This window comes from Salvelinus fontinalis, chromosome 19 (genome assembly GCF_029448725.1).
Source record: "Salvelinus fontinalis isolate EN_2023a chromosome 19, ASM2944872v1, whole genome shotgun sequence".
Classification (NCBI taxonomy): Eukaryota; Metazoa; Chordata; class Actinopteri; order Salmoniformes; family Salmonidae; genus Salvelinus; species Salvelinus fontinalis.
The window spans coordinates 17,125,377-17,269,555 of NC_074683.1; the positions used below are offsets into that span (position 1 = coordinate 17,125,377).

The following is a 144,179-nucleotide window of genomic DNA, read 5'->3' on the forward strand; positions in this document are numbered from 1 at the left end:
ACGGGACAGGATATAGGGCTCTCTTTCTGCCTTTTTGTCGGAGGCTCGCCTAGGAAAACATTTTAGTGTGGAAATGAAAGACGCAAGGCATGAATTCCAATAGCTGTGGAGCCACCTGTGGTCACATGTAGTTCATCTTTTTCACCTTTATTTATTCACTATATTTCACAAGTCATGTTAGGGTCTGTTTTGTTCACGCTTTCTGACTAGCACACCAACATGCCATTTTCCCCAAAAAACGTTCTGTTTATTTAAACAGAACAGGCCTATCGATGTATGCACCAAATTGACTATGTAGGCCTCTGTACTAACTGTGATGTATACCAAAGTGAGAGCTGTAAAGAAACAATTGTTTTGTATGTTATATTTGTATATATAAGATGTTTTATTACATTGAGAATCTTACAGTGGGTCGGCAGTGATATAAATGTAATCCTTCTGTCCTAAGTATAACAATCAACAATCAGAGTTTGAGGGTATTAAAAATAGGAACATTCATTTTAGCCAATAAATGATGTGAAGACATAGGCAGCTGTTGCATTTGGATGTTGCATTTTATGCAAATTCTACAATTATATTATTAAATAGGCTATGTGTCAGTACAAGGTATGGTTGGGAAATTATGATGTGATTTATTTGTATTTTTGCGCTCCGTCACCTAAAAAAATAGCACTGCACCAGTGGCCCTGACACTTTTTTTTGCACAAAAAAAAAATCGGACTGATCTAAATTGCTAGTTGGGTCATGGGTTCGGGTGGCTCTCCGATGAGTTGGGTCTGAATGGGAACTGAATCGGATTGATATAAAAGGATGTCAAAAGAAAGTGCTCGGGAACAAAAAACATTCGCCTAGTTGGAGACAGACTTAAGTGTGGGCCAGCAGGCGTCCAGCAAGGTGAGGCTTGACACCTGATTTCAACGCACCAGTAAACGTCACAGTATCCCCCCCCTCACTCCAAGATAAACACAGGTTACCAGTGCCCTCAATCTGCTACTTAAGACCCTATAGCTGCCTGCCTTTGCCGTCTGTCTCCTCACCTGTTCCTATCCCTCTCCCTTAGATTTTGTGTTGTTTCTATCTTATTGAAAACGCCCTCCATATTTATCAGTGGTGGTCTGGTCTGGTGGTTTGGACCTGGCCCTGCCACTCCAGTCAAAGGGACACATGGCCTACTGTTAGGCCGCCACGCCTAATTGCCGTGGGGTTACCCGACAAGGGTGAGCAGGGGTGGTTGAAAGGGGCCACTTAGTTCAGTAGATTACCTTTTGCGGTACTGTAATTACCTGCTTCTTAGGGGGCAGTTTGTGTGGTCACCTGTCGGAGGCCGGAACCAGAGCCAGAATGCACCGTTTCACTGCATCTCCTCCTCCTATTGGACCCACCTGCGTCATTTTTGTAAAGCCACCCGTGTCAGACGGACCACCCCAAGCCTCCTTTCCCCCTCTCCCCTCCCCTTCCCTCCTCCTTCTCCTAATTGTTCCTCTTCTCCCCCATTACCTTCCTCTTAATGACTTTCAACTTTGTCTGCCTTTCCTCCCGTGAACCGCAGGTCATCCTCCCCATTAATTGTGGTTTGTCCGGTGATTAGGGGCAATGAGGGAAAGTGGCGGAGTTTGCACCTTGTTTGGCGGGGACGTGTGAGAGAAGAGACACTGGACTGTTTACGCAGCAGAAGTAGTGGGCCAGAAAAGAAAAGTCCCTGTCATTGTTACTGCTTGACCACTTGACCCCTGCTATCTAAAATGAATTGTACAGTGTTTGCGTAGCAGTAGAGTTGGACATAAGTGAAGTAACATATGTCAGTCCCTCTCATTGTTAACCCTTGACCTCTGCTCTCTAAAATGAATGACATATTTCGAAACTATGTCCAGGGTTTACATAGCAGTGGTAGGAAGCCTAAGGCAGGGATTCATTTCAGGGTGCTTTAGAGCGCTGCACACTGGACTATGGGCAAGGCGTCTTTTGAAGGAATTTTCCTCGACGTTTGATAAGATCGCATTCATGTTAAATGCAACGGATGACAGCTCACTCATAAATTACTTTTAAAAGTCAAGTGCAGCCTGCCTTGCAATGAATCCCAGGCCTAAGTACTGGTGTCTGTAAGCTGTTTTGTGTCCATGACATTGTTATTACCCCTTGACCTTTGATCTCTACTCTTTAAAATGAATTACATATTTCAGTTTTAGACTATTTCCAATGAATGTAAGACTGGGAGATTTGGCATTACCTTTGACCTATTTAAACATGTTGGCTGGAGTTTTAGTATTATCTATTGCCAGGGAAGGAGAGATGTGAGACACACTTGTATCCTACATGTACCCAGGAGAATGCTAACAATTCATACATCCATAAAGACACACGCACATCAACCTCATTGTTTATTTCTAGTCTGTAAAGCGAAGCAAAGCAGTGCCCCCAGACTGAGGTAAAAGGTAAGGCGCAACCGCTCCCTTGCACCCTAATTGTACAGGCGCCAGTGTGGACAATGAAGGTGGGGGGAAGGAGAGAGGGGGGGGGGTGGCAAGGCAGCTTTCCATTATGAGATAGTGTGTATTACAGTAATCTAGTAGGCCTCCCGCGCTATGTGACGCCGTGTGCCAGTCTCCCGGGTGGGCAATCTTCGAGACAGTGGGGAGGCGTCGGCTTATATCTGGGCACATTTGGCATGGCCTAGATGGCTGTTACAGGAACTAGGAAGTGGAACAGAAGTCATAAAATACATTTTGAGATTTTTGTAGGGAAACTTTTTGTAAACGGTAAAGGCGGTGTGAGGTGGAGGTGTCAGGTGGAATTGCAGTGGGGTTGAGGGGGTTGTGACGAATTTTAAAAACTGGTTGGTTGGTTACCACCTAGCTCTAATCTCCTGGTGAAGCGTGGAGTGATTATATACACGTGCCTGTGAGGATGGAAGTTTATGTATTTATATAATATTGTGGTCGTGTTTAACGTATTACCATAATTCAAATTCAGTCTTTGGAGGACATCTGACCAGAGCTTCAATTCAATTTCACTTTTTTGTCCCCGAAGGGCAATTTGTTGCAATCCATTACACACATCAAAAGTCCATAACCCTATGATTCAGTTAAAAAGAAACAAACTATACATGACGTAGCATGAAATCATATTTAGAATGTGAAGTACTTTCGGACTTGTCAAGCCTTGATCCACTCTTTTTAGAATTGGTCACTGTGGAAACATCAGCTGGAAGGGCAGTCTGTACTCTGACACCCATCATACTTCTCAGTGTGTCTCCCCCCTCCCTCTCTCTCTCTCTCCCACGCCATCCAGCCAACCCCTCCTCCCTCTCTTCTCCTGTCCTCTCTTCTCCTACCCCATCTCCCCTTTGTCTTCATCCCTTTTTCATTCTAATGAGAGTTGTGTGATCATATTTCACTGACCCGATAGATGCCAAGGATGAGAGGACAAGAGGGAGAGTCTTCACCCTTCACCCCCCCCCCCCCCGAGTCCTGCTAAGAAGTCCCTCTCATCTGGCCTTTTGTTTGTGTCCTGACATGTCTACCTCAGCACAGCTTGGTCACCAAATACCCGCCACCCAAACACCAGAACCAGCATTACGCCACACCAAGGCCCACAGATCAACTGCTAAACCTGGGGGAGGAGGGTGGCGGGGCTGGACAGGGTCGGGGTTGGGAAGGAGGGAGGTCTTAGACACCGTGGTTGCGTCCCAAACGGCCATGGTTAAAAGTAGTGCATTATACAGGGCATAGGGTGACATTTGGGATGCAGCCAGTGTTTACTGGGTCTCTGACTCCTGTCATGGATGACTCTGGGGACAAGGGCCTAAAGCCGACGGACTGTCTGCTCAGTCTTAAAGACCACTTGTTGGACTCCTGCTGATCCTCTAGGGGATCTGGAGCTGGCCTCTAGGCTCTGGAACCAGGCTCAAAGTTCTGGAAGCCAGTCAAAGTTCCGTCAGTGAGCTTAGCGCACTATGACGCTGGCAACAGACTGGCACTATGTTGGCACTAGGCTGGCACCAGGGCAGGGTTCTCTGCTGGCAGAGAAAGAAAAGGTTGGCGTCCCACAGGACATGTGTGTGATGCCTGTTGATGTGTCTACAGGCGTATTGGCGCAGGGCTGGAACAGTGCTGTGTGTGGGGGCCCAAGATTATACACACATGCAAGTGCACACACACAGGGGCACGCAAGCACACACACACACACACACACACACACTAATGGACATACACACAAGCACATAGACACACACACAAGCACAGAGACACACACACAAGCATATAGACACACACACACACACAACACACACACACACACACACACACACACACACAAGCACATACACACACACTAATGGACACATACACAAGCACATAGACACACACACACTAATGGACATACACACACAAGCACATAGACACACACACACACACACACACACACACACACACACACACACACACACACACGCAAGCACATAGACACATACACACACACACACTAATGGACACTTACACAAGCACATAGACACACACACACACTAATGGACATACAAACACAAGCACATAGACACACACACACTAATAGACACACACACATACACAAGCACATAAACACACACACATACACACTAATGGACACACACACACAAGCACATCGACACACACATACACAAGCACATAGACACACACACACACAGACACACTAATGGACACACACACACAAGCACATAGACACAAACACACACACACACACACACACACTAATGGATACACACACACAAGCACATAGACACACACACAAGCACATAGACACGCACACACACACACACACACACAAACACACACACACACACACTAATGGACACACACAAGCACATAGACACACACACACACAAGCACATAGATGCACACACACAAGCACATAGACACACATACACACTAATGGACACACACACACAAGTACATAGGCACACACACACACACAAGCACATAGACACACACATACACACAAATGGACACACACACACACACACAAGCACATAGACACACACATACACACTAATGGACATACACACACGAGCACATAGACACACACACACACACACACACACACACACACACACACACACACTAATGACACACACACACAAGCACATAGACACACACACACACTAATGGACATACAAACACAAGCACATAGACACACACACACAAGCACATAGACACACACACATACACACTAATGGACACACACACACTAATGGACACACACAGACAAGCACATAGACACACACATACACACTAATGGACATACACACACGAGCACATAGACACACACACACACACACACACACACACTAATGACACACACACACAAGCACATAGACACACACACACACACTAAAGGACATACAAACACAAGCACATAGACACACACACACAAGCACATAGACACACACACATACACACTAATGGACACACACACTAATGGACACACACACACAAGCACATATACACACACACACACACACTAATGGACACACACAAGCACATAGACACACACACACACACACAAGCACATAGATGCACACACACACAGGCACATAGACACACACATACACACTAATGGACACACACACACACACACACACTAATGGACACACACACAAGCACATAGACACACACACATACACAAGCACATAGACACACACACACACACACACTAATGGACATACACACAAGCACATAGACACACACATACACACTAATGGACACATACACAAGCACATAGACACACACACACACACTAATGGACATACACACACAAGCACGTAGACACACACACATACACAAGCACATAGACACACACACTAATGGACATACACACATGCACATAGACACACACACACACACACACACTAATGGACATGCACACAAGCACATAGACACACACATATACACAAGCACATAGACAGACACACACAGACACACTAATGGACATACACACAAGCACATAGACACACACATACACACTAATGGACACACACACAAGCACATAGACACACACACACACACTAATGGACATACACACACGCTGGCATAAACAGAAAAATGTCTTTCTCGTTAAGTCTTTTCTGGGAAGAAACTGCCCTTCTACCTATCAACTGAAACTCACTGGAATGCTGTCGGAATCAGTTATGCAATAGTTTATGTCGGTAGAAAAGCAGTTCGAGCATTGGGCCATTAACCAAAAGGTCGCTAGTTTGAATCCCTGAGCCGACAAGTTTAAAAATATGTCAATGTGCCCTTGAGCAAAGCACATCACCCTAATTGCTCCTGGGATGTTGTTGATAATGGTTTCCCCTGGCCGTGACCCCACCCTCGGAGGGTGTCCCAGGGGGAGTTGGGATATGCACATTTCCAGTTCACATGTACATGTGTTTACGACACACTTGTACATAATATGGCAAATATAATAACTACCAATTTGTTGTATTATTATTGAATTAATTGAGTCTAAATACAACATCTGGAGTGAATCTAAAGATGAGAAGATGATTGCAGATGATTTAGAGAATTATTATTATTATTTATTTATTAACGATTATTTAACAGAGTTGAGTTGGCAGCTTCATTAAATAGTACCAGTCTCAACGTCAACAGTGAAGAGGCGACTCCAGGATGCTGGCCTTCTAGGCAGAGTTACAAAGAAAAAGCCATATCACAGACTGGCCAATAAAAATAAAAGATTAAGATGGGCAAAAGAACACAGACACTGGACAGAGGAACTCGGCCTAGAAGGCCAGAATCCCGGAGTCGCCTCTTCGCTGTTGACGTTGAGACGGGTACTATTTAATGAAGCTGCCAGTTGAGGACTTTTTAGGCGTCTGTTCCTCAAACTAGACACTCTAATGTACTTGTCCTCTTGCTCAGTTGTGCACCGGGGTCTCCCACTCCTCTTTCTATTCTGGTTAGAGACAGTTTGCTCTGTTCTGTGAAGGTAGTAGTATACAGTGTTGTACCAGATCTTCAGTTTCTTGGCAATTTCTCGCATGGAATAGCCTTCATTTCTCAGAACAAGAATAGACTGACGCGTTTCAGAAGAAAGGTCTTTGTTTCTGGCCATTTTGAGCCTGTAACACAAATGCTGATGCTCCAGATACTCAACTAGTCTAAAGAAGGCCAGTTGTATTGCTTCTTTAAACAGTACAACAGTTTTCAGCTGGGCTAACGTAATTACAAAAGAGTTTTCTAATGATCAATTAGCCTTTTAAAATGATAAACTTGGATTAGCTAACACAACGTGCCATTGGAACACAGGAGTGAAGGTTGCTGATAATGGGCCTCTGTAGATATTCCATAAAGAATCATCCGTTTCCAGCTACAATAGTCATTTACAACATTAACAATGTCTACACTGTATTTCTGATCAATTTGATGTTATTTTAATGGACAAAAAATTTGCTTTTCTTAAAGACATTGTAACGATATTCGTCTTATGTTGAAGAGTAGTCATCGGACCAAGGCGTTGCTTGGTAATTGTTCATGTTATTTTTATTAGAAAGAAACACTAAACAAAATAACAAAGAGAGTGAAACGAAAACGAAACTGTCCTGTAAGGTACAGCAACACAAAACAGAAAACAACTACCCACAAAACCAACATGGAAAATGGCAACCTAAATAGGCTCCCCAATCAAAGACAACGAGAAACAGCTGTCTCTGATTGGGAACCAATTCAGGCCACCACAAACCTACAATCCCCTAGACCATTCAAAATCCCGATAGATAAACAAAAACCCTAGACAAGAAAAACAAGACAATACAAAAACTAAACAAACCACCCTTGTCACACCCTGACCTAACCAAAAAAATAAAGAAAACAAATTTAACTAAATTCAGGGCGTGACAGACATGGACATTTCTCATTTTTCCCAAACTTTTGAATGGTAGTGTATGTCAAGGTCAAACATAACATGGTTCATCATGGTAATGTATTTAAGTCTAAAAAGTTTCAAGTTGATAGGCCATTGTGGAGTGGATTTACAAATGATTTAAATGGACAAATGAAATCAGATTTCTTCGATTTTCTCAAAAACTCAGCCATCTCTTAACCAATATCTTAACTCAGTTTGGCAAAAGCTATGATTTGGACTTATAGTACATTTGAAGAAGTTGTGAAAGCTTTTCCAAAATGTCCAAGACGAAAGAAATCCCGACCTTATGGGTCATTAAGGCAAATTTGTTTTAGCATAGTGTGGAAGTTCTCTGTAAAGTGACTTTTAATGTCACTACCCTGTGTGTGTGTGTGTGTGTGTGTGTGTGTGTGTGTGTGTGTGTGTGTGTGTGTGTGTGTGTGTGTGTGTGTGTGCGTGCGTGCGTGCATACGTGCAAACAATCCCCCTCTGGAAGTGTGTGAGGGTGACGTTATCACGAGAGATGGGTGCTTAAAAGTGTCACTGTTGAAAACGACATGGGGTAAGTTTAACAAGGGCTAGGTTACTGGGCTCTCCATCTTGTATTGTCAATAGGTAATAGTTGAGTGAAAAGCACATGACCCCATTGCAGCTGCGTGTTATAAGGGTTCTGCTACGTCACACTGCTCTCCATGGGGTACAGTCACCCCTTCAAACGTACTTCACAGGGACCACAGCGCAACTGCAGGTCCGGTCAACAGACACCACTGTTACATCACACTGCTTGCTCAGCGAGTACCACTTCCCCCCGCTCACACCCGGGTTCGAACCCAGGACTATTGAGTTACACGTGACCACCTTCCCAAAGGGTCTTACCAGTAGCCGGGCACTTAACAATTTGGCAGCGCAGGTGGCGCCACTTCGGGCTGAGGAGTACGTTTCACGCATCCCCATGTGCGACACTTGCCTATGCCTACCCCTCTGTGCACCTTCCCTGAATACACCCGCCGTTCCACAAATATTCACCTTTTCAAACACACACACACACACACAGAATCAGTGCAACCCTGAAGAGCGGATGACAGGGCAGCAGGGCAGACCAGACGACTGTGGTTCCTTCCATTTGTGTGCACGTGTGTGAATTGGTGCACGTGTATGTGTGCTCGCATACATGTGTGTGTGTGTGTGTGTGTGTGTGTGTGTGTGTGTGTGTGTGTGTGTGTGTGTGTGTGTGTGTGTGTGTGTGTGTGTGTGTGTGTGTGTGTGTGTGTGTGTGTGTGTGTGTGTGTGTGTGTGTGTGTATGGGTGATTCGACAGAAGTCCTGTAAATTACTGTCCCACCCCTAAAAAACGATTTAATTAATATGGTTAATTAATCCTCCAAATTTAGGACATTGACATCATGATATGCTCTGATTCAATCTAAGGCAAGATCAAACATCTTTTTTTAAGGAATACAGTGCAAAGTCATTGTTTTTACACCTATTTCTTTTGAGTGGGGGCTGTCCACACCCTGACTCCTAAACTTGATGTTTGAAAATAAAGCAGTTAAGGATTTTGTGACACTATTATTCCAATAGAACATCTTGTTCTATTATTACGTTGAATGATCTAATTATTAAATGTACATTTTTTTGAAAACATCGCTCTGAAAAGTGACTTTTGATGTCACGGCCGAAACACACACTTTAAAAGACTGTAGAAGGAATGTGCCTTAATGAGTCACAACCCAACAAATGTCAGCAGGTAATGGGATTGCAATCTCTCTCCACTATGGCCACATGGTGTGTAGTCTGTCTGCAAATATTTTTCTGCAAAAATGAGTGCGCAAGTTGTTCAATCTTAATGTATTTGTAAGAAGTGTCACTACCGAACATCGAATACATCAAGAAATATGTCAAGGTTCTGTGACTGAAATATATGGTTGCTGGGTTGTACATCTGTGCAATGAAGGATGGACAGCCATATGTTATCTATGGGGATTCATTCAAATCCTAAATAAGTCAAAAGTGTCCAAACAGATACGGTTACAAATAATGCAATTGACACCATAGAGATATATAGAGGTCTCATCTTTGTGTCTGTGCCATTATGGAGTCTGAGACTGCGCCCTTGAGGCCGCCCATGCGATCTCCAATCGAATGTCGCGTGCGCCATACTCTACCAACTGTGCTACAGAGGAAGAGGTGTAGAACATTGAAGTGCATAGCCAGTAGCGGGGATCCAACCCTCCAAAAGTTCAAACATTGTCATCTATTTGGCCAAAACACAGATGTCTATAATGTGCTATACTGTACTCTACTGTACTCTACTGTAATGTATTGTACCCTACTCTACTGTCCTCTACTGTACTGTGCTCTACTGTACTGGACAGGGCTGATGTAGAACACAGAGATGATCCAAATAAAAGTACAAAATATTACATTATTCAAATGAGAATATAACTTTTTATGCTACTTTAGGCAAATATAGATACTTAATACACACACACAGCACAGCATCCCCATACACACAGCACCCCTACCAACACACACAGCACCCCCGCACCATCACTCACACACCACACCACACATCGTCTAACACAGACACACACACACAGCCTAACACAGACACACACTTCTCAAGTCTGAACTGTAATACAGAAGGCTACTGGTCTAACAACGTAGCTCACTTCTAAGGTGGGGCATCTCAGTGCAAGAGGCTTCACTGCAGCACCTGGTTCAAATCCAGGCTGCATCACATCTGGCCATGATTGTGAGTCCCATAGTGGCCCAGTATTGTCCGGGTTTGGCTGGGGTAGGCCGTCATTGTAAATAAGAATGTGTTCTTAACTTGCCTAGTAAAATTATTAAGGTAATCCTACACCTGGGTAGTATTATTTTTGGTGTTGATTAGTTACTGCTGATGGGAGGATAAACTGACAGAGTGAGCTGCCTGCTAGTCAGCTGCACAGAAAGATAGATGGGACACATTTTAAGTTCACTGGTGTTTAGCTATGTTTTTATAGATTTTAGGGCTGTAGCCACTGAATTCTGGTAGAATAAAACCATCATCCACAAAATGTGCCGTTGGCACAATATAGCCAATGATGCGCAGCACTGCCTCCTGCCGGGTCGTAACCTCAGCGAGCGGGGTCAGGCACTCCCACATAGCTCTCCTCATGGAAATGGGGTTTGTGAAATGTGAATTTTGACCAATCCCTGACGAACCACACATCAAAACGTAGCTATTAAGCTTTACTTTGTAACCTGCTATGTTTTTCTTTTGTGTCTCTGAAAACATCTGAATGACAGAAGTGATAGAACAACTTTTACCTCACAGTGCTGGTACGTTCCTGACCTTATTTTCCTTTGTTTAGCTTTGTTTAGTTGGTCAGGACGTGAGCTGGGTGGGCAGTCTATGTTATTTGTTTCTATGTTTAGGTTCATTGTTATTTAGCCTTATATGGTTCTCAATCAGGGGCAGGTGTTTGACGTTTCCTCTGATTGAGAACCATATTAAGGTAGGCTGTTCACACCGTTTGTTTTGTAGGTGATTGTCTTCCGTGTCAGTTTATGTACCACACGGGACTGTTTCGTTTGTCTAGTCTGTTCCTGTTCGTGCGTTCTTCATGTTCTGTAAGTTCTCATGTTCAGGTCGGTCTACGTCGTTTATTGTTTTGTAATTTCTCAAGTGTGCTTTGTGTTCGTCTTGTTTAAATAAATTCATCATGTATTCCACACAAGATGCGTTTTGGTCCGATCCATGCTCCTCCTCAGACGAGGAGGAGAACAACCGTTACAAGTGCATTCGGAAAGTATTCAGAACCCTTGACTTTTACCCCCCAAAAATTACATTATAGCCTTATTGAAAAATGTATTAAATAAAACAATTTCCTCATCAATCTACACACAATACCACATAATAAAGAAGCAAAAACAGGTTTTTAGAAATGCTTCCAAATGTAAAAAAATAATAATAATTAAATACCTTATTTACATAAGTATTCAGACCATTTGCTATGAGACAAAAAAATGGAGCTCAGGTGCATCCTGCTTCCATTGATCATCCTTGAGATGTTTCTACAACTTGATTGGAGTCCCACTGTGATAAATGCAAATGATTGGACATGATTTGGAAAGGCACGCACTTGTCTATATAAGGTCCGACAGTTGACAGTGCATGTCAGAGCAAAAACCAAGCCATGAGGTCTAAGGAATTGTCCATAGAGCTCCAAGACAGTATTATGACAAGGTACAAATCTGGGGAAGGGTACCAACATGTTTCTGCAGTATTGAAGGTCCCTAAGAACACAGTGGCCTCCATCATTCTTAAATGAAAGAAGTTTGGAACCACCAAGACTCTTTGGCCACCCAGTTAAACTGAGCAATCGGGGGAGAAGGGCCTTGGTCAGGGAGGTGAGCTCCAGAATTTCTCTGTGGAGATGGGAGAACCTTCCAGAAGGATAACCATCTCTGCAGCACTCAGGCCTGTATGGTACAATGGCCAGACAGAAACCACTCCTCAGTAAAAGGCACGTGACATCCCACTTGGAGTTTGCCAAAAGGCACCCAAGGATTCTCTAAGACCATGAGAAACAAGATTCTCTTGTCTGATGAAACCAAGATTGAACTTATTGACCTGAATGCCAAGGGTCACATCTGGAGGAAACCTGGCACCATCCCTACGGCGAAGCATGGTGGTGGCAGCATCATGCTGTGGGGATGTTTTTTAGGGACCGTGAGACTAGTCAGGATCGAGAAAAAGATGATCGGAACAAAAAACAGAGAGATCCTTGATGAAAACCTGCTCCAGAAGACGTAGGACCTCAGACTGGGGCAAAGGTTCACCTTCCAACAGGACAACGACCCTAAGCACAAAGCCAAGACAACGCTGGAATGGTTTCGGGACAAGTCTCTGAATGTCCTTGAGTGGCCCAGCCAGAGTCCAGACTTGAAACCGATCGAACATCTCTGGAGAGACCTGAAAATAGCTGTGCAGCGACGCTCCCCATCCAACCTGAGAGAGCTTGAGGGTCTGCAGAAAAGAATGGGAGAAACTCTCCAAATACAGATGTGCCAAGCTTTTAGCATCATACCCAAGGCTGTAATCACTTCCAAAGGTGCTTCAACAAAGTTAGGGGTCTGAACACGTATGTAAATGTAATATGTCATTGTTAGTTTTTTTTGTCATTATGGAGCATTGTGTGTGGATTGATGAGGGAAAACAACTATTTTATCCATTTTAGAATAAGGCTGTAGTGTAACAAAATGTGGAAAAAACCAAGGGGTCTGAATACTTTCCGAATGCACTATATCTCAGTCAAAACGTCAGATGACTGTGAAACACCTTTAGGACTTTCCCATACTTCTTGGCACACCGATTTCGGTGGTTTCACAAAAAAGGCTGTCCCACAAATTTGAATGTTCTTAGCACGGCACTTGCTTTACAATTGGGCTCAATTCTTGTTAATATCATAATGTACAGTATCGGCATTTTTAGACATGGGTAACAACTGCCACATTAATGTTTTCAAATGATTTATTATGTATTCTGACGTCCACATTATCGACATTTAGCGTAAACAAATTATGATTACTGCGTAGAGTTGGAGAATTCTCGCATAGCATCCATTGTTTGTCGAGTCACCTAACACCCTAATTCAGGTAAATATTTCAAATATGCAATACAAACAAAGTTTGTGAGTATATGCACTTTTTTTTCAACACCCAATTTACACCTCTTCTGAAGAACAACTCATATACGCGCATGTGTGTGTGTGTGTGTGTGTGTGTGTGTGTGTGTGTGTGTGTGTGTGTGTGTGTGTGTGTGTGTGTGTGTGTGTGTGTGTGTGTGTGTGTGTGTGTGTGTGTGCATCCACGTCATCAGCCCACACCCTCAGGAGGCCTCGCTGCCTCCTAGCTGAAGTTGCAAGACTTGGTCTTCCTAGCATCAATCTGCTAACAATCCTTAGCATTTGCTAATTCCCTTCTCCAAAAATTAGTGACCAACTCAGGACCTCGCCAACAAACTCTGCAAGCCACAGTACAAGCTTTGCACAGAGGGACGAAACTAGGATTGTAATATGGTGGCTTTCGACCACACCAAAACCTTTTTATTTCACTCTGCTCCTTTAGTCTGAAGCAACACCAGTCAACAAGACATGGTGGATGATTCCTCAATTTTAAAGGCATTTCTGCGGAAGTCAGAGCCCAACAATGCCTTAAATGATTACCAGACTCTGCCCAGGTCCTTAAGGCCCGCTAATAGCTGGCAGAAAGCAGTCTTGGAGCCACCATGAAATATGTGCAGTGAGCATAACCACTGGCATAACAGCTCCAGCCCTTCCTCAGACCAGTGGGCTCTTGCAGGCACTCGGTGGGCCACATGCATGGGATAGATGACAGGCTGAGGCACTTGTCTCTTCTGGTTGGGTGGCAGGGAAGGGTTGGGCCAATGGGGCTATGATAGTGGATCATGTGCAAGCTAAGGAAGGAACAAAAGAGTGTGTTGTTTGTTTGCCTCCTTCTGATTGAGACCAGGCAACAGTGGTAGAGTGATTCGGCTCCTGTGGATTGGGAAGAGAGAGCAGGAGAGCGAGAGAGCGAGAGAGAACGAGCACAATAATGAGAGGAGGGGATAGCATCATCTCTAATTAAAACCAGTGGATGAGTGTCCTCTGGTCTGTGTTGTGAACTCCCAACCAGGGGCCCCCTGAGAATCCACGAGACAGCCAACAGTCCCATTAACATCAACAGCTCTGCAGCTGAGAGCAATTGGAGGGGAACAAAAATAAATGAGAAAGACTCCACTAGGAAGTTCCCACCAACTGCGCAAAAGACAGAGAACGAATGAAAGGAGAGAGAGAGATGGAGGGAGAAGAGCTTTGGATGAAGTGAAAGGATGGAGGAACACTGAAGAAATACCACACCATATCTCTGTTGCTTGCAGTTATGTCAAATGTCTCAAATTTGTTTGGAGGTTTCATTGCATTCACAAAGGAGAGGGTTACCGTAATCTTCACAATTACTTATATAACAAGGATTTTGATGAAACATTTAGAATGTATAAAATAAAAATTATTTCTGTCATGAAATATATAAGCACTATTTCGCCAGCCAATCTTCTCTAAAAGTATTTCATTTCGTCTCTAAATGCTTAAAGGTGAGTATAGAACATGCAGTATCCTTTACTGTAAGTGATGTTAAATATATGAAGTGAGTCACCCAGAGCACCAGAGCTGTACTATTGAACCCTACGAGCTCTCAGTGCTCTGCTGTCTCAGTGAACCAAGCCTCTTGACCGGAGAGCCTGGAGACCACAGTATCAGATGGTTACACAAACACACGCGCATAAACGACCAGTTCTCAGAACGTTAGCATTTCACATTTTTCAAAAACCTACATGAATGTGTCTATTTTTGTCTTATAACCTAGCCTCTCTGATAATCGCCTTGGAATTCATGAATTCTGACAAGGCGAATCTACATGAAAAAACCACAGCGTGTCAGTAAGTGTTATGTTACACGTACGGTCTTGAGTCTTTCTGACTTTCCCATTCACACAGAGGTACTCTTGTGCCGGTAAGGTCTGTAAATGGCCGGGTCTGTTCCGACCGCGATCTAACTAACATAGAGGAGGGCATTGAGGCGTACCATCATACATTCAAAGGTCTGTTTGTGTGCATGGCACCTGCCTGTCCTTTCATTCAAATCACATTTTATTAGTCACATGTGCCGAATACAACAGGTGTAGACTTTACTGGGGGTTGGGGTGGGTGTGGGGGGGTTCTACTAAGCTACATACGGAGTTAATTTAAGATGATCATACCAAGGATCGTTTAGCTATTTGATTTTTAGGACCCCTTAAGGTATCAATGAAAAATATCAACAAATGATTTGATTAAACATTGAATTTAGCCTTACTGCTATTACTAGCACATAGAAACACATTCAATAACAGCTTCTTACATGGATAAACAGATAGTAAAAAAAAAAACAATAATCAAAAATAAGTTTGTTCTGAAGTGTCTGTCATATCTCTGACAGATATAATAAAGATCAGGAAACCCTGTATTTTAGGCACTAAAGTATGTCAATATATATTTCCACTACATTTTTAAACTGGTATCCGACTACCTTCAGACTAGTCTTGTGAGTCTTGCGGGCGTCTTAGAGCAAAGTGAGAGACTCCTTTCCGTAGAGGGGTCATATTAATGTGTAGCCCCAACCGTTCAGACAGAAGTTGGCAGATCGTCTGTGCCAACTTCAGACGACTCCGATGACGCTTGTGGGGGTCTTAGAGCAGAACGGATGACACCATCGTGTTCACAAGAGTCTCATCTTTACATAGAGGGTGCAAAGAAACAGATATCTCTAGCTTTAACTGACTGATTTTGATGGGAATCTTTGTATTACGCTAATTAGATTTTCACGGGGGCGCGTCCTGTACATCAACTCTAGGGATTAAAAACTAACAAAAATTTGGAAAATATACAAATGGAAATAGTAACACAATAAAATAACAATAACGAGACTATAGACAAGGAGTACCGGTACTGAGTCAATGTGCAGGGGTACAAGGCAGTTGAGAGAATTGAGGTAATACGTACATGTAGGTAGGGGTAAAAGTGACTGGGCAATCAGGATAGGTAAATAACAAAGTAGCAGCAGTGTATGTGGAGAGTGTGTCTATGTGTGAGTGAGAGTGTGGCGTCAATATGCATGTGTGTGTTTTGTGTGTGTGAGTGTGTCTGTGTGTGTGTGTTGGAGTGTCAGTGTGGTATGTGTGAGTGTGGGGAGAGTACCCTTGGAAAAAGGTGTCTGGGCTACTCTTAGAATAAAAAGTGCTATCTAGACCCTAAAAGAGTATTTCAGCTGTCCTCATAGGATAATCCTTTGAAGAACCCTTTTTGGTTCCAGGTAGAACTATTTTGGTTCCAAGTAGAACCCTTTTGGTTCCATGTAGAACCCTTTCCACAGAGGGCTCTATGTGGAACTGTCACGATCGTTTGTAGAAACAGACCAAGGCGCAGCGAATGTTGAGTTCCACATCATTTATTAATAGTGAAACTTAATAAAAACAATAAACAATAAACGAACAACGACCCCGTGACTACAGAGGTGCTACATACACTTACTCAAAATACAAAATGCAATATCTCACCAAAACCAGGTGGTAACAAACACTACGTAAATATGATCCCCAATTAGAGACAACGATTACCAGCTGCCCCTAATTGGGAATCATACAAATCACCAACATAGAAACATGTAAACTAGAACACCCACATAGAAATAAAAAACTAGACTAACCCCCCAGTCACGCCCTGACCTACTCCACCATAGAAAATAAGGACTCTCCATGGTCAGGACGTGACAGGAACCCAAAAGGGTTCTACCTGGAACCAAAAAGGGTTGTACCTTGAACCAAATAGTGTTTTCCTATGGGGACAGCCGAAGTACCCTTTTGAAACTCTTTTTTCTAAAAGTGTAGACATATTTCTGCACTGGGTATTTTCTAAGGTCTCGAGAAATCAACCAAAAACAATCAACTGGAAAGATAAAGGAAGTTCCTAGAAAGACAATTGGATTGATTTATTAAAACCAAACCAATTGCTACAGAAAACCCCAAATATGGATTTTTAATCAGCTCTTTTGTATACGTGCTAATCAAAGTAAATGACAGAGTCAATTAGTCAGACATAGGGGCTAGTCTAAATTAAGAGATTCAAGGGCTGACATGATCCTCTTCTTCGAACATGATCCTCTTCCGATCCTGAATCGCTGTTCAACAAAGATCTCAGACAAATCCAATGGGAAGTGTAACACAGCCAAAACCAGGCATTCATCCCCCTATGCTTTCATTATTTTACTGCTTTTGTACTCTGTCCATGTAAAACAAGGTATCAAGTACACACACACACACATACACAAACACACACACATCAATTTTCATCCCCCCACACTTCACTGCCCAAGTGTCTTTCTCTGAAAAAAATAAAAAAATATCTAATTTCTTTACAGTGGCACCATAGTGATCAGTAGGCACGGTGCTCGTGGGCATTTAGAGCAGCTCTTTTCAAAGCGGTGCCATCTCCATATGGTGGACAGGATAATCCTTTATCCTCCATCTTCAGCTCTCGCTCCTTCTCTCGCTCGCCCCGGGCTACCTTTGTAGCTCTGCATCAGTTAGCACAGTGATTAATACAACAAACCTGCAGTTTAGAAGTAATGGTACACAATTAACATCTCCACCATAAAGGGGTATGCTTAACGCCCGCACCACTGCTCCCCTCTGCCTGGAATGGGAAATACGTGTTTGTTCCCCGATTCATGTTCTGTGCGAAGTGGCTAGGGCCGTGCTTTGTGTTGCGATGCCATCGTGGTGTTAATCTTACTATAGCGAGCTGCAAATGAAGCTCTGTCACACACAACACACACACACAATTAGCGAGAATATGCTTTAACACACAAAGACACAGAAATACACACACGCACGTATACACACATTCTCAGACACACACTCAAATACAGATATACGCACACACACACACACACACACACGCACGCACACACACACACACACACGCACACACACACACACACACACACACACACACACACACACACACACACACACACACACACACACACACACACACACACACACACACACACACACACACACACACACAATATCTTGTTCTTTTGCCATTTAGCATTATGCCACAATGTAAACGCCAACACAGCCATTTCAACACGAACCTAACGTAGCAGGAGTAAAATAAACGCCTGAATGTAGATCCCTTACGTACTGGTCTTGACGAGAAAGAAAAAAAACTGCCGGGGGAGGTTCTCTTCTGCACTGTTCAACCAATCCAGTAAATGTGGAGGAGGTAAGATGGCGTGTTGCCTTGTTAACACCCAAAAGCGGAAGTCGGGTCACAGGCCGATCCAGTTGCTGGGCACTCGGCAGAGGCTACTTCAACACCGACATGGAGAACCAAACACTGATCGATCGCATAATATCGATATCTTATTTCTCTTTTCTATTTCACCCTCCTCCTGCTCTTCTCCATACTGCTCCCCCTTTTCCTCGTCCTTTTCCTGTCTAATGATGAGCATATTGAAAACAGGACAGTATGCATTGGTAAATAGAGCTGTATTTACAGTATGCTGTCATGCGCTCTGGCGGAGAGAGAGGGGGGGAGCGAAAGGTGGGAGGGTGGAGGAGGCGGTGAAAGGGAGTGGTCCTTGGAGTGCTTGGGGAGGAGCTGATTTGTTGCGATTGACAGGTACCTTGAGACTGCCCTGATGGAGTTGTTAAAGCCTGTATGCTAACAGCCTGTGTGACTGACTGCAGATATACTCTGCACCACTGTTCTGCACAGACACTCAAACACACGCACGTGGCACACCCCCTGTATTTGGTGGCACACAAACACTCAAAGAATTTTATTTGAATTGACTAGACTGAGAGGAGAATGTATTGTCTTCCTCGATTTGTTTTGACCAAATAAAAATATGGTATTACATACTCTCCTATGGGATTTGTTTCACGTAATTAGTATATACAATAGCCCTTTCGCCTTCAAAACTCAGAGCTTTGTAGTTAGGAATTCTTTACAGAGTTAGTCCGGGCCTCTGGCAGTCTCTATGGGGGTGCCACAGGGTTCAATTCTTGGGCCGACTCTCTTCTCTGTATACATCAATGATGTCGCTCTTGCTGCTGGTGAGTCTCTGATCCACCTCTACGCAGATGACACCATTCTGTATACTTCTGGCCCTTCTTTGGACACTGTGTTAACAACCCTCCAGACGAGCTTCAATGCCATACAACTCTCCTTCCGTGGCCTCCAACTGCTCTTAAATACAAGTAAAACTAAATGCATGCTCTTTAACTGATCGCTGCCTGCACCTGCCCGCCCGTCCAGCATCACTACTCTGGACGGTTCTGACTTAGAATATGTGGACTACAAATACCTAGGTGTCTGGTTATACTGTAAACTCTCCTTCCAGACTCACATCAAACATCTCCAATCCAAAGATAAATCTAGAATTGGCTTCCTATTTCGCAACAAAGCATCCTTCACTCATGCTGCCAAACATACCCTCGTAAAACTGACCATCCTACCGATCCTCGTCTTCGGCGATGTCATTTACAAAATAGCCTCCAATACCCTACTCAATAAATTGGATGCAGTCTATCACAGTGCCATCCGTTTTGTCACCAAAGCCCCATATACTACCCACCACTGCGACCTGTACGCTCTCGTTGGCTGGCCCTCGCTTCATACTCGTCGCCAAACCCACTGGCTCCAGGTCATCTACAAGACCCTGCTAGGTAAAGTCCCCCCTTATCTCAGCTAGCTGTCAACAATAGCAGCACCCACCTGTAGCACGCGGTCCAGCAGGTATATCTCTCTGGTCACCCCCAAAGCCAATTCTTCCTTTGGCCGCCTCTCCTTCCAGTTCTCTGCTGCCAATGACTGGAATGAACTACAAAAATCTCTGAAACTGGAAACACTTATCTCCCTCACTAGCTTTAAACACCAGCTGTCAGAGCAGCTCACAGATTACTGCACCTGTACATAGCCCATCTATAATTTAGCCCAAACAACTACCTCTTCCCCTACTGTATTTATTTATTTATTTTGCTCCTTTGCACCCCATTATTTCTATTTCTACTTTGCACATTCTTCCACTGCAAATCTACCATTGCAGTGTTTTACTTGCTATATTGTATTTACCTCGCCACCATGGCCTTTTTTTTGCCTTTACCTCCCTTATCTCACCTCATTTGCTCACATTGTATATAGACTTATTTTTCTACTGTGTTATTGACTGTATGTTTGTTTTACTCCATGCGTAACTCTGTGTTGTTGTATGTGTCGAACTGCTTTGCTTTATCTTGGCCAGGTCGCAATTGTAAATGAGAACGTGTTCTCAACTTACCTACCTGGTTAAATAAAGGTGAAAAATAAAATAGTGTTGAAATAGTGTTGGAATTTGAATGCAGTTGGATTTCTGGGAACTCTGTGAGGAAATGTTACCCTCTCTCACATAAATTGTTGTTAGAACAAAGTGTGCACGTTTACAGGGATGATAGTGTTACAACATAATTAATTATTGCAAAACATTGCTCCATGGAACTATGGTATCAAGTGTTAGTGATTCTTCTAACTGTACAGATTTGATGTAAGGAATACTCAGTTGACACAGATCTTCTGCGATCACATCTTCTGCGATCTGTATTCACATTATGTTCAAGAATATTTCACACTTACAGTACGTTTGTGCTTTTCTGTACTCGTCCTCCATGGGAATCACTACGCTCTATTAACTGAGCCATACAGCACATGCCTGCCCACCTGACAAACAGACCAAATCTCATACATTTTTGGGGGCTTTATATAAATACATGGTATTGTTCTTTTGGATATTTGCACTGTTATTGTGACACATCCTCTGATAACAATTTAAATCATTATATATAGATCTATAAACGTGTTTGACCAAAAATAGGAGTAGCATAATCATCATGTAATTATTACTCTCCTTATTTTCATAAGAAATGTGTGCATATGTAACCCATATCACTGAGCTCCTACCAGCTTTGCTTCCTACACTATCCCCATACTGCGCTCGAACCAGTGGTCCTCTGATCGCAAACATGTGTGGCATATCATACACCACAGTTAGGGAACAATGGGAAGTCATTCTCCTTTGAAAGTTGATAAACTTGTTCACTAGCTTTTGAGAAAATGGCATTTTAGTGTTTCGGAGAGAGAGCTCTTCTTTGTCTACACCCATTCAGCATCGTTCACACCCTCTTAAGATTTAGCCCCACCCATCTCGATGTGCTCTCGGAGCGTTCAGAGCGCACACTTGACTCTTTGGCCAATGATTTGGTTACCTCTGGATAACATGAAAACAGCCTATCTAGCTCTGCTGGCAACAATTTCATTATGCTTTTTTTTGCCAAAGTTTACTGACACCGGCCATATTCTACGGGTGTTGTACACTTTAGCTTAAGACATGTAGCTAGCTACCTGGGTAAACAATGAACCTAGCTAGGTAAACAATGTGTAAGATCACACACGTCATGCAACGTTAGCTAAGGAGCCAGCCAGCTAACGCTAGTTAAACAACAATGAACATCGTGCCAAACCATGTCGTTACTACCCTGGATGAATCTGCTGGGAGCTAACCAACCAGGTTCAATGTTAGCAAGCTAACATTAGGTTCTAACTAGCAAAGCAAACTGGGATACAAATAATAATGTCATACACGTAACATTAGCTAGGGAGCCAGTCAGCTAACGTTAGCTAGCTAACAGTACACTTTAGCTTGAAATGAAACCATTTTCTGTCAAAATTAGAAAGATGTAATATTTGAAAATGTAGCTAGTGTCATGACGTGGCCCTCTTTGGGTACAGCGAGCACCATCCCCCTCTCTCTCTAACCACCTCGCTCTATTCCCCCTACACCCAGGCTCTATTAGGCAGGTCATAAATTCCTAGAGTTCTCTCCTCATGGCCAGAGTAGAGAGGGAGTGAGGTTCACAGGAGAACAAAGGAATCCAGCTATAACCGGTCCATTTCGTTTAATGTTTGTGAAATCCATGAATGACAATACAGCCACATTACCATAACTCTGTTTATACAAGAGTCTCAGTTGTGAGGCTTGCATCTAATTGTTGTATAAAATGAATGAGTAAAGATGAAACTATTTGTGAAATGATGTAATGTGATTTTAAACTGTTTAATGAAGGAAACTCCAATTCCCTGCCCCATTAGCACAGACATTGATCTGGTGTCATGGGACAACCCCTTTCTACTTTTACGAATAAAACCCCCGCCCTAAAGAATTCCCTTCAGACCAGCTTACCTCGATTACCACGAGAGGGCTAAGGTTTGAGTAGATTGCTGAATCTTTTAAACATACCATGTGGTTAAACTCTGAGACTATCAATCCGACAGAATAAGAGCAAATCTTTGATACTAATTACTAGTCTGCAGCTAGGAATTCTATACCATTGAATGTGAAGGCCGACAACTGCCGAACATCTATTCTATAACAACATTGCTGAATGTTACTCTGAGCTATTCATTCTAACCATGGAAGAGAGAGAGAGAGGGCGGACAAACTCTCCAACAGAAAGACGGACGATCCCAACAGAGATTACGATGACACACTGAGCGTAAATATATATATTGATTGCAATTATTCCCGAATGAGTGAGCGTTCATGTGCAAAGGATTAGCATTTCAATGAATATGATTATCAAGTGTGTAGTGATTAATTTGCCTAATTCCCACCTTTCTCAGTCTACACCCACTTCCCTTTTGTCCACCAAGCCGTAACACCGTTTTAGCCCACTAGGGCACATCCCCTATCATTTCCTTATAACCATATCTACTTTGTTTATTTGTATGTGCATTTCTGTGATTTTTTAGTTAGTTAATAAATAAATGATTGAGACTATTGATGTATGGAGGATTCATAGTGAAGACTGGGTTCGTGCAGATAACCAACAATTTACGATGTTTAGAATGAGACTAACGTGAGGTAAAGAATAATTCATAAATTAGAAGACTAATTGATCAGATATTAAAATATCTGAAAGTTATATTAGGAAAATTATAACTTTGTAATCTGGATATTTTCCTTGGTGCCCCGACTTCCTAGTTAATTACATTTACCTTAACCTGTTGGGGATGGGGGCGCTGTTTAGACTATTTATGCTAATGTGGCTAATTTTTTAAACGGCTTCCCACAAAATCCTTGATCGTACAATATGCATATTATTATTATTATTGGATAGAAAACAGTCTATAGTTTCTATAGGAGTTGAAATTTTGTCTCTAAGTGGAACAGAGCCCATTCTACAGCAATTTCCCTGACATGGAGTCAGATTTGAGAAACGTTGGCCACTTTTCTGAAGTCATTTAAACGGGCACTGTCGTTGCTATGACTATACGGACACTTCTTACGTCTTCCCCTGGATGCCTTTACGTGATGACGATTCCAACGGGCTCGATTGCTCGTTCACAGGCCCTACAAATGAAAAAAACCTTTAGCTAGCAAGTCTTTTCTTGCTGCGTAACGCGCGTGGAAGACACCGACCCTCTCCTGTTCCAAGCATTAGTTTAGCCTGTTATATTTCTCCGGTCATCTTTTCACTCGTTATAGGAGTTACAAACATCACAAAGTAGTTAATTTAAAGCGTTTTATAGCAATTTATATCCGTTTAGTGCGATTTTGGGACATTTATTTTTGCAACGATGTGAAAAGTTGGGAACGCTTTTCAGTTCATCCCGAACGTAGTTGACATTTCCACATGGCAAGAGGACAGCTTTCCACCAAAAGACGATTTCTCCCAAGAAAGGATCCTTTGCCCAAGATACTGATGGAAGAACAGCTCAAGGTAGGACATTTTTATTATGATAAATCGTGTTTCTGTCGAAACATTTTAGTGGCTTAGGACGCCATGTTTTTTGACGTAGCTTCGCTTGGCGCAAACTGTATTGAAAAGTAAGGATAAATTAAAAAATGTAATAACGCAATTGTATTAAGAATTAAATTGTCTATCAATCCCTGTCCACCCTATATTTTTTAGTCACGTTTATGAGTATTTATGTATAAGAGTAGATCACTGTCTAAGTGGCGCAAGGACGTTTTCTTTACCAGCTTGTCTACATTTCACATTGTCTAACCATGATTTTGGTGGCTAAATATAAACATTTTCGATCAAACTGTATATGCATGTTGTAATGTGATGTTACAGGAGTGTCATCGGAAGAATTCTGAGAAGGTTAGTGAAAAAATTAATATCTTTTGGCGATGTTGACTTTTATCGCTCACTTTGGCTAGAATCAATGCTGGGCTGCTAATTGCTATGTGCTAAGCTAATATAACGATTTATTGTGTTTTCGCTGTAAGACACTTAGAAAATCTGAAATATTGTCTGTATTCACAGGATCTGTGTCTTTCGATTCGTGTATGCTGTGTATTTTTACGAAATGTTTGATGATTAGTAGTTAGGTAAACACGTTGCTCATTGTAATTATTCTAGTCCATTTGTGATGGTGGGTGCAATTGTAAACTATGCCATATACCTGAAATATGCACTTTTTTCTAACAAAACCTATCCCATACCATAAATATGTTATCAGACTGTCATCTAATGAGTTTTTTTGTTGGTTAGGGGCTATAAATATCTTAGTTTAGCCGAATTGGTGATGGCTACTGGTGTTGGTGGACAAATAAAAGATGGTGGATTATGCTAATGTGTTTTTAGGTAATAGATGTACATCTTTACATATTGTGTCTTCCCTGTAAAACATTTTAAAAATCGGAAATGTTGACTGGATTCATAAGATCTGTGTCTTTCATTAGCTGTATTGGACTTTAATGTGTGAAAGTTAAATATTTTAAAAAAATATTTTTTTTGAATTTCGCGGCACTGGTTTTTCAGTGGGGGGGGGGGGGGGTGTGCCGCTAGCGCCACGCTGATCCTAGACAGGTTAATAGTTAATCACGTAATAATAATTACAGAGAATTAATTTGATAACCTAACAGTCTTCAGTTTAATGATGGCAAAGACACAGCACTAGCTAGACTATCCTACCTGTATACATCATCATGCATGATGGACGTGTCTCCCTGTCAGGAATGTCATACCACGGTTGCCCTTAGTTTGAAGATGTAATCCGGAGACAGGTGTTTTCTCCATGCCTTTAGTTATCATACTTTAATTTCACGTTCATGTTGTATGTTGTAGCTGGGTCCCTTGGGATTGAAAACAGAGGAAGATCTTCAAAAGCAAGTGATTTATATAATCGCTATTTGTGATTATACACTGCTCAAAAAAATAAAGGGAACACTTAACCTGTTATATTGTGTTTTCGCTGTAAAACACTTGATAAATCAGAAATATTGTCTGGAAACACAAGATGCCTGTCTTTCAATTGCTGTACACTATGTATTTTTCTGAAATGTTTTATGATGAGTAATTAGGTATTTGACGTTGGTGTCTGTAATTATTCTGTCTGCTTTCGGTGCAACTTCTGATTGTAGCTGCAATGTAAACTATGATTTATACCTGACATATGCACATTTTTCGAACAAAACATAGATTTGTTGAATAACATGTTATAAGACTGTCATCTGATGAAGTTGTTTCTTGGTTAGTTTGGTTGGTTCTTGGTTAGTTAGATTGGCTTTGTGCATGCTACCTGTGCTGTGAAAAATATCTATCCTCTTTTGTATTTGGTGGTGAGCTAACATAAATATACGTGGTGTTTTCGCTGTAAAACATTTTAAAAATCGGACATGTTGGCTGGATTCACAAAATGTGTACCTTTCACATGCTGTATTGGACTTGTTAATGTGTGAAAGTTAAATATTTAAAAAATATATATTTTGAATTTCGCGCCCTCCACTTGAGCTGGCTGTTGTCGTAAGTGTACCGACGTCGGGCTGCAGCCATAAGAAGTTAATGCACCGCTAGATTTTAAAAATTAACGTTACTACAACATACAGCGTGCGTTAAAGCAAGGCCGCACCGAAATTAATGGCGGAATAGTATTTTTACATTTTCCAACAGAACAACGAATTAACATCATAAATACTTCTTACTTTTTGATGAGCTCCCATCAGAATCTTGGGCAAGTTGTCCTTTGTCCAGAGGAATCGTTGCTCGGTTGTAGATTGTCGCCTTCAACTTTGGAATTAGCAGTAAACATTAGCCATGTGGCAAAGACGTGTCCAACTGACTATAACGCAGCACTAAGAAATATCCGAAAATCGCAATATACTGATATAAACTGATATAACTCGGTTTAAAATAACAACATTATGATGTCTTTAACCTGTTGGGGATGGGGGCGCTGTTTAGACTACTTATGCTAATTTGGCTAATTTTTTAAACGGCTTCCCACAAAATCCTTGATCGTACAATATGCATATTATTATTATTATTGGATAGAAAACAGTCTATAGTTTCTATAGGAGTTGAAATTTTGTCTCTAAGTGGAACAGAGCCCATTCTACAGCAATTTCCCTGACATGGAGTCAGATTTGAGAAATGTTGGCCACTGTTCTGAAGTCATTTAAAAGGGCACTGTCGTTGCTATGACTATACGGACACTTCTTACGTCTTCCCCTGGATGCCTTTACGTGATGACGATTCCAACGGGGTCGATTGCGCGTTCACAGGCCCTACAAATGAAAAAACCCTGAAGCTAGTCATTCTTTGGGAGCTGCGTCATGAGCCAAGAAGACACCGGCGCGCACCTGTTCCAAGCGTTAGTTTAGCCTGTTATATTTCTCCGGTCATCTTTTCACTCGTTATAGGAGTTAAAAACATCATAAGGTAGTTAATTTAAAGCGTTTTATAGCAATTTATATCCGTTTAGTGCGATTTTGGGACATTTATTTTTGCAACGATGTGAAAAGTTGGGCACGCTTTTCAGTTCATCCCGAACGCAGTTGACATTTCCACATGGCAAGAGGACAGCTTTCCACCAAAAGACGATTTCTCCCAAGAAAGGATCCTTTGCCCAAGATACTGATGGAAGAACAGCTCAAGGTAGGACATTTTTATTATGATAAATCGTGTTTCTGTCGAAACATTTTAGTGGCTTAGGACGCCATGTTTTTTGACGTAGCTTCGCTTGGCGCAAACTGTATTGAAAAGTAAGGATAAATTAAAAAATGTAATAACGCAATTGTATTAAGAATTAAATTGTCTATCAATCCCTGTCCACCCTGTATTTTTTAGTCACGTTTATGAGTATTTATGTATAAGAGTAGATCACTGTCTAAGTGGCGCAAGGACTTTTTCTGACCAACTGAGCTACATTTCACATTGTCTAACCATGATTTTGGTGGCTAAATATAAACATTTTCGATCAAACTGTATATGCATGTTGTAATGTGATGTTACAGGAGTGTCATCGGAAGAATTCTGAGAAGGTTAGTGAAAAAATTAATATCTTTTGGCGATGTTGACTTTTATCGCTCACTTTGGCTAGAATCAATGCTGGGCTGCTAATTGCTATGTGCTAAGCTAATATAACGATTTAATGTGTTTTCGCTGTAAGACACTTAGAAAATCTGAAATATTGTCTGTATTCACAGGATCTGTGTCTTTCGATTCGTGTATGCTGTGTATTTTTACGAAATGTTTGATGATTAGTAGTTAGGTAAACACGTTGCTCATTGTAATTATTCTAGTCCATTTGTGATGGTGGGTGCAATTGTAAACTATGCCATCTACCTGAAATATGCACTTTTTTCTAACAAAACCTATCCCATACCATAAATATGTTATCAGACTGTCATCTAATGAGTTTTTTTGTTGGTTAGGGGCTATAAATATCTTAGTTTAGCCGAATTGGTGATGGCTACTGGTGTTGGTGGACAAATAAAAGATGGTGGATTATGCTAATGTGTTTTTAGGTAATAGATGTACATCTTTACATATTGTGTCTTCCCTGTAAAACATTTTAAAAATCGGAAATGTTGACTGGATTCACAAGATCTGTGTCTTTCATTAGCTGTATTGGACTTTAATGTGTGAAAGTTAAATATTTTAAAAAAATATTTTTTTTGAATTTCGCGGCACTGGTTTTTCAGTGGGGGGGGGGGGGGGGGGGGGGGGGGTGCCGCTAGCGCCACGCTGATCCTAGACAGGTTAACACCTATATAGAATAAAAACAGAGCCGGGTATATCTAAGGGCTATAACGGGAGCTTTCTAGAACGACATCCTGAGGTCCTTTTTGCGTCATGGCGAAGAGAAGAAAGAGAGAACCCCACGTTGCCAGCCCATTTATAAGCCCTCAGATCTGCCTAGCAACTCCATTTGAATTCTCACTATTCGCTGACATCCAGGGGAAGGCGTATGCAGTGCATCTCAACCAATAGAAGACAGGCAAATTAATAAACTGACCTCAGAACAACCTGCAGATTTCAGCATTCTCACATCCTTATAGGAAAATTGCTCCAACTCGAGTTCTATTTTACTCACAGATATAATTCAAACGGTTTTAGAAACTAGAGAGTGTTTTCCAATAGTAATAATAATATGCATATTGTACGAGCAAGAATTGAGTACGAGGCAGTTTAATTTGGGAACGAAATTATTACAAAGTGCAAACAGCACCCCCTATTGAGAAAAGGTTTTAACAAGATGTTTATCTTTCATTTGCTGTATTGGACTTGTTAACCTGTCTAGGATCAGCGTGGCGCTAGCGGCACACCCCCCCCCCCCCCCCCCACTGAAAAACCAGTGCCGCGAAATTCAAAAAAAATATTTTTTTAAAATATTTAACTTTCACACATTAAAGTCCAATACAGCTAATGAAAGACACAGATCTTGTGAATCCAGTCAACTTGTCCGATTTTTAAAATGTTTTACAGGGAAGACACAATATGTAAAGATGTACATCTATTACCTAAAAACACATTAGCATAATCCACCATCTTTTATTTGTCCACCAACACCAGTAGCCATCACCAATTCGACTAAACTAAGATATTTATAGCCCCTAACCAACAAAAAAACTCATCAGATGACGGTCTGATAACATATTTATGGTATGGGATAGGTTTTGTTAGAAAAAAGTGCATATTTCAGGTAGATGGCATTGGTTACAATTGCACCCACCGTCACAAATGGAATAGAAAAACTACTTAGAGCAACGTGTTTACCTACTTACTAATCATCAAACATTTCGTAAAAATACACAGCATACACGAATCGAAAGACACAGATCCTGTGAATACAGACAATATTTCAGATTTTCTAAGTGTCTTACAGCGAAAACACAATAAATCGTTATATTAGCTTAGCACATAGCAATTAGCAGCCCAGCATTGATTCTAGCCAAAGTGAGCGATAAAAGTCAACATCGCCAAAAGATATTAATTTTTTCACTAACCTTCTCAGAATTCTTCCGATGACACTCCTGTAACATCACATTACAACATGCATATACAGTTTGATCGAAAATGTTTATATTTAGCCACCAAAATCATGGTTAGACAATGTGAAATGTAGACAAGCTGGTAAAGAAAAAGTCCTTGCGCCACTTAGACAGTGATCTACTCTTATACATAAATACTCATAAACGTGACTAAAAAATATAGGGTGGACAGGGATTGATAGACAATTTAATTCTTAATACAATTGCGTTATTACATTTTTTAATTTATCCTTACTTTTCAATACAGTTTGCGCCAAGCGAAGCTACGTCAAAAAACATGGCGTCCTAAGCCACTAAAATGTTTCGACAGAAACACGATTTATCATAATAAAACTGTCCTACCTTGAGCTGTTCTTCCATCAGTATCTTGGGCAAAGGATCCTTTCTTGGGAGGAATCGTCTTTTGGTGGAAAGCTGTCCTCTTGCCATGTGAAAATGCCAACTGCGTTCGGGATGAACTGAAAGCGTGCCCACCTATTCACAGCGTTAAAGAAATAAATGTCCCAAAATCGCACTAAACGGATATAAATTGCTATAAAACGCTTTAAATTAACTACCTTATGATGTTTTTAACTCCTATAACGAGTGAAAAGATGACCGGAGAAATATAACAGGCTAAACTAATGCTTGGAACAGGAGAGGGTCGGTGTCCTCCACGCGCGTTACGCAGCAAGAAAAGACTTGCTAGCTACAGGGTTTTTTGATTTATAGGGCCTGTGAACGCGCAATCGACCCCATTGGAATCGTCATCACGTAAAGGCATCCAGGGGAAGACGTAAGAAGTGTCCGTACAGTCATAGCACTATCAGTGCCGTTTTAACTGACTTCAGAACAGTGGCCAACATTTCTGAAATCTGAATCCATGTCAGGGAAATTGCTGTAGAATGGGCTCTGTTCCACTTAGAGACAAAATTTCAACTCCTATAGAAACTATAGACTGTTTTCTATCCAATAATAATAATAATATGCATATTGTACGATCAAGGATTTGTGGGAAGCCGTTTCAAAAATTAGCCAAATTAGCATAAATAGTCTAAACAGCGCCCCCATCCCCTTATTGTGTGAAAGTTACATATTTCCAAAAAATATTTTTGAATTTCGCCTTTTCAGCAGAATGTTGTCGGTGTTCCGCTAGCGGAACCTCTGCCCCAGAAAGGTGTAAAATTTCATTTTTATTGGCCAGTCTGAGATATGTTTTTTCTTTGCAACTCTGCCTAGAAGGCCAGCATCGTGGAGTCGCCTCTTCACTGTTGACGTTGAGACTGGTGTTTTTGTACTCCTCAATCTACACACAATAATGACAAAGCAAAAACAGGTTTTTAGATTTCTCTTTTGAAATATGCTTAAAAAACTGATATACCTTATATGAATAACTATTCAGACCCTTTGCTATGAGACTCGAAATTGAGCTCAGGTGCATCCTGTTTTGATAATCCTTGAGATGTTTCTACAACTTGATTAGAGTCCACCTGTGGTAAATTCTAATTATTTGACATGATTTGGAAAGGCACACACCTGTCCTTTAAGGTCCCACAGTTGACAGTACATGCCAGAGGAAAAACCAAGCCATGAGGTCAAAGGAAATGTTCATAGAGCTCCAAGTCAGGATTTTTATTTCATTAAACTGATTGATGATTCAGCTCAAAGGTCCCAAATTCAATTCCTGGATGGCCGGTGTGTATGCATGTTTTTGTTCCAGCCCAACACTAACTCAACCAGTAACACACACAGATCACAGCCCGATGATGACCATCTTCTCCTTGCCTTGTGAGTCTTTTGGTGACTGTAAAGGCAAATCCTGGACTTAAAGGAAGACGTTTGGAACCACCAAGACTCTCCATAGAGCTGGGAGCCCAGCCAAACTGAATAATCGGGGGAGGGAGGTGACCAAAAACCCGATGGGTACTCTGACAGAGCTCCAGAGTTCCTCTGTGGAGATGGGAGAACCTTCCAGATGGACAACCATCTCTGCAGCACTCCACCAATCAGGCTTTTAAGGTAGAGTGGCCAGATGGAAGCCATTCCTCAGTAAAAGGTACATGACAGCCTGCTTGGAGTTTGCCAATCGGCACCTAAAGGACTCAGACTATGATAAAACAAGATTCTCTAGTCTGATGAAACCAAGATTGAACTCTTTGGCCTGAATGCCAAGCATCACGTCTGGAGGAAACCTGGCACCATTCCAACGGTGAGACATGATGATGGCACATCATGCTGTGGGGATGTCTTTCAGTGGCAAGAACTGGTAGACTAGTCAGTATCGACAGAAAGGTGTAGAGAGACATCCTTGATGAAAACCTTCTCTAGAGAGCTCAGGACCTCAGACTGGAGCGAAGATTCACCTTCCAATAGGACAACAACCCTAAGAACACAGCCAAGACAACGCAGGAGTGGCTTCTGAACAAGTATTTGAACGTCCTTGAGTGGCCCAGCCAGAGCCCAGACTTGAACCCGATCCAACATCTCTGGAGAGACATGAAAATAGCTGTGGAGCGACGCTCCCCATCCAATTTGACTGAGCTTGATAGGATCTGCAGAGAAGAACTGGAGAAACTCCCCAAAGACAGTTGTGCCAAGCTTGTAGCGTCATACCTAAGAAGACTATGCTGTAATCGCTGCCAAAGGTGCATCAACAAAGTACTGAGTAAAGGGTCTGAATAGTTATGTAAATGTAATATAATTTTACTGTTGTAATAATGTAATAATGTAATAATAAAAAATGTTATAATTTTTTACTGTTACATTTGCTTTGTCATTAGGTGGTGGTGTGTATAGATTGATAAGGGGAAAAAAACAATTTAACCTGTTAAAGCTGGGGGCGCTGTTGTCACTATTTATGGTAATCGTGTAATTTTTGAAACGGCTTCCTACAAAATTCTTGATCGTACAATATGCATATTACTATTATTATTGGATAGAAAACAGTCTATAGTTTCTATAGGAGTGGAAATTTTGTCTCTAAGTGGAACAGAACCCATTCTACAGCAATTTCCCTGACATGGAGTCAGATTTCAGAAATTTTGGCCACTGTTCTGGAGTCAGTTTTAAGGCCAATGTTATTCCTATGAGTATACGGACACTGCTTACGTCTTCCCCTGGATGCCTTTACGTGATGACGATTTGAATGGGGTCGATTGCGCAATCACAGGCACTATAAATTAAAAAACCCTGTAGCTAGGAACTCTTTCCCAGCTGCGTCATGCGCGTGGAGGACATTGACCTGCACTTGTTCCAAGCATTAGTTTAGGGAGTAATCTTTCTCAGGTCATGTTTCTACTCGTTATAGGAGTTAAAAACATCATAAGGTAGTTAATTTAAAGCGTTTTATAGCAATTTATATCCGTTTAGTGCGATTTTGGGACATTTACTTCTGAGACGCTGTGAATCTCTGGGCACGCTTCCAGTTCATCCCGAACGCAGTTGGCATTTCCACATGGCAAGAGGACAGTTTTCCACCAAAAGACGATTAGACCCAAGAAAGGATCCTTTGCCCAAGATACTGATGGAAGAACAGCTCAAAGTAGGACATTTTTATTATGATAAATCGTGTTTCTGTCGAAAAATGTTAGTGGCTTAGGACGCCATCTTGTTTGACGTAGCTTCGCTTGGCGCAAACTGTATTGAAAAGTAAGGATAATTAAAAAAATGTAATTCCGCGATTGTATTAAGAATTAAATTGTCTATCAATCGCTGTCCACCCTGTATTTTTTAGTCACGTTTATGAGTATTTATGTATACGAGTAGATCACTGTCTAATATGGCGCACGGACATTTTCTCACCAGCTGGGCTACATTTCCCATTGTCTAACCATGATTTTGGTGGCTAAATATGCACATTTTCGAACAAACTGTATATGTATGTTGTAATGTGATGTTACAGGGGTGTCATCTGAAGAATTCTGAGAAGGTTAGTGAAAAAAATAATATATTTTGGCGATGTTTACGTTATCGCTCTCTTTGGCTAGAATCAATGCTGGGGTAATGTTTGCACATGTGCTATGCTAATATAACGATTTATTGTGTTTTCGCTGTAAGACACTTAGAAAATCTGAAATATTGTCTGTATTCACAGGATCTGTGTCTTTCGATTAGTGTATGCTGTGTATTTTTACGAAATGTTTGATGATTAGTAGTTAGGTAAACACGTTGCTCATTGTAATTATTCTAGTCAATTTGTGACGGTGGGTGCAATTGTAAACTATGCCATCTACCTGAAATATGCACATTTTTCTAACAAAACCTATCCCATACCATAAATATGTTATCAGACTGTCATCTGATGAGTTTTTTTCTTGGTTAGGGGCTATAAATATCTTAGTTTAGCCGAATTGGTGATAGCTACTGGTGTTGGTGGACAAATAAAAGATGGTGGATTATGCGAATGTGTTTTTAGGTAATAGATTTACATCTTTACATATTGTGTCTTCCCTGTAAAACATTTTAAAAATCGGACATGTTGGCTGGATTCACAAGATCTGTGTCTTTCATTAGCTGTATTGGACTTTAATGTGTGAAAGTTAAATATTTAAAAAAAATATTTTTTTTTAATTTCGCGGCTCTGCCTTTTCAGTGGGGGTGGGGGGGGTGTGCCGCTAGCGGCACCCTAGTCCTAGACAGGTTAATCAATTTTAGAATGAGGCTGTAATGTAACAAAATGTGGAAAACGTTAAGGGGTCTGAATACTTTCCGAAAGCACTGTACTTCCATTTATTTTTTAAACTTGTACCAAGCTACCTTCAGACGAGTCTTGTGAGGCTTGTGGGGGTTCTAGAACAAAACACATGTTCGTGAGAGTCTCACCTTTCCATAGAATGGTCGGTATTTTGTTGCCCAAACCGTTTGGATGCTGCAGACGTTTTCGTGAGTAGACAGATTTTCGGGATGTGTCATGTTCTGACAAACTCTGCTGTAGTTCAGCCACCTTCCACCGCAGACGCGGAAGGCCGCCATTGTAACGGCTGTTGTCGGTGGAAGAAGGTGAGGACCAAGGTGCAGCGAGGTAAGCGTCCATAACTTTTATTTTAAAACATAAACTGAACACTATGAAATACAAAACAGTAAATGTGAACATGAACATGAACGAAAACGAAACAGTACCGTGTGGCAACAAACACTCACACGGAAACAAACACCCACGAAACACAGGTGGAAAAAGGATACCTAAATATGGTTCTCAATAAGGGACAACAATAAACAGCTGCCTCTGATTGAGAACCATATCAGGCCAAACACAGAAATAGAAAATCATAGAAACACAAACATAGACTGCCCACCCCAACTCATGCCCTGACAATACGAAATAAAGACAAAACAACGGAAATAAAGGTCAGAACGTACAAGCCATTGGTGAATTTGGTGGATTTAGACACAGCCCATACAAAAATAACTGATATTTCTATCCTAAACAGATGGATATTCATAGGGATTTTTTTTATTATGCTAATTATATTTCTATGGGATCCCGGATTTCAACTCTAGGGGTTGGGGATTCTATTGGGGGGATATAAGTAGCACACATGAGGAAATGTTTGTCAGTTGAGATCATGTCCTTATTTATTTCTTGCCAGAAGTAAAATGCTCGTGTTTTGACTAATTTAATAGAGTGGGTTGGTTAGGTCTGCTCTTTACCAAATTAGCATATCCTTTGAGTCTCTTCGCTGTTTCACACCTGGTAGTTTGGTGGCTGGGACTACCAGCTCTCTGTAACCTGAAGGGCAACCAGTAGGTCTGTCTTCTCTATACCATGTTTCTTGAAGGATAACAATGTATGTATTTCTAATTTCTTTGATGAAGTCTGGGTTACTGCTCTTTAGGCCAAAGGCAGATGACCTCAGACCAGTATTTTCCAGGATGAGTCTTTCTCTCTCTGTCTCGCTCTCTCTCGTCCTCCCTCTCCTCCCACTATCTCTCTCTCTCTCTTTCTATCTCTATCCCCATCCCTCTCTCCAAAAATGAGAGCCTCTTCCTCAACAGGAAAAGGCACAAAAAAAACATGGAGGATACCAAGGATTCCTACCTTCTGGAGCCTTCAGAGCTCCCCGTACTCCTCACATCTGCGCTGCGCCTCTCCCTTGTCTACCGGCACAGCTGCTGCCAAGCCTGGGGAGGCTTTTGGGCATCTTCCTCTCCCTGCACCGGCTGGCCCTCCGGGAGGATGGAGAGGCTGACTGACTGGTACCCGGTCTGCCAACCAGATAATGGATCCTGCCAGGAGGGATTGTGATTGTGATGGTGACAGGGAAGAGGTGGCGACGTGGGTTCAGGCCACGCACTGAACCTGAGGACCAGGGGGGCGGATGAGGAGGTCTGTGATGTGCTGCCTGGTGGTGTGTGTGATCTGTGTGTGTGTATGTGTGTGGTGGGGGGGGTGCATTAGAATACACTAAAGCATGCATATGTACGTATACGTGCAGTATAACTGGTTGTGTGTTAGTGTGTGCGTACGTGGGTGGGTGCCTGCGTGTGTGCATGTGTGAGTGCATCCCTTTGTGAATCGGTGAATGTGTGTGCGTCCCTGTGTGCATCCCTGTGTGTCCGTGCACGTGTCCCTACAGCATGTGGATCTGAGTGTGTGTACATGTGTGTGTCTGGCTTTTCAGTTCCCAGTGAGTGTGTGTGGAAGTGAAATATCACGTTGAAAGCTGACCAAGATGTATTTTAAGTTGATGTTTACAGACCTACTAAAACCCAACGAGACAAATGGCAAGACACACATGTTCAGTGGTAAATAGTAAATACGGGTATCCCAACTCGATATGTCAGAGCAGTTTAAACTGAGATTTATCTTATCCTATCGGTATCCTATCCCAGGAATGAGAGTTGGCGCAGAATGGTTGCTTTAGCCCTCTCCAGCCCTCTCACCCAGGCCCAGTCTCAGCCCTAGCCACATATTCGTGGCCCAACCCTAGCCACCAACCAGGCCTAGCCCTGGAAACATATCCTTGGCCCATGTCACCATCCTCCCTCCTTACAATAAAGAGACTGGGGACTGTCTTCCTGACACAAACAGTATTGTAATGTGGCAATGTCCTGCAGTGCCAGATCTTACCAGAGACTGTGATGGTAAGTGACTGCTGTAATTGTCCTAGTCCCAACTGTGTCACTTTCCCCATTGCCTACGGTCTGGTTTTATGTGTGTGTGCGTGTGTGTGTGTGTCTTGTGTTCCCCTCATGGGTAGACTTGGCACAGACCCTCTGCCAGTGCAGTATATGAGACTGTTCACATACTGTAACTACATAAAGGAATTTCTCTCTGTTTTGACGGACTGCACTAAACCAGAGGTCTCATGCTTTTGTTCCAGCCCAGCGCTAACACACCTGATCAAATCAAATAATCATGGACCTTGATTTTACATTAGTTGAGTTGTATTAGGTTGTATCAGTTGAGTTTGTGTTTGTGTGCACACCTGGAGGTAAAGCGTGTAAAGAAGCATGCAGAGGTAACACACACAGATCACAGCCCGATCTTCTCCTTACCTTGTGAGTCTTTTGGTGACTGTAAAGGCCAATCCTGGACTTACAGCTGCGGCTGATGACAGGGAATGTGAAGACTTGGATGGAGAGGGAAGGAGTAGCCCTGTGAACATGCTTCTTTGCATGCTTTTCCTCCAGGTGGACACACACACAAACACACAACAAAACCGTATAACACTTTGGTTCTTGAATCTTTGATGACTCTTTTCCCGCATTTTCTACTCTAGTGTACTGCATTCGGAAACAGTTTGTGTAATACGTAGATTGATGTGATATATATTGATTAATGTGATATATATTGATTGATGTGATATACAGTATATATATATATACCTGTCTATATAATCTCTTCTCATATACACAAGCTGCTTGTATCTGCTCACTCATTCATCTCCCTGCCCTCACATGCTCCCATTGCCTCTCGGATTTCTGCTATACACACACACACACACACACACACACACACACACGCACAACAAATGGGCAGAGAAAAGAGGAGAGAGAGAGATCTACGTTGTTGCTTACTGTACTGTACCGCACATCAAAAATGAAGTTGTTTACAATGGCAAATGGAGACATCTTACTGCAGTCTGTTTGAAGTGACAGTCATTTCAGCAGCGGAGGGAGAGCACCGGGCTCGCCTCTCACTGTACAGTAGGGCGATCCAGGCAGATAGCTTAAGGGTGACTTCGATATTGGACGTTTTTCCATGTCCTGAGGACGTCGGGAATTCACTTAAAAACTAGCCACTAGGCAACCTTGAGCTCCATCAAGTAGGCTTGGGTTTTGCTTGGGGGTGGCAGATAGGCGTAATCCCATAACTCTGGATCAAGTTGTGTGTGTCGATCAGGGGTTTTAAATTGTTTTGTTTTAACCCTATCCCAAACCTTAAGCCTTATTTGAACCATTTGGAATAGGTGGTGGATGGGCATAATCGCATGACTCTGGATCATAAGGTTGTGTGTTTGATCCTAGTGGTGAACACTTGTTTAAATGTTTTTGTTTGTTTGCTTTAACCCTACCCCAAATCTTAACCCTTACTAACATTCAGTGTGATTCATGTTTTATTCTTTCCAAAAACCTTAATCCTTAACCTTCTAAATTTGACATTTGGAGCAACTTCTAAATGTGAGGTTAGGAAAAACGTAACGATACTGAGCAGGAGTCAACCCAGGGGGTCAAAAACTCTTCAAAAATTGACGTTTGGAGAAGCATGGATAAAACGTCTAATTCTGCAGTGAGACTGTGAGAGCTTGCTTCTTTACCATTCGCTCTTCTCTCTCCCTACTGTACACCAGAGACTCCTCTATTAAATACACAGAGTGGAGAGTATATCAAATAGACAGTGTGTTAGTCAGTAAATTAACAGTAGAAACAGTGTTCCTCAGCGTAATGCTGCACAGTGGCCCGGAGTGGTTTCTTGGTTTCTCTCCAGCTTATGTAACAGGAAGGACTGAGAGAAGAGGAGGAAAAGAGGGAAAAAGCGGGAGATTCATAGGGAGGAAGGAAGAGGAGGATGAGAGTGGGGATAGGGTAGCGCTTGGAGATGTGTGTTCTGTATGGTTGCTGTGCGGTAGGTATTCCACGTCTTTCCTTGCCCGGTTCGACACACAAACCACACTAAACACACACACACACTGTCTATAACCCAACCAGAGGGATTGGACTGCCTGTCTTTTCCGTTGCCTAACCAATAGTCAAGCCAGGCACCTTCTGAATAATTCACTCTATTTACCTTCTCCTCTCCTCGGGTCAAGTAAATAAATAACTAATCACATAAAGTATGTTGGGTAAATATATACAGAAATGGCAGAGTATCCAACCTTGTGCCTCAGCCAGAGGTATGTTGCCACCTTCTGGATTTTCAGCCAAACTTCAGGGAGTGAAGAGATCGGCCAATAGAAACGTACCCCTCTCATCGCCTGACTCATGTTCACGAAAGGACCATTTTTGTGCTGAAATAGTGTAAAGAGACTAGAACGTGTTGTATTGAAGTCGTCTACAACATGTCGAGCAAAAAATATGGGACACAGCGTCAACTCATGTCTAACACAGAGTGATCCTATCTCTCCTGGGAAAAGTCTTATTATTTCTAAAAGCATGTACTGTAGACACATGATTATCATTGGTCTATTCAAATCTGAATAATATATGGTTGACATTTTTCGCCTATAAATGCATATGTGTTCTAATGTGTTCTTTGCCTAATTATCCCTGTGGTCTCTCATTGCCTTCTTGGCTCTCTAGTATGATCTGTGTTATGGCACAGTGTTAATTGGTGTGTGTGTGTGTGTGAGTCTGTGTTTGGGTGTTGTGTACTGTCCATTGACTCCTTGTGTGTGTGTGTGTGTGTTAAGTTGTAGTTTCGTTGGCGTTGGCGCAGTGCACTGTGTGTTTTTCCATGGAGTCAGTGCAAGATGTTTGTGTTACTCTGCGGATGGAACCATGTGTGTGTGGTTCCATGGCCAGTGTGTGTAGTTCTGTGCTGTCGGCGCGGGGTGCTGAGTAAGCGGGATGCCACGCTGATTGGGCACATGCCCCAGAAAGTTCCAAAGGACAGGACACCAGCATCACCCTTCTGCTCTCTCTCTCTCTCTCTCTCTCTCTCTCTCTCTCTCTCTCTCTCTCTCTCTCTCTCTCTCTCTCTCTCTCTCTCTCTCTCTCTCTCTCTCTCTCTCTCTCTCTCTCTCTCTCTCTCTCTCTCTCTCTCTCTCTCTCTCTCTCTCTCTCTCTCTCTCTCTCTTCCCCCTTTTCCACACACCCACTCTCCTTCTTTCTCCCTCTACTCTGCCTAGCGTGGGGGCAGACATATGCGTCAGGCCACCAGACATGAGTAACACATGCTAAGAAAATACAAACAACATGCTAAGAACACAGCACCAACACAGCCCCCAATCTGCACTCGGACAGGGGTCTTTGGGTAGAAATGTTTGGATTCCGCCTGAAGTGTAAATACCAGCAGTTAGCCCTTCTCTTTAAATAATTGTAATATATATACATATATATATATTATTAGTAATTGATGCTATTTTTGATTGACTTTAGTTCAAAACAATAGTGTAGAGATTTTGAATCTAGTGGTGTGTTATATTTGGTTAAATGGTGTAAATGACCACTGTACTTGTATTTTAGAAAATATTCTAATCATCACAAAATCTTAAAATTAAAAAGCTCTTTCAAAGCTCTGTGATTTCCATGATGAATTCAGTTTTAGAAAAAAAACGCATATATTTTCAAAGATGGATTTTTTGATCCTTTCAAATAGGACGCTAGTATTGTATGTCTGGAGAGTTCGTCAACCGGCACAACAGTACTTTAGACATTATATCCATGAAACACTTGAGCTGCTAGCTTTCTTTGAGCATGTGTTTCTTTCAGGGGGTGCGTCTCTCAAATGTCTCTCAAATGTTTCATTTTCCCTTTTTTTGATTCTCTATCAATTAGCGGGCCATTCACTTCAGTCTATCAAATGCTTTCAAGTGGCACAGACGGCCGCCCAAGTAGCAACTCTTCATTTAGTTCCTGAATAATAAGGGCCGTACGTCTGATGGTGTGGGAGGGTCGAAAGAGATCCATTATAATGACATGCTTGGCTAGCTCTGAGGGAACAGTGCACTGTGTTTAAAGGGCTTTGTCAACTTTAGTCCTATTTACCTGAAGCTCCTTTGCGCCACCGACTAAGAAACGTGCTTAAATGAAGTTCTAAGAGTATAATAGGGGTTTGATGGGACTGAAACTTGCGCAGACTAGTATCAGGTTTTAAATGTGAAATATATGATGAGAAAACAAATCCTAATAATAGCACAACCAGACAATAACATTATAGGCTGTGGTTAAGGCACCATTTTCCTCTTTATCAGATGTTGATTTAGTATGCAAGCAAAACTATGCTCTGTTATTTTCGAGCTTTTACTGTCCGTTTGTGTGTGTATGTTGTGAAATTGTTAGATAGTATTTGTTAGATATTACTGCACTGTCGGAGCTCGAAACACAAGCATTTCGCTACACCCGCAATAACATCTGCTAAACAGGTGTATGTGACAAATTAAATATGATTAGATTTTTATTTCTGAAAACAAAATTATGAAAATCTTCAGTTTTCACATTCATATATATATATATATATTTAATCTATTCATCTATTTGTTTACTACTGTTATTTATTTAATAGGGACAATGCACAATAGCTAACATCTTGAAATGAATTAACACATAAAAGTATAATTTAGTTACAGTGTAGTGTTTGGACAGGCTAACAACAAATAAATTACTACAAATTAAACAAAAATGCCCACAGTGGCACAATGACACTGTATTACAACAAAACAACAAGAATGACTTTAAGCTGTATGAAACTCAAACACACTATGAGAAACTAACTAAATGAGAAACAAACTAAATATTTGAAAAGTACTTGGCCATAGAATTGATTAATTTATAACTTTATTGAAGTATGCATCTCAGTATGCCCCCTAAAAAAAAGAGGCTTTAACTGAAAAGGGGGTTTGAATTGTAGATTACATTTGCTTAGCCTTAAAGTCTTTGAAATGTCACCTCTCAAAATTGATGTTGCAAGACTGAAATCAACACTCTCAAATGTAACATATACAAAACGTTTCAAATGTTTAAGCATTTTTCAGGATGATTAATATTGCTGTTAATTTTGATAAGTACAAAAATAAGGGTAACTGATAACGTCTAGTTTTTATACATTTTATTCAATCATTTTCGACAAATTATTGTAAGGAGTAGGCCTACTATTTGTTCATAACTTAGGAACATAACTAACTGATTACTATTATTCATTTCTTGAAGTTGACTCCTTAGTCAACATTGTTATACAATACCACAAAAATGTAGATGTGGGTTGTGCATTGCTACAACACCTTGAATCTCTTTGATGTAATGAAACTGGATATCAACCAAAATCGGGAAAGCTTTCTCTGTGTGATTACTGTGGTTTTGAGGTTAACTTGTAGAGCTCTACATAGACTTTAGACGGCCTGAATCTGTAAGAAATTACAACCCTCAAAACCCAAGTCCCTCTCTCCCTCCCTCTCTCCTCTCTCTCTCTCTCCGACCCCCTCTCTTTTTCTCTCTTTGAGTGGCGGAGGACCATTTAAAGAGAGGCGCGGTGCACTCTGTGACCTATGCTTGTCAGTGTTAATTGTATGGGTTTAATTAAAAAAAACACATTGACCACGTTGAAAGGACTCTAAGTTAAATCCTTCCTCTTCAGCCCAAATGTCTGTGATTTAGACCGGGGCAGGGCCATATACAGCAAGTTAGACGGATGGACGGGTGGACGGACGGCAGCCAGGCAGGCAGACAGGCAGGCAGACAGGCAGGCAAGCAGGCAAACAGACATTAGATTCTGAACATTGACTATTATTACATTGTGTATCAACTCAGAGAGTGGCTATAATGTCCTGTCCTGTCTGTAATGATATAAGCCATTTAGCAGAAGCTTTTATCCAAAGCGACTTAGTCTGTCTGTCTGTGTGTCTGTGTGTCTGTCTGTCTGTCTGGTTGTCTGGTTGTCTGGTTGTCTTGAGTCAGTGCATAACCTTTTAGATACATTGTTCTTGTTTTAAATGTACGTAGTTCTGTCATTAGGCTGTTCTTGACTATTAGTGTTCTGTATTGTGTCACGTTTCATGTTTTGTGTGGACCCCAGAAAAACGAGCTGCTGCTTTTACAACAGCTAATGGGGTTCCTAATACAATAGCAAATACTTGTCTGGCCTGTATTGGTTGATCAGATGCTCTTAGCCGTTTGATTTGATTTGATTGCCACCACCAGGATTTTCTTCTAAAAGTAGTCTTTTTAATTCAACCTTTCTCTTGTTGATAACTTAATGGACGGTAAAAACAGTGGTTGTAAAACTGAGCCTCTTTTGAAGGACAATAAAAAGGACAATAAAAAGTGAAACTAGGATGGAGGATTTTTTTTCCTGATTATAGCAAAAAACCTATGTATGATGAATGTATATCATTTCCTCATGTCGCTGCTTTATTGCTCATACAATGTATCACAGTTCTTTACAAATAATTTCAGTTGAAAAAAATGTATTGCTAAAACGTACAAAATGTAACCGAGTGCAAACATGTTATTTTATAATGAAACAATATTATCCAAGTAGTATAAGTTAAACATAAATGTTTTCAGTACTCCCACACCTGTGCTATCTAGAACCTAAAAAGGGTTCTTCAGATGTTCCCATAAGAGAACCATTTTTGGTTCCAGTTAGAAACTTTTTGGGTTCCATGTTTTACCCTTTCCACATGGAACTCAAAAAGGTTCTATCTGGAACCAAAAATAGTTATCCTATGGGGACAGCGGAAGAACCCTTTTGGAAACCTTTTTTTCAATTAGTGCAGTATTCATTCTAGAAAGACTTTAGTTCAGGTGCGGCAAAAAACACATGTAAGAAATAATTCGGTGAATTTTAGGCCTTTGTTAAGGTTGACTGAGTGAAGCTATTTTTAATCAGAAGGATTTGTCATCAGATTGACAGGCTGTTGACAGCAGTATTGGGGCAGTATTTAGCAAGGTCTCGGGACCCCCGTGGCTAAAGTGAATTTTATGGAGACTCTGGTGGGTGGCTGGCATAAAGAGAGTGACTGGGAGTTTGTAAAGCTGATGCAAATGAAGGTATTTCATGTTGACATCTCACCGTCCGTGGTGTGATAGTTGATCACTTTGTTGTTGAGTGGGAAAACAAAAGTAGACGCGGAGGCTACCCGACAGCACAAAAGAGGTGACAGGGTCTGCGATTTCTCAGTGTGTGTGTGTGTGTGTGTGTGTGTGTGTGTGTGCGTGCGAATGTGTGGTTACACCCACCACTGTCCCACTCAATGCACTCTCTTCTCGGAGTATATTAACAGTCCTAATTCACAATGTATGGACTCTGCCGAGTGGAACATTCCCAGTTATGAGATTGTTAAACGCTTCGCTGACAATTCTTGGCGTGCAATTGGGCCAAATCTGTTGTGGTTATTACCGGGGAAATTAACAAATGAACTGTGAGGGTAAATAAACAAAACGTTGCATAGATTCATGGTCAACAAGTGAGAGCTCCGCTCTCAAGACTAATAATAAGACGGTGAGATTAGGTATATGGAATTAAACATATTTTTTATGAGACCAATATTTATTTTTCATGTTTGTATATTTGGCTTTGTTTTTCTCTTTAACCATATATTCAAACTATATGTGGAAACAAACTAAAGTAGATGTTTTGAATAATTGCTAATAAAAATGATAAGGGAATAATTATGTTTATATTTGTTACTTTCGAAGCTTCAGATTCCTCCCCCAAAAATAACGTGTGATAAAGTTTCCATTTAGTTCTGGATCATTTCTTGGCAGTGTATTCTAAGATTTAGTAGAAGCCTCCTGGCTTTTCTATGGTCTATAGCCTCTATTAGAAAATGGATTGGCTAGTTTTATAGGATGCTAACAGTTGTATGCTATTACCAACCGATGTTGAGGGGAAAGACAGTTGTTTATAAAATTAGATTTTGATTCTGCTCTTCAATGCAAAATCATGGATGATGCTCATTTCCATGATTAGTTATCTTAGTAATTAAAACACAAAGACTGAGATGTTAATTCAATCTATTTTGAATTGTTTAAGAAATTAGCCCCTGTATCTGAGCAGAGAAAAAGACAGTGGTTCTTTGGTTAGGAATTCTGGGGTCGAGGTATTTGTTTTGATACCTTTTATCATACATTTGTTTCCGGTTCTTTTACGGAGTACTGTAAATATGTTTGCCAAGGTATCTGTAATGCAACACATTTATAATGTTAAATGCCAATGAAAATTATTTAGCACTTTTTAAAACGTGTTATTTTTTAAATCAGTTGTTGTTGTGTGGAAATGAATAATACTACTGAGAGTATAATCATATTTTTTGGCAATATTTTTTAATGTAAATGTCTGAATAAAGGTACCTATTGAGTATTTGTTTTGTAAAAAACCTGTCTATGTTTTCATTGCATGTGTGTTAAACATTTTGTTTTCAACACATTCAATGCAAAGATGTTTAATTAAAGTTTGTATATTCATTATTTATTACAATTATACATAATACTGTCTGATCCACTCACTGACATTTGTTCATGGTAATTCATTTGATTTAATTTGTGGTAGTATTTGTGCATTTTTTTACTCACGTTTCTTGACAAAACGTGTTAAATCTCTTTCCCCTCCCAGTTGAACACCAGCTATTTTAGGGATGACGTTTTTGTTGGGCAACACTGCCCCTACAGGTTCAATTGAAAAACTACAGCCCCTCAGGCTCTCAAACTGATTCTATCTACAACATTGACCGTTGTTTTGTCATGTTTAGTAGTTCAATTAATTTGCGAAAAATACTCAGTCAATTTTCATAAACACCTTTTGTTGTTTTACACGTGTGCAGACATGTTCATCTAGGCAATAATATACAGTTAATAGTTTTGCATCCAAGCCAGAAAAGCCTACTAAATTATATACATTTCTAAAAGGTATGATACAGGAATAGACCTACCCCCCAAAAATATATATCTACAATCAAATCAATAATACAGTCCTAAAAGAATCATATAAAAAACATAAATTGATCCTCACTCAAGTGAACTGTTTTTTGTTTTTTTTCAGAGAGAAAGAGTGGGAGAGAGAAAGAGATTGACAAAAAACAAATTAGAGTCGTAGCTCCGAGGTCCAATTGCTTTTTCATAATCCAGCAATCCTGCCGTAAAAAAAATGTGAGTGTAAAAATGTTTAATAAAAACCTTGCCCAATTAGAGTCTTTTCACTTTGTGTGTCAGACAGCAGGGTTCAAGGCTGATTGTCCCTCTGCTGCTCGGCGCTCCGTAGCAGAAGGTGATACCGGGTTGGGTTAGACCCCCGCTACCCCTCCAAGCCTTCTGTTAAATTTGGCAGAAGAACGCCAGGCTTCGAGACCAAGAACAAAGAACCCTGCGATTTCTGTTTCCACCCGTAGAACCCGAGAAAGAATCCCAGAGACCAGCGAAAGAATGGCTTCATTTGGGTCTAATCTAGGAGAAGCAATTGCTTTACCTTGGAAATGATCTCGCTACCTCTCCGTCCACTTTGATTGCTTTAAATGGTTGGGAAGTTCTTTAGAGTGTGCCTTTGGCGTGTTTCTCTGAGGTGTTTCCAATGTATAGGCTCCAGCAGATGCTGTGCATTAATTGGCCAGTGAATGCTTAACCTGGGGTTCCTAGCCGAGGGTTATTTGGTATAACCTAGTGTACACAATGTGTACCCATGAGGGCCTGGTATTAACTTTTCACAGGCTGTGCAGGTTTCAATGTTAGGTGGGCTTGTGGGAAAGCAGGTGTTTCCAGGGTAATGTTTTAGCAGCAGGTAAGTCGGTAACACCGTTCATCAGAGAGCGGCTCGCTTCCCTCATCGGGCCAAAGCGATGACTGATGGGTCTGTCTTTTGTGTGGATGTTTAGCGCAGTGAAAAGCCATATGCCACTGGCACAGTTTCCCTGCCCCAGCCACCTCCTAGAAGTGCCGGGGAGAGAGGGAGAGAAGGAAGACGAGAACAGAGAGGGAGAGAGAAAGTAGAAGGCTGGAGAGGGAGAGGGGTTTGAAAAATGAAGAGAGAGTGAGAGACAAATGGGGAGGGGGGGTAGAGAGAGACAGACACACACACACACACACACACACACACACACACACACACACACACACACACACACACACACACACACACACACACACACACACACACACACACACACACACACACACACACACACACACACACACACACACACACACACACACACACAGAGGCCGGTCCAGCAGCAGCAGATATTGTATTTTTAATAACAGTGGTGGTCCCAGGCTCTGGTGTCCGTCCATCTGTCCAGCCCGGCCCCTCTCACAGCCCCGCCGACGCCCCCTTGTGAGAGGAGCACAGCTGTTACTGTAAAGCCCTGTCCAGAGAGGGATGAGCACTCCGCCCCTCCATCCCTCTATCGTTCTCTACTTCCTCCTCTCCCAACCTTTTTTCCCTCTGTCCCGGCATCCTTCTGTCCCTCCGTCCCTCCAACACTCTGCCCATCCATCCGTCCCTCCCTCTTTCCACCCCACTTCCAAAGAGATGAAACGAACCAGCGAGCCCAGTCACTGTGCAGTCAGCCTGCGCGTCTGCAATTTCAGACCTCTTTAGATCATTTTTCCATGCTCACCCGAAATGAATAATGCACGCATTAACTGGTGCCAGTTAATACATTTCCGTCTCACTGCACTATATTTTTCAATGAGGGGTCTAGCTGCTTCGCTTTGTTTTGCAAAACAAGCCTCAGAGGGCTCCTGCTGAAAATTATACCACCCTTCCCTTTTCTCCCGACTTCTCCACGGCCTCAAAAAATAAAATGTTCTCTATTTCCATACAGTAACACCAAACGTTCCGTTTTTCACTACACAAGCGTTAGTGACTACGATATTCAGTATTTGCAATTCATTGTTTTTTTCTCTGCAGATAATAACAGAGTGTGTCTTACAGTACTCTCACATCACCTGGGCAGCGCTACATAAACGAGAAGCAACCTTGGCAATGATTCCAGTACCAGACTGGGTAATGGAGGTCAAACTGGCAATGGACCAACATACTGTATGTCCATTAGATCATCGCAGCAGAGCCCTGGGTAATATCAAGACTTCACAAAGACTAGCGTCCGGTTTCTCTGTCGCTAAGGCATCAGCTAATGGTGATCCGAACAAAGAATGAATGAATCAGAATCTGGCTTCTCTGGACGTTTCATCGCCCCATCTCTAATGATTAATCACCAGTAGTAGACACCCGGGATACCTAAGAGGGGTGGAGGGAGAGAATTTGCGGAGGGTTGGACAGATAGAAGGGGCAGAGGGATGGAAGGAATGTGAGATTAAAGGGATGGAAGTACGCTGAGGCCGAGGTAGGATTGTGACAAGCTGTCACCTAATAAGGACCGCCAGTTTAATGATCACACAGTGAACATGACTCCTGACCTCTGGTGTTAGAGAAGGGGGAAAGTGTAGGGATGGGAGAGATACCGTTGGTTGAAGTTGATGCGTGTTACATCAATTAGACAGAGGAGACGGAGGTGTCCATCAGAGCCCATTAGGGTTGTTGTGGGTGGGGGGGGGGGGGTGAGACATGGGGCTAACACAGATCCCGTCCTGTCAGATTGATAAGAAGTTTGTCAGAAGACCGAGAAGACCTCTCTCAGATGATGGGGGTAGGTTAGAGGTGGGGCAGGAGTGTTCGAATGAACATCCAACCATGATTCTATCCACAGGATAGAGGTACAGATGTACTCTCTTAATTGACCCGCATCAACAGGAAATCTGAATTATTATGTGGATTATAATTAATGGACATTTCTGTAGGGGTTGATACATTTTTGTTAGGATAAATCAAATCTGACATTTTAAAGTGGAAATTACAAACTTTAGAAGCCTTCTTCAACCTTGAATACCCTCGAAAACACTCAAAGTGTGCATTTCCTGCTGTGCAGGAAAATTCTCTGCGACAAGAGTCATCAAAGCAAGAAAGTACATCCGTATGTACAGTATGTGGCCAACAATTAGCCCACAGTGCCAATTACTTCTTGAGATCTGCGATCATAAAGTGAGTGTAGTGCTTTTTTGACATCATGGCATGATTTACAGACGAGTTACCTCCACATATCATTAGTTAAGATTTGGCAAATCTGCACATCTCCAGACATCACATCTCATTTATTCTAAGCTTTGAGAAAATACACTACATGACCAAACGTATGTGGACACCTCCTCGTTAAAAAATCTCATTTCAAAATCATGGGCATTAATATCATGGGCCTCCATTCTTCTGGGAAGGCTTTCCATTAGATGCTGGAACATTGCTGTGTGGACTTGCATCCATTCAGCCACAAGACTATTAGTGAGGTTGAGCACTGATGTTGGGCGATTAGGCCTGGCTCGCAGTCGGCGTTCCAATTAATTCTTAAGGTGTTCGATGAGGTTGAGGTCAGGGCTCTGTGCAGGCCAATCAAGTTCTTCCACACCGATCTCGACAAACCATTTATGTATGGACTTTTCTACTGCGGAAAATCACAAGTGGAAAGTTACTACGGATATTGCAGGAGTTCCCGTTTAAATCAGACATGCCCGTGGTAAGGACAACTTGGTTGCTGAATGTCTTTCAAGGATGGTCAGTCAAAAAGATTTGTGTTTTGTGTTTAGCCCTGGCTCACAATTTATTTTGATTGCACGTTTTTTACTTTTGGAGATGAGTATTGTTTTGATTGCGCTTGTTCCAGGAGGATGAGAGCATTAGAAAAACACTTTATTTTACCCCTGTTTCTCAAACTTCAGTTTTAGGCGGCTATAAAAAATGTATTAAATAAAAATTCAAAGAAAAAGATTGTAAAAAAATAAAAGTTGCTGTTTTTGGCCTGTATTGTATAGTAGAGGCAACACATTCTATGTAGCGACGCATTTAAGTCGATTATGTTGTGAAACGAAAGTTTTTTTCTGTTGGTGGTGAGCAAATATAGGATACATTTGTTGTCTTAAGAGGGAAGGTGTTACAGGTTTTGGTTTTCTATTCATGTTTTGAGGTTGGACAGCACGGTAGCACGTTCGGTGCACCAATTGGTGAAACCTTTCGTTAGTCAGTATGTTATACCTGTGCAGGTTTGTCCATCTGCTTAGTGGTAAGGTGTTTCACCTGTGCTGGCCCAGGCGCTATTTAAGAGTGGCTGGCCCTGTGCTCCAGTTGTTTTGATAGATCCGGAGAGTTAACACCTTTAGTTGGTGCGCCCCATGTTGATTTCTAGACAAACAATCATTTATCTGATTACCCTGATTTAGTTTTGCTCTACCTTTTTGGTTTGCTTCCTGTCTTTCAGTTTGGTGTGGATTTTTCTTTTGTTTGCCTCTGAGTGGGCAAATTTAGTGGGTGCTCATGGTGGGTGTCTTTTAGGTTCCAGTTGTTGTTGATAGTAAACTTTCAGTGGACACCCCCATGAGTGTCTTTCAGAAACCCTCCTAAAACCACACCTGTTTTGTTTTGGTTGTTGTCAGTGTGACTATTTGTTAATTCCCCCTTCTGTTTGAGTGACATTATTTGCTTTTCTAGCTGGGGAAAGTAAACAAAATGGTTGCAGTGTCATGCTGAAACAGGGTAAAGGACCTTGCCCAAACTGTTGCCACAAAGTTAGAATCACAGAATCGTCTAAGATGTCATATGCCGTGCATTAAGATTTCCCTTCACTGGGACGAACTAACTTGTTGGAAAGGCGGCATCCTATGACGGTGCCACATTGAAAGTCAATTAGCTCTTCAGTAAGGCCATTCTACTGCCAATGTTTGTCTATGGAGATTGCGTGGCGGTGTGCTCAATTTCACACACCGTCAGCAACAGGTGTGGCTGAAATAAGCAAATCCATTCATTTGAATGGGTGTCTACATACTTTTGTATATATGGTGTACCAGTATTTAATTCAATATTTCATTAATTGTGTCAGGGTGATTTAGCAGATAAGAAGTGTGATGTGCAAAATGTTATCCAGTATGAGAAGTTTTCCTAAAGCACCCTGTAGGCAACCCATCTTTTATTAATGTCACTCCCTAGGACACCAGGTTCTTGTCAGTCAGAATAACTAATGAGGACCAAGTTTTTTTTTTTTGTGGGGGGGGGGCGGGGGGGATTCATCCCAACAAACTTTTAAATGATAATACAAGGTTATTATGATCAAAATGTCTGCTCCCTACTAATGAGTGTGGTGTATGTGGTATCCAGCCAGCCAGAACAATATGGATCAACATCCACCTTCAAGCCTAGGATGAGATAAAAAAAAGAATGAAACAGAAGACTGTCAAAAGAGAGACCAGGATGTAGCAGATACCCGGTAGCCGACTGTTCCGACAGTTTCACTCAGTTCCATTCAGCTCTGGGAGCCCCGTTGGAAACTCAGTGCCCTCAAAAAATCTTTAGGCTTGTGAAAGCATCAACTGATCGACTTTTTCCATCTCGTTTTAGTTTCAGGATATCCATAGCGGGTCTGACTGAACTGAGAGACCTTAGCGAGATGTTATCCAATGAGAAGCCTGGGTTTGATCTTCAATGGGATGCCGTGTGTGTGTGTGTAAGCTATTTACTGTAATTTCAAACATCTCCAAATATTGTGTCTTTACATCAAAGCAGAGCAAATAAAAAGACAGTTACACAACAAGGGTGGAATTTCATTAGTGGATACTAGTGGTGTATGTACAAGAAGGTGGTACTTATCGAAGACTGCCATTGATGGTAAAAACCATCCAGATAAGGTGTCGTGTCGCCCCCCGGTGAGTGTATCAGTAACATCAACATCAAAGGGGCTGCGTTCAGTCACAACACGTGTATTGTACTGCATGTGTAACGAAATGTTGCAGCCCTTAAAGGAGAGAGACACCAGCCCCGCCACCAGCGCTTCAAAAGTTTCCTGCGAGCCGAGGGAGGCAGGTGAAAAAAATTGTGTGTTGACCTTTGAACCCGGAGTGCACAGTTGTTGACTGATGTTTCACGTCCGGGTCAGCGCTTCCCTCGGCAGTGTCCTTTCAGAGAAGCCGAAGTGTGTGGAGAGGGAGACAGTGAGACTATGTCTGAGAGAGTGTGTGTGTGACTTTGTCCATGTGTGACTGTGTGACTGTGTGACTGTGTGTGTGTGTGTGTGTGTGTGTGTGTGTGTGTGTGTGTGTGTGTGTGTGTGTGTGTGTGTGTGTGTGTGTGTGTGTGTGTGTGTGTGTGTGTGTGTGTGTGTGTGTGTGTGTGTGTGTGTGTGTGTGTGTGTGTGTGTGTGTGTGTGTGTGTGTGTGTGTAGCCGTGAGGGATCTCATCACGTCTCTTTGAAGCCTCTATGTTTTCATCCAGCGATGGCTGCCGATGCTGACTTGCTGTCTCGGCTGACCCCTAGTCGCCTCGGTGGACACTTCAGAAAGACTTTCGTGGCCAAACACCTTTCTGGGGAAAAGGGGGAAGAATGCTGATGTCTCACACAGTATGACCATTATTTTCTGTACATGTAAAGTAACATAATGAAACTGTTCATGTGTATTTTTGTCTGTGTAAGAAAGTGTCAACAAATGTTGATACAAATAAAAAATATGGAGGGGAAAAGTTGATAAAATGATGGCCATATTTTTAATTAAAACATTGGTTTTGCTCTTTTAGGTGGTAAAATCTCAAGATGTACGATTTTTAAAAAATAATTCTGTGGTCCAACACCTTTCTTACATTAAAACTACAGAGGACGGGAAGAGGAGGGAGGAAACGAGGGACGGAGGAGAGGTGAAGGGTCCTGATCCCACCCCAGTTAGGAAAAGAACAGAGAGATGCTAGTCTAAATAAACACAGTAACACAAACCATTTGAATGACCGAACCCTATCTGCCAAATGCACCTCACAGACAGTAAACAACGATTGAACTATTCTTTTTTCATCCTCCAGAGTAAAATAATGTAGAGTATTGTGCAAGAATGCAATAAGCAGTACACTTCCAGTATGGGAACCAATGGCACTCCCAAGCGGACCTGGGATGAAAAAAGATTTGAAATTTTACCAAATACTTTTTAGTGTTTTTTCTCGGGCATGGCTGGAGTGTAACTGGCAGATAGCCGAGGTTCGTACATTAGACTATCCCATTGGTTACACTGCGCTAGACAAGCTCAATCAAGCACAGATAAAGGATAGAATAGTACATAATCGCAAAGTGATCGTAAAGTTATATTCTATTGGAAAGATTTCAAATACTACTTGAACCCAGGCCTACTCCCGAGGGCTAGCCAAACTAAACACCGTTTTACAATGCCTGTTCTGGACACACAAACGCACTGTGCTCCTCACAGCTGAGATAACACGGGGGTCAGAGATGAAAGAGGAGAGGGTTCACCGAGGATGGGTTCCACATGGCCTCAGGAACCAGGCCACACAGATGAAACACAGAAACGTAGACAGACATGTGACTAGTGTTAGCTTCTAGAGCACCTGCTACTTACAATATCTTTAAGCAAAGCCATATGGAAACAAATGTTGGGAGTTTGATTGCATAGCAGGGTAAAAAAAAGAAATCTATCAAAGTGCCCACTAACGACTAGTCAAGCAAAGGTGCTGTGAATGCTATACCCACTTCAAGTATTACATGCGTGCGTGTTTGCGTCTATATGCGGGTTAAAATAAAATATTTATTTTTTCAGAGATAGCAAGATCTAGACGGGATGTTTCAGACTAAACAAGGCAACTGTAAAAATGTAATCCCCCATGAACGATGCAGCCCCCCCCCCCCTTCGGGTTTCAGTGCCCCCCCCCCCCCTGACTACAGAAGTTTTCCACGAGCGAGAGAATCAATTCCCGTATCAGAGTTGATTGTTGAGCACAGGCCTGGAGCTGAAAATGAACCCCTTGAAGCAGACAGCAATACTATAGCTGATTCCTACAGTCATGTACCAACTGTAAAAGAGATGCTATCTCAATTGAGAGTGGAGAGCAAAGAATACAACGAATGTCCACATTTCACTGAAGCCATAAAATGTGCCCATCGGCTTGCAATCAGGAAATGTATTCCACAAAGTCGTGAAAGGAAGATCCAACGACTCCGTGAGTATAGGAAGAGGATAAACAAAGCCAAAAAGGGGACTGTTGACATGCACACATGTCACATTACAAGTAACAGTCAAAGGGAATTGTACACACAGAGGCCTGACTCCCAAAATAGAAAAAGGTTACATAAAAAAAAATCGAAAGCCTTTGTTACACCACCTCACATCTGTGATTTCGTACCCGCAGCTGCATAGCTCATTGTGCCATGGTCTAAAACTAACAGTGTGTGGTGAATTGAGGCCCCGGGAAGATCCTTTGGAGACATTTGGCTTTTAGACAGGGAATCAGTCTTACTGACTACATTAGTAAAAGTCTTCAAAAGGAATCTCTGACTCTAGTAACCCTAACTCCGACTAACCAAGGGCGGCAGATGGCGTGACCCTAGGCCTGCGTCCCAAATGGCACCTAGTTCCCATCCTAGGGCTCTAATCAAAAGTTCTGGACTATATAGGGAACAGGGTGACATTTATAGGAACCCTAACCCAGGTGGACAGGTGAGGTGACCCACACCTAGACTTCTGCTCTGCCTGAACAACACAGGGATAGACCTGTGACTGACCTCCAGGTAGTGGGGAGAACTGACTGTCACTCACACGGACCCCTGGGTTGTGTTCAGTAGGGTACACCGTAGCAAAAACGTTCTGCAATGGCAAACAAAAATCGTTCATATTGGACAAATTCAGGAACTGCTCTCCTGTCTTCTCTGAACAGGCTTCTGCTCCACCTCAACCCACGGATGGTAACCCTATCACTCTCTTCTGTCTAACATGAAACATATTATTAGAGGTTGCATTTATTTTGACTCAATATGTACATTGAACAAACTATGAGTTTTGACTTTCTGCTCAGTCCAATCCTGTGTTGTGTATATCTAAATAGTGAGTCGTTGAAATATTCTGGGTTAATTGGTTGTAATTACGAGTTTTACCAGACGCTGAATATCGGGAGAGATATTTGTTTTATGAAATTGTAAAATAATCCAGTTTTATCCAGATGATTTTAGTTTTTCTTCAGGACATATTTTCTCATGTAGAACATCTTTGTTCTGGCCTGATCTCACGAGCTCACATTCTGTTTCTTAGCAAACCATCTGGTTTCACAAGGCTAACTTTTTTCCTTATTTCTTGTTGTTTGTGTCGGTTAAAGAGTAAAGTTGTGACCCTCAACTTGCAGTCACCCTCGCAGGCTTTGATACAGAGTGCACCTGTATCATGATCATGCTGTTTATAAGCAACTTCTTGATATCCCACACCTGTCAGGTGGATTGACTATCTTGACAAAGGATAAAATGCTCACTAACAGGGATGTGAAAAAAATTACACACAATTTGAGAGAAATAAACTTGTTGTGTGTATGGAACATTTCTGGGATCTTCAATTTCAGCTCATGAAACACGGGACCAACACTTTGCATGTTACGTTTATATTTTTGTTCAGTGTAGTTCATTGCTCCTGAGAAAAGTGTTGTGTTCGAGACCACCTAAAGCGAAACAGATTCAAGGCCCATACCGGAACAAATCGAGTTCGAGTCAAGACAGACACCAGGATGGGGACAAGGGGTCCGAGACCGAGTCAAGACAGACACCAGGATGGGGACAAGGGGTCCGAGACCGAGTCAAGACAGACACCAGGAAAATGCGAGTCCAATTCGAGACCATTTTTGTAATTTTGTCAAATCACCACCATAATAACAGTTCAAGATGTCATGCATTCAACAAGCTTTGGACGAAGGACTTCCACTGGGCCACCATCTCCAAAGTTAGCTCAAAAAGGCAATGGATCTGAACTGGGTATTTTTTTATTTAAATTTTGTTAATGATCTTTTAAGCTTCCACTGGTTGAAAGCTATTGCCCAGTTTTCACTTGGATCATGTAAATTCTGTAGTTTCCCCTTTAAGGTGTCCGCCGCCATTGTCGCACCCCCTATTACCAGCCTGTTCAACCTCTCCTTCATATCATCTGAGATCCCCAAGGATTGGAAAGCTGCCGCGGTCATCCCCCTCTTCAAAGGGGGAGACACCCTGGACCCAAACTGTTACAGACCTATATCCATCCTGCCCTGCCTATCTAAGGTCTTCGAAAGCCAAGTCAACAAACAGATCAATGACCATCTCGAATCCCACCGTACCTTCTCCGCTGTGCAATCCGGTTTCCGAGCCGGTCACGGGTGCACCTCAGCCACGCTCAAGGTACTAAACGATATCATAACCGCCATCGATAAAAGACATTACTGTGCAGCCGTCTTCATCGACCTGGCCAAGGCTTTCGACTCTGTCAATCACCATATTCTTATCGGCAGACTCAATAGCCTCAGTTTTTCTAATGACTGCCTTGCCTGGTTCACCAACTACTTTGCAGACAGAGTTCAGTGTGTCAAATCGGAGGGCATGTTGTCCGGTCCTCTGGCAGTCTCTATGGGGGTACCACAGGGTTCAATTCTCGGGCCGACTCTTTTCTCTGTATACATCAATGATGTTGCTCTTGCTGCGGGCGATTCCCTGATCCACCTCTACGCAGACGACACCATTCTGTATACTTCCGTCCCTTCCTTGGACACTGTGCTATCTAACCTCCAAACGAGCTTCAATGCCATACAACACTCCTTCCGTGGCCTCCAACTGCTCTTAAACGCTAGTAAAACCAAATGCATGCTTTTCAACCGTTCGCTGCCTGCACCCGCACGCCCAACTAGCATCACCACCCTGGACGGTTCCGACCTAGAATATGTGGACATCTATAAGTACCTAGGTGTCTGGCTAGACTGCAAACTCTCCTTCCAGACTCATATCAAACATCTCCAATCCAAAATCAAATCTAGTCGGCTTTCTATTCCGCAACAAAGCCTCCTTCACTCACGCCGCCAAACTTACCCTAGTAAATCTGACTATCCTACCGATCCTCGACTTCGGCGATGTCATCTACAAAATAGCTTCCAATACTCTACTCAGCAAACTGGATGCAGTTTATCACAGTGCCATCCGTTTTGTTACTAAAGCACCTTATACGACCCACCACTGCGACCTGTATGCCCTAGTCGGCTGGCCCTCGCTACATGTTCGTCGTCAGACCCACTGGCTCCAGGTCATCTACAAGGCTATGCTAGGTAAAGTGCCGCCTTATCTCAGTTCACTGGTCACGATGGCTACACCCACCCGTAGCACACGCTCCAGCAGGTGTATCTCACTGATCATCCCTAAAGCCAAAACCTCATTTGGACGCCTTTCCTTCCAGTTCTCTGCTGCCTGCGACTGGAACGAATTGCAAAAATCCCTGAAGTTGGAGACTTTTATCTCCCTCAACAACTTTAAAAATCTGCTATCCGAGCAGCTAACCGATCGCTGCAGCTGTACATAGTCCATCTGTAAACTACCCACCCAATTTACCTACCTCACCCCCATACTGCTTTTATTTATTTACTTTTCTGCTCTTTTGCACACCAGTATCTCTTCTTGCACATGATCATCTGATGATTTATCACTCCAGTGTTAATCTGCTAAATTGTAATTATTCGATTGCCTACCTCATGCCTTTTGCACACATTGTATATAGATTCTCTTTTTTTCTACCATGTTATTGACTTGTTTATTGTTTACTCCATGTGTAACTCTGTGTTGTCTGTTCACACTGCTATGCTTTATCTTGGCCAGGTCGCAGTTGCAAATGAGAACTTGTTCTCAACTAGCTTACCTGGTTAAATAAAGGTGAAAAAAAAAAAAAAAGGTCAAGATCCCCGTAGTGTTCACATTTCTCTCATGTAAATGTTGTAGCTATATAAGTTTTTCCTAGCCACCGTGCTTCTACACCTGCATTGCTTACTGTTTGGGGTTTTAGGCTGGGTTTCTGTACAGCACTTCGAGATATTAGCTGATGTACGAAGGGCTATATAAAATAAACTTGATTTGATGATATAAAAAGATTCAATAAACTATTTATTTGGGAAATATCCCATCTTTGCTCTTTTCTTCACTAGCATGCAGATGATTTCAAGTTGTATTGGATTCATTTTAATCTGTTAAGACATGTTTAGTATATTTAGTACATTTATACTGAACAAAAATATAAACACAACATGTGTCAATTTAAATGATTTTACTGAGTTACAGTTCATATAATGAAATCAGTCAATTGAAATAAATTCATTAGGCCACATCCTATGGATTTCACATGGATGGGCCTGGAACCACCCAATCAGAATATATTTTTTCCCCCACGAAAGGACTTTATTACATTCAGAAATACTTGTTTCATCATGCTCCCTTAAAACTTGAGATATCTGTGGCATTGTGATGTGACAAAACTACACATTTTAGCATGTCCTTTTATTATCCCCAGCACAATGTGCACCTGTGTAATGATCATGCTGTTTAATCAGTTTCTTGATATGCCACACCCGTCGGGTGGATGGATTATCTTGGCAAAGGTGAAATACTCACTAAGGACGTTAATACATTTGTGCACAAAATGAGAGAAATAAGCTTTTTGTGCATATCAAACATTTCTGGGATTCTTTATTTCAGCTCACATGGGACCAACACTTTACATGTTGCATTTATTTTTGTTCCGTATAGTATGTTTAGTTTTCTTTGAGAGAAGCAATTTTATTTAAAATTACGTGATTGGTTTATGTAGATACATTTAAACGTTAACACACAGTAACCAAAAATCTGATCTTATTTGCATATTCATACAGAGTTTGAAACAAATTTGCAAACAGTAGAATGTTTGCCCAGAATTGTTTTCCAGAAGTTCACAATTCGCCGCAAAACTTTTTTTCCCGTAAGGGCAGACGCATCATTCACCCTAGTTTATTTAAAATCGGGCCAGTGCTGTCAGACATCGTGTGTGACTAACATACGAACAGACGGAGACCGATCTAGTCCCCTTCCCAATTTCATAATGGGGGACAAGCAACAGAACTTGTTACACAGAACAGTCTTTATTTCTTAAATAGAATGGAAATGGTACAAATCTGGAATGAATGAACGGTTATTTGCGTATGTGTGTGTGTTGGAGCATGCAGTCAGTGGTCGAGTCCCTCAGGGTGGTGTGGTCCTGTAAAGCTGGTCCAGTTTGCGTCGCAGCATGTTGTAGTTGTCCTTGGTGCCTGGGGCTTCTGGATCCAGCTTCAGAGACAGCTCGTAGTGCTTCTTCGCCAGCTCCAGCTTCCCCCAGCGATGGTACAGCACCGCTGAGATGGAGGGGAGAGAGAGGAGAGACACAGACATATGATTGTGAAGCCAAAGACACGGTGTGGAACATCGAGAATAAAGAATCACAATTCATGTCAGCCACGTTCCACCTTGTACCTACTGAAGGTGGCCCATGCATTTACTTCATATGATATTTGACCAATAATGTTTCTAAGTGGTACTCTTGCTCGAGACCAAACCCATCACATTATCCCCAAACAATTAATTAAACACACCACATTGATCACATTGAATTTCATTGAGGTATTATGGATTTATTTATGTGGCAAGTGTCTTAACACAAATATACTGTATATGAAAAACATTTCTGTGGGTCTATAAGAACTCTGGTTCGCCATCAAACGTATCTCGGAACCCACTGGTCTTACCCAGATTGCCATGGCAACTGGCAGCATTTGGGTTGATCCTCAGAGCCTGGAGGAAGAAGCCTTCGGACTCCTGATTGGGCACAAAACACAGGACATGTTTCAGCGTGTGTGGCTGCATTAGGAGTGCAGTCACACACACAGACACACCTGTACCCCTGCACATTGACTTGGTACCAGTACCCCCTGTATATAAGCCTCATTTTAGTTACTTTACTTTAGTTTATTTAGTAAATATTCTCTTAACTCTATTTTCTTAAAACGGCATTCTTGGTTAAGGGCATGTGACAAATAACATTTGATTTGAGTCCAAAAAAATAGTTTCAATCCCATTGCCTTAAGTGCATGTTTGACATTCAGCATTGATTTGAAGTTCGGATTGAGTTGAGGTGAGGGCTGGTACAATTACCAGCAGAGCGAAGACGGTCGGACATTCATGCGGTTAAGTCTGTTTCTGCGATAACATGGACTCTTAACGACGTGATGAGAATGTGTGGCTCTTGCAGAAACGAGCAAGGTGTTGTAGCAAATGAGTGTTAGGTTGCCTAGGCAATGCCCCCCTCCCTGCAGGAGCAGCACACACACACAGAAATAGAATGAATAGAACGGGCTTAGAACCTCTAACCCTGGAAATGTGACCGGTAAACTCATAGGTACACTCGCAATGGCTGCCTGGTACTGTGATACAATAATTTCCATGGTAATGTAGAATGTTCATTCAAATGATGTTAACTGATGGGGCTCATGCAATGTAATGTATTTTTTGTAATGTCAGTTGAGTTGAATCAACAAATCACAGCACAAATAGACAGGTACACTTCCTGGTTTCAGTTCCTGCCTTACTCCTAGCTTGAAGATAAAAGTTAGGACTCCATGTGAAAGCTTTAAGAAAATAAACATTCACGTGACCAGCTCCGTTGCTAACTTACATAGCTGGTCCCATTGCTGCAAAGAGTTATGGGGTATTAGAATCCTCGTTTTAACCTTTGTCATCTTCAACCTAGCTTTTCTCCTTCGCTGCTATACTTGCAGTGGCCACCAGTCCACCCATTATGCCATCATTGACTTGAACGAGGACGTCCATTTAATTCATTCTATTTCTATGGCAGCACATGCAGTCAGGAGCGGAGGAGAGGAGAAAATGTGTCTTAATCACATGATTATCATTTTTTTTTACTAAATTGCTATTCCAACGGTTAAAACGTGACCGCGGTCATTTGGCTGACCAATTACTGTCATCCAAAATATCATGACCGTCACAGCCCTAGTTGAGGTAAATTATTGTAAGTCATTTCTCTCGCTGGGCTTACTGACCTTATACTTCTGTAGTTTGCCCAGGACGTTGGCCAATGAGAACATGATGGTGTGGTCGTTAGGGAGGAGCTTTAGGGCCTCCCGGCCAATTGCCTCCGCCTGGGCTAGGTTGCCTAGACGACAGGAGAGAGAAGGGATAGACATGAGAAGGACAGACGGATAGTCAGACACAGACAGGCGAGATTGAACTTGCTAGTTCAAAGCCTGTGGACATGCAAGGTGGAAATCCAAGTCATGAGGAGAACAACGTTTAAAACCGACAGACTACAAGTCAGCTTTAAAAGTCTTAATTGGAAGTCGATGCATTCACAGAATACAAATGTCAACTGCTTGTACGAATGTACAGAGCTTTAAAGCAAGTGCTTATACCTTTATACTATGGATAAAATGATGAAACCCAATATAAACTGAGCGCCCAGTGTGTGTGTACATGTGTGTGTTGTCTGTGGTGTGTAGAGCAGAGTTTTTCCTCTCCACACATGGAAGAGCGCTTTAGCTTCCTAATTAGGAGCTGAACACAAGGACCACTGGCTTATTGATCTCTGTCAGACCTGTCTGACTAGGGAGGGAAGGTGGGAAGGAGAGCGATAGAGGGAGGGAGGGAAGGTGGGAGGGAGAGAGAGCTAGAGGGAGGGAGTAAGATGGATGGGAGGCCCTGAGTCATGCTCTGCGTGCACATGTGTGTGCTATATGTGTGCACATAAACTCAGCAAAAAAAGAAACGACCCTTTTTCAGGACCCTGTCTTTCAAAGATAATTCGTAAAAATCCAAATAACTTCATTGTAAATGGTTTAAACACTGTTTCCCATGCTTGTTCAAGAACCATAAACAATTAATGAACATCCACCTGTGGAACGGTCATTAACTTCTTAGGGCTAGGCCACTTTTTTTCTCCACTTCCTGCCTGAATGACGTGCCTAAAGTAAACTGCCTGTAACTATGGCCATGATGCCAGGATATGCATATAATTGGTACCAATGTAGGAGAATATAACACAATAGATATGGTAGGAGAAAATCAAACAGATTTTTTTTGAGAAAGACCATCCTCTTAGAAATGCAAGAGACAGGTCATATCGAAAATTAGCTCCCTGGATGCAATTCCTATGGCCTCCACAGAGTGTCAGCAGTCTACGTTCAAGGTTTCAGGCTTGTAACTTCAAAAATGAATAAGAAATAACAGTTTTAGTAGAGGGACACAGTCTTGGAAATTCGTGTTTGCGTTTCCTACTGAACATAAATAGAAATATTATAGTTTGATTACATTTTAGGGTATCTGAGGAGTTAATAGAAACTTATTTTGACTTGTTGAAACAAAGTTTAGGGGTAGATTTTCGGATTCCTTCTCTGCAAGATGAATGAGTGGATTACTCAAATCGGTGGCACCAACTAAACTGACATTTTGGGATATAAAGAAGGATTTTATCATACAAAACGACACTACATGTTATAGCTGGGACCCTTTGGATGTCAAATCAGAGGAATATGTTAAAAAAGTAAGTGATTTTTAACCGTTAAATGTGAATGTATGAAACCCGTGCCCGTGGAAAAATATGTTCATGTGGGGTGCCGTCCTCAAACAATTGCATGGCATGTTTTCGCTGTAGTAGCTACTGTAAATCAGACAGTACAGTTAGATTAACAAGAATTTAAGCTTTCAGCAAATATAAGACACAGTTGAAGTCGGAAATTTACATACACATAGGTTGGAATCATTATATCTTGTTTTTCAACCACTCCACAAATATCATATTTTTCAACAACTCCACAAACTGTAGTTTTGGCAAGTCGGTTAGGACATCAACTTTGTGCATGACACAAGTCATTTTTGAATGTTTTAATTTTTCTTTCCAACAATTGTTTACAGACAGATTATTTCACTTATAATTCACTGTATAACAATTCCAGTGGGCCAGAAGTTTACATACACTAAGTTGACTGTGCCTTCAAACATCTTGGAAAATTACAGAGAATTATGTCATGGCTTTAGAAGCTTCTGATAGGCTAATTGACATAATTTGAGTCAATTGGAAGTGTACCTGTGGATGTATTTCAAGGCCTACCTTCAAACTCGGTGCTTCTTTGCTTGACATCATAGGAAAATCAAAAGAAATATCAGCCAAGACCTCAGAAAAAAAACTGTAGACCTCCACAAGTCTGCTTCATCCTCGGGAGCAATTTTTAAATGCCTGAAGGTACCACGTTCATCTGTACAAACAATAGTACGCAAGTATAAACACCATGGGACCACGCAGCCGTCATACCGCTCAGGAAGGAGAAGCGTTCTGTCTCCTAGAGATGAACGTACTTTGGTGCGAAAATTGCAAATCAATCCCAGAACAACAGCAAAGGACCTTGTGAAGATGCTGGAGGAAACAGGTACAAAAGTATCTATATCCACAGTAAAACGAGTGCTATATCAACATTACCTGAAAGGCCGCTCAGCAAGGAAGAAGCCACTGCTCCAAAACTGCCATAAAAAAGCCAGACTACAGTTTACAACTGCACATGGGGACAAAGATCGTACTTTTTGGAGAAATGTCACCAAATACTATTTGAGTGTATGTAAACTTCTAACCCACTGGGAATGTGATGATAGAAATAAAAGTTGAAATAAATCAACTACTATTATTCGGACATTTCACATTCTTAAAATAAAGTGGTCACCCTAAATGCCCTAAGACAGGGGATTTTTAATAGGATTAAATGTCAGGAATTGTGAAAAACGGAGTTTAAATGTATTTCGCTATGTAAACTCCTGACTTCAACTGTATATGTACATAAATGTTTAAAGTCCATAATATTTATGATTATTTATTTGAATTGCGCTCCCTCCAGTTTCACCGGAAGTTGTTCAGCCAGGGGAACACCGACCCTTAAGAAGTTTTAAGACACGAACAGCTTACAGACTGTAGGCAATTAAGATCACAGTTATTAAAACTTAGGACACTAAAGAGGCCTTTCTACTAACTCTGAAAAACAATCAAAAGAAAGATGCCCAAGGTCCCTGCTCATTTGCGTGAACGTGCCTTAGCCATGCTGCAAGGAGGCATAAGGACTGCAGATGTGGCCAGGGCAATAAATGACAATGTCCGTACTGTGAGACGCCTAAGACAGCGCTACAGGGAGACAGGATGGACAGCTGACCATCCTCACAGTGGCAGACCACGTGTAACAACACCAGCACAGGATCGGTACATCCGAACGTCACACTTGCGGGACAGGTACAGTATTGCAACAACAACTGCCCGAGTTACACCAGGAATGCACAATCCCTCCATCAGTGTTCAGACTGTCCGCAATAGGCTGAGAGAGGCTGAACTGAGGGCTTGTAGGCCCGTTGTAAGGCAGGTCCTCACCAGACATCACCAGTAACAACGTCGCCTATGGGCACTAACCCACCGTCGCTGGACCAGACAGGACTGGCACAAAGTGCTCTTCACTGACGAGTCGCAGTTTTGTCTCACCAGTGGTGATGGTCGGATTCACGTTTATCGTCGAAGTAATGAGCGTTACACCGAAGCCTGTACTCTGGAGCGGGATCAATTTGGAGGTGGAGGGTCCGTTATGGTCTGGGGGAGGTGTGTCACAGCATCATCGGACTGAGCTTGTTGATATTGCAGGCAATCTCAACGCTATGCGTTACAGGGAAGACATCCTCCTCCCTCATGTGGTACCCCTTCCTGCAGGCTCATCCTGACATGACCCTCCAGAATGACAATGCCACCAGCCATACTGCTCGTTCTCTGCGTGATTTCCTGCAAGACAGGAATGTCAGTGTTTTGCCATGGCCAGCGAAGAGCCCGGATCTCAATCCGATTGAGCACGTCTGGACCTGTTGGATCAGAGGGTGAGGGCTAGGCCCATTCCCCCCAGAAATGTCCGGGACCTTGCAGGTGCCTTGGGGAAGAGTGGGGTAACATCTCACAGCAAGAACGGGCAAATCTGGTGCAGTCCATGAGGAGGAGATGCACTGCAGTACTTAATGCAGCTGGTGGCCACACCAGATACTGACTGTTACTTTTGATTTTGACCCCCCCCCCTTTGTTCAGGGACACATTATTCAATTTCTGTTCGTCACATGTCTGTGGAACTTGTTCAGTTTATGTCTGTTGTTGAATCTTATGTTCATACAAATATTTACACATGTTAAGTTTGCTGAAAATAAACACAGTTGACAGTGAGAGGACGTTTCTTTTTTTTCCGCTGAGTTTATGTATGCTAGCTCAGCTTTATCTCTGTGCAATGAAAGAGAATAAAGGAAACACACCCCGGTTACTTTATGTTTTTTGGTGACATGTAGTCTTGGCAGATTTGGGGAAGAAATTATGTGGAGAGGGGGTGGAGGAGGGGGATTCTGAATTCTGAGGGGGTACTTCTCTGTGTCTGCTTTGCGTTTGATCATGGGAACGCTGGCCGGCGATTGGATGGTTCTAGGGCCCTCCTGGGAGACCCCGCCCCCCTCGGGAGAGGCTTCTGACAAAAGCGGCGCCAACGTCTGGAAATCAGCGCATTCTCCACACGGCAGGGAAGAGTGCCTTTAGAAAACTCCACACACAAAGCTTTAATACATAAATTTCAAGCATTGCCGGTTCCTGCTCTTCCAGTCTAATCACGTTGGGCGCTTAGATCAAATTTCCCCCCAATTTTTTTTATCTTTGTCTCCGTCTTCACTGCTGTTAGCGTACAGAAACAATCTTTGAACAACTGTGCATACGGATGAATGAGTAAAAACATGAGGCATTTGACTAACTCTGCGGCGCATGTAATCAATGGAAATTCATCCATTACTCAACTATTAAAGATTGATTATGAATATCCAAAATAGATTGGGCACAAAACAAAGCAAGTGATGGGTATTGTCACTCATAGTATCTCCCATTAGACAGCAACTGTGGTGTGTGTGTGTGTTAGTGGCGTGTGTGTATGTGGTGCGCACAGGGCTCTAAAGTACGACCATTTTGGTTGCTTTTGCTCCTAGATATATGCTCCCAGATAATAATTGTTGTAATGATAGTCTTCATTGTGCAGTTGTTTCCAAGTGCCCTAGAGAAGAACGTGAACGCAGGTTCGTGCAATCCAAAGCTTACATTTAAAGAACGCATCAGTGACTTGTATTTCTTGCAACTTCCTGAAGACGTAACGGCATGGGAATGCCTGTGTCTACAACTTTGTGTAGCCAGGTAGTGATGCCCGAAATAGTCATTTCTAAAGGCTTTCCCATAAAACTTTCCAAATTAAATGTTAACTGTAAAGTAAACTTACCTGGCACAATAATATGATATTGCGATGATCTGTTTCAATCGAGTGTCTTGTTTTATAAACAGAATTGAAATAAAAAAAAGGGCAAATATAGCCTGCAAAATATGTGTTTTATTTTCTTCCCCAGACCTCAAATGCGGTCTCCTGATGCTGTTTACGCATTCTTGTGGACTTAAAACATCCAATTTTGTTGTTTCTCTATTAAAAAAAAGGTGTGATTTTGAGAGTGAAAACTTGAAGAAAAGATAACTAGGGAAATCGAAAACATGGAGGGAAAAAAACTAGACCATTTTTTGGGGGTGATTTTTGGTGTTATTATGGCGAATAAATGTATTGACTGGTAAGAATTATGAGTGGATGGTAGATTTTTTTCATCTACCTACAAAAGTGCTTGGTGGACCAAAATGTACGTTTTTAGGCTCTCGTCATAAACAATGTTGTGGGTCGTTCAAAACCCATGCATTTTTTTACACCTTGTTCATTCATGTTACCTCATAAGCTAACAACCTGGTTACTTTACCAGTATATCTAAACATTTGGGGGCACAGAAAGAAAGCTTGGGATGAGAGAGGGTGCTTTAGCGGGTGGAATAGTGGAAGTCAATTGGAGGGTTACTTAGTAGCAATGCAAATAACATGGTACAGCTATATGGACACTCAATCACCATGGTACATTTACAAACATATTATGATAAAAAGATTTGAAACTTGTATCTAATTATGGTAAATGGTGAAATAAGTATAGCCAGTTATAATTGTAATGGTTTAGCAGATAATAAGAAAATAACAATATTTACCTTGCTCAAAGAGAAGGAATATAATATCTACTGTTCACAGGAAACTCATTCAAAAATTTTGTTCAAGTTGTGTGGAAAAATATACACTTCCTTTCAAAAGTTTGGGGTCACTTACGAATGGCCTTGTTTTTGAAAGATAAGCACATTTTTTGTCCATTAAAATAACATCAAATTGTTCAGAATTACAGTGTAGACATTGTTAATGTTGTAAATGATTAGTGTAGCTGGAAACAGCTGATTTTTAATAGAATATCTACATAGGCGTACAGAGGACCATTATCAGCAACCATCACTCAGTTGTTCCAATGGCACGTTGTGTTAGCTAATCCAAGTTTATCATTTTAAAAAGGCTAATTGATCATTAGAAAACCCTTTTGCAATTATGTTAGCACAGCTGAAAAATGTAAAACTGCCCTTCTTCAGACAACATTTGTGGGTTTGATTACAGGCTCAAAATGGCCAGAAACAAAGACCATTCTTCTGAAACTCGTCAGTCTATTCTTGATCTGAGAAATGAAGGCTATTCCATGCGAGAAATTGCCAAGAAACTGAAGATCTCGTACAACGCTGTGTACTACTCCCTTCACAGAACAGCGCAAACTGGCTCTAACCAGAATAGAAAGAGGAGTGGGAGGCCCGGTGCACAACTGAGCAAGAGGACAAGTACATTAGAGGGTCTAGTTTGAGAAACAGATTTTATGTTGTGCTTATGTTGTGTTCACTTTAGGTGAACCAGTGCTACCAATTCAAATGATTTTATTTAGAGCCCTGGGTGCGCATGCATGTGTGTGTGTCTGTGAAAGTGTGTATTAGTAGTGTGTATGTGGCAGTGTGTGGTTACCAGTGTTGTCCAGTAGTATGACCATGTTGTTCCATGCCAGGCTGTGGTCAGGCTTCAGCACTGTAGCGTTCCTCCACGCATTCAGAGCATCTAGGTGTCTGTTCAGGTCTGCATACTGGAGAGGAAATTGTCCGAATTTATACATTTAAAATAAAAGGCATGAGCTTGCGCACACCCAGAGAAAACGATTTAGGTGCTGACTAACGGTGAATAAACTGTAAGCTATAAAAACAAAGAGCTGCACACTCCATATGTATAACCTCCCAGTCATTTATTGGGTAAAAAAAATCCACCAACGTTTCGGCATCGCTGTGCCTTCTTCAGGGTAATGTCATGAATGTTTGAACCAGGTTATGTAGATTTCATACATTACCATTCTAGCAAACCACATCACATTCATTCATCATCAAAGACACAATCTGCAGTCTGTGTTTGAGGCTTACAGGAGCCTTGCCACTAGGTTTGGAACAGAACAAGCTACAGTACCTCATCGGGAAAAGTTACCACTCTCAAATCCATTGAATTCACTTTTTCTGCATAGACTGATCAACATGATAGATTTAAACACGTAGCTTATTTAACCTTAGATTTTGGGTTACAACAGCACCAAGCTCATAAGGCATTTAATAACATATTCCTCAATAATTAATTCGTGTAAATTGTATTGACTGTTTAACAGTACGAAATCTTACAGATGGTGGCTTTAAGTCCAACCCTGGGGGATGGCTTTAAGTCCAACCTTTGTACTCACCAGGCGTCCCAGATTGTAGTAACAGTCAGGGTATTTCTTCCGGAATTGGATGGCGTTCCAGTAGCTCTGCTCTGCTTCCTTATACTTCTTCAGACTGTTTTGCACTATTCCCAGATTCATCCACGCTGCTGCAAAGTCCGGCCTTTCTCAGAAGAACACCACAGTTGCATTTAATGTCCAGAAAGTTATGTTTTTTGTGAAGTCACAAAGGCTAATAAAGTTATTTCTGTGCGCATGTCCATGCATGCATACGTTCGCGCATGTCAGTGTGTGTGTGTGTTCACCTACTGTATGAGTACAGCTTTTGCCAGAAGCTCCTCTGCCTCCACCAATTCGTTCCTCTCTTTCAGGATGTTGCCCAGGTTGTTCATAGCGTGGACATACGTAGGGTGCAACCTGACACAAAACACAGCTGAGAGGTTCAATGGTTTCGGCCATAGGTATGACACAGTATTATCGTGACGTGCTTTCCAATGTGACTCTGTTCCAATATCCACAGTAGCATAACACCTAGTATGAAACAACGTTTTGGGTGTAAGTGATATACAAGTATGGACATTGGAATGTAACCTACATGTACCCAAGAGCCATACTATAGAACTATAGAAAAACTCATATTGAGAGTGTGAACCTGTAGTATTCGTACCTGACTGCCTCTCTGTAGTACCTGATGGCAGCACTGGTGTTCCCTCTGTCTGCTAGGTTCTTACCCACATTATAATGCACCTGGAGAGGGAAAGAGGCAGCAAAAGTGAAAACGAAAGAAATTAAAAATAAAATAAAAATAAAACTTATTTTGAATAGTTTGGGAATAATTTTCACGACAGCTTGCGTGGGTCCCAATATGGTCTGACAAAGAGGCAGACAGACAGACACACCAATCGATGCACCAGTAATCCTGACAGACAGACAAGCCAGCAAGAGAGATAGACACATCAGACAGACAGACACCACCTTGGCATTGAGGGGACAGACTGACAGGGCGCTGGTGAAGAGGCTCTGCTCGGAGCGCCACTGGTGACTGCGCAGGGCACTGCGAGCCACATACACACATAGCAGGGCCAGCAGGGAGGCACGGAGCAGCCCCTACAACACACAAGATTGAGGACCATCCGTTACGACAGGACAATGAAGTGAAGGCAATGAAGTGAACCCTGTTTGATTCAGGAGCTCCATCCTTAACAGTCTTAAAATCCTCCATCTCTTTTCAATGTCCGACAAAAGACTGGATCAGGTGACCCAAAAAATTGGGAGAACCTCAAATGTATGTGACGTGTAGCTTTTAGCTGGGCGAGGGTGTGTGTGTGTCTATTCTCTACCTTGTGTCTGCTCCAGCGACCACAGCAGTGTCCCAGGGCGTAGGCCAGTAGCAGACAGTAGCCAGCGGAGGAGAGGTAGAGGACCCTCTCTGCAATGACGAAGCCAACCCTGAAGAATATGTTGCAGGCAGGCAGGAAGGGGACTACCAGCAGCACCAGACCCAGGGTCAACGTCCTGGCAAGATTCACAGGGTCAAAGTAACACTTTATAATATTTGTCATGAGAAAAAGGATTCACAATCCATTTATAAAAAGCGTACATGCGTTTTGAATTGATCGATTAGTATTTGAACTATCCCATTCGACGATGGACTCAAACTGATCCTTAAAAAGGGCAAACCATGTGTCAATGTATCAGGATGTTGAAGACCCTAAGATGAGATTTTGTGCAGTCATTCAATACCACAAGTGAACTCCCCAAAGTTCTGCTGCAAGAAAGTCATTGGTTCCCGTTGCTATTCACAATGGTCTGTCTGCAGTTCTTCTCCGTGATCACGTAACAAATCTTTCCGGGCCATTTCTTCCAACTTTTGTATTTGACAAAACAGCTACTGTGGGCTATGCAAAACTCTCTCACTTAGCAATCTGCAATGGAAGGTAAAGTTTAGCTGAGAAGAAAAGTGCTTTCCCCACTTTAGTAATGTTTTCTGTTTCCCCGGTATGTCTCTTTCTAATAGTCTCCGACTCCTATTTATAGATTGTACAAATACTTGAGTGAAACCATAAATCGTATGTGTACATTTTGAGATTAACCAATATAAGGTCTGTATCGGAGTCAGTGGGTCCTTCTTTTCTCCTATAATAAGTGCACTTTAATTGCTATTTGCTAAACAAAGATATCATTTAGCTTTACAAAACATTTCTTGTCAATCGAAAATTTGACATACCAGTTAGGATCTGGCAAAAAATGCCTGAGGACAACCTGGCCTGATGACGTCTCGCTGTCTCCAGTCCACCTGGTCGTGCTGCTGCTCCAGTTTCAACTGTTCTGCCTGCGGCTATGGAACCCTGACCTGTTCTCCGGACGTGCTACCTTGCCCCGGACCTGCTGTTTTCGACTCTCTCTCTCTACCTCACCTGCTGTCTCGAACTCTGAATGCTCGGCTATGAAAAGCCAACTGACATTTACTCCTGAGGTGCTGACCTGTTGCACCCTCTACAACCACTGTGATTATTATTATTTGACCGTTCTGGTCATCTATGAACATTTGAACATCTTGGCCATGTACTGTTATAATCGCCACCCGGCACAGCCAGAAGACGACTGAACACCCCTCTGAGCCTGGTTCCTCTCTAGGTTTCTTCCTAGGTTCCTGCCTTTCTAGGGAGTTCTTACTAGCCACCGTGCTTCTACATCTTTATTGCTTGCTGTTTGGGGTTGTAGGCGGCATTTCTGTAATGCACTGTGACATCGGCTGATGTAAAAAGGGCTTTATAAATACATTTGATTGGGACTAATAACAACAACAAGATAACTATGTAAAACATACTGTGCCTGTAAAACAGGTGGCGAAGCGGTCTAAGGCACTGCATTTCAGTGCTAGAGTGTCACTACAGACCCTGGTTCGATGCTAGGCTGTATCACAACCGGCCGTCATTGGGAGTCCCATAGGGCGGTGCACAATTGGCCCAGCGTCGTCCTGGTTAGGGTTTGGCCGGAGTAGGCCGTCATTGTAAATATGAATTTGTTCTCAACTGACTTGCCTAGTTAAATAATGGTCAAATAAATTTAAAAAATAACTTTTTGGAAAGAGTTTGAAACAGTTTGAAAGATATGGCAAATAGAAAAAAAAACAGATGGACATCACAAATAGATGGGAGAGATGGGATATCTTTTTTTTTATATCTTATTCTATATATATAATCTACACACACACAGATACATACACTACTGTTCAAAAGGTTAGGGTCACTTAAAAATTTCACATTTTTGTCCATTAAAATAACATCAAATTGATCAGAAATACAATGTAACCATTGTTCATGTTGTAAATGACTATTGTAGCTGGAAACGGCTGTTTTTTAATGGAATATCTGTCTCAACAGTCTCAACGTCTACAGTGAAGAGACGACTCTGGGATGCTCGCCTTCTAGGCAGAGTTCCTCTGTCCAGAGTGTGTTCTTTTCCCCATCTTAATCTTTTCTTTGTATTGGCCAGTCTGAGATATGGCTTTTTCTTTGCAACTCTGCCTAGAAGGCCAGCATCCCGGAGTCGCCTCTTCACTGTTGACGTTGAGACTGGTGTTTTGCGGGTACTAATGAAGCTGCCAGTTGAGGACTTGTGAGGCGTCTGTTTCTCAAACTACACACTCTAATGTACTTGTCCATACCGCCACTGGTATGTAGACCCGCTGCTTTTGTACCTCGTCACTAACCATCCAGTAGAGCTCCACAGCTTCGCACAGCTCAGTAAGAGACATCTGATGTGACAGTTTGTTTTCAAGTATCTGTGGCCATGGATGCACAGTGAGAACAACCTTAAGTACTTGAGTGTGTCCAGTGTAGAACGAGTGAAGTGTGTTCCGTCCTGCCCTGCCAGTGGTAACTCTTTTGTCAAGAGTGTGTTATATAGTAGCCACCATCCCAAGTTCCTGTGTGCAGACACACTGATGTGCATGCACACACGCCGATGTGCATGCAGACACGCCGATGTGACCTCACTTACATAGTAAATTATTAGAAAAGCCAAGCACAGTTGTGATAAACTTTTTTCTTCTAATCACAAGCTGTCTTTTCCGATTCACACCTTTATCGAGCACCCCTCCTTTCCTTTGTTCGCCGAAGCGCAGAGGCCCAAATCAAATCAACTTTTTTTGGTCGAGTGGTGACTGTTCAACAGTCTGATGGCCTGGAGATAAGCAGTTTCTCAGTCCAGATGGTAGCAGGGTGAACAGGCCGTAGTTCGGGTGATTGATGACCTTCTTGGTCTTCCTGTGACACCAGTTGCTGTTGATGTCCTAGAGGGCAGGCAGTGTGCCCCCGGTGATGCGTTAGGCTGACCACACCACCTACTGGAGAACCTTGCCGTTGCAGACGGTGCAATTGCCATACCAGGCAGTGATAAAGCCCAACAGGATATTTTCAATGCTGCATCTATAGAAGTTCTTTAGGGTCTTAAGGGCCAAGCCGAATTTCTTCAGCCTCCTGAGGTTGAAGATGTGCTGTTGCGTCTTCTTCATGATGCTGTCTGTGTGAAGGGACCATTTCAGGTTGTCAGTGATGTGGACGCAGAGGAACTTGAATCTTTTGACCCTCTCCACTGCGGCCTCCGTCAATGTGCTCTCTCGACTGTCCTGTAGTCCACGATCAGCTCCTTCGTCTTGTTGAGGGAGAGGTTATTTTCCTGGCACCACTCCACCAGGGCTCTCACCTCCTCCCTGTAGGCTGTCTCATCGTTGTTGGTATGAACAGGGAGTACAGGGGGCCACCATGTTGAGGATCAGAGGGGCGGACGTGTTGTTGCCTACCTTCACCACTTTTGGTCGACCCACCTGAACTCACACCTATTATTTGAATGAGGGTCTGCACTGAACAGGACGTGAGGAGGAAGAGGTGGATGGGTGTTTCACTGCTTTCACCAGTCTATAGAAAAGGTCATAGTTTGTGGTCATGGTCATACCAACATCCTTTAAAAAAAAAACTTGGTGGAAGTGGAAACGTAACACTGGGCTAATGAAGTATAGTAGAAAAAACCCAGAAAGGACTGCACACTGTATATGCTTTCAATTACCACCTTTATTGGCAACGTTTCAAAGGATCTTCATCAGAGCATATTCAGTGTGCTGGCCTTTGTTCTTTTCACTGCTTGGACCCCTAAAAAACACTGTTACATAATACTTACAACTGTATATTACACAGTATGTCTATTTGTTTTAAGTTAGCTGAAATTGATGCTTGAGTCACATTCGATCGATCCACTGTTCATAACTGAGTAACCAACATTGTAACCAAACATCTTTTATCTTGACAACAGTGTGTGTGTGTGGACGTATGTGTCGGCTGAGCTCTCTCCTACCTCCTCCTCTGGCCGTCCTGTGAGCATAAGGCTTGGCTTATCAAGCCTATCAGGAAGCACCAGAGCAGCAGCAGCCAGGCCGTCCTCCAATCAAACGCTGACTTAATGAGGGGCACACAGCCCATGGACCAATCAAAACACAGCCACCAGGGACACAGCAGCACCCAGGCATTCAGTGAGTAGTAGTAATTATAGTTGACTATCTGCCAATCACACAGAACAGGACAGGGGATGACAATGAAAGAGGGGAGGGAGAGAGAGAGAAAGAGAGAGAGTGGGAGGGATAGAGAGGGAGCAGAGTGAGATGGCAGAGTGTGAGGGAGAAGGAGAGAGAGAGGGAAAAAATAAGAACATTTAAAAAACAACAAAAAATCACAGACAATCAATGGATTGATACGATTATGATTGGTGTACTACTATAGAGGTATGCGTGGCGATAGTTAGATGTTTTCAACTATTAAGAGCACGTCCTAAAAAGACAATCCAAAACAAAAAAACTTAATCCATTTAGATTTAGTATTCTGACATAACTTTAAAATAATTTCCTTCCATAAAGGAGGGGGGGAGGTTACAAATTACCATAAGAGTCGTTATTTAGCCTACATACTCTATCCAGTAGCATTCAAATAGGTAAAACATGACTCACTCTGAGAAAGACATTTTCTGCAAAGGATGCCGGGTTGTCTACTTCAGTGAAGGCGGGGGGCCCAGTTCCCATGATTCTCCAGCGGGCGTACAGCAGGGAGGCTCCGCCCATGGCCAGCAGAGCCAATCGGATCAGGAGGCCCGTCCGCACCCGCTCACTTACCTGACAAACATAGTAATACATCCTACATCTTGCAAAACTAATCATGTTTGCATCATCCAGTGTAAAGGAGTCCACAACAACAACAGCCCGAGTCCAAATTAAGTACACTAACCTAACCATAACCATAGGGTACATAATCGGTACATGTTAGAAGGATATTCTGGTGCATTTCCATACAGGATTTACCTCAGTGTTTGACCCAAAAGGCTCAGAATTTTGTTTCCATCTACGCGGGGCCGACGTGTCTCACTGGACATGGCACCGGCGGACATGTTCTCACTTTGAGTCAAAGCCAAGCAACTGGTACTTTTCAGCCTGCATTTACATAACACTGGCAAACTGTGACCTTTCTCACTCTCACAAAGCTATGCAGAGGTTGTTGATTCTGCTTTTCACAAACCCTTACTGTCAAGCCCTAGCTACGGAAACACAACTTCCCTAGTATAGCATAAGGGCATACACGGTAGTGTAGCACGAAAAGCAACATTAGTGTAAGAGGTAGAGCCCGACCAATATTATCCTTTTACTGATGTATTTGTATCGCCGTTTGATCCATTGGAAAGGACGTATACAAGATGAGGAGAAAGTAGTAGTTCATAGAATGACTTTATTGTGCATTTCATTATTTGTCTTGAGGGCGGCAATTGTACTGCTTGTCCATTTTGAAACGCTGTAGCTAGTAAAAACTTCCTCAAAATAGTCAGAATTAATCTAAGATAACTCAAGAACTCTCTCATTAATTTTGATGCTTTTGCAGAGATCTTAGACGCTCAATTTTACATTAACTTCTTATGGCTGCAGGGGCAGTATTGAGTAGCTTGGATGAAAGATTCCCAGAGTAAGGTGCCCTGCTCCTCAGTCCCAGTTACTAATATATGCATAGTATTATTAATATTTTATAGAAAACACTCTAAAGTTTCTAAAACTGTTTGAATTATGTCTGTGAGTATAACAGAACTCATATGGCAGGCTGAAACCTGAGAAAAGAAATCCTAACAGGAAGTGAGAATTCTGAGAGTGGTCGATGTTAAAGTCATCGCCTATTCAATTCCCTGTAATATATGGATCTGTTTGCACTTCCTACGCCTTCCACTAGATGTCAACAGCCAGTAGAATGTGGAATGAAGCTTATGCTGTGTTGTGGGACCGGATGGGAGGTGTTTGAGTCAGTGGTCTGGCAGAGTGCCAGTTCTTGGTCACGCACTTTGTGCACCTCATGATATCGCCATGCGTTCCATTACTTATAGAGACTGAAAAGAATGCTCCGGAGGGAACGTTATTGGATATAGATGATAACATCTGAAGATTGATTCTCTACTAAGTTTGACCAGTTTATTCGACTTGTAATATAACTTTTTGAAGTTTTCGTACGACGTTTGCCTGCATCTGTGCGAGCGTTTGGACACGTGTACTACACATGCTAGCAAAATTAGCTAATTGGACATAAGTAATGGACATTATCGAACAAAACAACAATTTATTGTGGAAAACCTGGCACTGCATTCTGGCACTGCATTCTCACTCCTGGCACTGCATTCTGATGAAGATAATCAAAGGTAAGGGAATATTTATGATGTAATTTCATATTTCTGTTGACTCCAACATGGCGGCTAATTTGGCTATTGTTCTGAGCGCCGTCTCAGATTATTGCATGGTTTGTTTTTTCCGTAAAGTTTTTTGAAATCTGACACAGCGGTTGCATTAACTAAGATGTTTGGTGCAGAAAAACTGGGCATGAAAATGAGTCATCTCTCGTTGAATGACAAGACTTGAAGAATCCCTACTGTTGACCAATCACCGACGAAACGGCATAGACTTCGAGAAAAGATGTCTTGTGCCCGAAAAGCTGAAAAAAACCTTATCGAAGTACAAAAACGTCACAAAATGTCATCATAATATATGCACAAACACTTCCAAACTGTTTCGGCTGGGCAGCATGCAGATGCCTTAAGTCAGAGAGGAGAGTGAATAACTGTGAACTAACTCTTAGTCTTACTGCTACCACTTTATTGAGCTGGCCAGCTCAAAAAAAGTGCCAAAAATGCGCCCTGGGCATATACCATTACGTGAAGTGTCATGGCAGGGTGTCACGTGTCTTGACAAACAATTGATGGGGTGTACCAAGTAAGTGCCGTGCTAAGAACATTCAACTCTGTGGTAACGTTAATGCCCTTTAGTGAAGCCAGCGAAATCTAGTGTTATATTTGCTCTTTGCGAAGCTTATTCCTCAAGCTCTGTCATTCAAATGTTTTCCGAGACACACAAGAAAAGAAAAAGGTTTACAAAGTAGCACTTTGCAGCTATGTTCTGATGTATGGGTTCATTGTCCCTTGATAGGGACTGGTTCAAATTCACATTTCGCCAATCGCTAATCCATTTCCTTGACAAGTGCTAGCTAGCCAGCCATCTAACTAGCTGTGAGAGAGTTCTTGACGCCATTCACTGAAGCTTAGTAGTATCAAGAATCCTTGGGACGTCCCTACGCTAAACCTGAACCATTACACTAAACATTTGTTTGGAGGTCCCAAGGATCCCAGATAGCACAAAGACAACACTTGTTTTTCCTTTCAAGTGATTACCAGAATTCAGTGGCTACAGCCTTACAAATCGATGAAAACATAGCTTAATACTAATACACTGAAAATGTGTCCTGTCGTTGTTTTCCAGCTGGCTAGCATGAGGCAGCTCATTCTTCAGAGCCTAGGCATTTATTTGTTGACGATGGAATCAGTGCAGTTTATTCTCCTTTCACTAGATTAGAGAAACACCATTTTTACATAAAATAAATCTCTTTCTGGTGCTCCTAAATTATTACATTAATGTTCTTTCCTTAAATGTAAGAAATCAACGTTGAGTATCTTTGTACGGAAGTTCTTTTTAATTTCAGCTAAAATAAAAATAAATCGGCACATAACAGTTATCGATAAATTATTTCCACTCTCTAAAATCGGAAAAACAAAAACTCCACTATCGTTCGGGCTCTAGTTAGACTGAGTATGGATGGTTTACATGGTTATATGAGTGTATGGTGAAATGATGTTACAATAGCTACGTTATAATATCCATACCTTCATTCTACGACGGTATGATTTAAAATACCGTACAAAAAAATTATCTGAAAATATTCAATTGAGCCAGTCACATAAGTGTATGTTTCTTTACAAAAAGCTAATGGAGCAAACGTGACATGACGATCCACTGTTGAGCAGCCCAAGAGAGTTGATCAGTTTACACTTTAAATTCACTACTAATGTTTGCCAGCTAAATACGTGCCAAATACATTTTCTCCAGCTCAGCGCTCCGGCTATGCATTTAGTTTGCTAGTTTTCTAGCTAGCCCAGTTTCAACTCCACAATGTACAAAGCATTCGAAAAGTATTCAGACCCCTTCCATTTTTCCACATTTTCTTACGTTAAAGTCTTACTTTAAAATACCCCATAATGGCAAAGCAAAAACAGTTTCTTAGAAATGTTAACAAATAAATAAATACCTAATTTACGTAAGTATTCAGACCCTTTGCTATGAGACTCAAAATTGAGATCAGTTGCATCTTGTTTCCATTGATACTTCTTGAGATGATTCTACAACTTAATTGGAGACCAGCTGTGGTAAATTCAAATGATTGGACATGATTTGGAAAAAGATTACACCTGTCTATGTAAGGTCCGACAGTTGTCCTTAGAGCTCCGAGACTGGATCGTGTTGAGGCACAGATCTGGGGAAGGGTAGCAAAACCTTTCTGCAGCATTTAAGGTCCCCAAGAACACAGTGGCCTCCATCATTCTAAAATGGAAGACGTTTGGAACCACCAAGACCCTTCCTAGAGCTGGCCGACCAGCCGAACTGAGCAATCGAGGGAGAAGGGCCTTGGTCAGGGAGGTGACCAAGAACACGATGGTCACTGAGAGAGCTCCAAAGTATCTCTGTGGAGACGGGAGAACCTTCCAGAAGGACAACCATCTCTGCAGCACTCCACCAATCAGGCCTTTATGGTAGAGTGGCCAGACGGAAGCCACTCCTCAGTAAAAGGCACATGGCAGCCGGCTTGGAGTTTGCTAAAAGGCACCTAATGACTCTCAGAACATGAGAAATACGATTCTTTGGTCTGATGAAAACAAGCGTGAACTCTTTGGCCTGAATGCCAAGCGTCACATCTGGAGGAAATCTGGCACCTTCCCTACGGTGAAGCATGGTGGTGGCAGCATCACGCTGTGAGGATGTTTTTCAGCGGCAGGGACTGGAAAACTTGTCAGGATCGAGGGAAAGATGAACAGAGAAAAGAACAGAGATCCTTGATGAAAACCTGCTCCAGAGCGCTCAGGACCTCAGACTGGGATGAAGGTTCACCTTCCGACAGGATAACGACCCTAAGGACACACCTATATTTGGGGAGACAACGCAGGAGTGGCTTCGAGACAGGTCTCAATGTCCTTGAGCCAGAGCCCGGACTTGAACTCGATCTAACATCTCTGGAGACCTGAAAATAGCTGTGCTCTCCATTCAATGCTCTCCATTCAACCTGACAGAGCCTGAGAGGATCTGCAGAGAAAAAAATGGGAGAAACTCCCCAATTACCGGTGTGCCAAGCTAGTATCGTCATACCCAAGAAGACTCAAAGCTGTAATTGTTGCCAAACATGCTTCAACAAAGCACTGTGTAAAGGTCTGAAAATGTATGTATTTATATTCTTTACATTTTACTAGGTAAGTCAGTTATAAAAAAATCTTATTTTCAATGACGGCCTAGGAACAGTGGGTTAACTGCCTTTTTCAGGGGCAGAACGACAGATTTTTACCTTGTCAGCTCGGGGATTCGATCTTGCAACTTTTTGGTCACTAGTCAAACGCTCTAACCACTAGGCTACTTGCCGCCCCAAATATGTAAATGTATATGTGATATCAGTTTTGTTTTTAATACATTTACGCTTGTTAGCATTTATCTAGCGCCTGCTATGGGAATTCTCTGGTACTTTGTTAGCATAATATATACTACCATTCAAAAGTTTGGGGTCACTTAGAAATTACCTTGTTTTTGAAAGAAAATCAAATTTTTTGACCATTAAAATAACATCAAATTGATCAGAAATACAGTGTAGACATTGTTAATGTTGTAAATGACTATTGTAGCTGGAAACGGCAATTTCTTATGGAATATTTACATAGGCCCATTATCAGCAACGATCACTCCTGTGTTCCAATGGCACGTTGTATTAGGTAATCCCAGTTTATCATTTAAAAAAGTATAATTGATCATTAGAAAACCCTTTTGCAATTATGTTAGCACAGCTGAAAACGGTTGTCCTGATTAAAGAAGCAATAAAACTGGCCTTCTTTAGACTAGTTGAGTATCTGGAGCATCAGCATTTGTGGGTTCGTTTACAGGCTCAAAATGCCCAGAAACAAATAACTTTCTTCTGAAACTCATCAATCTATTCTTGTTCTGAGAAATTAAGGCTATTCTATACGAGAAATTGACAAGAAACTGAAGATCTCGTACAACGCTGTACACTACTCCCTTCACAGAACAAACTGTCTCTAACCAGAATAGAAAGAGGAGTGGGAGGCCCCATTGCACAACTGAGCAAGAGGACAAGTACACCAGAGTGTCTAGTTTGAGAAACAGATGCCTCACAAGTCCTCAACTGGCAGCTTCATTAGATAGTACCCGCAAAACACCAGTCTCAACGTCAACAGTTAAGAGGCGACTCTGGGATGCTGGCCTTCTAGGCAGTTGCAAAGAAAAAGCCATATCTGAGACTGGCCAATACAAAGAAAAGATGAAGATGGGAAAAAGAACACAGACACCGGACAGAGGAAGATTGTAAAAAAGTGTTATGGACAGAAGAATCTAAGTTTGAGGTGTTCGGATCACAAAGAAAAAAAGATGCTGGAGGAGTGCTGGACGCAATCTGTCAAGCATGGTGGAAGCAATATGATGGTCTAGGGGTGATTTGGTGGTGGTAAAGTGGGAGACTTGTACAGGGTAAAAGGGATCTTGAAGAAGGAAGGCTCTCACTCCATTTTACAACGCCATGCCATACCCTGTGGACGGCGCTTAATTGGAGCCAATTTCCTCCTTCAACAGAACAATGACCGGAAGCACAGCTCCAAACCATGCAAGAACTATTTAGGGAAGACGAAGTCAACTGGTATTCTGTCTATAATGGAGTGGCCAGCACAGTCACCCGATCTCAAACCTATTGAGCTGTTGTGGGAGTAGCTTGACCGTATGGTACGTAAGAAGTGCCCATCAAGCCAGTCCAATTTGTGGGAGGTGCTTCAAGAAGCATGGGGTGAAATCTCTTCAGATTACCTCAACAAATTGACAACTAGAATGCCAAAGTTCTGCAAGGCTGTAATTGCTGCAAATTGAGGATTCTTTGATGAAAGCAAAGTTTGAAGGACACAATTATTTCAATTAAAAATCATTATTTATAACCTTGCCAATGTCTTGGCTATATTTCCTATTCATTTTGCAACTCATTTCATGTATGTTTTCATGGAAAACAAGGACATTTCTAAGTGACGCCAAACTTTTGAACGGTAGTGTATATTTTTTACGTTTGGAAAGAAATAGCGCCCCTTGTGTGCAGTACCGGTAATACCATACATCCCAGTATGGTACAAGAACACTATGAATTTATGAAAATCCGGATACCGCCCAACCCTAGTGAATGTCACTGTTCCAATGTCCACACTAGCATACTTTTTTTGGGGGGTGGATCAGCTTAATATTGCGGAAAGAATGTTGCTTCCAATGTAATTGTCTGCATCATTTCCAATCCCCCATATTTTTTGGGGTAAATATATATATCCATTCACGTATGCATACATATACACATATATACATACACATACCTACATAGACATACATACTTTTTTTAAAGAGTATACCTTTATTATTATTCCCCGCAAACCCTACCACCGACCCCCCAATTGGAGTAAACTGATAAACATTTCTGTTTTTACCTTCAATTTATACATCTTATACACATTTTACAGACACAGTCTACTTTATAATAGTTCTCTCTTGTTTGTTCTTTGTCCTTCCTCTATTTCTGTTGTCCATCCAGTTTGATTTCCACTTGTAACTGTGCTATTTCACAATAGCTCCGCACCTATACACATTTCACAGATCCCGTATGCCCTACATTGTTTATCTTGTTATTAGTCCCACCCTTCAGCTCCACTCAACCTTTCCCATCTATCTTCCAACATCATCCATTTCGGATTTTTATTTGCCATATATTTTTCAACTGTGCTGTGATGCTTCACAAAAGATTTGAATCTTCCTATTCTCATAGCTTCCACGGATTGTAAATTAAAAATAAACATTTTTGCTAAAATAATTATTATATTATTGATTGATTGACTATGGCTTTTCAAATCCCCCAGTATTGCTATCTGTAGCGTTAGTTCTACGCAAATGTTGCAATTCTTCAACCATTCCTGGACCTGTGACCAAAAACGAGCTACATGCGGACAATACCAAAATAAATGGTCTAATGACTCTGCCTCCTCACAGCAGAATCTACAGAGCTGGGAAGATTGTATCCCCCATATATATAACATTCTATTAGTTGCAAGAATTTTGTACAATAATTTAAATTGAAAAATTTGAAGTTTTGAATCCGGCGTTGTTTTGCGTATCAATTCATAAACCATGTGCCATGGAATGGGTACATCGAAAATCTCTTCCCAACTATTTTGCAATTTATATGGCACAGCTGTAAGTTTTTTGGTCCTTAAATGAAATTGGTATATGTTTTTATTTATCACACTTTTCTTTAACCATTTATGTTCTTTAATATAAGGCCGACATACAAGTTCCTTACTTTTATCCCCTTCCACCTGCCTCTTCCATTTTTGTGGTAATGCCACAATTAATTGGTTGTAATTTTGGGTAGAGCAGACATTTCCATATGTCTGTGTTAGCTGCATGTGTGACATTACTCCACCAGTCCTATTTATAATATCATTCACAAAAATTATACCTTTTTTAAACATTTCTTCGATACAGTTTTTTTATCAATTACTATATTTGAATTTAACCACAAGATTTGTTGTACTATTTGTTCCGTCCTTTCAGGTGGATTAAACTGAAATTGCAACCAACTTTCTAAGGCTTGTTTAAAAAATAAAGATATTTTGGAAATTATTTCCTTTTCAAGCAACCGAAAGTGAGCAGGTGTAATCTGAATAAAGGGAAAAAGGCCCTTCTTGAACATAGGATGAGACATTCGTACCAATCTACTAGAGAACCAGTTTGGATTTAAGTATAACTTTTGTATGACTGATGCCTTTAGTGAGAGGTCTAATGCTTTAATATTTAATAATTTCTGCCCTCCGAATTCATATTCGTTATATAAATAGGCCCTTTTAATTTTATCTGGCTTGCCGTTCCAAATAAAATTGAATATTTTTTGTTCATATAATTTAAAAAGCAGGTCACTAGGTGTAGGCAAAACCATAAGCAAATAGGTAAACTGTGATATGATTAAAGAGTTAATCAGGGTGATTTTCCCACAAATAGACAGGTATTTTCCTTTCCATGGTAGCAAGATCTTATCTATTTTTACTAAGTTTCTATAAAAATTTATTGGAGTGAGATCATTTCTTTCTTTTGGGATTTGTATACCGAGTATGTCCACATCATCGTCAGACCATTTAATTGGTAAACTACATGGCAATGTAAAATGTGTATTTTTTAGTGATCCAATACGTAATATGGTACATTTATCATAATTTGGTTTTAATCCAGAGAGGATAGCAAATGTATCTAGATCCTCTAAGAGGCCGTAGAGAGTTTCTAGTTGTGGTTTTAAAAGAAAACATGAATAATCAGCGTACAATGACACCTTAGTTTTTAGGCCCTGGATTTCTAATCTCTTAATATTAATGTTTGATCTAATTTTAACAGCTAACATTTCGATGGCAATAATAAATAGATATGCCGATAGTGGACAACCTTGTTTTACTCCTCTAGATAGTTTAAAACTTTCTGAGATGTAGCCATTATTTACTATTTTACACCTAGGGTTACTATACATAATTTTTACCCATTTTATAAGAGATTCCCCAAAATTGAAATATTCTAGGCATTTATATATAAACTCCAGTCGTACTTTATCAAAAGCCTTTTCAAAATCAGCTATGAAAACCAGGCCTGGTGTCCCCGATATTTCATAGTGTTCCATTGTTTCCAGTACTTGCCTTATATTATCTCCAATGTATAGTCCATGTAAAAAACCTGTCTGATTAGGATGAATAATATCTGACAAAACTTTTTTTATTCTATGCGCCAAGCATTTTGCTAGGATTTTTGCATCACAACATTGAAGTGTAAGAGGTCTCCAATTTTTTAAATGGACTGGATCTTTATATATACCACTTGGGTCCTGTTTCAGTAATAATGATATCACACCTTCTTGTTGCGTGTCTGATAATCTATCATTTATATAGGAGTGGTTAAAACAAGCTAATAATGGTCCTTTGAGTATATCAAAAAAATGTTTGTATACTTCCACTGGTATGCCATGCAGTCCTGGAGTTTTCCCATCCTTAAAGGCCCCAATTGCATCAAGTAGTTCCTCCTCTGTAATTAGGCCTTCACATGAGTCTTTCTGTACAGATGTTAATTTTACATTATTATTAGGGAAAAAATCCATACAATTAGTTTCAGTTAGTGGAGATGGAGGAGCCTGAAACGAAAATATATTCTTAAAGTACTTTACTTCCTCTTTCAAAATATCATTTGGTGAATCATGCGTGACTCCATCATTTGTAACAAGTTTTAATACGTTTTTTTTGGTAGCATTTCTATATTGACGATTGAAAAATAATTTGGTGCATTTTTCCCCATATTCCATCCAGTTCGATTTATTTTTGTAATATATTATACTGGATCTTTCATGAATAAGTTCCTCCATTTCTTTTTGTTTTTCCTCTAACTTATTCTGTGCCTCTATGGTACCGTTTTTATTGTTATCTAACTGTACTGTTAGTCCTTCAATTTCCTTTGTTAATATGGACTCTTTTGATCGAAATTGCTTTTGTTTTATAGATGAGTACTGAATTGCATGGCCTCTGAAGGCACACTTAAAAGTGTCCCATACAATATGGGGATCTGCTGTACCTATGTTATGTCTAAAAAAGTCAGTTATAAATTCTTCTGTCCTAGTTCTAAACAATTTATCATCTAGAGGGCTATGATTAAATTTCCAATATCCTCGCCCACGTGGAAATTCTGTAAGAGTAATATATATGCCAATTATGTGATGGTCCGACCGCATTCTGTCCCCTATCAAACACTTTTTAACTTTTGGTGCCAGAGAGAATGATATAAGAAAGTAGTCAAGGCGACTAGCTTGATTAAGCCTCCGCCATGTATATCTCACTAGGTCAGGGTATTTAAGTCTCCATATATCCACTAATTCCAATACATCCATGACATTCCTGATTTCCTTAAGTGCCTGAGGGTGATAGTTTGTAGTGTGATTTCCTTTCCGGTCCATAGAGGTATTTAAGACCGTATTAAAATCTCCCACTATAATAATAGAGGCTAGTGTTGCTTGTAGAGTTGATACATTCTTATATATATTGTCAAAGAAGCTTGGATCATCATTATTCGGACCGTATAGGTTAATAAGCCATATATGTTTATTGTCCAATAACATATTTAAAATAATCCATCTACCTTGAGGATCTGTTTGGACAAGTTGCACATTTGGATCAAAGTTATTATTAATTAAAACCATCACCCCTTTTGAATTTCTTTGCCCATGGGAGAAATATATTTTGCCCCCCCAGTTCTTTTTCCACAAAACTTCATCTAAAACTGTCGAATGGGTTTCCTGTAAACAGTAGATATTATAATCCTTCTCTTTTAGCCAGGTAAATACTGATCGTCTTTTCTTATTATCTGCTAAGCCATTACAATTGTAACTGGCTATACTTATTTCACCACTTTCCATAATGAGACACACCTTTCAATTATTTTTATCAAAATATATGTTTGTAAACGTCCTATTAAAAAGTAACATAATGATTGAGTGTCTATATAGTTGTACCATGACATTTGCATCTCCACTAAGCAAACCGCCAATTGGTCCCACTATTCCACCCGCCAAAAGACCCCATCTCGAGTTGGGTTGTCATCCCAATGCCCGGCAGACCACCCCCGACCCACCGCATCGCACAGCCCCGGACCGACTGGGATCCATCCTTCGAAAAGTGCACACAGCACCATCCACCGAACCGAAGCAGATCCATTGCCAAATGCATTTCCATCGCCCTCACCTCGATTTTTATTACATATTGCTGTGAATCATCCTCTATAGTCCCTAACATCTTTTACTTCTTCCTTCGCAACAGTTGTGGGATACACACATACACCCACACACATTCAGCCCTTACCCCCACACAACCATAAGCTCACCCTCTCAACAATTGCACCATCCCAGAGCCCAACTCAAGATGGGTCATGATTTACAAATGTACTTGCAGTTGCAGCTGCATGAGAAGGCCTGCAAGACCGCGCAAAAAATGAGCATAAATGTAGAGATTTATTTACCATTGTCACATCCTAGATGATGGAGGTCAAATGTACACCTTCTTCCTGAAACACCCACAATACGGTCATCCATTTTGACCATGTTCCCAAGCATCTCCATGCAGTCCGATTGGTTTCGTGCCACCAGGGCCACAAAAATATACCCTCTCTCTGAATGTCCGAGTGTGACCCCCTCCACATGGGTTACTGCAGCTAGTGTTGCCACCACTGCCACTGCCTGGGTGGGGGCACCCCAACGGAATCCCCACCGGCTAGGTACAAGGTCATCAAGGTTCTCATTAGCAGCTTTGAGAATTTCCTTGTTTATTATGCTCTCCCTTTAGGGGGTTTTGGCTTTGCAGGACCAACCCTGCCAAGCAGGCTCAGAATCTTGAGGGGGCAGTGCTGCTCTTGGTCCCTGACCTCATTTTGGCTGCATACAGACCACATACAGCATGCACATAAAACAGTTAGGGACTTCTCCTTAGTATCTGGGCCATTCATGTGGGTGTCTAGGGTATAGGGCCATGGACCGTACCATTAAAATAGGATAATAAATAATTAGATATAATTTATTTTAAAAATGTAGTTCCCCATGATAGGACAATAAATAAGTAAGACGTGTAATTCATTATAAAAGTATATCCATCATCTGAACAACATTGAAAGCCCTCTCATACCCGGCCCACAGCAATACACTGGCTCTGGGATATGCAACTATTTCATTACTCACTCACTCAACTTTCCAAACATAACAAATAAAAATAAACACACACCACACCATCCACACATACTGTGCCTTCTGTTTACTTAGTTTTTATCTTCACTATATAGAAATAGTGCTTGTGTTCAATTAATTATATGTGAAGATTTATAGAAAAGCTATATTTTGTATTGTATTGTTACAATCAGTAACCGGGCTTGAATTGTGTTTATTTTCCTCATCTATGAGAACTTTGTAATTTTTAAAATAACCATGGAGTAATCTTTGTGTCTCTGAACAACTGGTTATCAATATATAGTTTATCAACGACGAGAGCTACTCGTTTCGCTTTTAATCTATTTTCTTTGAAAATTGGATACAGAACTTTGCGCCGTTCTGCAATTTCTTTCGGAAACTGATCAATCATGCCAATTTTGGTCCCAGCAAGTCTTTTACCCAGGCTTTTAACCATTATTTTATCTTTAAATGAGGCAAATTTGGCAACGATTGGGTGTTCGTACCTCTGCCCTCTCTGTCCGAGGCAGTGTACACGTTCAAGTTGGATCTTATCGATAACTTCGCGTGGAATCTGAAGCGCTGCAAAAAGGAACTCTCTAACTACAGATTCAGGAACCTCTCCTTCTTTCTCTTGGATACCTGTAAGTACCAAATTCTCTCTCATGGATCTAGTTTGTATGTCCAGTAAGCATTCTTTCAGAACATTGTTCTCCTTTTTAAATTCATTCATTTCGGTTTCAATCTTATTGACCGTCACTTTTAGCGCGTGTGTTTCCTTCTCCAATGTCGCAGCTTTTTCATCACTCATCTCTAGGCTTGCCTTCAAGTCTTTTATATCTTTACTAACTAATTCAAGTATACCCAGTTTGTCATTTATTGATTTTAACAGATCGGTTTCAACCTTTACCATTGCTGGTGTTGAGAATATTAGATCATCCGTGTCGGTTGAGGAGTCACGTTTTCATTTTTGATTCGGTTCCCCTGTCTTATTCTCCATCATGTTTGGGTGTTGCTTATTTTCGTAATATTTGTCGATAAATGTCTCTAGTCTTAGGATTTGTTTTGTGTTATTATCCAGATTGAAGGTTATCACCCACCAGATTATTTAGTGCTAATATTTTAGTCTAATTTAGCAGATATTTCGAATATTATGTTTTATCTTGAGGTGCTCTACATAACTTCGTTCAGTCCGCCATTACCTTTACGTCCGCCGTCTACGTCCTACTCCTCTAGCATACCTTGTAGCACACTAGCATACCTTGTAGAATAAAGACATATTGGACATTGTAAGTAGTATGCTAGTTACTCACGTCTTCTGCTTTCCTCCTGAGGAACAGCCTCTGGCTCAGCTCGTACACATTTACATTACAGATCAGAAGGACATCAAAGGCAGCGTTCACCCCCTGAGAGAAGAGGGAAACATTAGAGATTAGACATTCAAGCACAATGTAGACCAGCGACAGACATCTTCATCAGATAATTGCTGGGTCAAGTTCACAAGAGTTAAATATAGGCTACAAATGTATTTGGCTTCCATTACACAAGCTTAGTCATAAACACAATGTACTGTATATGACCATCAAGAGAGTGGCGTTAGCTATGCCAAGGTTGTGAGTATAATTCTCGCAGGGATCACATACTAAATATCTACGTACTTTGGATAAAAGCGGCTACTAGGTCGCATTTATTTAACAGTAAGGTGAGGATGTTTTGACGCCCCTACCAGGACTGTGATGCCTTGTTCTTTGCAGAGCATGGCCGCAGCGCACAGCAAGAGGCTCACGGCAATCCAATGGATGGAAAAATTCTCCTCGCTCTCCCTACCTGCAGAAGACATCCATAGATAAGTGAGACGTAGTTCATAAATTAAATATTCAAATGATAAAATGGTTTCTGAATTAAATATTCAAACAATAAAATGCCAAGAGTGTGCAAAGCTGTCATCAAGGCAAAGGTTGGCTACTTTGAAGAATCTCAAAAATTTAATATTTTGTTTAACACGTTTTTTGGTTACTACATGATTCCATATGTGTTATTTCATAGTTTTGATGTCTTCACTATTATTCTACAATGTAGAAAACAGTAAAAATAAAGAAAAACCCTTGAATGAGTAGGTGTGTCCAAAATGTTTTGTTCTGTCTTGTTTTTGTTTGTCTGTCTGTCTGTCTGTCTTGTTTTTGTCTGTCTGTCTTGTGTCTGTCTGTCTGTCTTGTGTCTGTCTGTCTTGTGTCTGTCTGTCTTGTGTCTGTCTGTCTTGTGTCTGTCTGTCTGTCTTGTGTCTGTCTGTCTGTCTTGTGTCTGTCTTGTGTCTGTCTGTCTTGTGTCTGTCTGTCTTGTGTCTGTCTGTCTGTCTTGTGTCTGTCTGTCTGTCTTGTGTCTGTCTTGTGTCTGTCTGTCTTGTGTCTGTCTGTCTTGTGTCTGTCTGTCTGTCTGTCTTGTGTCTGTCTTGTGTCTGTCTTGTGTCTGTCTGTCTGTCTTGTGTCTGTCTTGTGTCTGTCTTGTGTCTGTCTTGTGTCTGTCTTGTGTCTGTCTGTCTGTCTTGTTTTTGTTTGTCTGTCTGTCTGTCTTGTGTCTGTCTGTCTGTCTTGTGTCTGTCTGTCTTGTGTCTGTCTGTCTTGTGTCTGTCTGTCTGTCTTGTGTCTGTCTGTCTGTCTTGTGTCTGTCTGTCTGTCTTGTGTCTGTCTTGTGTCTGTCTGTCTTGTGTCTGTCTGTCTTGTGTCTGTCTGTCTGTCTGTCTTGTGTCTGTCTTGTGTCTGTCTTGTGTCTGTCTGTCTGTCTTGTGTCTGTCTTGTGTCTGTCTTGTGTCTGTCTTGTGTCTGTCTGTCTGTCTTGTTTTTGTTTGTCTGTCTGTCTGTCTTGTGTCTGTCTGTCTGTCTGTCTGTCTTGTGTCTGTCTTGTGTCTGTCTTGTGTCTGTCTTGTGTCTGTCTGTCTGTCTGTCTTGTGTCTGTCTGTCTGTCTGTCTTGTGTCTGTCTGTCTGTCTGTCTTGTGTCTGTCTGTCTGTCTGTCTTGTGTCTGTCTGTCTGTCTTGTGTCTGTCTGTCTTGTGTCTGTCTGTCTTGTGTCTGTCTGTCTTGTGTCTGTCTGTCTGTCTTGTGTATGTCTGTCTGTCTTGTGTCTGTCTGTCTTGTGTCTGTCTGTCTGTCTGTCTGTCTTGTGTCTGTCTGTCTTGTGTCTGTCTGTCTGTCTTGTGTCTGTCTTGTGTCTGTCTTGTGTCTGTCTTGTGTCTGTCTTGTGTCTGTCTTGTGTCTGTCTTGTGTCTGTCTGTCTGTCTTGTTTTTGTTTGTCTGTCTGTCTGTCTTGTGTCTGTCTGTCTTGTTTTTGTTTGTCTGTCTGTCTGTCTTGTGTCTGTCTGTCTTGTGTCTGTCTGTCTTGTGTCTGTCTTGTTTTTGTTTGTCTGTCTGTCTGTCTTGTGTCTGTCTGTCTTGTGTCTGTCTGTCTTGTGTCTGTCTTGTTTTTGTTTGTCTGTCTGTCTGTCTTGTGTCTGTCTGTCTTGTGTCTGTCTGTCTTGTGTCTGTCTGTCTTGTGTCTGTCTGTCTTGTGTCTGTCTTGTGTCTGTCTTGTGTCTGTCTTGTGTCTGTCTGTCTGTCTGTCTTGTGTCTGTCTGTCTTGTTTTTGTTTGTCTGTCTTGTGTCTGTCTGTCTTGTGTCTGTCTGTCTGTCTTGTGTTTGTCTGTCTGTCTTGTGTCTGTCTGTCTTGTGTCTGTCTGTCTTGTGTCTGTCTTGTGTCTGTCTTGTGTCTGTCTTGTGTCTGTCTTGTGTCTGTCTGTCTGTCTTGTGTCTGTCTTGTTTTTGTTTGTCTGTCTTGTGTCTGTCTTGTGTCTGTCTGTCTGTCTTGTGTCTGTCTTGTGTCTGTCTGTCTGTCTTGTGTCTGTCTTGTGTCTGTCTGTCTGTCTTGTGTCTGTCTTGTGTCTGTCTGTCTGTCTGTCTTGTTTTTGTTTGTCTGTCTGTCTGTCTTGTTTTTGTTTGTCTGTCTGTCTGTCTTGTTTTTGTTTGTCTGTCTGTCTGTCTTGTTTTTGTTTGTCTGTCTGTCTGTCTTGTGTCTGTCTGTCTGTCTGTCTGTCTTGTTTTTGTCTGTCTGTCTGTCTGTCTTGTTTTTGTCTGTCTGTCTTGTTTTTGTCTGTCTTGTGTCTTGTGTCTGTCTGTCTTGTGTCTGTCTGTCTTGTGTCTTGTGTCTGTCTGTCTTGTGTCTTGTGTCTGTCTGTCTGTCTGTCTTGTGTCTGTCTTGTGTCTGTCTGTCTGTCTGTCTTGTGTCTGTCTGTCTGTCTGTCTTGTGTCTGTCTGTCTGTCTGTCTTGTGTCTGTCTGTCTGTCTTGTGTCTGTCTGTCTTGTGTCTGTCTGTCTTGTGTCTGTCTGTCTTGTGTCTGTCTGTCTGTCTTGTGTATGTCTGTCTGTCTTGTGTCTGTCTGTCTGTCTGTCTGTCTGTCTTGTGTCTGTCTGTCTGTCTGTCTTGTGTCTGTCTGTCTGTCTTGTGTCTGTCTTGTGTCTGTCTTGTGTCTGTCTTGTGTCTGTCTTGTGTCTGTCTTGTGTCTGTCTTGTGTCTGTCTGTCTGTCTTGTTTTTGTTTGTCTGTCTGTCTGTCTTGTGTCTGTCTGTCTTGTTTTTGTTTGTCTGTCTGTCTGTCTTGTGTCTGTCTGTCTTGTGTCTGTCTGTCTTGTGTCTGTCTTGTTTTTGTTTGTCTGTCTGTCTGTCTTGTGTCTGTCTGTCTTGTGTCTGTCTGTCTTGTGTCTGTCTTGTTTTTGTTTGTCTGTCTGTCTGTCTTGTGTCTGTCTGTCTTGTGTCTGTCTGTCTTGTGTCTGTCTGTCTTGTGTCTGTCTGTCTTGTGTCTGTCTTGTGTCTGTCTTGTGTCTGTCTTGTGTCTGTCTGTCTGTCTGTCTTGTGTCTGTCTGTCTTGTTTTTGTTTGTCTGTCTGTCTTGTGTCTGTCTGTCTTGTGTCTGTCTGTCTTGTGTCTGTCTGTCTGTCTTGTGTTTGTCTGTCTGTCTTGTGTCTGTCTGTCTTGTGTCTGTCTGTCTTGTGTCTGTCTTGTGTCTGTCTTGTGTCTGTCTTGTGTCTGTCTTGTGTCTGTCTGTCTGTCTTGTGTCTGTCTTGTTTTTGTTTGTCTGTCTTGTGTCTGTCTTGTGTCTGTCTGTCTGTCTTGTGTCTGTCTTGTGTCTGTCTGTCTGTCTTGTGTCTGTCTTGTGTCTGTCTGTCTGTCTTGTGTCTGTCTTGTGTCTGTCTGTCTGTCTTGTTTTTGTTTGTCTGTCTGTCTGTCTTGTTTTTGTTTGTCTGTCTGTCTGTCTTGTTTTTGTTTGTCTGTCTGTCTGTCTTGTTTTTGTTTGTCTGTCTGTCTGTCTTGTTTTTGTCTGTCTGTCTGTCTGTCTTGTTTTTGTCTGTCTGTCTGTCTGTCTTGTTTTTGTCTGTCTGTCTTGTTTTTGTCTGTCTTGTGTCTTGTGTCTGTCTGTCTTGTGTCTGTCTGTCTTGTGTCTTGTGTCTGTCTGTCTTGTGTCTTGTGTCTGTCTGTCTGTCTGTCTTGTGTCTGTCTGTCTTGTGTCTGTCTGTCTGTCTGTCTGTCTGTCTGTCTGTCTGTCTGTCTGTCTGTCTCTGTGTGTGTAATATATACCTCCAAGACATATCAACTATGTTAACTTAGGAAATCTGAAACCATGAATGAGACTTGTGCCTATAGATGTGATGCATGTTCTTAATCTCTCTGTATACATTCAAGCAACCATGACACACCATACTTAATGCATACAAAACCTACCTCCTCTGAAGGCTTTGCAGTAGGTCAGAAAGGAGAGCTGGAAGAACAGTGCACACAGTAGGTCTGCCCGGCCTACAATCCCTGCCACCTGAAAGAGAGAAAGACGGGTTTAATAACTTCTTATGGCTTGGGGGCAGTATTTCGACATCTGGATGAGACGCGTGCTCAAAGTAAACAGCCTGTTACTCAAGCCCAGAAGCTAGGATATGCAAATAATTAGTAGATTTGGATAGAAAAAACTAAAGTTTCCAAAACGGTTAAAATAATGTCTGTGAGTATAACAGAACTGATATGGCAGGCAAAAACCTGGGATTTGTTTTTTGATGTGGGTATTTTCAATTGAATGCCTATAGAGTATCTAATGGGTTAGGACCCAGATTGCAGTTCCTATGGCTTCCACTAGATGTCAGTCTTTAGACATTGTTCAAGGCTTGTTTTCTGAAAAATGAAGAAGAACGAGACCTTTGTCAGTGGACTGTAGAATCATGCAGTGCTGGTTTGCGCGCCCTTCGTTGTTTTTCCTTTCTATTGAATACGCTATTGTCCGGTTGAAATATTATCGATTATTTAGACAATTACCAGCCTGAGGATTAATTATAAACATCGTTTGACATGTTTCGACAAACTTTACCGGTACTATTAGGATGTATTCGTCTGCATGTTTTGACCGCTTTTTGGCCAGTGGATTAATGAAACAAAACAGAGTTTTTGGGATATAAAGATGGACTTTATCGAACAAAACAAACATTTATTGTGTAGCTGGGACTCTTGTGACTGCAACCATATGAAGATCTTCAACGGTAAGAGACAAATTTTATCGCTATTTCTGACGTTTGTATGCTTTCGTAAGAGGGGCGCTGTCCTCAGATAATCGCATGGTATGCTTTCGCCGTAAAGACTTTTTGAAATCTGACCAAGCGGCTGGAGTAACAAGAAGTTCATCTTTAAGCCGATGTATAACACTTGTATTTTATGAATGTTTATTATGACTATTTCTGTATTTTGAATTTGGCGCTCTGCAATTACACCGGATGTTGTCGAGGTGGGTCGCTAGCGGAACGCCTGCGCCAGAAAGGTTAACTGCTGTATGAGAGACAGAATTCCGTCATCTGACATGTCCAGTTGAAAATCAATATCTATTATCTAATCTGCCCTTGGACACTTCTGGTGGACCAGAAATGATGAAGGCAACTGTGTCAGCCAACAGATAGTCAGAATGTATATTTTAACAACCTGCACATGATCAAATGTAATAACGCAAATACACTCTTTTTCTGTATCTGCTCCTGTACTGTATATAACAGCCTTACTGACAGCAGCCAATTAACATCCAGCGCAGGAGTCTCTCATTACTGGCCTGTGTGTGCAGTGCATGTGTGTGTATCTCTCTCCCTCTTTCTGTCGGTGTGTGTGTGTGAGAGAGTATATTACATATAGTGTGCGTGTGTGTATGATTTATACTGTGTCTGTATAGTGTGTACTGCATACGTCCTGGAATCCTGGGGGCTATCTCCTTTGATAAGTGCAGCAGGCCTTGGGTCTGTGGTCTGCCTGCTCCCACCCCCAGGTCTCCCTCAGCCCGTTGCCCTCCCTGATTAAAGCCAGCCGAGAGCAGGGGGGGGTGCAGCCCTCCAGCCGGGCACCGCAGCCCTCACACACCACCACCGGGTATGAATAAGCTTTTAATAGTCTGGGCCTCGCTCAAAACGCACACCTTTTCGATGCACACTCCGAATTAGATGGACCTTTGTTCCTGGCATGGCTCTAATGCATGTTTAATACAACAAACACCCGCGGATGTTGGAACACATGTAGTGATGGGAGGCTGTTATTATTTTGGAAAGTAAGTGAAGAGATATTGTTTGCCAGAGGGGGAATCATAGAATTGGACAAAGTCTATCAGTTCAAAATTTTAACATATCAAATGGTACACCAGATATGGCCGCCATTACACGATTATCCACCACGGAATATTGCATTGATTAAGGACGTCCCTTCTAGTCCATTCTGATTCTATTGAGCTAACAACCCAGTGTCGTCATAGCCCCAGTGCCGGAGTTTGGTTTTGGTAACAGCACTGCCGACTCTGGACTACGTATTGCCCCTTGTGATGGGTCCGGGTTCAATCCCCAAGACTCCCACTTTTCATATTTGCGCGTACAGTATCCATCTCATAGGTCTCCTCCTCTCATCTCAGTCAATCTCAATAAAACCAAACAAATATTATGTGATAGCCACGCAACAATGGTTGCTTCATAGTACCCGTCTGTGTGTTTTCACTATTTCTTACATCCCTCCATCCCATACGATGTTTGTCTACTTACGCTTTCGGTGTGAACGGGGTGCGCTGCAAAGAGAAGACCAGCCAGGAGAGAAGCTTTGGGTGCGTGGTTGAGCCTGTTCCCATTCCCATCGTATGCCAAGCCACCGATCAGTACGGAGAACATGTCGATCATCAGCGCTGATATGAGACTGTGCAGGCCGATGTTCAGCACATGGAAGCCTACTGGGTGCAGCCCACCAGCCATGAGGTAGTTGAGCCTGGGTTCATAATAAAAGAGATTGCAGCATGAATTCGACAAAACAGATTTGAATAAAATATATCAATAATACACAATGATATCAACAAAGTACATATATGTACAGTTGAAGTCGGAAGTTTACATGCGCTTAGGTTTGAGGCATTAAAACTCGTTTTTCAACCACTCCGCACATTTCTTGTTAACAAACTATAGTTTTGGCAAGTCGGTTACGTCATCAACTTTGTGCATGACAAGTAATTTTTCCCAAAAATTGTTAACAGATTATTTCACTGTATCACAATTCCAGTGGGTCAGAAGTTAACATACACTAAGTCGACTGCGCCTTTAAACAGCTTGAAAAATTCCAGAAAATTAAAAGCTTCTGATAGGCTAATTGACATCATTTGAGTCAATTGGAGGTGTACATGTGGATGTATTTCAAGGCCTACGTTCAAACTCAGTGCCTCTTTGCTTGACATCATGGGAAAATCAAAAGAAATCAGACAAGACCTCAGAATTCTTTTTTTTGTAGACCTCCACAAGTCTGCTTCATCCTTCGGAGCAAATTCCAAAGGCCTGAAGGTACCACGTTTATCTGTACAAACAATAGTGCACAAGTATAAACACCATGGGACCAAGCAGCCGTCATACCGCTCAGGAAGGAGATGCGCTTTGTCTCATAGAAATGAACGTACTTTGTTGCGAAAAGTGCCAATCACTTGTGCCAACAACAGCAAAGGACCTTGTGAAGATGCTGGAGGAAACAGGTACACAAGTATCTATATCCACAGTAAAACGAGTCCTATATCGACATAACCTGAAAGGACACTCAGCAAGGAAACAGCCATAAAACAGCCAGACTACGGTTTGCAACTGCACATGGGGACAAAGATTGTACTTTTTGGAGAAATGTCCTCTGGTCTGACGAAACAAAAATAGAACTGTTGGCCATAATGACCATCGTTATGTTTGGAGGAAAAAGGGGGAGGCTTGCAAGTCGAAGAACACCATCCCAACCGTGAAGCACGGGGGTGACAGCATCATGTTGTGGGGGTGCTTTGCTGCAGGAGGGACTGGTGCACTTCACAAAATAGATGGCATCATGAGGTAGGAAAATGTTGTGGATATATTGAAGCAACAACTCAAGACATCAGTCAGGAAGTTAAAGCTTGGTCGCAAATGGGTTTTCAATGACAATGACCTCAAGCATACTTCCAAAGTTGTGGCAAAATGCCTTAACTTCTCTAAGATAGGGGGCAGCATTTTCACGTTTCGATGAAAAGCATACCCAAATTCAACTGCCAGCTACTCATCCCCAGAAGATAATATATGCATATGATTAGTAGATTTGGATAGAAAACACTCTGGCGTTTCTAAAACTGTTTGAAACATGTCTGTGAGTATAACAGAACGTATTTAGCAGGCGAAACCCTGAGGACAAACCATTCAGATTTTTAATTTTTAGAGGTCCCTCTCTTTTCAATGAGTTTTCATTGGGAATCCAGACCTCTAAGGGACCTTCTTGCAGTTCCTACCGCTTCCACTGGATGTCAACAGTCTTTAGAAATTGGTTGAGACACAGCAAACCTTCTTGCCACAGCTCGCATTGATGTGCCATCCTGGATGAGCTGCACTACCTGAGCCACTTGTGTGGGTTGTAGACTCCGTCTCATGCTACCACTAGAGTGAGAGCACCGCCAGCATTCAAAAGTGACCAAAACATCAGCCAGGAAGCATAGGAACTGAGAAGTGGTCTGTGGTCACCACCTGCAGAATCACTCCTTTATTGGGGGTGTCTTGCTAATTGCCTATAATTTCCACCTTTTGTCTATTCCATTTGCACAACAGCATGTGAAATTTATTGTCAATCAGTGTTGCTTCCTAAGTGGACAGTTTGATTTCACAGAAGTGTGATTGACTTGGAGTTACATTGTGTTGTTTAAGTGTTCCCTTTATTTTTTTGAGCAGTGTATATCGACGGAATTAATCGAACAAAAGGACCATTTCTGATGTTTATGGGACATATTGGAGTGCCAACAACAGAAGCTCGTCAAAGGTAAGGCATGATTACATTTTTATGTCTGCGTTTTGTGTCGCGCCTGCAGGGTTGAAATATGCTTCTCTCTCTTTGTTTACAATGGTGCTATCCTCAGATGATACTATCGTTTGCTTTCGCCGAAAAGCCTATTTGAATTCTGACATGTTGGCTGGATTCACAACCAGTGTAGCTTTAATTTGGTATCTTTCATGTGTGATTTGATGAAAGTTAGATTACAATAAAAATCTATTTGAATTTGGCGCGCTGCATTTTCTCTGGCTTTTGGCCAAGTGAGACAGTAGCGTCCCGCCTAAACTCAGATTTTTGGATATAAATATGAACTTTACCGAACAAAACATACGTGTATTGTGTAACATGAAGTCCTATGAGTGTCATCTGATGAAGATCATCAAAGGTTAGTGATTAATTTTAACTCTATTTCTGCTTTTTGTTACTCCTCTCTTTGGCTGTAAAAATGGCTGTGTTTTTCTGTGGCTATGTACTGACCTAACATAATCGCAAGTTGTGCTTTCACCGTAAATCCTTTTTGAAATCAGACACTGAGGCTGGATTAACGAGAAGTTTATCTTTAAAACGATGTATAATACTTGTATGTTTGAGGAATTTTAATTATGAGATTTCTGTTGTTTTGAATTTGGCGCCCTGCAATTTCACTGGCTGTTGGTTAGGTGGGACGTCCCACATATCCCAGAGAAGTTTTAAGGACAGCAAAGTCAAGGTATTGGAGTGGCCATCACAAAGCCCCGACCTCAATCCTATGGAATATTGTGGGCAGAACTGAAAAAGCGTGTGCGAGCAAGAAGGCCTACAAACCTGACTCAGTTACACTCAACTTATTGTGGGAAGCTTGTGGAAGGCTACCCGAAACATTTGACCCAAGTTAAACAATTTAAAGGCAATGCTACCAAATACTAATTGAGTGCATGTAAACTTCTTACCCACTGGGAATGTGATGAAAGAAATAAATACATCTCGCTACTATTATTCTGACATTTCACATTCTTAAAAACAAGTGGTGGTCCTAACTGACCGAAGACATGGGAATTTTTACTTGGATTAAATGTCTGGAATTGTGAAAAACTGAGTTTAAATGTACTATCAAATGGCTTAGCTTGAGATATAATGGGACACTGTGTACTTACTTGATAATACAAATACAGTACCAGTCAAAACTTTGGACAAATACATATTTAAGTTTTTTCTTTATTTGTACTATTTTCTACATTGTAGAATTATAGTGAAGACATCAAAACTATAAAATAACAAATATGGAATCATATGACTGGGAAAGCTGCCGTTACCGTCAATACTACTCACCAACGTGCAATCATTGGACAATAAATTAGACGAGGTATGATCACGAATATCCTACCAACAGGACATCAAAAACTATAATATCCTGTGTTTCACGGAATAGTGGCTGAATGACGACATGGATATTCAGCTAGCGGGATATACGCTGCACCGGCAAGATAGAACAGCACACTCCGGTAAGAGGAGGGGGGGGGTCTGTGCATATTTGTAAACAACAGCTGGTGCACGAAATCTAAGAAAGTCTCTACATTTTGCTCGCCTGAAGTAGAGTATATTGTGATAAATTGCAGGCCACTCTACTTGCCTAGAGAGTTATCAGCTATACTTTTCGTGGCTGTTTATTTACCACCACAGACAGATGCTGGCACTAAGACCGCACTCAGTCAGCTGTATAAGGAAATAAGCAAACAGGAAACCACTCACCCAGAGGCGGCGCTCCTAGTGGCCGGAGAAAGTGGCCGGGGAAACATAAATCAGTTCCACCAAATTTCTATCAACATGTTAAACGTGCAACCAGAGGGAAAATAATTCTAGATCACCTGTACTCCACACAAAGAGAAGCGTACAAAGATCTCCCTCGCTCTCCATTTGGTAAATCCGATCACAACTCTATCCTCCTGATTCCTGCTTACAAGTAAAAAATTAAAGCAGGAAGCACCAGTGACACGGTCTATAAAAAAGTGATCAGATAAAGCAGATGCTAAACTACAGGACTGTTTTGCTAACACACACTGGAACATGATCCGGGATTCTTCCGATGGCATTGAGGAGTACACCACATCAGTCACTGGCTTTATCAATAAGTGTATCGAGGACGTTGTCCCCACAGTGACTGTACGTACATACCCCAACCAGAATCCATGGATTTCCGGCAACATTCGCACTTAGCAAAAGGGTAGAGCTGCCGCTTTCAAGGTGCGGGACTCTAACACGGAAGCTTACAAGAAATCCTGCTATGCTCTGCGACGAACCATCAAACAGGCAAAGCGTCAATACAGGGCTAAGATTGAATCATATTACACCGGCTCTGACGCTCGTCTTATGTGGCAGGCCTTGCAAACTATTACAGACTACAAAGGGAAGAACAGCTGCGAGCTGCCCAGTGACACAAGCCTACCAGACGAGCTAAATCACTTCTATGCTCGCTTCGAGGCAAGCAAAACTGAGGCATGCATGAGAGCATCAGCTGTTCCGGACGACTGTGTGATCACGCTCTCCGTAGCCGACGTTAGTAAGACCTTTAAACAGGTCAACATACACAAGGCTGCGGGGCCAGACGGATTACCAGGACGTGTGCTCCGGGCATGTGCTGACCAACTGGCAGGTGTCGACACTGACATTTTTAATAAACCTGATTGAGTCTGTAATGCCAACATGTTTCAAGCAGACCACCATAGTCTCTGTGCCCAAGAACACAAAGGCAACCTGCCTAAATGACTACAGACCCGTAGCACTCACGTCCATAGCCATGAAGTGCTTTGAAAGGTTGGTAATGGCTCACATCAACACCATTATCCCAGAAACCCTTGACCCACTCCAATCTGCATACCGCCCAAACAGATCCACAGATGATGCAATCTCAATTGTACTCCACACTGCCCTTTCACACCTGGACAAAGGAACACTTATGTGAGAATGCTATTCATTGACTACAGCTCAGCGTTCAACACCATAGTACCCTCAAAGCTCATCACTAAGCTAAGGATCCTGGGACTAAACACCTCCCTCTGCAACTGGTTCCTGGACTTCCTGACGGGCCGCCCCCAGGTGGTGAGGGTAGGTAGCAACACATCTGCCATGCTGATCCTCAACACTGGAACTCCACAGCGGTACATGCTCAGTCCCCTCCTGCACTCCCTGTTCACCCACGACTGCATGGCCAGGCACGACTCCAACACCATCATTAAGTTTCAGACGACACAACAGTGGTAGGCCTGATCACAGACAACGACGAGACAGCCTATAGGGAGGAGGTCAGAGGCCTGGCCGTGTGGTGCCAGCATAACAACCTATCCCTCAACGTAGCCAAGACAAAGGAGATGATTGTGGACTACAGGAAAAGGAGGACCGAGTACGCCCCCATTCTCATTGACGGGGCTGTAGTGGAGCAGGTTGAGAGCTCCAAGTTCCTTGGTATCCACATCACCAGCAAACTAGAATGGTCCAAACACACCAAGACAGTTGTGAAGAGGGCACGACAAAGCCTATTCCCCCTCAGGAAACTAAAAAGATTTGGCATGGGTCCTGAGATCCTCAAAAGGTTCTACAGCTGCAACATCGAGAGCATCTTGACTGGTTGCATCATTGCCTGATACGGCAATTGCTCGGCCTCTGACCGCAAGGCACACCAGAGGGTAGTGCGTACGGCCCAGTACATCACTGGGGCTAAGCTGCCTGCCATCCAGGACTTCTACACCAGAGGTCCTGCTACTCTCTGTTTATCATATACGAATAGTCACTTTAACTATACATTCATGTACATACTACCTCAATTGGGCCAACCTACCAGTGCTCCCGCACATTGGCTAACCGGGCTATCTGCATTGTGTCCCGTGCCCCACCACCCCCTCTTTTACACTACTGCTACTCTCTGTTAATCATATATGCATATTCCCTTTAACCATATATACATGTACATACTACCTCAATCAGCCTGACTAACCAGTGTCTGTTTGTACCCTCGCTACGGCTCAGCCGTTGTTGCTCCTAGATGTTTCCGCTTCACAATAACAGCACTTACAGTTAACCGGGACAGCTCTAGCAGGGCAAAAATGTGATAAACTGCTTTGTTAGCAAGGTGGCATCCTATGACAGTGCCACATTGAAAGTCACTAAGCTATTCAGTAAGGCCATTCTACTGCCAATGTTTGTCTATGGAAATTGCATGGCTGTGTGCTCAATTTTATACACCCGTCATTAAGGGGTGTGGCTGAAATAGCCGAATCCACTGATTTGAAGGGGTGTCCACATACTTTTGTATATATAGTGTATGTCAAGGGAAAATAAAATGCAATTTTGAGATCCTGAAACCAGTCAAAGTAATATACTGTACATATTCATCGCCTATTAATTGCAATTCTACAGAGAAGAATAGCACTTGGGACCCACCTCTGACATCCTCAGAGAACCAAATTGTGTTTTCAACAATTATCCATCAATTCATTCCAAGGTCATCTTAGCATTGTGTTCTTTACAAAAGTTGTTTGGATGAATTGAGGCAGCTATGATCCAACTTTTAGATCTGTCTGTCTTTCTGTACATTGACAGAGCTACCTTGCGGACAGTCTTGTGAGTGCCCACATGAGTTCATGGCATGCATGTGTGTATGTCATATGCACGTGTATCCTACCTAAAAGTGAGGACAGTGAGCGGCCTGTAGGACTTGTGGCTGTTGTTGCTGCTCAGTTTACTTCCCCAGAAGTCATTTCTCCAGATGTTGTTGAGAGGCGTGGATGGGATCAGGTCCTGCGAGAGACACATCAGAAAAGAGATGTGACAAAAAACTACTTTAGATGTATAGGGATATATATTTTATTTTTTACACATACATTGAAGTGCATGTACAACTTGGAATATGACATACAGTTGATGTCGAAAGTTTACGTCGACAAATACATTTAAACTCAGTATTCACAATTCCTGACATTTAATCCTAGTAAACATTCCCTGTCTCAGGTCAGGTAGGATCACCACTTTATATTAAGAATGTGAAATGTCAGAATAATAGTAGAGAGAATGATTTCAGCTTTAATTTCTTTCATCACATTCCCAGTGGGTCAGAAGTTTACATACACTCAATTAGTGTTTGGTAGCACTGCCTTTAAATTGTTTAACTTGGGTCAAACGTTTTGGGTACCCTTCCACAAGCTTCCCACAATGGGTTGGGTGAATTTTGGCCCATTCCTCCTGACAGAGCTGGTGTAAATGAGTCACGTTTTTAGGCCTCCTTGCTCGTACACACCTTTTCAGTTCTGCCCACAAATGTTCTATAGGATAGAGGTCTGGGCTTTGTGATGGCAACTCCAATACCTTGACTTTGTTGTCCTTAAGCCATTTTGCCACAACTTTGGAAGTATGCTTGGGGTCTTTGTCCATTTGGCGGAAACATTTGCAACCAAGCGTTAACCTCCTGACTGATGTCTTGAGATGTTGCTTCAATATATCCACACAATTTTCCTACCTCATGATGCCATCTATTTTGTGAAGTGCACCAGTCCCTCCTGTAGCAAAGCACCCCCACAACATGATGCTGCCACACCTGTGCTTCACGGTTTGGATGGTGTTCTTCGGCTTGCAAGCCTCCCCCTTTTTCCTCCAAACATAATGATGGTCATTATGGCCAAACAGTTAAATTTTTGCTTCATCAGACCGGAGGACATTTCTCCAAAAAGTACAATCTTTGTCCCCATGTGCAGTTGCAAACCGGTCTGGCTTTTTTATGGCGGTTTTGGAGCAGTAGCTTCTTCTTTGCTGAGCGGCGTTTCAGGTTATGTCAATATAGAACTCGTTTTACTGTGGATATAGATACTTTGTATTTGTTTCCTCCGGCATCTTCACAAGGTCCTTTGCTGTTGTTCTGGGATTGATTTGTACTTTTTGCACCAAAGCACGTTCATCTCTAGGAAACAGAACACATCTCCTTTCTGAGCGGTATGACGGCTGCTTGGTCCCATGGTGTTTATACTTGCGTACCATTGTTTGTACAGATGAACGTGGTACCCTTCAGGCATTTGGACATTGCTCCCAAGGATGAACCAGACTTGTGGAGGTCTACAATTGTTTTTCTGAGGTCTTGGCTGATTTCTTTTGATTTTCCCATGATGTCAAGCAAAGAGGCACTGAGTTTGAAGGTAGGTCTTGAAATACATCCACATCTCCAATTGACTCAAATTATGTCAATTAGCCTATCAGAAGCTTCTAAAGCCATGACATCCTTTTCTGGAATTGTCCAAGCTGTTTAAAGGCACAGTCAACTTAGTGTATGTTAACTTCTGACCCACTGGAATTGTGACACAGTGAGCTAAGTGAAATAATCTGTCTGTAAACAATTGTTGGAAAAATGACTTGTGTCGTGCACAAAGTAGATGTCCTAACCGACTTGCAATAACTATAGTTTGTTAACAAGAAATTTGTGGAGTGGTTAAAAAAACGAGTTTTAATGATTCCAACCTAGGTGTATGTAACTTCCGACTTCAACTGTAAGTATACTCTGTACTGTATGCAGTATGTACTGTGGCTGTGAGGTTATTTTAAACTACTGTTGAAATTATGCACACAATACAGACTTTGAATAGATCACGCTTTTATAGACACTGCATCCTTGAAGATGTAGTGAGTATGTGATAAGTAGATTATTACCTTGTTATTGACAATGGCTTCGGAATCATCGAACACAAAGTCTCCGTCATAGCTATTGATGAAGCAGAGCAGTGCCACTAGTGCCACAGCAATCTTGGCATGGAATGGGGAAAGCTTTGGTAAAGGTATCTGTTGGTCCCAATTAATTTCAGTCTGTGCCATGGTGCATAGGGTCTTTGGTCATGCTGCATCATCACCTATTCCCTACAGGAAATGGGCATGGGATGGTGTGATAAGACTTTAGTGTTGGTGGCAGAATAACAATAGCCTACTCCTTACAGTATTTTGGGGGGCTTTACCTTGTAGAAAATATTGGCTAACTATTGTTATTTGTACAATATTACGATTATATAAATATCCTCACATATCAGTCTGTTCGAAAGCTACAGGAATTGTAGGGACACGCACGTAGAGCATGCATACCTCATTATATTGGAAGGCGTTTTGGAGGACGCGCACGTAAGCATAAGTTCCATTGCAGCGGTTTGATAGTTAGCTACAGCTGGCTGGCTAATCTCACTAGTCATTTCGTTCCAAGCATCATCAGAGCAACTGCTAATAAAGCCAATTCATATAGCCTTTTCATATAGCCTTTAGGCTAACTAAAATGATTGCAAAGGTTGCCAAGTGAAATTTTTGGCAAGTAAATACTGCTCGCTAACTATTAGCCAGCTAACGTTAGCTGATGCTGTTAGCCGGCTAGCGGCAACAAATGTAACTCCTACGTCTGCATATGCACCGAAAGAAAACACTCAAATGCGGCGAGAAATGCAGGTTGACCGCTAACAATTTGTCAACATTGTCTGTCTGTCTCTCTTGTAAATAAACAACTCGCGACTGTATGCAGGTACTTCCTCGTTGGCTGGCGCGTGGAATTAGTTTGTATGATGACGTGGGAAAGTGGATGTCACGTGACAACACAAGGCCACTGCATGTAGAAGTGGAGATATCTAGTTCTATTTAGATGCAACTAACAGCTTAGATACATATATGAATAGATGTTTTACCAATAATGTATGTATTGCAATATCTTTCTTTTGAGGTTTTTGAACAATTGATGGTTCTTACATAGTCTATCTAGTTTGCAATTAATCTTTAAAAAAAAAACTAAATTAGCCTATACAATGTCTAGTGGCATTTGATCTCTGAATATAGGTCTTTGGTTTTGGAATATGGATGTAAATAAGAATGCAGAATATTTGACATTCTGAACTTTATGACATAACAGTCAGTTACCCTTTTTCAGAAAACATTGAACATGAACATGAGTATGTGACCAATAAAGTTTGATTTTATTTGAAAAAAAGCTGGCCCTATGCAATGGAAGAATGACAGTAGACATACAAGTACCAGATATCAACCAACAAGATTGATAGATGTGTCAGTATTTATTTCATTGTGCTGACTAATGCTTTGCAAGGAGAAATATGCTGCTAGTTGCTTTTTATTATCTATGCATAATCACTTTACAAATTAACTCGACTAACCTGTACACCCGCACATTGACTCGGTACCGGTGTCCCCTGCAAATAGCCTCGTTATTGTTATGTAATTTTCTTGTTACTTTTTGATTTGATTAGATTTTTAAAAACTTTTGTTTATTTAGTCAATATTTTCTTAACTCAATTTCTTGAACTGCATTGCTGGTTAAGGGCTTGTAAGACATACTGCATTCAACAGGAAGTTCAAATAAGTGACATTGTGATTGGAAGGTAGCAGCCCCCCTCATCAATCACTGATGTCCAAACAAACAAACCCTGTCACTGTCTGACTATGAGACCAAACCCCACACTGACACACCCATCACTGTCTCTCTCTTCTCGTTATCTATTCATCTTGTAAAATATCTGAATGTTAGTTTTTAAAGGATGTTTTTGATTGATTGTTTTGATATCCATCAAAGCTTCTCTTTCCTGAATACCCCAAAAGCTGAGAGGTATGACACAGGACGACTACCGGAACACTTTAGCGGTGTAGCTCGGTTACCATGGCCACTGCAACACCACCGATGGGTGAGTCAGTGGGTGAATCAAATACAGGAAGTGGAGGAAGAGAGGTGTTTTTTAATTTCCCGAAAAAGAGCAGGAGGAGGAGGCGAGAAAGTCGGTGTAGACCTTCTTTTTTGTATATGTGTAGTAAAGGTCTAGTAAAGATTACTAGACATTTGTACATGCTATTGCAGACTAGACATACTATGTTGTAATCATGCCATTGATTGTCAAACCTTTTCCCCATGTAGCAACTCCTGACACATCACAAACTGCCCAGCACTCTGTCTCTCACTTTGCAACAGAAATGCCATTCAGGGCCTCTGCCTCTGTCCATATAGCGACTGATGGGTGAATCATGAACAGGAAGTGAAGGAAGAGAGGTGTTTTTACATTTCTCGAAAAAGAGCAGTAGAGGAGAGCAGAAGGAGTTCTGCAGGAGTGGGCTTTGGTTTCTCCTCTGTCTCCTGTAGGTCCACAAGCTAGGTAAGCACTGTCTTTACTGGCCAATCAGAATGTTGTCCATGGCTAAATATGTGGTTATTTAGAGGTTTTTTATGTATTGCGTTGTCATCAAATTTATGTGAATGTTAGTGTAACGAAGACACAGGGAGTCAGGTGCAGTCGGTGAGTTTAATAAGAACGAACAGTGTAAATAAACAAAAAAGCGTAGCGTCTGAACATGAACACAGAAACAATACTGCCTGATGGGTGATAACAACGGAGTGCTAGATAAAGGGGGAGTAATCAGGGAAGTGATGAAGTCCAGGTGTGCCTAATGATGAGGGGCAGGTGTATGTAATGATGGGTTGCCAGGACCAGTGGTTAGTAGACTGGCAACTTCTTGCTCCGGAGAGGGGAGCGGGAGTAGACGTGACAGTTAGTGTCAATTCACTATTGATAAGACCTAAAAAGACAGTGAATAATTCTAATAAAACTAAACGACAACTTGTTTTAAATAGGCTAAATATAGTTACAGAGGCCCTAATTTCTCCCCGTGGGCAAATAATATTAGGCTTTAGACAACGTAAACTACCCACTGGACACACGCCAATTCAATGTCTATTCCACATTGGTTCAATGTAATTTCATTGAAATTACATGGAAACAAAGTTGATTCAACTAGCATTTACCCAGTGGGTATGGATGGTTTTACACACATCCAAACTTTCACAGGAGCTGTAAAAAGATCCAAAATAAAGAGAAAGAGGGAATATCCACTGACTTACACCAAATATATATAGCTATAGCCTACCATCACTGTTAATATGGCCAGTAGCGACTTCACCACGTGAAAGGTAAACAAACAAACAGGCAAATGTAGCCTACAAGCGGATTCAGCGCCATGGACAATGATTGGAATTCCCATGATTTGACAGTTAGGACAGATGAAAGTGGTAGATGCATTTTTTTACAAACAGATAAAGAAAAAACAATAAGCAGTCTTTGAAATAGCTTAATGTTCCTAAACAGGCTTACAACAGTCACTGAAACATTTCATGCAACGGGCATTGCACATAATGTTGTCCCCACTTGCTTAAAGATGTCCACCTGTCACGACTTCCCCCGAAGTCGGTCCCTCTCCTTGTTCGTTCGGCGGTCGACGTCACCGGCCTTCTAGCCATCGCCGATCCACTTTTCTTTTCATTTTCCATTTGTTTTGTCTTTGTCTTACACACCTGGTTTCAATCCCCCAATTACTTGTTCATTATTTAACCCTCTATTCCCCCATGTTTGTTTATGAGTAATTGTTTGTCTTGTATACGGTCCATATCTGTGGGCTCGGTATATTGTGTTTTATTTGTGATTTCTGGAGTAAATACGTTGATTACTCATATCTGCTGTCCTGCGTCTGACTCTCTACATCAGCTACACACAGTCCGATTACAGAAATACTCACCTGTCAAATGGAGTCAGCAGGAGCAGACGCCCTCCCTGTGGCGGTAGAGGAGCGCGTCCAGCAGCACGTGACCATGTTGCAACGTCTGGGCACTGCCATGGATTGCGTGCTGCAGACGATGGATTGTTGGGAGAGAGGAGGAGGTCGTCCAGCGCCTCCACCAGCCCCACTACAGCAGGCCCCACTGTCCACCCCTCCTTTACCCGGTCCCAGCAGGATTCGACTCGCGCTCCCGAGGGAGTACGGCTGCCGGATCGGGGTCTGTCAGTTCCATCCCCCAGTACCACCGCTCCGACGCCCATTGAGCTGGGAGGTGCTGCGCTTAGGGCGACCGGAGGAGGGGCCATTCCCTGCACCCTCTGTGGCCGCAGAGGGCACACTGCTGGTCGGTGCTGGGGGGGTTCCTCAGGGAGACGAGGCAGCAGGCAGGGCACTATCGTGTCACCCCAGGTGAGTCGGCACCAGGCTCACACAGAGCCCCCTGTTGCTCACATGTATGTGTTTATTTCATTTCCTGAGTGTTCCCCGCATGCCTAGCATAAGGCGCTCGTCGATTCAGGCGCAGCTGGGAAATTTTTGGACCGTTCATTTGCCCAAAATTTAGGGATCCCCCTTGTTCCTGTGGATATGCCCTTCCCTGTGCACGTCCTAGATAGTCGACCATTAGGGTCAGGGCTGATTAGGGAGGCCACCGCTCCACTTGACATGGTTACGCAGGAGGGTCACAAGGAGATAATCAGTCTCTTCCTTATTGATTCTCCTGTGTTTCCCATGGTGCTGGGCCTACCCTGGTTGGCCTGTCATGACCCCACTATTTCGTGGCAACAGAGGGCTCTCAATGGGTGGTCACGAGAGTGCTCGGGGAGGTGTGTAGGAGTTTCCATCGGTGCAACTACGGTGGAAAGTCCAGACCAGGTCTCCCTCAGAATATGCCGATTTGGCTCTCGTCTTCTGTAAGAAGGCGACTCAATTACCAGGGATACATTCGGCCCTCCACTTCACCTGCTTCCTCAAGTTTATTTTTTGTGAAGAAGAAGGATGGAGGTCTGCGCCCGTGTATTGACTATCGGGGTATCAATCAGATCACAGTGAGGTACAGCTACCTCGCCAGTGCGATCGAGTCAATGCACGGGGCGCGTTTCTTCACAAAATTGGATCTCAGGAGCGCTTACAACTCGGTGCGTATCCGGGAGGGGGACGAGTGGAAGACTGCATTTAGTACCACCTCAGGGCACTATGAGTACCTCGTCATGCCGTGTGGGTTGATTAATGCTCCATCAGTCTTCCAGGCCTTTGTTGACGAGATTTTCCGGGACCTGCACGGGCAGGGTGTAGTGGTGTATATCGACGACATTCTGATGTACTCCGCTACATGCGCCGAGCATGTGTCCCTGGTGCGCAGGGTGCTTGGTCGACTATTGGAGCATGACCTGTATGTCAAGGCTGAGAAATGTCTGTTCTTCCAACAGTCCGTCTCCTTCCTAGGGTACCGCATTTCCACTTCAGGGGTGGAGATGGAGAGTGACCGCATTTCAGCCGTGCGTAATTGGCCGACTCCCACCACGGGAAAGGAAGTGCAGCGGTTTCTAGGGTTTGCCAACTACTACCGGAGGTTTATCTGGGGTTTTGGTCAGGTAGCGGCTCCCATTACCTCCCTGCTGAAGGGGACACCGGTGCGACTGCAGTGGTCGGCTGAGGCGGACAGGGCTTTTGGTCACCTGAAGGCTCTGTTTACCTCGGCTCCCGTGCTGGCTCATCCGGATCCCTCTTTGGCGTTCATAATGGAGGTGGACGCGTCCGAGGCTGGGATAGGAGCCGTGCTCTCTCAGCGCTCGGGCACGCCACCAAAGCTCCGCCCCTGTGCTTTCTTTTCGAAGAAGCTCAGCCCAGCGGAGCAAAACTATGATGTGGGGGACTGGGAGCTGTTGGCTGTTGTCAAAGCTCTGAAGGCGTGGAGACATTGGCTTGAGGGGGCTAAACACCCTTTCCTCATCTGGACTGACCACTGCAATCTTGAGTACATCCGGGCGGCGAGGAGACTGAACCCTCGCCAGGCAAGGTGGGCCATGTTCTTTACCCGTTTTGTTTTCACTCTGTCCTACAGATCAGGTTCCCAGAACGCTAAGGCAGACGCACTGTCCCAGATGTATGACACAGAGGAGCGGTCCATGGATCACACTCCCATACTTCTGGCCTCTTGTCTGGTGGCACCGGTGGTGTGGGAGCTGGATGCGGACATCGAGCGGGCGTTACGCACAGAGCCCACTCCCCCCCCAGTGTCCAGCTGTGCGCCTGTATGTTCCGTCTGTTGTCCGCGACCGTCTAATCTATTGGGCCCACACGTCACCCTCCTCTGGTCATCCTGGCATCGGTCGGACGATGCGTTGCCTTAGAGGGAAGTACTGGTGGTCCATCTTGGCCAAGGACGTGAGGGTTTATGTTTCCTCCTGCTCGGTGTGCGCCCAGTGCAAGGCTCCCAGGCACCTGCCCAGAGGGAAGTTACAACCCCTACCCGTTCCCCCACGGCCGTGGTCGCACCTGTCGGTGGACTTCTTGGCGGATCTTCCTCCCTCACAGGGCAACACCACGATCCTTGTCGTTATAGATCGGTTTTCTAAGTCCTGCCATCTCCTCCCTTTACCCGGTCTCCCTACGGCCCTACAGACTGCGGAGGCCCTGTTCCCTCACGTCTTCCGGCACTACGGGGTGCCCAATCTCTGATTCATGGAACGCCTGACGGTCTCGGTCAGCCTCACCTCAGGTTTTCACCCCGAGAGTAACGGGCAGGTGGAGAGCATAAACCAGGATGTGAGTAGGTTTCTGCGGTAAATTGCCAGGACTGGCCGGGGGAGTGGGCGGCGTTCATCCCCTGGGCAGAGATGGCCCAAAACTCACGCCGCCACTCCTCCACTAACCTCTCTCCCTTCCAGTGCGTACTGGGGTATCAGCCGGTTCTGGCACCTTGGTATCAGAGCCAGAACGAAGCTCCTGTGGTGGACGAATGGTTTAAGCGCTCGGAGGAGACCTGGGACGCAGCCCATGTGCACCTGCAACGGGCCGTGAGGCGGCAGAAGGCGAGCAGTGAGGCCCCGGTGTTCGCAGACTGGGTCTGGCTCTCAACCCGAAACCTCCCCCTTCGCCTGCCCTGCCGGAAGCTGGGTCCGCGGTTTATGTATCCATTCAAAGTCCTGAGGAGACTGAACGAGCTTTGCTACAGGTTACAGCTTCCCCCAGATTACCATATTAATCCCTCGTTCCATGTGTCTCTCCTCAGACCGGTGGTGGCTGGTCCACTCCAGGAGTCTGAGGTGCGGGAGGTTCCTCCGCCCCCTCTGGACATCGAGGGGGCCCCGGCGTATGCTATTCGAGCCATCCTGGACTCAAGGTGAGGGCGAGGGGCCTTCAGTACAGTTTGACCAAAATGTATCTGTTTACACTGAGTATACAATACATATCCACACTGCAAACCTAAAAGTTCAAAGGCTAGTATTATTTAAAATAAACATATCAGAAATAGCATATTAACAAAATTGTTTTGATTCCCCTAATAGTGTGTCTCTGTGCGTGCACATACATGCATGTGAACGATACGCCTTTATCTTCACCCCCAGCCTCTGCAGCTAGGCCTGTCTGCATTTTTAACATTTCCTTTTCCTCTTCTTGTGATACAGACACTGAACACCTTTCGTTCGCTTAGAGCTCTGGCACAATAGAACCCAGCTTCCAAAAGTCATTCCTCTCATTATCCCAACGAGAACGTCTAGTAACAGAGCTCTTACCACAAATATCTACATCCCTTTGATTTCAATTGTACAAAAGCAGTGGGAACAAGACACTCAAAGAAACTCAGAACACTGATGATTGGATATGAATGTCTTTTTGCCAAAAATTAAGCAAAAATCTCATCAAAATGTAAGAAATAAGAAATACCAGCAGTAATATCATTAGGGGCCCAGTCCTGGCCATGGTTGGTGCAGTATGTAACTTGGTAATTATCAATAATGCAGATAGGCTCTCTCATTATGTAGTGACTGTAGTGGTGGCTTCAATACCCCTATGGCCAAAGACAATAATTAAATGTCATTATATTTGACTGCGGGGGCTTTTTGAACGAATTAACAAGCTGTTAGACGGACTGGTAACCATAATAGTGTGAATTTCTGGAGCCAGAGAGGGCAAGGGGGAGAGAAAGCGAGAGAGATGAAAAGCGAAGGGGGGGGGGGGACTCAAACTCCATCACATTAGTCTAATGAATCAGAAAACTGATGACCAAGCACTTCCCCCACTGCCAGGGGACATAAGGCCTGTGTTAACAGGTGCCATCTTCCATCACATATCCACATGGCTCTCTGAACATGTGTGTGTGTGTGCGTGCGTGTATGTACTGTATGTATATGTTCTGCCTTCTGCAGCATTCAGGTCGTCTCATGTCAGCCATAAGGGATGTTGCTCATTGTAACATATAGGAGCAGCACCTCCAGAATGTAACCTGATGGTCAAGCCCACCAGCTGGCCAGCATGGCTAAAGAGCTCTAGACGATGTGGCCTATAACAAGGACATGATGTTAACTGTCTTTTATCCAGTAGACTTTTACCTAAGGGAATATTCCCTTACCTTTGCCTGCCGTGGTTGGATGTGTAATGCGATAGGTGTGCAGTTTGAAAATCTCCCCTATTGTCACGGATAGAAGGGTGTTCACAAACATGTGAAGGCATATCCATTGTATGTTTTAGAGGGTTTCAGAGAGGAGAAGACCTGAAGAGAGAATGAGTGGGAGCAAGAGATAGAGACAAAAGACAGACAAAAATGATGATATAGAGAGAGAGAGACAAACACAGAGAGGGTTTGAAGGAAGGTTGAGGAGAGGCCCTTCGCTAGATGTAGGACTTTGTGCTCCATTTCACCTGTGATTGCTTAGGGTGGACTAGGACTCTCCCTAATGGTCATAGCACAGGGCCCCAGGGCTAGACTGGGGGAAGGGGGAGGGAGGAAGGGGGTGGACAGCTCACATCCTCACCCCTAAACTGAGTCTTAAGGTTGGCTAGAGAGAGAGACACACGCATTCAGCAGGAAAGCATACTCTCACTAGGAGTATACTGTACAATACCTCGCAGTATCCTAACCAGCAGTTCAGAGCCAGCATCTAAAACATAGTGAATCACACCAGTTCACACTACATGTTGTCATGAGGCCATTTGAAGAATGTAGGATGTTTTAAAATCCATGAGATTAGAAGTAGCTCAAGTTTGATGTTGCTCTCAGCACATTCCCGAAACGACCCTCCCTTCTCCATTGATTTCAATTCTATGACCCCTAAATAATACAAAATGGTAATGGTTGTGAAGTTTTGCATTTATTATATCCAGACTTCATTGTCAGAATAATATGGTGACAAAAAGGTAGCACCTACAAAAGGCTTATAAAAGGCAGATAATACTGTATTATCAACTACCTGTAAGTACAATGAGATACTACAACTGTTTATCCATACTGTATTTAGGCTAATATGTAGGTTTTACCTACATCCATATGTACATAATACATAATATTTTATTCTTAAAAACACATGGAATCAGGTACTAGGAAAAGAGCCAATGGCTCGTCAGGACTTAGTGTGATACTCAGCCATTTCCTCACTTTCATGCCATTTGACTCTGACCTTTCCTTTCTGTTGTCATTACACGTAACGTCAGAATGCTCCCAATCAATGTCTGTCACCTTCTGGGGGATCACAAGACATTAGGTCCCCCCTGTCCTCCTCTGCCATGGCCTGTCACACCGCATTTAGGCCACTATGCCTTCTGCGGCGTGATACAGGCACAGCCCCCCTCATTACCTTCCCCCACCCCTCACCACCGCCCAACAGGTTAGCATTTTTCATCATGAATCTTGTTCTGGAGGCAGCTCTGCAGAGTGGTCACAAGCTGGCACAGCCACAATGTCATAAAATCTGATGTTGATTTTAAACCTAACCTTAACCATACTTATAACCTTATACTGAGACCAAAAAGCCTATATAAGGTCCCACAGTTCATAGTACATGTCAGAGGAAAAATCAAGCCATGAGGTCGAAGGAATTGTCCGTAGAGCTTTGAGACAGGATTGTGACGAGGCACAGATCTAGGGACGGTTACCAAAAGATGTCTGCAGCATTGAAGGTCCCCAAGAACACAGTGGCTTCCATCATTCTTAAATGGAATAAGTTTGGAACCAACAAGACTCTTCCTAGAGCTGGCCTAAACAACATTCTCTGGTCTGATGAAATCAAGATTGAACTCTTTGGCCTGAATGCCATGCGTCACATCTGGTGGAAACCTGGCACCATCACTACGGTGAAGCATGGTGGTGGCAGCATCATGCTTTGGGGATGTTTTTCAGCGGCAGGGACTGGGAGAATAGTCAGGATTGAAGGAAAGATGAACAGAGCAAACTACAGAGAGATTCTTATTGAAAACCTGCTCCAGAGCACTCATGACCTCAAACTGGGGCGAAGGTTCACCTTCCAACAGGACAACGACACTAAAGCACACAGCCAAGACAACGCAGGAGTGGCTTCGGGACAATTCTCTGAATGTCCTTGAGTGAACCACCCAGAGCCTGGACTTGAACCTGATCCAACATCTCTGGAGAGACCTGAACATAGCTGTGCAGCGACGCTCCCCATCCAATCTGACAGAGCTTGAGAGGATCTGCAGAGAAGAATGGGAGAAACTGCCCAAATACAGATGTGCCAAGCTAGTAGTGTCATCACAAGAAACATCAAGGCTGTAATCACTGTCGAAAGTGCTTCAACAAAGTACTGAGTAAAGGGTCTGAATACTTACGTAAATGTAATATTTATATATATATATATATGTTTTTTTAATACATTAGCAAATGTTTCTAAAAACCTATTTTTGCTCTGTCATTATGGGGTATTGTGTGTAGATTGATGAAAATGTTAGTCTATTTTAGAATAAGCCTGTAACGTACCAAAATGTGGAAAAAGTGAAGGGGTCTGAATACTTTCCGTCTTTGTCTGTCTGTGTGACTGGCTGCCTCTGTCTGTCTGTCTGTCTGTCTGTCTTTCTGTGTGGCGTGCGGTCTGTCTATCTATCTGACAGATGGAGGGACAGAGGGGTGGGTGGCGTGCGAGCGGATCGGCTGGGTGACTGATTGACATAGCAGACATAAAGGAAGATATGAAATCCATACCTGCATTCTGCATTTGGCAGGTGTTGAGTAGAAATGCAGAGGCACAGTTGTGTTAGCACTTGTTTTCCTAAAACCTCTGTAAAGTCATCTTAAATGCAACATAAAACCCACAATAATAAACTTGCAGACCAGTTGATCTCAAGTTGTTACTGTTCAGGAGTCTTATGGCTTGGGGGTAAAAGCTGTTAAGAAGCCTATTGGACCTAGACTTGGCACTCCGGTACCGCTTGCCTTGCGGTTAAAGAGAGAACAGTCTATGACTTGGGAGGCTGGGGTCTTTGACAATTTTTAGGGCCTTCCTCTGACACCGCCTGGTGTAGAGGTCCTGGATGGCAGGCAGCTTAGCAGCAGTGATGTGCTGGGCCGTACGCACTACCCTCTGTAGTGCCTTGCGGTCAAAGGCCGAGCAATTGCCCTTCCAGGCAGTGATGCAACCAGTCAGGATGCTCTCGATGTTGCAGCTGTAGAACCTTTTGAGGATCTGAGGACACATGCCAAATCTTTTCAGTCTTCTGAGGGGGAATAAGTTTTGTTGTGCCCTCTTCACGACTGTCTTGGTGTGTTTGGACCATTCTAATTTGTTGGTGATGTGGACACCAAGGAACTTGAAGCTCTCAACCTGCTCCACTACAGCCCCGTCGATGAGAATGGGGGCGTGCTCGGTCCTCCTTTCCTGTAGTCCACAATCATCACGTTGAGGGATAGGTTAGGTTGTTGAGGGATAGGTTGTTATTCTGGTACCACCCAGCCAGGTCTCTGACCTCCTCCCTATAGGCTGTCTCGTCATTGTCGGTGATCAGGCCTACCACTGTTGTGTCTTCTACAAACTTAATGATGGTGTTGGAGTCGTGCCTGGCCATGCAGTCAAGGGTGAACAGGGAGTACAGTAAGGGACTGAGCATGCACCCCTGTGGAGCTCCAGTGTTGAGGATCAGTGTGGCAGACGTGTTGCTACCTACATCTCACCACCTGGGGGCAGCCCGTCAGGAAGTCCTGGATCCAGTTGCAGAGGAAGGTGTTTGGTCCCAGGGTCCTTAGCTTAGTAGTCAATGAATAGCATTCTCACATAGCTGTTCCTTTTGTCCAGGTGGGAAATGGCAGTGTTGGAGTGATATAGAGATTGCATCATCTATGGATCTGTTTGAACGGTATGCAAATTGGAGTCGGTCTAGGGTTTCTGGGATAATGGTGTTAATGTGAGCCATTACCAGCCTTTCAAAGCACGTCATAGCTATGAACGTGAGTACAATGGGTCTGTAGTCATTTAGGCAGGTTACCTTAGTGCTCGTGGGCACAGGGACTACGGTGGTCTGCTTGAAGCATGTTGGTATTACAGACTCAATCAGGGTCATCAGGTGCATTGAAAATGTCAGTGAAGACACCTGCCAGTTGGTCAGCACATGCCCGGAGCACACGTCCTGGTAATCCGTCTGGCCCAGCGGCCTTGTGACTGTTGACCTGTTAACAGGTCTTAAGTCGGCTTTGGAAAGCGTGATCACACAGTCGTTCGGAACAGCTGATGCTCTCATGCATGCCTCAGTGTTGCTTGCCTCGAAGCGAGCATAGAAAAGATTTAGCTCATCTGGTAGGCTTGTGTCACTGGGCAGCTCTCGGTTGTGCTTCCCTTTGTAGTCTGTAATAGTTTGCAGGTCCTCCGCTCCTGGGACATCAATCATTACACATTGTAACTATGCAATAGACTAGAAACATGATTGATTTGTAATTCATACAGCAGAGAAAAAACTATGCATATCCAACCCCCTTCATCTGCATTAATCTGAGGACACAGGATAGTATTTCAATGAGATACTTAATTTCAACCAGTGGAGAATGTGAAACGCTTTATTGAAAGACGTTCATTATCCAGGTGTTAGAAATACACAATACGTGCATTATAATTATGATAATTGTGATATTATAAATACAAGTTCAATTGGTACTTCAATGCACATATGGTGTGCATTATAAAACGAGGAAGAAAGACGAGGTGGGGAGAGAGGTGTAGAAGACAGAAAGGGAAAGAGGTAAGAACAGCGGCAGACAGCATATGGTTCATGAATTACAGTGCTACCCTAATACTCTCTCACTTCATCACAATTGCGGTGTCTCCTAACCAGCCTTGGGGCCCCAGTTGGCCCGAAGGTTATCTTAAGAGCGGGTGAGGTGGCGATGACGGGGCTGGCTTCCTCTCTCACATCAAAACATACCTGCAGACAAGTGACAGATGGATAGAGAGAGAGCATCATTAAGCCTTGTTTATTTATTATAACACTGTCAGTCATCATAATCATCAGGAGGTGAAATGCAAAACTGACCTTGGGTCATTAACTCTGGGACTACTACATCTCTGTCTGTATTTCAATGTAAAGTATCTCTTTAACCTGTTAGGCTGGCTGTCCCGACATCGGTACACTTATGACAACATCCAGCTCAATTGCAGGGCGCGAAATTCAAAATCTATTTTTTTTTAATATTTAACTTTCACACATTAACAAGTCCAATACAGCATTTGAAAGATAAACATCTTGTTAATCCAGCCAACGTGTCCGATTTTTAAAATGTTTTACAGCAAAAACACCACGTATATTTATGTTAGTTCACCACCAAATACAAAAGAGGACAGACATTTTTCACAGCACAGGTAGCATGCACAAAGCCAACCTAACTAACCAAGATCCAAACAAACAAACCTAAAAACAACTTCCTCAGATGACAGTCCTATAACATGTTACACAATAAATCTATATTTTGTTCGAAAAATGTGCATATTTGAGTTATAAATCAGTTTTACATTGATGCTACCATCATAGCTACAGTCAGAAATAGCACGGGAGTAGCCAGAGTAAATACAGACACCAACGTCAACTACCTAATTACTCATCATAAAACATTTCAGAAAAATATATGGTGTATAGCAAAATGAAAGACAAAGATCTTGTGAATACAGACAATATTTCCGATTTTTTAAGTGCTTTACAGCGAAAACACAATATATCGTTATATTAGCTTACTGCAATGGCTAGCACACAACAGCATTGATTCCAAGTAATCGGTAGCGATAGCACAGCTCGACAGATATATGAAATAGCATCCCAAATTGGGTCCTTATATTTGTTGATCTTCCATCAGAATGTTGTAAAGGGGTCCATTGTCCAGAACCGTCTTTGTTTGGATCCAGAACAAACTATTTCCCACTTGAATTAGCAAGCACACTGGCCGTGCGGCGCTAACCTCTCCTTCTTGAAAAAATTCTTCCAACGCATCACGTCTAAAGTCCCGAATAAATTTCAATAATATAATTAAACTATATTGAAAAAACATACTTTAGGATGATATTGTGACATGTATCAAGTAAAATCGAAGCCGGAGATCATATTCACCTATAACGACGGTTTTCCAGGAGGCAATTCCAGGTCCAACTTCGCGCCTTCGGAAAAAAAAAATAATGGCGGACCTCTCACTCCAAGAGGATGTATTCAATCCCAAAACGAGATAATCAAGTCATTTCTGCTCTCACTTCCGCTTGACACCCAGGGGAAGGCGTATGACGTGTTTCTATAGTCCCAAGTGACATGCCCTTTTATAGACAAGCTCTTGAAAAAAGACCTCGCATTTGGAAATCTCACTTCCGGATAGGAAATGGGCTGCAGAAAGAGTTCTGGTTCACTTAGAGAAATAATTCAAACGGTTTAAGAAACTAGAGAGTGTTTTCTATCCAATAGTAATGATAATATGCATATTGTACGAGCAAGAATTGAGTAGGAGGCCGTTTGAAATGGCCACCTCTTTCCAGGTTACTCAATGCTGCCCCTTGCAGCCATAATTAATAATACTTCCTGTTGACCCCACCAAGTGACATCTCACCTATGCTCATGCTGTGCCCTCTGTGTCAGCCAGTTCAGATGTGGGAGGGGTTCACCAAAACAAAATATTGCCAGCAATAAAGCTTCCACGGCCTGTTTCTCGGACAGTGAACATCTGGCAATATCTACATTTTCGACCCCTTGATCAGCTCGCTCTCTGAAAGTAAAGAAAACAGCTTATTTTTTATACATATGAAAACAATAACTGAGAAATGACCGTTCAATCGAAAGCAGCAGATGTCATTTTTAGGATACGTCAATACAGCCCAATGCTCGTTACCTGAGATGCCATCTTCTTAGGTGTCTGCTTTGACTTCCTTTGTGGCGAAAAAAGTTGCTTTCAGAACAATTATTTTCGATTGAAAATAAAAAAGTTTTTGCTCTCGACAAAAAGACACAAATGTACCTCCATAGCATATAACAATTTGCCTGTGAATAACCACACCTTCATACAAACGTGCTACTGTATGCAGAATTCTTGACACACAACCGAAGGTGCTGCCATATCCTGCCAGCACGCCCACAAGTGAGCCACTCAGGAGCAGAATGATGACGCGTGGAAGAGGGAAAGGAATGAGATGTGAACAACAATTTGTTGCAAGTTGGGGAGGGGGGCTAATAGCTGAACAATAGACTATTCAACCTTTACAAAGAATATTCTAATAGCTGAGCTAGGTGTGAAGAAAAACCTCCTATCACAGACCCGATTTGCCCTAATGACCAAGGGGAAACTTGCTACTCAATGTAATAAAGTAATGACTTTTCAAATTATTATTATAATTTTTTTATTTAACTAGGCAAGTCAGTTAAGAACAAATTCTTATTTTCAATGACGGCCTAGGAGCAGTGTGTTAACTGCCTTGTTCAGGGGCAGAGCGACAGATTATTTTTTTTATACCTTGTCAGCTCGGGGATTTGGTCTTGCATCCTTCCGGTTACTAGTCTAACGCTCTAACCACTAGGCTACCTGCCGCCCCCAAATAAGTTACCTTAAACGTTATGTTGGCTGACAATTTCTTAGCCTCGCTGTCCTTACGAACCACATAGCATATCATTACAGCAGTATGTACCGGTGTGTTAGCTATCTGCCTAACGTTAGTAGTTATACATCAATCTTGACAGTATATTAACTATAGGCTATCTAACTACCCAATGTTTATTGACTTGATTATTCTCGTCATTCTTAGCTAAACGGTATAGTCGTTTTGCTTTCTCAATGGACATTCGGGAGCTTTCGTAAATTCACTCTGGCTATCTATAGGCTGGACAATAGAACGAGTCAAAATTCACCCAAGGCTGAAAAACAGCTTAAAACACTAGCGCGAACCCATAGCAAATTAATGGAATCGAATGTTCGCAGAGCCTGTTTTGACTGGAGTGATGCTTAGAATTATAAAAAATGTATCTCTTTTTATTTTACCACTACAATCTGTTCGTCGGACGAAACTGGAAAAAACTACTTGTGTAGAAAGTAAACATCCGCACCTCGATGGTATCAACTGTGCTCATGTCTGCGGAATGAAAAAGTAGGGGGGAAATAAAAACGTAGGACTCTTTCTGATCTAGCGATCGATGACAAATGAGCTCGCTGCCCAGACTTACATAATTACAAAGAGGAGATTGTCCTGATTTTAAAATGGTGCCTGACTTGAAAAAACAAAATATACATAGTGAGATATTTGGCGAAATAGACCGACATGCCTCTCCATATAAAAACAATGGAGGGAGCTCAGCGTTCCAAGGGCAAAAAGTATTTTGGGGCTAGCATTTTGACAACCGAGCTAGCTGCCCAGGCTTACAAAATTAGAAAGAGGAGATTCTCATGATTAAAATGGCGTCCGGCTTGAAAAAAATTGAAATATACACACTGAGATATTTGGCGAAATAAACAGACATGCCTATATTTCCCCCATAAGAAACAAAGGGAAGACCTCAGAGTTCCAATATTATTTGTGCTCTAAACAGACAAAAGCAAATAATGATAAATCAACAGATAAATATAATGCATTAAAAAAAGAGCCTTTATTCCATCAAGGATGTATGGCAAACTATTGGTGAAAATGAGGATACCATTTGAAAGGAAACACTTTGAAGTTTGTGGAACTGTGAAATTAATGTAGGAGAATATAACACATTAGATCTGGTAAAAGATAATACAAAGAAAAAAACAAGCGTTTTCTTTTGTACCACCATCTTTGAAATGCAAGAGAAAGGCCATAATGTATTATTTCAGCAATTTAGATTTTGGCCACTAGATGGCATCAGTGTATGTGCAACGTTTTAGACTAATCCAATGAACCCTTGTATAACTGTTCAAAATGTTAATTGTTAATGTTAAATGTTAAAGCCTAATTGGTTTATTAATACATTTTCAGGTTCATAATTGTGCACTCTCCTCAAACAATTGCATGGTATTCTTTCACTGTAATAGCTACTGTAAATTGGACAGTGCAGTTAGATTAACAATAATTTAAGCTTTCTACCCATGCCAGATATGTCTATGTCCTGGGATTTGTTTTGTTACTTACAACCTCATGCTAATCATATTAGCCTACATTAGCTTAACCGTCTAGCGGTGGGGACACCGGATCCGTAGAGGTTAACCTCATTGAGCATTCTGTGCTGTGCTCTTGCAGTCATCTTTGCAGGACGGCCACTCCTAGGGAGAGTAGCAACAGTGCTGAACTTTTTCCATTTATAGACAATTTGTCTTACCGTGGACTGATGAACATCAAGGCTTTTAGAGATACTTTTGTAACCCTTTCCAGCTTTATGCAAGTCAACAATACTTAATCTTAGGTCTTCTGAGATCTCTTTTGTGCGAGGCATGTTTCACATCAGGCAATGCTTCTTGTGACTAGCAAACTCAAATCTTGTGAGTGGTTTTTATAGGGCAGGGCAGCTCCTAACCAACATCTCCCATCTCGTCTCATTGATTCGACTCCAGGTTAGCTGACCCCCAACTCCAATTAGCTTTTGTAGAAGTCATTAGCCTCGGGGTTCACATACTTTTTCCAACCTACCCTGTGAATGTTTAAATGATGTATTCAGTATAGACCTGAAAAATACAATACTTTGCGTGTTATTAGCTTAATAAGCACACTATGTTTGTCTATTGTTGCGACTTAGATGAAGATCAGATCAAATTTGTTGAGCAATTTATGCAGACATCCAGGTCATTCCAAAGGGTTCACTTACTATTTCTTGCCACTGTATAAACCCCGCTGACCACCTGCCAAATAGATGGACCGCCGGATTCCAGCCAACCACCTGTAGCTATAAAACAGTGTTATATATCAGATTGTGATGCAGAAGACAGATGCAACATAGCTACTGGACCATGAGTCTGACACAATCACGATCATATTAGCAATTAATGCAGGAACTCATGTAAGCTCCACACTCTCAGAATTCCAATTTATTGTAGCATCATAGGCAGCGGAGGATTATGGGCCCATAATCTTGAGGGTGAAGACGTGACCGATTTGAGAAACAGTAGCAGCGCCGATGCAGGAGGTGGGTAGCCCATAGCTCGGAGCTAGCCCGCAGCGCCGACAAAGGTACCAGAGCCGTGATGAGTTTCAGTATCTTGTAATTGCTTTCCAGTATCAATGTTGAACAGAGGTTTGCCAGGTGCCACCCGTGCTCAGCATGCAGGTATCATAATATAAAAGAGAGGACAAGGCCGTGTTAGTTCGAGTGATTACAGCTGATGTTCCATTGTTAATGGTTGTAAAGATGGGATAGGTCTGTCCGCAATGACGTGAACGTGTAACTGATGGATGCACACTACATGTTCATGTTTTTAAATGTATTGTATTGCAATGAAATGTATTAACTGTAAAAGTATTTTGCCTGCAATGTAAGACTAGCTGTCGCCATTGGAATCGGCCAATAGGGATCTTAATGAATCAGATCATCTCTGAGGGTATAAGAGTACTGTTAACACGTGAGTGTCCATAATGCAAACAGAACTTGCGAGATCATGCTAGATTAAGGGGATGTAACATTAAGTGCATTTCAGACTGAATAAGCCATTATATGACCGCCTCTGGCAAAGCGTAATGTAAACCCAATATCATTGCCTCAAACGTGTGCTACTGAGAAAGGATGTTGGTCACTTCTACTTAGGCCATGAAGAGGAGGCGGACAGACGGATTCCTGAGCAGAATACACTCTGAAGGGTCCTGACAGCCTAGATGAACAGAACCCCTGCAATCAGACCATGATAAAGAAAGGCTGCCTTTGCTTAACTGAAATGTTAAGTAAAAAATGAATACATGGTTGTGTAACAGACAATATCATACAGAGAAAAGAGCAGACAATAGCCTGCTGCAGAGCGGCACATCTCAGCCATGACATCACAAACCCCCCCCCCCCCCCCAAATCCGCAACTAACCGGTAGCTACGTACTATCCAAATAGCCTAATGTCACTAATGATACTGCTCAGAAGTAGCTGATGCACCTGCAGCATGCACAGTGAGAGTGACATGATCATCTAAAACCTAGGTCTACAATGTAGAGTATTTGAGCTGAAGCTTACGTCTAACAGTATATGCCGGTAAGCCATGAGAGAAGAATAGATGATGACCTGATGACGAGAAGAAATAGACCCCATAGATTACTAGAATAAGCTCTCTAACAGAATGTTTACATTCAATATATACTGTATATATATATATATATATATATATATATATATATATATATATATATATATATATTGTTTTATGTAACCTTTATTTAACTAGGCAAGTCAGTTATTAAGAACAAATTCTAATTTACAATGATGGCCTACCCCGGACGACTCTGGGCCAATTGTGCGCCGCCCTATGGGACTCCCAATCACAGCTGGATGTGATACAGCCTGGAATCGAAATAGGGACTGCAGTGACGCCTCTTGCACTGAGATGCAGTGCCTTAGACCACTGCGCCACTCGGGAGCCCTAAAAGCAATGAACGCTTGATGGGTGTTTAGCAAGCCCACAGCATCTAGGTAATGCTTGTATCAACAGCCAATCCAACACGTCTGGAAGTTAGTAAGCCTTAATTGGACATCACACCACAATACAGAGTCACCTTTCCCCACTAGGTCCAAGGTAATAACTTGAAATCTGAGGAAAAACCAGTTAGGGTTATAGTTAGTTTAAGGTTTAGCAGTATTCCACATTTTAGCTGAAGATATACTCCTGTGAATACAGTGCCTTCAGATAGTATTCATACTCCTTGACGTATTACACATTTTGTTGTGTTACAGCCTGAATTCAAAATGGATTAACTAGATAATGACAAAGTAAAAACATGTTTTTAGACAACTTGCAAATGACATATAGAAATATCTCATTTTCATAAGTATTCACACCCCTGAGTCTATACTTTGTAGAAGCCCCTTTGGCAGCGATTACAGCTTTGAGTCGTCTTGGGTATGTCTGAATCAGCTTTGAATCGTCTTGGGTATGTCTGTATCAGCTTTGAGTCGTCTTGGGTATGTCTGTATCAGCTTTGAGTCATCTTGGGTATGTCTGTATCAGCTTTGAGTCGTCTTGGGTATGTCTGTATCAGCTTTGCACATCTGGATTTGGGTATTTTTTCCCATTCTTCCTTGCAGATTTGATCAACCTCTTATAAAATAGATGGGGAGCGGAGGTGAACAACAATCTTCAAGTCTTTCCACAGATTTACAATGGGATTCATGTCTGGGCTTTGGCTGTGCCTCTCAAGGACTTTCACATTCTTGTTCTGAAGCCATTCCAGCATTGCTTTGGCTGTATGCTTGGGGTCATTGTCCTGTTGGAATGTAAATCTTTGCCCCAGGTTCTCATCAAGAATTTGCCTGTATTTGGCTCCATTCATTGTTCCTCTGTCATTACCAGTCTCCCAGTGTCTGCCGTTTAAAAGCATCCCTACAGCATGGTGCTGCCACCCCCATGCTTCACGGTAGGGGTGGTGTTAGATGGGTGATGCGCTGTGCCTGGCTTTCTCCAGACATAGTGCTTTGCATACAGGCCAAAGAGTAATTGTGTTGTCTCATCAGACCACATAATATTTTGTCTTATGCTCTCAGTCTTACTCATACCGTTTTTTTTCAATTCCAGGCATGCTGTCATGTGCAATTTTCTCAGGAGTTGCTTCCATCTGGCCACTCTCCCCTTAAGCCCAGACTGGTAAAGTGCTGTTAACACTGTTATGGCAGGTTCTGCCATCTCAGCCAAGGAACTCTGTATTTCTATCAGAGTGGTAATTTGGTTCTTGGTCACCTCCCTGATTCAAGGTCCTTCTTGCCCAGTTGCTCAGTTTGGTCGGACGGACAGCTCTAGGCAGAGTCTGGGTAGTTTCATGTTTTGTCTGGGTAGTTTACTATACATTTTTTATACCCTTCCCAAGATATATGCCTCATCACAATTGTAACTCTGAGATTTACAGACAGCTCATTGGACTTCATGTTATAGTTTCTGCTCTGACATGCACTTCCAACTATGGGACCTTATATAGACAGGTGTGTTTCTTTCTAAATCGTGTCCAAACAATTGAATTGGCCACAGATGGACTCCAACCAAGGATGATCAAAGAGAAGTGGATGCCCCTGAGCTCAATTTGGAGTGCCATAACAAAGGGGTGTGAATACTTATGTGAATGAGAATTTTTTATAGATTTGCATAAAAATCTCGAAATTGAGCTCAGGTGTATCCTGTTTCCATTGATCATCCTTTAGATGTTTCTACAACTTGATTGGAGTCCACTGGTGGAACATTCAATTGATTGGACATGATTTGGAAAGGCACACACCTGTCTATATAAGGTCCCACAGTTGATAGTGTATGTTAGAATAAAAACCAAGACATGAGGTCGAAGGAATTGCCCGTAGAGCTCCGAGACAGGATTATGTCGAGGCACAGATCTGGGGAAGGGTACCAAAAAATGTCTGCAGCATTGAAGGTCCCCAAGAACACAGCGGCCTCCATCATTCTTAAATGGAAGAAGCTTGGAGCCACCAATCATTTTTCTAGAGCTGGCCGCTCGGCCAAACTGAGCAATCAGGGGAGAAGGGCCTTGGTCGGGGAAGTGACCAAGAACTTGATGGTCACTCTGACAGAGCTCTATAGTTCCTCTGTGGAGATTGGAGAACCTTCAGAAGAACAACCATCTCTAAAGCACTCCACCAATCAGGCCTTATGGTAGAGTGGTGAGTCGGAAGCCACTCCTCAGTAAAAGGCAGAAAACAGCCTCTTGGTGTTTGCCAAAAGGCACCTAAAGACTCTCAGACCATGAGAAACAATATTTTCTGGTCTGATGAAACCTAGATTGAATTCTTTGGCCTGAATGCCAAGCATCACATCGGGATAAAACCTGGCACCATCCCTACGGTAAAGGGCAGGGACTGTGAGATTAGTCAGGATTGAGACAAAAATGAACAGAACAAAGTACAGAGAGATCCTTGATGAAAATTTGCTCCAGAGCGCTCAGGACCTCAGACTGGGACAAGGATTCACCTTCCAACAGGACAATGACCCTAAGCACACAGCCAAGACAACACAGGAGTGGCTTCTGGAAAATTCTCTGAATGTCGTTGAGTGGCCCAGCCAGAGCCCGGACTTGAAACCGATTGAACATCTCTGGAGAGACCTGAAAATAGCTGTGCAGCAACGCTCCCCATCCAACCTGACAGAGCTTGAGAGGATCTGCAGAGAAGAATGGGAGAAACTCCCCAAAAACTGGTGTGCCAAGCTTGTAGCGTCATACCCAAGAAGACACGATGCTGTAATCGCTGCCAAAGGTGCTTCAACAAAGTACTGAGTAGGGTTTATTCCACATACTGTATACAGTACCATTCAAAAGTTTGGACACACCTACTTTTTCTTTATTTTGACTATTTTCTACATTGTAGAATAATAGTGAAGACATCAAATCTCCTGAAATAACACATATGGAATTATGTAGTAACCATAATGTTTCATATTTGAGATTCTTCAAAGTAGCCACCCTTTGCCTTGATGACAGCTTTTGCACACTCTTGGCATTCTTTCCACCAGCTTCATGAGGTAGTCACCTGGAATGCATTTCAATTAACAGGTGTGCCTTGTTAAATGTTAATTTGTGGAATTTGTTTCATTCTTGGATCTGGGGCGGTATGCAGATTGGAGTGAGTCTAGAGTTTCTGGGATAAGGGTGTTGATGTGAGCCATGACCAGCCTTTCAATGCACTTCATGGCTACAGACGTGAGTGCTACGGGTCGGTAGTCATTTAGGCAGGTTACCTTAGTGTTCTTGGGCACAGGAACTATGGCGGTCTGCTTGAAACATGTAGGTATTACAGACTCAGACAGGGACATGTTGAAAATGTCAGTGAAGACACTTGCCAGTTGGTCAGCGCATGCTCAGAGTACATGTCTTGGTAATCCATCTGGCCCTGCGGCCTTGTGGATGTTGACCTGTTTAAAGGTCTTACTCACATCGGCTGCAGAGAGCGTGAAACCACAGTCGTCCCAAACAGCTGATGCTCTCATGCATGTTTCAGTGTTGCTTGCCTTGAAGTGAGTATAGAAGTAATTTATCTCATCTGGTAGGCTCGAATCACTGGGCAGCTCTCGGCTGTGCTTTCCTTTGTAGTCTGTAATAGTTTGCAAGCCCTGCCTCATCCGACAAGCGCCGGAGCCGGTGTAGTACGATTCGATCTTAGTCCTGTATTGATGCTTTGCCTGTTTGATGGATCGTCGGAGGGCATAGCAGGATTTCTTATAATCTTCTGGGTTAGAGTCCTGCTCCTTGAAAATGGCAGCTCTGCCCTTTAGCTCAGTACGGATGTGGCTTGTAATCCATGGCTTCTGGTTGGGGTATGTATGTACAGTAACTTTTGGGACTACGTCATCGATGTACTTATTGATGAAGTCATCGACTGATGTGCTGTACTCCTAAATGCCATCAGAAGAATCCCGGAACTTATTCCAGTCTGTGCTAGCAAAACAGTCCTATAGCTTAGCATCTGCTTCATCTGACCACTTTTTTATTGAGGAGTAAAGGTGGTCTTGAGTTTTTTTCCCTCTGGTTGCACATTTAACATCCTAGTCCCCGGCCACTTGTCTGCGGATCCTCACACCCCGATCTCTTTCCGTGATACCTCTTCCATCTTTTTCTCCTACTAATGAAGGGGATGAGGGCCTGTTCGGGTGTCTGGAGTAAATCCCTCTCATCCGGCTCATTAAAGAGAAATTCTTTGTCCAGTTCAAGGTGAGTAATCGCTGTTCTGATTTCCAGAAGCTCTTTTCGGTCATAAGAGACGGTAGCAGCAACAATATGTACAAAATAAGTTACAAACTATGCGAATGAACTAACTAAATAGCACGGTTGGTTAAGAGCCCATAAAACGGAAGCCATCCCCTCCGGCGCCATCAGTTAAGAACAAATTATTATTTACAATGACTGCCTACCCCGGATAAACCCTAACCCGGATGATGCTGTGCCAATTGTGCTCCAGGGTCTGTAGTGACACCTCTAGCACTGAGATGCAGTGCCTTAGACCGCTGCGCCACTCGGGAGCTTAGTGGCACTATCATTTGATTTTCAACAGGACAATGACCCAACACACCTCCAGGCTGTGCAAGGGCTATTTGACCAAGAAGGAGAGTGCTGCATCAGATGACCTGGCCTCCACAATCACCCGACCTCAACCCAATTGAGATGGTTTGGGATGAGTTGGACCACAGAGTGAAGGAAAATCAACCAACATGTGCTCTGAATATGTGGGAACTCCTTCAAGACTATTGGAAAAGCATTCCAGGTGAAGCTGGTTGAGAGAATGCCAAGCTGTCATCAAGGCAAAGGGTGGCTACTTTGAATAATCTCAAATATAAAATATATTTTGATTTGTTTAACACCTTTTTGGTTACTACATAATTCCATATGTGTAATTATAGTTTTGATATCTTCACTATTATTCTACAATGTAGAAACCCTTGAATGAGTAGGTGAGTTCAAACATTCGACTGGTACTGTATATACAGTACATTCTTGCCATATAGGGGGATGATGTAGCATTGCTAAATGCAGGAATTGTTTGCCATCTTGTTTTGCAATCTTTCTGTCTTTCTGTCTGTCTGTCTGTCTGTCTGTCTGTCTGTCTGTCTGTCTGTCTGTCTGTCTGTGTAGTGAAGTAATATTTGTCATATGTATATATGTATATTATATACACCTCACACCTCACATGCGACCCATAATTAGACTATGCAATTAATATCATATAAGTCATTCAACTTAATATCTGACTCCATAAAGACTCTATACAGATGATTTAGAAATGTGCAAGAGACTATAGTTGAGTTACAAGGTCAAGAAAGGTCTGAGAATGGAGTTCTAAATACAAGTGTATTTAATTACTTTGTAAAATGAATGAAATCACATACACGGCATGAAGCTTAAGTTACAAAGCATTAACAAGCATTACAAGGCATTATTCTAGGCATGGTCAGAGAGGGAACGAAAGAGAGAAGTCATAGCCTGAAAGGCCATGCCCCAAGAGTCCCTGGGGTGGAGAGAGAAAGAAAGTCTCACCAGCGCAGGTCAGGAACAAAAGAAGAGAAAGAAACAATGAATCTAAGACCCTTTTATTAACCATTTGACTGTGTTTAAATTCCAAATCTGAGTTGTTGACCAATAGCATTACGGTTCCACAAAGGATGGAAAGACAGCAGAACCTCTGCTACCCAGAGGTGAGACAATGGGGGTTGGAGAGATTATGCAGCATTCCTAAAACAATACAGAGGAATTCATGCATACAGTTTAATTTATTTTATTTAACCTTTATTTAACTAGGCAAGTCTGTGAAGAACAAATTCTTATTTACAATGACGGCATACCCCAGCCAAACCCAGGCTAATTGTGAGCTGCCCTATGGGACTCCCAATCACGGCTGGATGTTATACTGCCTGGATTCGAACCAGGAACTGTAGTGACGCTACTTGCACTGAAATGCAGTGCCTTAGACCGCTGCGCCACTCGGGAGTATACAGTCGATAAGAGTCACTTCGGGGGCTTGGGCCTCCCTACATCTGCCTGTATCATACATATGCCTGTAAAAAAAAAAGGTTCTGTTCATTTTGGACAACTCCTTCACTTGACTTTTTCCCAATAGTTTCACTTGGAGAACTATCTCAGAAACATCCTGAAGAGAACCATGTACAGGATACACCCTGCTACGGTGAGTTATTTGCCGATGGAATATCTTGTATATCTTCACAGGAATTACGTCAGGTATAATCACAGGAGGTGATTGATTCCTTATAGAACTACCTTATAATTAGTCATATAAAAATAAAATGTTCCCTTCCAGAGCTCTATTCTGTGTGTTACACCCCTTGAAGAGTAGAGTCACCTCATTGAGGTGTGGGATGGAGAATGAGTTGCATTAATGAGATGATGCACAGCAGGTGGAAGGCAGGAAACTATCACTTAAAGAACCAAAATGGCCACTAATATCCATTATCCAGTATGAAAATGATGAGGGTGACACATTAAGATAATGATACATAAGTGCAGTGTAAGCATCTTTAGCTACAGTGATTTTTGCCTTCAAAGATTGCAAGCAATACACTTCGAATCACAAATGGATATAGACACCAACTTTCCTGGAATGACATTTAGAACAACGTACAACTCACAGACTATTGAGTAAAAGAAGCACATTTGTGAAATAGAGGTCAAGAGCGTCGGGCCAGTAATCTAAAGGTCGCCGGTTCGAATTCCCGAGCAGACTAGGTTGAAAATCTGTCGATGTGTCCTTGAGCAAGGCACTTAACCCTAATTGGTCCTGTAAGTCACTTCGACTTAGAGCGTCTACTAAATGACTGAAATGTAAATGTAATAATGCCCACATTAGATTTTTCACAAATAATGAATAAGTAAAGTTATACTGTAAGGCGGGAAAATGTAAGGACATGTTATATCACCCTTGTTTAAATGACATTTGCATAAACTAATTGTGAAGCATCTATGTAGGATTTATAAAGGGTTATAAAGCGTAACTAAGCCTTATAAGCTATATTTTGTTTCTGGTTTGTGTTTCAGATGGAGTTCTTAGAAGTCAGTCTAAGTTCCTTTATCCAGGACCTGGGACCAAAAGGAATGTAAGATTGTCTTCACCTTAAATTTCAACATTGAAAAGAGTGTCTTCACCTTAAATTTCAACATTGAAAAGATTGTCTTCACCTTAAATTTCAACATTGAAAAGAGTGTCTTCACCTTAAATTTCAACATTGAAAAGAGTGTCTTCACCTTAAATTTCAACATTGAAAAGAGTGTCTTCACCTTAAATTTCAACATTGAACAGATGAATGCTTACTTCCTTTTGCAAGTATAGCATTTGGGGATACAGTCAATAATGGTACAATGACAGTCTTTTGTGGTAGTGTAGTGTTTCACAATGACGGCGTGCATCTTTGTCATGTGAGCTTTACATACAAAGGGCATTGATTGATGTTGTGATGAAGTTGTGTGTATGTATCTAAAGTGAAGGCCTGATCCCGAAGAAGTCAAAAGGAATTACATTCCCTGTGTGTTACTGGTGTGGCTCCAACAGTGTGTGTGTGTGTGTGTGTGTGTGTGCATTTATGAATGTGTGTATGGTCAGTGTGTGCGTCTGTGCACATGTGTTTGTGTGTGTATATTTGTGCGTGTGCATTATACTATAGATGGCTGGTGGCGAAGGACTAATTTGTCCTCTATATGCGGCCAGAGGATGGCCAAGTGGGAACGGTCATTCTGTATGACATGGGCGTCAACGTCAATATTGGCACCCAGTACACAGGTGTCTGACACGGAGTCGCCATCGAGAACCTCTGCAGGCACATTCTAAAGACAAAAAAAGAATCATGCCTGCTGCGTCTCAAATCACTCCCTATGGCTTATGGTTAAGAGTAGAGCACTAAATGGGGATTATGGCGTAATTTGACTTTTAATGTCATGTACAGTACATCCTTTGTAGCGACTGAGCAATCGTACATTACGGCACATTCTGTGCCATTTAACCAGGTTTCCAACCAACCGTTTCAAGCGGGTAAAGTACGTGTCGAATAAAAATGTCATGACAGTATCAGACCACAGGATAGGAGCCAGATGCAGACAGTTCTAAATAACACATGCTTATTGATGAAACGGGGCAGGCAAACGACAGGTCAAGAGCAGGCAGAGGTCAGTAATCCAGGGCAGAGTCCGTAAGGTACAGAACGGCAGCCAGGCTCAGGGTCAGCGCAGGCAATGTGCACTATGTCATCACGCACTGTCTTTTATCCAGTATATTTGATGGACATTTCTGGTGGTAAAATGCGCATGTTGTTTTTATGCAGATTTTTTTTTTATTCAAATGAACATGTGACAAAATTTGGCAAATGCCACACGAAAAATGTCTTCATAAAAAATGAAGTAATCCAAATTATATTGATTGTCACGCCCTGGCCTTAGTTTCTTTGTTCTCTTTATTATTTTGGTTAGGTCAGGGTGTGACGAGGGTGGTTTGTGTGTTTTTGTCTCGTCTAGGGTGTTTGTACTGTCTAGGGGTTTTTTGTAGAGTTATGGGGTTGTGTTCATTATAGGTGTTTATGTAAGTCTATGGTTGCCTAGATTGGTTCTCAATTAGAGGCAGGTGTTTATCGTTGTCTCTGATTGGGAACCATATTTAGGCAGCCATGTTCTTTGGGTATTTTGTGGGTGATTGTTTCCTGTGTCAGTGTTTGTGCCACACGGGACTGTTACGGTTTGTTCACGTTTATTGTTTTGTATTGGTGTTCATAGTTCAGTTTTCTATATTAAAACATGGATACCTACCACGCTGCGTATTGGTCCGATCCTTGTTACACCTCTTCAGAGGAAGAAGAGGAAGACAGCCGTGACATTGATACTATAATATTGATACTATATGGATGTTCATAAATTGCTGGTGTTAATTTAATAAATATTTGTTTTACTGTTTGGACACACCATGTCATCCCGCAACTCCAAGTTTACAACTTGTTGTTAATTACGCATAAAGGCGTTTCCACCGCCATTTCTCGTATAATACATTTTACATGCACTAAAGATCCCATCATGTCGAACGAACAAATTATCTGTCGGCATTTAAAAATTGTTGTGATTTTTTAAAATATATGGTATGACTTGCATAAAAACTGTGCATGGAAACGTGGTTTGTGAATAACTTATATTGGGTTTTTGAAGGCTTCATAAAGCCTTTGAAGTTATTATTCCTTATTGGGATCACATTCTCTCTCAGGTTGAGTCCCAAAATCTTCAAAAAAAGGTCTGTGCTTGATGGGAACACCTGGAGATTGGATTATATTCTAAAGTGTAAAGCAGAATTACTAGTGGTGAGATGAGAAGCTTGGATTATAAATGATGTACTGTTTTGTCCAAATTATTTTATTTCATCAAATGTTGCGAATAGAGAGCAATATTAATGGTGTCTTTTTGTAGACAAAAACTCCACCATGGTTCGTTGGTCAAAGCCTATAGGAAAATGAAAATAAGGTTTGTGGAAAACATAGGAGATCTAATATATTTTGTTCTATGAGATAATCTGCATCAGCTAACGTTAGTTTTATTGAATTTTGAAGTATTTATGCTATTAAAAAGCACATCAAGGCTTCATAATTCATAAAGGCATTGTTAACTGACTGATATTAGTTCATAACCTCAGACCTTATTTTCAGTGTTTCTCCCAAAACCCTATTCTTTCACCATGAATTTTCCCCATAGGAATGGGAACAAACCAGAGGTAATTTATTTTCTCTTTATTAGGACTACAAGCTGGCGAGCTCTATTGCGATTGATTCTCATGAAATTATATAGTTAGGAAAACTAATGTAAACTGTTGAAGTCTGAAGTTTACATACACCTTAGCCAAATATAATAGTAGAGAGAATGATTTATTTCACGTTTTATTTCTTTCATCACATTCCCAGTGGGTCAGAAGTTTACATATACTCAATTAGTATTTTGTAGCGTTGCCTTTTAATTGTTTAACTTGGGTCAAACGTTTCGGGTAGTCTTCCACAAGCTTCCCAGATTAAGTTGGGTTAATTTTGGCCCATTCCTCCTGACAGAGCTGGTGTAACAGAGTCAGGTTTGTAGGCCTCCTTGCTCGCACACACTTTTTCAGTTCTGCCCACACATTTTCTGAAGGATTGAGGTCAGGGCTTTGTGATGGCCACTCCAATACCTTGACTTTGTTGTCCTTTTAAGCTATTTTGCCACAACTTTGGAAGTATGCTTGGGATCATTGTCCATTTGGAAGACCCATTTGCGACCAAGCTTTAACTTCCTGACTGATGTCTTGAGATGTTGCTTCAATATATCCACGTCATTTTCCTACCTCATGATGTCATCTATTTTGTGAAGTGCACCAGTCCCTCCTGCAGCAAAGCACCCCCACAACATGATGCTACCGCCCCCGTGCATCAAAGCTGGGATGAGGATCTTCGGCTTGCAAGCCTCCCTGTTTTTCCTCCAAACACAACGATGGTCATTATGGCCAAACAGTTACGTTTTTGTTTCATCAGACCAGAGGACATTTCTCCAAAAAGTACGATATCTGTCCCCATGTGCAGTTGCAAACCGTAGTCTGGCTTTTTTATTGCGGTTTTGGAGCAGTGGCTTCTTCCTTGCTGAGCGGCCTTTTAGGTTATGTCGATATATAGGACTCGTTTTACTGTGGATATAGATAATTTTGTACCTAAAAGGCCGCTCAGCAAGGAAGTTTCCTTGTTTCCTCCAGCATCTTCACAAGGTCCTTTGCTGTTGTTCTGGGATTGATTTGCACTTCTCGCACCAAGGTACGTTCATCTCTAGGAGACAGAACGCGTCTCCTTCCTGAACGGTATGACGGCTGCGTGGTCCCATGGTGTTTATACTTGTGTACTATTGATTGTACAGATGAATGTGGTACCTTCAGGTGTTTGGAAATTGATCCCACAGATGAAGCAGACTTGTGGAGGTCCACAATTTCTTTTTTCTCAGGTTTCTCTTGGCTGATTTCCTTTGTTTTTCCCATGATGTCAAGCAAAGAGGCATTGAGTTTGAAGGTAGGCCTTGAAATACATCTATAGGTACGCCTCCAATTTACTCAAATTATGTCAATTAGCCTATCAGAAGCTTTTAAAGCCATGACATCATTTAATGTTATTTTCCAAGCTGTTTGAAGGCACAGTCAACTTAAATGGATGTAAACTTCTGACCCACTGGAATTTTGATACAGTGAGTTCAAAGTGAAATAATCTGTCTGCAAACAATTGTTGGAAAAATTACTTGTGTCATGCACAGAGTAGATGTCCTAACTGACTTGCCAAAACTATAGTTTGCAAGAAATTTGTGGAGTGTGTGAAAAATGAGCTTTACCGACTCCAACCTAAGTATATGTACATTTCCAACCTCAACTGTATGTATGACAATGTAACGTACAGTCTAGGAAGATATATGTTTGGTCATACCTGTATGCATATATCCCTAAAGGAGTAGGGCATTAAGATCTGTGTCCTTCTCTACAAGGAAGTGGAGGTTATTCTGGGGCTGAATTGCGATTATACCAAGAGAACCCACTCAAGCATCAGGGTAAGAGAACCTGCATGGGCCTCCACCCAAACATCAGAGTAATGGAACCATTAATAGTCTACACTTCACCCAAAATCAGGTTGAAGAAACCACCATGGGTTTACACGTCACCTAAACATCAGGGTGAGAGAACCTTCATGGGCCTTCACCCAGACATGGTTGAGGAAATGACCAAATTTAAAGTGATTAGTGTTCCATTATTTTAGTGGCCAGTGATTTCAAGTCCATGTATAGACGGCAGCAGCCTCTAAGGTGCAGGGTTACGTAACCGAGTGGAAGCTGCCTAGTGATGGCTATTTAACAGTCTGATGCCCTTGAGATAGAAGCTGTTTTTCAGTCTCTCGGTCCCATCTTTGATGCACCTGTACAGACCTCCCCTTCTGGATGATAGCGGGGTGAACAGGCAGTGACTCGGGTGGTTGTTGTACTTGATTATCTTTTTGGCCTTCCTGTGACATCTGGTTCTGTCCTGGAGGGCAGGTAGTTTGCCCCCGGTGATGCGTTGGGCAGACCGCACCACCCTCTGGAGAGCCTTACGGTTGTGGGCGGTGCAGTCACCATACCTGGCAGTGATACAGCCCGACAGGATGCTCTCAATTGTGCATCTGTAAAAGTTTGTGAGGGCTTTAGGTGACAAGCCAAATTTCTTCAGCCTCCTGAGGTTGAAAAACGCTGTTGCAGCTTCTTCACCACACTATCTGTGTGGGTGGACCATTTCAGATCGTCAGTGATGTGTTCGCCAAGGAAATTTAAGCTTTATACCTGCTCCACTGCGGTCCCATCGAAGTGGGTTTGGGCGTGCTCCCTCTGCTGTTTCCTGAAGTCCATGATCAGCTCCTTTGTTTTGTCTACATTGAGTGAGAGGTTATTTTTCTGGCACCGTACTCCCAGGGCCCTCACCTCCTCTCTGTAGGCTGTCACGTCATTGTTGGTAATCAGGCCTACTACTGTTGTGTCATCTGAAAACTTGATGATTGAGTTGGAGGCATGCGTGTAAACGCAGTCATGGGTGAACAGGGAGTACAGGAACTGAGCAGATACCCTTGTGTGGCCCCTGTGTTGAGGATCAGTGAAGTGGAGGTGTTGTTTCCTACCTTCAAGACCTGGGTCGGCCCATCAGGAAGTCCAGGACCCAGTTACACAGGGCGGGGTTCAGACCCAGGGCCCCAAGCTTAATGATGAGCTTGAAGGGTACTATTGTGTTGAAATGCTGAGTTATAGTCAATGAACAGCATTCTTACATAGGTATTCCTCTTGTCCAGATGTGATAGGGCAGTGTGCAGTGTGATGGCCATTGCATCGTCTGTGGATCTATTGGGGCAGGAAGCAAATTTAAGTGGGTTTAGGGAGTCAGGTAAGGTAGGGGTGATATGATCCTTAACTAGCCTTTTAAAGCACTTCATGATGACAGAGGTGAATGCTACGGGGCGATAGTCATTTAGTTCAGTTACCTTTGCTTTCTTGGGTACAGGAACAATGGTGGACATCTTGAAGCAAGTGGGGACAGCAGACTGGGATAATGATTGATTGAATATGTCTGTAAACACTCCAGCCAGCTGGTCTGCGCATGCTCTGAGGACGTGGCTAGGGATGCCGTCTTGGCCCACAGCCTTGCGAGGATTAACATGCTTAAATGTCTTACTCACGTCTGCTGCGGAGAAGGAGAGCCCACAGTCCTTGGTAGTGGGTCGCGTCGGTGGCACTGTGTTACCCTCAAAGCGGGATAAGAAGGTGTTTAGCTTGTCCGGAAGGAAGACGTTGGTGTCCGCGAGGTGGCTGGTTTTCCCTTTGTAGTCCGTGATTGTCTGTAGACCCTAATCGCTGCCAAAGGTGCTTCAACAAAGTATTGAGTAAAGGGTCTGTAAATGTGATGTTTTTTAATATTTTTTAATGAATTGCCAACATTTCTAAAACCTGTTTTTGCTTTGTCATTATGGGGTATTGATGAGAAGAATAAATTATTTAATCCATTTTAGAATAAGGCTGTAACATAACAAAATGTGGAAAAAGTCAAGGGGTCTGAAAACCTTCCGAATGCACTGTATCACCCAAACATCAGATAAGGGAACATCATGGGCCTAGACTACACCCAAAGATCAGGGTAAGGGAAAAACCATTGGCCCACACGCAAAAATCAGAGTATGATGGGGAGAAACTCAAAATGTTCACTCAAACATCAAGATCCCATTGCCATTTGATACTATGTATGGATGTGAATGTGCCATGTGAAGACATGATAGTATTGCCATTCATTTCTAAATCACTAATCTACTCTTCATCAAACCCCTTGGCAAGTTTAGCTCAGCTGGTTAGAGCTGGTTAAATATATCACTGTTTTCTGGTTTGATCCTCAGATGCACCAAATGACACATCACTTGGCTATGATAATGTGTGTCCCTTGAGAAAAGACTGTCTTAATGGCGTGCATAAGAAAAGGCTTGGAGTTATCTCTAGTTACCATGAGACTTATTGTATTTTCAACCCACTGTGAGAATATTCTAGTGCTTGATTAGTATATACAAACTGCTCAGCCGTTCTTTATGTCACATTACTTAAAGTAGTAGGTCACTGAAGTGGGATACGTATGACATCTGCACATTTCCCCAAGTGTTCGGAGATTCTTGCCCCTGGAGCATTCACACGCACGCACACGCACACGCACGCACGCACACACACACGCCATCAGGGCCCAGGAATACCTCTACTACCCAGCTGGTGTGTGTTGGAGCTCCTCAGGGTGCGTGTGTGTGTTTGCGCGTATATGGGTCTGTGTGTGTGTGTTTGCATGTGTCCCCAGCCACTTCCCAGTATCACTTCTTGGCACGCTCTCTGCCAGCGCTGTCATAAGATAATGTGACAGGGTGTCAATCATGCCAGGGCTCGGGGTGCCATGGTGACTAGAGCAATTTTTTTAGGTGGAATGCCTTCGTGAGCAACAGCAGGGAGAGGGAAGCAGCAGGGACCCATAATACCACAATACAAACAAACCCACCACTGCCAGATTTCTAGTCAACCACCTCCTCCCCCTTCCCCCACACACCCAAAATTCCCTCTGGCCAACACCATCACTTCCCCATTCCGAAAGGGATACCCATCCCGTTTCCCCCATCCCCCAGAGAGACAACTCCCAGTGGGGGGTTTGAGTCCAAACAAAATGATTCCAATCCGTGCCCCTAAAAGAGAGCCGTCCATGGACATTCACCACTTGAAAGTATCCATCCCCTACCCCTCCCTTTCCTGTGCCCGAAGGCCTGCCTGGCACAACCTGCCAGGGTGCCGCCACTCTGCCAGCCCGCACCATGATTTGTTGTGATGTGGCCGTCGCTCTCTCGGGGACGTCGGAGGAGGCAGGACTCAGAACACCTGTGGAGGGAGAGGGTAAAGCTGATCTGGAAGGACAGGTCTTCTCTCTCGTCGTCCATAGAACTGCTGCTTTTGGTAGGCGAGAGGGGGAAGGAGTGTTTTGACACTGTGACAGATCATTCTTGGAAGTTTATACACTTTATCTAGACAGAAGTACCAACTCAGTTGCCTCGAGGTTAAAGTGTCTGCCCTGAGATTAGAAGGTTGGGGGTTGGATCCCCAGTTGAGTCATGCCAGACTCTTAAAATTGGATCCATTTGCATCTGCTTGGCACTCAGCATTAGATGGATGGAGATGGATTGGGGGTAAGGCTCTGCAGTAGACTAGCGTCTTGTCCAGTTGGTGTACATGTACTTCAAACTGCCTCATGCTATAGAAACAGGAAGCTCCTGCCGCTCTGGCTCAGACAAAGCTACTTTGGCTTTACTTACTTTATGTGTCAAGAAAAGTTGGACGTTGTCCTCTTTCGTAAGACGTGGGAATTGATTGGACGATAGAGAAAGGAGGATGTGGCAGATGATGGTTATTCTGTTATGCCCTCTCTGCTAAACAAAAATGTACAGGTTCACCACCTCACAGTCTAACTTAACAGCATGTAAAGCCATCCAAGCGGTAGATACAGTCCAAAAGATAATTGGGCACTTCAGAAAGTGGAATCAAATGTTTCTTAACCATTAAACCTGCTGCAGCCATAGTCAAGGTTAGACCCGGGTTCAAATACTATTTGTATTCTTTCAAGATGGGAGGAGTTTGCACTGTTGTGCCTAGATCTGATCGGGTAGCCTCTCTTCTCTCTCTCTGTCAGGTGATCTAGCACCCTGACCTTGTACCCTCTATGGCCCTATTGTGGCCGCACCATGAGAAAACAGTGGTGATCGACCAATCATTGGCTTTCCGGGGGGGCATTGTACTGGCCTACTGGCGCTGGGACAACTCCCAGCACAGACTCACTGATGCATGTGGAGGAGGTAAGTTAATCCAGCCAAGCCCTCTCCGCCGACCACACCAGGGTACGTGTGACCGATATGGTTCTCTGTGTGGATCAAGACTGTATTGGCCCATTGATGTTCTCCGCATTAGCTACTTTGTCTTCAGGTATTAGCCAAGGTTACTGCACCAGAGTAAGCCTAGTCTAGCCTAGCCTATCCTAGCCTAGCCTCGCTCAACCGAACCCAGCCCAATCCCTACCCTTAGACCTAGAGCTAGCTAGCTCTTTCCCAAACCTAGCCCAAACCTAGCCCAGCTCATGACTCATGTCTGGAACCAATAGGACCCTGAACACCTTCTACCCCTAAGCCTGCTAAATAGTTAGTCTGGGTAGCTATTAACTATTTAACTATCTGTCACGGATCCCTCTGGAACATTCATTGCGCACACCTGGTCCCTATTCCTACTGATTGTATTTGTATATATGTGTCCTTTGTTCTCCATGGGGCTGTCGATTATTGTTCCAATGTCCGTTGGTCATGTGAGTACCTGTGCCTTGTTGTTTTGGCTTTCGTGCCACACGTATTGCACAGATGATTACGGGTCTCGTCCCGTGTGATAATCATTGTGCGCTTTGTGTATTTATTCGAGATACTACTCGCTCTTTTGTTTGGGTTTCTACGCTGTGTTTTATATAGTGTTTGTTTGGTCTTCGTCCCCGTGCCTTTACACGGCACGCTGTCATTTGGGAAATAAAAAACCCTATTACGCATTCCTGCGCCTGTCTCCCGATCCCGTTATACCGACGTGACAGACTCATCACACACACTGCTGTTACTGTTCATTATCTATCCTGTTGGCTGGTCACTTTATCCCTAGGTATATGTACATATGTACCTCAATTACCTCGTACCCCTGCACATTGACTCGGTACTGGTACCCCGTGGAAATAGCCAAGTTATCGTTATTCATTGTGTATTTATTCCTCATGTTGTTATTTTTCTATTATTTCATTTTTTTTCTCTCTGCATTGTTGGGAAGGGCCCGTAAGTAAACGTGTCACTGTTAGTCTACACCTGTCGTTTATAAAGCATGTGACAAATATCATTTGATCTGACTGGACACAGGCTCTTGTTTTGGACCGCTGGTCACTGGTCTTTCCTTCATCAAGTAGATTTGGTTGACAAACTTCAGACTTTCCCCATACACTTGAGGAAGACTTATTTACCCACGTATTTACTTATTTGCCCACGGCGTGCCTCCATGCACTATAAATACCTATTTATAATTCTGTCTCCGAGTTGCGGATTCGTCGCTCACCGTCAATCCTGGCGGTGTCTCCATTGCCCTCTAAGTGAAAGAGACAGCAGTAAACCTGGTGTAAATGTGACCCATATGGGGGGGGGTGGGTGTGACCTGTGGGGGGAGGGGTGCAAGAGCCAGTAGTGGGCCACCAATGTTTGTCCACACAGATCTGACCCCCGTCTGGGGTCGGGCAGTGCTGCATGGGTGGCATGTCAACAGCAGCTGGGTGTGGGTGATGAGTGTCAGACTATGCCGCACGTCAAACCAGAAGACACGCACCTGACAGCTGACTGACGAAAACACCGATCTGTAGCCTCCAACCGTGTGACAGAGATCTAAGTGGATGGTGGTTTCTAGAACTTGAGACCTCCACACAACCCTCAGCGTTTGAGTAATTCATGCATCGATGTCTACCGGAGATTTGACTGCAGGTTTCACGCGTGGCTCTCGAGACGTTTCTTTTTCCCAATACCGCTATATATTGTATAGTGCCAGTCAAAAGTTTGGACACACCTACTCATTCAAGTTTTTTTTTCTTTATTTGACTATTTTCTACATTGTAGAAATAATAGTGAAGACATCAAAACTGTGAAATAACACATATGGAATCATGTAATAACCAAAAAAGTGTCAAACAAAGCAAAATATATTTTATATTTGAAAAACCCTTCAATGAGTAGGTGTGTCCAAACGTTTGACTGGTACTGTATATATTTGTTTACCTTTATTTCACCAAGTCAGTTTATAAGTAGCACATCTTCTCATTTGCAACATCGACTGGGTGGAGAGCGGATGCGTGTGTTTTAGTGTCATAAACCAAAACAACTTTGATTATGAACGTATAATAAACTATATACAGTACACTAAATCATCCACATACTGTAGTCTACTACTGTCAGTTTCCTGGCCACAGACAGCATCTCAACCAGGCGTCCATTTTCTTATTATATGAATACATTTTGGGGCCCATGTATTCAGGAGGGTCGAGGGACAATGTAAAATGCCAAATAGAGAGCATCTGGGGCCTGCTTTAAAGGGCTGCTATCTTCCCCCGTGTCCCTCATGCTGAAGACCAGTGGCTTACCACTCTGGGCCCACCCCCTAACCCCTGTCCCTTCTCTTTCCTTCCCCTCTCTCTTCTTTCCTTCTCCCTTTCCTTACCGCTCTTTATTCCCTCCTACCCCTTCTCGTCCCTTTCTTTCCTCCCAATCTACCCACAATTTTCTCCCACTGCTCCCCCATCCGCTCTCTTCCTTCTCTTTCTCCCACCTCACCCCTCTCTTTCCTCTGGAGGCCTGCATTAAACATAAAGACCCTGCATGGATGAGTGAGTCAACAAATTACCACAGTCAGTAAATGGATAAATGATCTGGCCCTCTATACACCACCCCTTTCTCTCTTTTAAACTCTGTCTGTCTGTCTGTCTGTCTGTCTGTCTGTCTGTCTGTCTGTCTGTCTGTCTGTCTGTCTGTCTGTCTGTCTCTGTCTCTGTCTCTGTCTCTGTCTCTGTCTCTGTCTCTGTCTCTGTCTCTGTCTCTGTCTCTGTCTCTGTCTCTCTCTCTCTCTCTCTCTCTCTCTCTCTCTCTCTCTCTCTCTCTCTCTCTCTCTCTCTCTCATATATATGCATAGCCTCCCACCCTCCCTGTCACTGCCCGCCATCCATTGCGTTATTAGATATGTCCCGAGCTTTTAAATAAACATGATATTCCCCTCTCAATGAGGCCCAGCTCCTTATTGCATTCACTTAGGGCTCCTCGCTCCTCTCTCTCTCTCTCATGCTTGACTGCTCGTATCCATCAACTCTGGGGGCCTCCCCGCTTGTAAAATCTTGGCTAATACACATGAAACTGTTACAGCTGTTGGTCTAACCTTTGCGAGCGTCTCCTAAGGAGCACTGTGATATTTGCACTTAATAAAATGATGCCTACCAGGAGAATACGGCGCTGACATTTGATATTTGTCAACTTGAGGTGGCAGTGATGCTTTATGAGCCATTAGCTCTCATACACGACAGACCATGCCCCCCTTACCCACGTTACACTCTCATATCAGTCACTCTGCTTATCATATAGCATGGATTATATAGACTAGAAATCATGTATTATGTATTATAAACTGGGTGGTTCGAGCCCTGAATGCTGACTGGCTGAAAGCCATAGTATATCAGACCGTGTTCCATTGGTATGACAAAACATGTAATTGTACTATTCTAATTGTGCTTGTAACCAGTTTATAATAGCAATAAGGCACCTCGTGGGTTTGTGGTATATGGTCAATATACCATGGCTAAGGGTTGTATCCAGGCATCCAAATTGTGTGGGATTCTTTACCACTCTGTTCTTAGATTGTACTATCCTGCCAAAGTTGAAAGCTTTATCGATCTTAAATGCTTTTTTATCAATGACAGGTTCTGTGTCTCTCGCCAGCAATCGGTCACTATTGCAGAAGAAGAGGAGGAGGAAGAGGAAGTACAGTGAGGTGGGGGACATCCTCGCCGACCTGAAGAAGAGACACAGAAGACAGAGTTGTGGGAGCGTCCCCCCAAGGGTCAGAGCTACGAGAGCCCTACTCCCCCTCTAGTGATGGGTCCTGCAGCACTGTCTCCCTCTCCAGTGGGCAGCCCCAGAGACCGAGCTACAGGGGCCTTGCCCAGAAAGAGATTCCTATAGTGGCACAACAAAGGGATGTGGATTCCAATGCTGGCCACCCTAGTATTGAACACCAAGAGCAGCTCTGGAAGAGCCCCATTCCCCAGCACTGAGCCCCAGAGCAGGTCTTATGAAATGGGGTGTCTTGCCCCTCCTGTAGAAGCAGTGCCAGGGGACGGTGGCGGTAATGCCGCCTTTCAAAAGGAGGCCTATAGGGGTGCTATGGAGGTCTTGGTCCTCGTACAATGGCAGAGCCAGGGGAGGCCAATGGAAGAGACGCCCTGCCTAGTATCAACCTCCAAGGGGCAGCCTATGTAATCCGTATCCCCTTCACCTCAGAGAACTGTGTTAGCCGAGCCAGCCTCAGTTCCAGGATGCTGCCTCATAGTGACTGGCACAACAACAGTCTTTCACTGCGCTCCAGTGACTCTGACTCTCTGCATCTACACTACTCCCCTGCCCTTACCCTATGGTGAGTCATAC

General features: G+C 42.5%; 1 protein-coding gene across 4 annotated transcripts; it reads right to left on the bottom strand.

Annotated features, from left to right (window-relative positions):
• Positions 1-58,888: 58,888 nt before the first annotated feature.
• Positions 58,889-104,814, bottom strand: tmtc4 (transmembrane O-mannosyltransferase targeting cadherins 4). Of its 4 annotated transcripts, XM_055870938.1 has the most exons (18): positions 104,340-104,814; positions 103,917-104,120; positions 101,908-102,023; positions 94,988-95,204; positions 92,660-92,751; positions 88,647-88,743; positions 88,234-88,326; positions 74,491-74,652; positions 73,845-74,047; positions 69,830-70,004; positions 69,465-69,596; positions 69,157-69,236; positions 68,799-68,906; positions 68,511-68,652; positions 67,760-67,874; positions 60,861-60,973; positions 59,550-59,619; positions 58,889-59,159 (listed from the first exon to the last, which is right to left on the bottom strand). In XM_055870938.1, exons 2-18 carry the CDS (start codon positions 104,076-104,078, stop codon positions 59,008-59,010), a joined length of 2,229 nt encoding a protein of 742 aa, XP_055726913.1. In that variant the 5' UTR covers positions 104,079-104,120; positions 104,340-104,814; the 3' UTR covers positions 58,889-59,007. The 4 variants fall into 4 exon arrangements, with proteins under 4 accessions (XP_055726913.1, XP_055726916.1, XP_055726912.1 ...); XM_055870941.1 differs by lacking the exon at positions 69,465-69,596; XM_055870937.1 differs by having other exon boundaries at positions 69,157-69,596.
• Positions 104,815-144,179: the final 39,365 nt, after the last annotated feature.

What these genes read in the sequence shown, in the direction of transcription:
- tmtc4 (XM_055870937.1), bottom strand. Translation starts at nt 104,078, where the DNA reads ATGGCACAGACTGAAATTAATTGGGACCAACAGATACCTTTACCAAAG. An exon ending in GTCGCTGGAGCAGACACAAG is followed by an intron (nt 69,597 to 69,829) that starts GTAGAGAATAGA and finishes TGTGTGTTGTAG; the next exon opens with GGGCTGCTCCGTGCCTCCCT. An exon ending in ACTACAATCTGGGACGCCTG is followed by an intron (nt 67,875 to 68,510) that starts GTGAGTACAAAG and finishes TTTCCTCTCCAG; the next exon opens with TATGCAGACCTGAACAGACA.